Raw genomic sequence first — 144,179 nt, 5'->3', positions numbered from 1 at the left:
TGTGCCTTTTCTGAACATCACCTCTTATAGTGCCTTTGAATGAAGTACTCCTAGTACTGAGTTACACTGGAGTTCCTCCTGTCAGATGTTCCTATGAACTCTATTTGTACGGCAGACAGCTGTAGCCTGCTTCGGGGACTCCTTGCTACTAAGTCCAGGCTCACTAATATGTTGCTGTTGTGCCCCCAAATCTTGAGTGGGAATAAAGTGGTCACTACTTCTATTCCTCCGGTGTCTGCTGCAGGACCATTAGTATCCGTACAACCTCGGGGACCGGACCCCGGCCTTGCGCTTTGAACTTGAAAAGGGTTCTCCTCCAAACCTGGTCCTTGTTCTCTTATTCTCCTCACGTTCCGTGCTAATCCTTCTCAATGGAGAATAAAGCTTCCTTTCTGTGTCTCTTTCCTGTGCCAGCAGACCCAGATCACTGTGGCCTGCTGCAGCACTTCCTTCTTCCATCCCTCTCCCGGGGATCTTCTCTTTCTCACTCTCTGTCCTTCTACATCCTCACTCACTGACTGAATGAAAGACTGACTGACTGACTCAACTCTTCTCGCTCTTTTATGTGAACTAAACTCCACCCACCTCCCAGCACGTTTCGTGTTCCAAGCAGGGAGCCACCAAGGGGTGCTATGCCACACTCCAAGCTGGAAGCTGCCGAAGATGCTTTGCTACACTACTTTGTGGTGTGGGGTGCAGGTGTTGGAGTGTGGTCAGGTGTCTCCACCTTACCTGGATAGTGGGGTACCACCCCAGTACCTCTGTGGCGACTGAACCCTCAGGGGCGCCACATCTGCACATGGGGTAAGTGACATAGCGAATCAGAAGAACGATACTACATTTCAAATTGGAGGGATTTGCTAATATTATTATTATTACTACAGCTACTACATATTGGGATAGGATCTTGGAGATGGGAATACCCCCTTTAAGGCTCAGTTTACATTTATCTTGTGCTCTACTATGAGCACTTACATTGGGGATTCATCTGAATCATGTTTTTTGGGGAGATTTAGACAGAAACCCCAAGGAAAGTGCTCAACGTAGATCACAGGATAAAATCTGATCTCTAAAATATAAATTAGGTTTCCATCGACATTTTCTGAAACATGTAACTTTCTAATTCTTCCATCAACAGGGCAGTGTGAGGGTGGGTTTTTTGTTTGTCAAGTTTTAGTTTTTAATAGCACCATTTTGGGTTACATATGAAGTTTTTATCACTTAATGACATTTTTGTAGGCGGTGCAGAAAAAAAGCGTAATTCCTTTTTTTTTGCTGATCGTACATTATGTAGTCCAAGCGATCAAATGATCCACAGGTTGCAGTCTCCTAGGACTGGAAAAAAAGTTAAAGAAGTTTTAAAAGCTTTTAAAAAAACACCCATAAGCACAAACTCCCCCCATACCCTTATAAAAAAAAGTGAAAAACTATCAAAATATAACCAGTAGGTTAGATCTCGTAAAAAAAAAAAAAAAAAAAAAAGCCTGAAATAAAAAATAAAAAAAAGTGTCAGGGAATGGAAACACAATTTTTACAAAGTTTTCATTTTTTATCACCTCTTAAATTAAAATAGACAAATAAAAATAAATAAATAGTGCCTGTGCACAGTACTCTGAGGACCTCTGCTGGTCACTCCTAGTAAAAGCACCATCTGTTTCCAAGGCCAAGTCCACTCGCCGCTGATTTCACATGCGGATTTTGCTGCAGATTCGCAGCTGATTTCACCTCTCACATTAAATGGGTATGTTCACACGCAGCAGATAAATTGCAGATTTTCCAAGACAGAAAATCCAAATTGTTTAACAGTAGCACCAAAGTGGATGAAAAAAATATATAGATTGCTTGAACACGTACTCATTATGGTCTGTGGCTGTTCACATGTCCATTTTTTGCTCCGAGTCTTGGATAACATCGCTGATGCCAATTCAAGCCTGGGGGCGTGTGAAAGTTGTGGACGGCACACCGATACCATCTGTGTGCCATCCATGCGTTGTCCGTGCTTTGCATAGTCATTGGTTGGAAAAGATTTGGAATTCTTTTTATTTACTTTAGAGTAAGAGAAAATCATTAATAAAACTCTGATGGTAAAAATGGAAACACTGGCAAAAATCGGTTCCAAAACACTGATGAAAATTGGTCCGTTTTTTTTTCTGTGTGAGAAATAACAAATGAGACCTTAAGATGACCATAGAAATTACGTAACTGTCTGCTGACTACACCCATACTGACTATTGTCATGTCCCATGACAGTATTGCATTATCATTGTGTGGTTATATAGTGCTGTTTCGTAGCTATGCAATATGGTTTACCTCCTTTAGAAGTTTGTCCTTCCTCTCTCCCTGTCCTGCTCTGATGTAGCTCTGATGTCAGTAACCCCTCCTTTCTTCCTCAGTCACTGTCTATCAGCCATCTTAGAAGCTCATGTGTTGCAGTCTTGTTTCTGAAAAGTCATTTTAATCTTCTGTATGTGTGCATATCTTCAGGAATTCAGCAGGAAAACGACCTTCTTCTGGAATCTTCATACGGGACTCCTACAGTCGAGTTAAAACTATTGTGAGTACGGTTTAAAAGAGACAGCCTAGAAAAGGTGTCTCGCACCGCCCTCACTTGCTGCTTAGTCACGGACTCAGAATAGGTATGCTTAGCTATTTGGTATCACCCTTCCTCTAAAAGCCCAATCTGCTCAGGCGATGGCGTTTAAGCAAGTCACTGACATGGCGGAAGTAACCAACTTAACTTTTTATTCTCCCTGTGTCATTAGAGAAAAGGGAGTGATTTGAACAAGAATGGTTCAGGGATAACAAGGTGGTTACAGAGCACAGTATTCAATATACAATAATGTGACAGTGGTTATCAATGTACTATAACTTCTACATGGAGACATTGTAATAATGTGCAGGAGGAATATATGTCACCACGGAGCAGGCAGACCAACAGTAAAAGGGGAGGTTTATTTACAGGGAGAATATCTGGTGAACATATATATAACAGAGAAAATGCTGTAACTAGAGTTGAGCGAAACGGGTCGAAAAATTTCAAAAGTCACTGACTTTTGGCAAAGTTGAGTTTCATGAAACGAAACCCGACCCTAGGATGAGGTCGGCCACGAGGTCGGCGACTTACGCGCCAAAGTCGCGTTTCAAAAGTTTGTTTTGCGCTCTTTTTCAGCCAATCAGGATCCACGGACACTGTGGGCAACGTGATGACATAGGCAGGGGTCACCACCATCTTTCAGAAGGGCATGCAAGTGATTGGCTTGCTTTGGTGGGCGTCACAGGGGTTATAAAAGGGCATGCACGCCGACCGCCATCTTACTTCTGCCGATCTTAGCATAGGAAGAGGTTGCTGATTCTGTAGGGAGAGCGTTAGGCAGGGAAGAAGAAAAAAAAACTGCTTCTGCTGCTAGCGATTGTGCCTGTACAACACACCAGTCATTGTGTGTGCAGTGCAAGTGGAGGCTATATTGTGGTGGATCAGCGGTGTTGGTTGTTAGGCTGCCTTCTAAGGCTTCCTGACAGCTGCATTGCTGTTTACCCACTGCTCTGCAAACTGCTTTTTTAAAAGCAATCCCAATTTTTTTTTTTGTCCTGCTGAGGTACTGAGCGTGCATTTTTTCACACCATACAGCGGTGTACGCTCCTCACACAGTACCGTGTAACGGCTGTTATCACAGCCACAGTGAAGCTATCTGTGTGTCACTCTGTGAGAATAAGTCGAGGACATGTTCCGTTCTTACAGACCTGCACCTACTAGTTTTGTCTAGCTTTCAAACAGTTAAATATATTTGCTGTTTGATCACATTCAAAACTATAGAGAGACAGCGTGTGTCAGTCCGTATACTTAAAAAACACGGAGCTTGACAATTTTACATACACCGGACAGCCGTGTACGTGCACGCTCCTCTCAGTACCGTGTAACGGCTGTTATCACGGCCACAGTGAAGCTATCTGTGTGTCACTGTGGAAGGATAAGTGGAGGACTTGTTCCGTTCTTACAGACCTACACTCTAGGGAGATTCCTATTCTGCCCAATTCTACATACACCTTGTAGTTTGTGATACACTAGCCAATTTCTGCCTGTGACATAGCGCTCTGGTATTCAGTGGGCCTCACACAATCCAAAAGTGTCCAGTGTCCACTAGTGTGTGCAGAAATTCAAAATCTCCCTTATCCTGTAGTCACTTTTTTCACACCTGTGCCATCGAGCCTGTGACATAGTGCTCTGATATTCAGTGGGCCTCACACAATCCAAAAGTGTCCAGTGTCCACTAGTGTGTGCAGAAATTCAAAATCTCTGTGATCCTGTAGTCACTTTTTTCACACCTGTGCCATCGAGCCTGTGACATAACGCTCTGATATTCAGTGGGCCTCACACAATCCATAAGTGTCCAGTGTCCACAAGTGTGTGCAGAAATTCAAAATCTCTGTGATCCTGTAGTCACTTTTTTCACACCTGTGCCATTGAGCCTGTGACATAGCGCTGTGATATTCAGTGGACCTCACACAATCCATAAGTGTCCAGTGTCCACAAGTGTGTGCAGAAATTCAAAATCTCCCCTGTCCTATAGACACCTTGTACCTTGTTTTACATTACTATATAGTTTGTTGGATTTTGTCTACATTTCTACAAAAAATGAGGAAGGCTGGTGGAAGAGGCCGTGGAATTGGGCGGGGGTTGGCAGCTGGTAATGATGGTGTTGGTGGTGGATCTGATGGTAGTGGCAAGAGCAAAATAGGACCGAATGCAGGAGGTGTTGAGCCTGCGTCATCGTCTGGCTCCATAAGGCTTCGAAGGCTTAGTTTTCTAGGAGTTGGCAAACCGCTTTTAAAGCCAGAGCATCAGGAAAAAGTTTTGTCTTACATTGCTGACTCAGCCTCCAGCTCTATCGCCTCCTCTTCTGAAGTTGTAAAAAATAAAAGCACTGAGTCGTCATTGGAGGCTCATGTTCATGAACCACACCTTTCCTTGTGTCCTTCACCCCAACCAAGATTGAAGGATGACGCAGGCCATACTACTGATTACTCCATGGAGCTGTTTTCACATACCATGCCTGGATTATCAAGTGAAATGGTGAATTACCCAGGCCAAGATGAATCTGACATGGAGTGCACTGATGCACAGCCGCTGATGGATGATTCTGCTGGTACATTCACTCAGAGCACTACATTGTCCTCGCAGTGTACAGAGCCAGATTCTGACCCTGATGAGACTCAGGTGCCCCTTCCCGCACACTATACCACCATACACGGTGACACAGAGGAAGGTGCACATGACATTGAAGAGGAGGTGATGGATGACCCAGTTGTTGACCCAGATTGGCATCCATTGGGGGAAGAGGGTGCTGCTTCCAATAGCTCAGATGAGGAGCATCCACAGCAGACATCGCAACAGCTGTTATCTGGCAGGCCCGGAGCACTCCAAAGACAGGTTCCAAACATCAAAACAGTTGCTGGACAGCTTGTCCAGAGGGTCAAAAGATCACAGCGTGCTAGGCCGCAAAATGTCTGCCAAAGTAGGAAGAGTGCAGTGTGGCACTTTTTTTAACAAAATCCTCATGATCAGGCCAAGGTTATCTGTAAGAAGTGCGCAAAGACCTTTAGCCGAGGGAAAAATCTGAAAAATTTGAATACCAGTTGCATGCTTAGACATTTAACCACCATGCACTTGCAAGCGTGGACACAACACCAAACCTCAAGTGCCACATGTGCAACTGATCACAAAGAAGGTAGTCAGCAACGCTACATTGTTTCCCCCACTGTAAGCCCACCGGTTAGCACAGCAGCAAATGTTGAGGTGTCGTTGCAAGGCCACAGCAGTCAGGGAATCCCACTGTTATATCAACGAAATACTGAATCTAGGCCATCAGAAAGAACACCAACTCCATCACCATCATCAACCCTCTCTCAGTCCGCCCTGTCCACCTCTACTTCCACCATATGCAGCTCTCAAGTCCAGCTCACCCTCCCAGACACTATGAGTAGGTCAAGAAAGTACTCAGTCTCTCATCCGCGTACACTGGGTTTGAACGCCCACATTGCCAAACTAATCTCGTTTGAGATGATGCCCTATCGGTTGGTGGAAAGCGCAGCTTTCCGCGAACTCATGGCCTATGCAGTACCACGCTATGACCTACCCAGTTGCCACTTCTTCTCTCGCAAAGCCATCCCAGCCCTCCACCATCATGTAAAAGACCGCATTGTCCATGCACTCAAGCAGTCAGTGAGTGGAAAGGTGCACCTCACAACTGATGCATGGTCCAGTCGGCATGGCCAGGGCCGTTACGTGTCCATCACTGCGCACTGGGTTAATGTGGTGGATGCAGGGTCCACAGGGGACAGCGGTGGTGGGACAGTGCTGCCTAGCCCACGGTATAGGAAACAGTTGGCTGTAGGCGTTCGACCCTCCTCCTCCAGAAGCGAAAGCTCGTCCACAGAGCACAGTCGTACGAGCACTCCATCTGCAGCTGCCACTGTTGCACACGAGGTGTCCCCCTATCGAGCAGCTAGTGGAAAGCGTCAGCAGGCTGTGTTGCAGATGATGTGTTTGGGCGACAGACACACCGCCGAGGTGCTGGCCGAGTACTTGAAGCGACAAACTGAGTCATGGCTGGGCAGTGTACATCTAGAGGCAGGCAAGGTAGTTAGTGATAACGGCCGTAATTTTGTGGCAGCCATAGCCCTTGCTTGGCTCACACCTTGAACCTGGTGGTGCAGTGCTTCCTCAAAAATTATCCGGAGTTAACAGCCCTGCTCCAGAAGGTGCGAAGACTGTGCGCGCACATACGCCGGTCGCCTGTACACTCCGTTCGTATGCAGAAGCTGCAGCGATTGCTCCACCTTCCCAACCACCGCCTCATTATCGACATTGCAACAAGGTGGAACTCCACCCTGCACATGGTGTTGCGGCTGTGCGAGCAGAGGCAGGCCATAATGCATTTGTGGGAGGATACACGGCCAGGCACTTTGAGAGCAGACATGGAGTTCACAGGTGTGCAGTGGTCGAAGCTGAAAGACCTCTGTAAAGTCCTTCAGTGTTTTGAGGAATGCACACGGCTGGTAAGCGCAGACGACGCCATCCTAAGCATGAGCATCCCACTTATGCGTCTGCTCATGCAAACTTTGACGCACCTTAAGGAGCAGGCTTCTGCAGCCAATGTTGATGAGGAGGAAGAGGAGGAGGGAATCCTTGATGACATTCAGCCATTGTCTGCTCAGGGACCTCTCCTGGACGAGGTGGAGGAAGAAGAGGAGGATGATGGGGATGATTACTTAGGGGAGGAGGATGCATCTCGTGGGGCAAGTGAAAATGTTGGCATGGCAAGGTCTGGTACAGGGTTTGTGCGTGACTGGAGGGATGTGGATTTGCCAGAAAGTGCTCCTCCAACCAGCAATCGCAGTGCATCATTGACACCGGGAACATTGGCCCACATGTCAGATTATGCCTTGCAGATCCTAAAAAGGGACCCCCGCATTGCCAAAATGATGAACGATGACGACTACTGGTTGACCAGCATCCTGGATCCACGCTATAAAGGCAAATTACAAAACATCATGCCACAGGAGAACCTTGACCTAATATTGGCTAATAAACAAGCAACTCTGGTAAATCGGTTGCTTGAGGCATTCCCAGCACACAGCAGCGGTGATGGTTCTCACACGAGCCGTACGGGCCGGGGGCAGCTTGGCAGAGGTGTTCATGGTGCACACAGCAGAAGTGGCGTTGGAGACAGGGGTTTCATGACAATGTTGTGGACTGATTTTTCAAGTACCGCTCACACAACTGGTAATACTGCATCGATGGAAAGTGACAGGAGACAGCAGTTGTCAACTATGGTTACAAACTACTTTTCCTCCCATATCGATGTTCTCCCACACAGGTCATTCCCCTTTGACTATTGGGCCGCTAAACTGGACACCTGGCCTGAATTGGCACAATATGCCTTACAGGAGCTCTCTTGCCCAGCTGCAAGTGTGCTATCGGAAAGAGTCTTCAGTGCAGCTGGATCAATCCTGACAGAAAAAAGGACCCGTCTGTCAACCCAAAATGTGGATGATCTAACCTTCATTAAAATGAACCATGCATGGGTTTCCAAGGATTTTGTCCCACCTTCCCCTGATGACACATAGGGTGACAGAAAAATGGCTTGCTTTGGTCCACCTCTTCCTGGGACTTGACCTATTTCGCCTTTTGCATCAGCTGAATGTCCAACATCAACATATGGCACTTTCTAAAACTCCCTAACAGTGCTGCCTCCCCCCCCCATGGCCGGGGTCACCACCTAGCGCACGACACCGTGCGAGTGCCGTTGCCCTGGACAGGTGGGTAGGCCGACTCTTGGGCGCGGGCACTGGCACAGGGTCCCTCATAGTGCAATCAAGTGTCTCTGACGGTGGTGGTGCACACCCGCCGTCAGACACACCGCCGTACTATGAGGGGCCCAGTGCCAGTACCGACGCCCACGAGTGGGCCCCCCTTGCTTGGGCAGGGCCCCAGCATTTGCAATCTTTACCTCTCCCTGCTCCTCCGCTGTGTAGTCTGGGCCATCAAATCCATACTGTGCCTGACACCGTCTGAGCCTGCCTCCTGATGTATAGACATATATTTTGAATGTGTACGCTATCCATACATGTTATCCGGGGATACGGTACCCTTTCTCACCTTTGTGCAATCACGTGCAATCCATACTGGGCCTAACACCGTCTGAGCCTGCCTCCTGATGTATAGACATATATTTTGAATGTGTACGCTATCCATACATGTTATCCGGGGATACGGTACCCTTTCTCACCTTTGTGCAATCACGTGCAAGCCATACTGGGCCTAACACCGTCTGAGCCTGCCTCCTGATGTATAGACATATATTTTGAATGTGTACGCTATCCATACATGTTATCCGGGGATACGGTACCCTTTCTCACCTTTGTGCAATCACATGCAAGCCATACTGGGCCTAACACCATCTGAGCCTGCCTCCTGATGTATAGACATATATTTTGAATGTGTACGCTATCCATACATGTTATCCGGGGATACGGTACCCTTTCTCACCTTTGTGCAATCACGTGCAAGCCATACTGGGCCTAACACCGTCTGAGCCTGCCTCCTGATGTATTGACATATATTTTGAATGTGTACGCTATCCATACATGTTATCCGGGGATACGTTACCCTTTCTCACCTTTGTGCAATCACGTGTAATCCATACTGGGCGTGAGAATGGCTGGCGAGCTGTTAAGCAAGCTACAGCACCTGTGGTTTGCACACGTAAGTTTTTCATTTTTTCAGGAATGACGGTTAGGCCTAATTCCGGAACTGCGGTTGACCTGCACTTACTGGGAAATCATCGTTCGCGGGTAATAATTGTAATCAGTGATCCCCATCACTAACGTTGTTCAGCGGGTTACCTGCACCTGTAAGCGACAAACGCTGGCCTTTTCAGTGTAGCGCACATGCAGCCACGGACATGTAAGGGCATGACACACCAGTTATTGGCCAATCTCATGTGCCAGAGCCTCACGTGTCCCTCTAGTAAGCCGGACTCGGACCGCGGGGCATGACGGAGTCTCGTTCGTTAACGGAATTAAGCTTGCAATGTGTGCATCTTTTCTGTAGCTGGCATGGTTGAGGTTTCCCAGGTGGAGTCGAATTTAACCATAGGCTCCACTCCTGGTGGTGCCCTTCTGGACATTCCTTTAAGGTTCAGCTTTGCAACCATACTGCCCACGTAAAACAAACACTTTGCCTTCATGAACGCTGTTTGGAGGGTCATGACTCGTGGGAATAACGCCGCCCAATCAGTTAACCTGCTAGAGAGATCCTACGTTGCTCCCAAGCATGACATCACACTCCCTAGGAGGAAGGTAATGCCACTGTGGCGACCGTACTCCTGGGGGCGACACAAGTGCACTGATGCCCAGCCACTGCTCGATGAATCTGCTGGTAAATTGACCCAGACCACTACATTCCGCTCGCACGCTACACGGCCTGAATCTGACCCTGATGAAACTCAGGTTACCCTTCCCATATACAGTTCCATCTTACACGGTGACAAAGAGGAAGCTGCAGATGAAAGTGCAGGTTCGGCCCACCCGCCATCAGACATACCACCGTACTATCAGGGGCCCTGTGCCAGTGCCGTCGCCAACGAGTGGGCCCCCCCTGCTTGCTCAGGATCACAGCACTTGCAAGGTTGAAATACTGTGCAGTGAGATGGAAGATGGGGACGACGAGGAGTCCAGACTAGTACAGGGATTCCCTAGCGAGGAGACTTATTTGATTGTTTTCAATGTTGGGACAGCAATTTTTGGGGAGCACTATACTCTGGAGAATGATAGATGGGGCCCACCATACACTGGAACATTTCAAAGGTGGACATCAGACATTGGAGCAGCATTTACAGGGCCCATTATACACTAGAGCATTAGAAATGGGGCCCATTATGTTTGGAGCATTATTTGGGCCCATAAGACAGTGGAGCTTCATCCATGGGGACCAACATATACTGTAGCATTATGTGGAGCTCATCATATACTGTTTCAAACATTATATGGGACCAATGATTCTGTATGGAGAAATAGATGGGCCTCGTCATGAGATGTAAAACGTGAAGTATTTTTCATTGTACTATACCGCTATTTCTCTGCCATATCGGAGCATGATGAGTTGTGGTATGTGTTAAAGGGGCGCTCTTTCGCCCAGGGCACATGAAAACCTGGAGCCAGCCCTACCCCCACCACAACTTTAGCCAAATAACCCCCATTTTTCAGTGCGTAACTTGTATTATGAAGTTAATTAAGGTTGACAAGCTTAAGTAAGAAGAATTGATGCTTTTGGCATTCAAATGGGCACTGTAGGTGTGTTTCCTGTCCTCCTCTCACTGCCGACTTTTATTCCCCATTGACTTACATTGGGTTTCGTGTTTCAGGACGACCCCGACTTTTCCCTATAATCGGCCGATCTTGCTCGACCCGACTTTTGGAAAAGTCGGGTTTCACGAAACGAAACTCGACCCTAAAAAACCAAAAGTCGCTCAACTCTAGCTGTAACAGGTGATATCAGAGACTGAAGAAATAACAGAAGTGCAAAACAACAGACAGCTATTCTCGTATGGAGATGAAACTTATCAGTTCCTGGAGATCTTGCTTGTAGAGATCACTCTTCTCCCACGTAGGCACTCAGGCACCAGGGGTGCTTGATGTCGTCTGTCTCTGGGGTCCTAGGTATAGTCCAACTGGCGTATGGGGGGTTAACGTGAGAGCTCAAGGGGTATGCGGATGGCGGTATCCCCCTGTATGCAAGGTTCCTCCCTCTGCTGCGGCAGCGGCGCTCCCTCACCAGGGTCAGGGGCTCTGCCTGGGACAGTCTCTCTAGGCAGGTCGGTGTCACGTTACAGTATGTTCCTCGGTCACAGGGAAGCGTCTCAGGATAAAGCATGGTCTCACTGCAGGGGAGCGTCTTAAGGCGCGCAGTCTGTCGGTGTGACAAAGTCTCTAACAGGAGGGGAGCGACCAGCCCTCCAGGCGGTGCAGTGACAGGCTTCTCGTACTCAGTGCTCACCGCCTGTGTCTGCAGTCCCTCAGTGTTCAGTCGCTGCGCCTGTTTCCTGTCCTCTCCTCTGTCAGCGTCCTCTCTGCTCCTGTCCCTGCGCTGCTCTGCTGAAAGCGCGCCCAATTCTCCCGCTCTCCGTCCTGCCCTCTTCCGGTTCCTGGTGCTCGCGCAGTCCACTAAAGCATCCCCCTGGGAACCTAATGCCCTGCTCGATGGTTCCGGGCACGGAGCTAGGAAGGCAACTCCCCCTCGGCTCCTTCGGTGCTTCACCCCCTTACATTCCCCCTCTCTGTGAGCTCGCCATTCCACAGGTGAGAGTTTCTGGAGTTTTTGCTGACAGTCGTCCAGACCTCGTACAATTTGCTGCCAGATGAATTCGTCCTGATTGTAGCGTTTGGGAGGCACACCTGCTGTTGATCGCTCAGAACATCTCAGATGAGTGGAGGTTGTGGAAACAGCCACCGGAAAAGTGGATGTTGGAGCCTCCTCAGTTACTTCCATCGTTTCAGGCACCAGCCCAGTTTCCGGGTCTCCCTGAAGGAGTAGAGAGTCTCCGTCTTTTTCGTCCTCAGGAACGAACACGGGTTCAGCCATCGGGGGCGTCAGGACAGATGGCACCACTGGAGGATCTTGAGACAAACAGAGAAACAGCATATTCTGATGTAATGTTCGAGTGGGGAGTTCTTCACCTGCTTCAGGCTGAACTTCGTAGACGGGTCCTCGCCTACCGAGCCGTCGCTTCACCCTATACGGGCTCTTCTCCCACCGACACTCCAATTTGCTGTTAGGGCAGTTCTCCCTGACTAAGACTCGACCCCCTGGTCGTAGGGCTGTCCCCTTCTGGGGAGGGACCTGCGGGTGTTCCAACCCTCGGAGCCAGTTCTGCACCAACCATTGAATGGTCCATAGCCGGCGACGATGTTCTGGAACCCAGGAGTACACCCCCGTCCGCAGGTAGTCCTCCTCGGGCTCTAAAGCCAATTCAGTCAGTCCCTTCCCGGGTCGGCCGAAGAACAGTGAATAGGCCGTGAACCCTGTGGTACTGTGTGGACGGTTATTGTATGCCCACACCAATTCAGAGACGGACTCAGTCCAGCATGCTTTCTGATCTTCTTCAAGTGTCCTCAGCATTTGGATCTGGGTGCGGTTGAATCTCTCACAAGCTCCGTTCCCCTGTGGATGGTAAGGGGTGGTCCGAGACTTATCGATTTTGTACAAGTGATGCAACTCTTCCATCACCTTCCCCAGAAAGGAGGCCCCTTGATCCGAATGGATTCTGTAGGGGCTCGCTGTTCCGGCGGCTTAACTAGTTCACAATTTCGGCACTGCTGACATACTTTCTCCACGACGGTCCTCATGTGGGGGTGATAGAACAACCGTTGCAGCCACTGAAATGTTTTTTCTGCCCCGAAGTTTTCCCCCCTTCTCGTGTGCTTCCTTAGCCACCCGTTCAACCAGGGACGAGGGGATGATCGTTTGCCAAACGAAGCCCAGTTCAGATTGTAAGTACACTTTCCTGTACAAGATTATATCCCGTAACTGTAGCCGTTCCCACTGGCGCACCATTTTCAACATCTCAGGGGGCATGGCTGCTCGCTCACTCTGGCCGGGCATCTGTTCGGCTACGAGCCACCGCCTCAGCTGGGCTATCTCTCGATCTTTTTGCTGCATCCAGACCCACTCATCACGGGGTTGTTGCAACAAATTCTCGGATGTACTCCCCTGAGCTGTCTCCCGCATCGCTGCCACCGTCCTGGCAGCCCCTCCAAATTCTGGAACCTCTATAGCCTCCAACTCTTCATCCCGGCTGGGCGCTGGCGGGTGGTAGTTTACTTGCGAAAGGGCATCCGCAAGAGTATTTTCCACTCCTCTTCTGTAGGAGATCCTGTACCGGAATTTTGCCATTTGTGCCACTCACCGTTGTTCTAAGGCCCCAAGCTTGGCTGTTTCGAGGTGGGCCAACGGATTGTTATCCGTACGCACGTGTACCTCCGAGCTGGCCAGATACTCTGAAAACTTTTCAGTCATCGCCCACACAAGTGCCAACAGGTCCAGCTTGAACGAGCTGTAATTTTCCGGATTTCTTTCGGAATCATGTAAGGAGCGATTGGCGTATGTGATGACACGCTCCTTCCTGTCCTGCATCTGTGAGAGTACTGCCCTGAGTCCTAGTAGACTTCCATCAGTGTGCAAGACTAACAGCTGGGTGAAACCAGCATAGGCCAACACCGGGACCTCAGTCAGGGCCTTCTTCAGGGCTTGGAATGCCTTCTCCTGTTGTTCTCCCCAATGTACATTCCTGTTCTTCGCACATGAGGGTACTCCTTTCAGCAATTCGTGGAGGGGGATTGCGATGCGGGCGAAATCCTTTACAAAGCGCCGGAAGTATTCTGTGAGTCCTAGGAACGGTTGTACATCTGTCAGGAACACCGCACTTTACTTGCTCACTGAGCCAGTGCACGTGACTTGAGTAAAGTGAACTGTGCTCAAAGATACCTGTGGAGCGGGCAGCAGCCGAGTAAGTGTGTACTTCAGAACTGCAGGACCTGAAGCATGTCACTGCTGGGGCGTGGCCTAAACTCCAGAGAGCTAGGAGCTTCACGAGAACTCCTAGCAGGGTAACTGCGAGACAAAGTTACCAAGGGGCATAGACAGGGAGGATAGTCAGGACGTAGCCAATGAGTCATACACAGAGATAGCTGCAAGGTACAAGAGGGACGAGCAGAGAGTAGTCAGATCACAGGCAATGCGTCATACACAGGGAGGGTAGCGAAGTACAGAATCAACAGGCAAACTCACAACAGGGAATAGAACCAGGTCAGAACCATATAAACAAGCTATAACAACGAACAAGCACAGGCACACGGAGGTCACCACACTCGACCAAAGGCAAAAGTATAACTGACAGGGATTGGAGCTTCCCAGGGGTTTAAGAAGCTCTCCCAGAACCAAAGAGAGGCCACAATCATTAACCCCAGGTGTGCAGGTCAAAACCTGCACTGAGCTCCAGACATTAACCCCTGACGTGCAGCTCAAAAACCTGTACTGGGATCATGACAGCACCCCCCTGTCAACGGGGGGCCTCTGGACCCCCAGGCTTCCCCGGGTACTTGGCATGGAAAGCCCGAACCAGGCGATCTGCATGTACAGAGCGAGCAGGGACCCATGAGCGCTCCTCTGGTCCATATCCCTTCCAGTGGACCAGGTACTGCAAAGAGCGGTGCACCCGCCGAGAGTCCACAATATGTCCTACCTCTTACTCCAATTAACCCTCCACCAGCACTGGAGGAACGACAGGCTCGGAGTCCACTTTGACAGACCCTACGGATTTCAACAGAGATTTATGGAACACATTGGATATTTTTAAGGAGGCGGGGAGACGCAACCTATATGCCACTGGGTTGACTATCTCCATAATCTCGTACGGACCAATGAACTTTGGTCCCAATTTAGCTGATGGTACCTTCAAGTTGATGTTACGTGTGGAAAGCCAAACCTTCTCTCCCACCTGAAACTTGTCTCCCGAGGCTCTCTTTTTGTCAGCAAAATATTTGTACCTTCCCTGGGCCCGAGAGATGTTATGCTGGACTTCAGCCCAGAGGTTTTTTAACCGTTGAACGGACCCCTCTACCCCTGGACAACCGGAATCCACCCGTGAAAACTCCCCAAAATGCGGATTGAACCCATAGTTAATCAGGAATGGGGACATATTGGTGGACTGACTCACCCGGTTGTTAAAAGCGAATTCCACCAACGGTAATGCATCACACCAATCCTCCTGTCTGGCAGAGGTCAGACACCTGAGAATTTGTTCCAGGGATTGATTGGTGCATTCTGTCTGACCATTATTCTCCGGGTGATATGCCGACGAGAAGGAGAGTGAGATGCCCAAATTCATACAGAACGCACTCCAAAATTTGGCCACAAACTGCACACCTCTGTCAGACACAACATTCAGGGGTACCCCATGCAATCGGACCACATGCTGCACAAACAACCTTGACAATGTTTCTGATGAGGGTAATGCTGCCAAGGGAATGAAATGGGCCTATTTAGAAAATCTATCCACCACCACCCAGATCACGGTATTGCCCCTGGAAGGTGGAAGGCCGGTAATAAAATCCATGGAAAGATGAGTCCATGGCCTATCGGGAACCGATAAAGGTACGAGTTCCCCAGCCAGACGGTTATGCAAGCTTTTGGAACGGGCACACACACCACAAGCAGAAACAAATTTCTTGACATCGGACCTTAGTGAAGGCCACCAAAAACCCCTGGCTGCTGCCTCTCTAGTGGCCGTGATACCTGGATGAGCACACAGCGTAGACTCATGAAACTCCTGCAAAAGTTTAGGCCGCAATAAATCTGGAACAAACAATTTATCCCCTGGCCTGGTAGCCGGAGCTAGGGCCTGAGCCCTTAGAATTTCTTGTTCCAACTCAGATGAGACCCCTGCCACTACCACCCCTGGGGGAAGAATGGAGGATGGCTGCTTGGGGGGAGACACCGGGTCAAAACTTCTGGACAGGGCAACCGCTTTAACATTTTTGGACCCCGGTCGAAAAGTAATGGAGAATTGAAATCGTGAAAAAAAAAGTGACCAACGGGCTTGTCTTGGAGTAAGCCTCTTAGCAGATTCAAGGTATGCCAAATTTTTCTGATCCGTGACAACTGTGATAGGGTGATCCGCCCCTTCCAAAAAGTGTCTCCATTCTTCAAACGCCAGCTTGACCGCAAGAAGTTCTCTATTGCCTACGTCATAGTTTCTCTCGACTGAAGAGAACTTCTTGGAGAAGAAGGCACAGGGTTTGAGATTGGTAAGGGTGGCTGGACCCTGGGACAGCACAGCCCCCACCCCCACTTCAGAAGCATCCACCTCCACAATAAATGGTTTGGACGGGTCTGGTTGTACCAACACCGGAGCGGACATGAAACATTTCTTAATAGCTGAGAAGGACTCCTTAGCAAGTACTGACCAATTTTTTACATCAGCGCCCTTCTGGGTAAGATCCGTGAGTGGTTCAACCACTTGTGGGAATCCTTTAATGACTCTCCGATAATAGTTCGCAAGTCCTAAGAAGCGCTGGAGCCCCTTGAGATCTCGAGGCTGAACCCAGTCAGCAATCGCCAGCACCTTCTTAGGATCCATACGAAACCCCTCACAGGACACAATCAACCCCAAAAAAGACAGTTCCTGTACAAAAAACGAACATTTTTCCAATTTAGTGAACAATTGGTTCTCCCTGAGTCTCTGGAGAACTGTCTGTAGATGTTGCAAGTGAGATTGGCTGTCCGGGGAATACACCAAAATGTCATCCAAATAAATAATAACAAAAGGGCCTATCAGGTCAGAAAACACAACATTGATGAAATTCTGCAAAATAGCGGGTGCATTAGTTAACCCAAACGGCATTACCAGGTTTTCAAAGCGTCCTTCTGATGTGAGGAACGCAGTTTTCCACTCGTCCCCTTCCCGAACCCTTATCAGATTGTACGCCCCCTGGAGATCTAACTTGGAGAACCATTGGGCCCCAGCTAACTGGTTACATAAGTCTAGGATGAGGGGAAGCGGGTAAGTGTTCCTAACCGTTATCTTGTTCAGTTCCCGAAAGTCGAGGCACGGCCGCAAACCACCATCTTTCTTCTTCACAAAGAAGAATCCTGCTGCCACAGGTGACACAGACGGCCTGATATGCCCTTTGCGGAGACTGTCAGCCATGTACTCCTTCATGGCTTGGCGCTCAGGCCCGGACAAATTGAACAATCGAGCCTTAGGTAACTTGGCTCCGGGTACTAAATCAATGGCACAATCATAGGGTCTATGTGGTGGCAGCGCCTCAGCCTCACTTTCGGAAAAAATGTCTTCGAAATCCTTCAGGTACTCCGGAATACCTTCCAGACAGACAGACGACACAGATACGGATTTAACAGCGTTAACAAGATGTCCCAGGTTACCACATTTATCTTTACATCCCCATTGAGTGATCTCCCCTGTCACCCAATCAATGGTAGGATTATGGCGTTGAAGCCAAGGCATCCCCTGTACCAGTACTGCAGGCAAGTTATCTAGCACAAGACAACTTAGTTTTTCCACATGAGTGAAATCCACTTTTAGAGAAAAAAGTTCAGACCTGCAACAGATACCGTCCTGGGTAAGAGGGGACGAGTCAATTGCCACAAGTTTAACAGGATCCTAAAGCCTGACTGTCCCTATCTTATTAAGAGTCATAATTTTGGTATCAATCAGGTTCATGGCAGAACCACAGTCAACAAAAGCAGTAGTTTGAACCGGACCATTACCAAGTTCCAGTTCCACCTGCAGCATCATTTTTGCACGTGAGGAAAATTGTACCTGAAGGTCTGGGTAGCCTCCTCGACTACTACCCAGACCTAGTCGTTTCCCACCATCTTGGAGGATGATGGACAGGAGGGGCAGTCCTTCCTCCAGTGTCCAGATTCCCCACAATAGAAGCACAACTGCTTCTCCCGGCGGCGTCTTCTTTCCTTTTCCTCACAGGTGACAGCACTCACCTCCATAGCCACAGGAAGAGTCTGGGTCTCATCTCCACTGAAGAATAAAGGTGTTTCCAGTTGCATAACGCCTCTAACCCGCAGTCTGCGATCCATGCGAACCGCTTGGGTCATGGCATCCTCCAGGGAGTCAGGTGGAGGATGGAGTGCCAGGGCATCCTTCAGATGTTCACACAGGCCTCTACGGAACAGCCCCCGAAGGGCGGCATCACTCCAAGAAATCTCGGCTGCCCAACGTCTGAATTCAGTACAGAACCACTCGGCCGAGTGCTCCCCCTGACAGACACATCACCTTGTCCTCAGCCAAACGCACTCTATCAGGCTCATCATAAATAAGCCCTAAGACTTCAAAAAACGCATCCACAGACATTCTCGCAGGGGCACAAGAGGAAAGCGAAAATGCCCAGGCTTGTGAGGACCCCCTAAGCAGGGACATAACCACCCCCACCCTCTGTTTCTCATCCCCAGAGGAGCGGTGTCTCAAAGAGAAAAATAGCTTACAGCCCTCCTTAAATGCTCTGAATTCATCTTTGTTACCAGAAAACTTATCTGGCAATTTAACTGGGGATTCGGGTGGGACTAAAATGACATCTCTATTCCCCACCTGCTGAAAGCCTGCGGAAAGCACCCCCTGAACCGAGTCCGCAACCTGCCACTGGGACTAGGCCAGAGCTTGGTGTTCCAAACTTAGCTTCTGCAGCGACTGAGTCAAGCATTTCACCTGCTCAGATAAGGCATGCATTGGGTCCATGCTGCAGAAGTGAGGAGAGAAAAAAAAAAGTTCACTGTCAGTTATAATGTCAGGAACACCGCACTGCACTTGCTCACTGAGCCAGTGCGCGTGTCCTGAGTAAAGCGAACTGTGCTCAAAGATACCTGTGGAGCGGGCAGCAGCCGAGTAGGTGCGTACTTCAGAACCGCAGGACTTGAAGCATGTGACTGCTGGGGCGTGGCCTAAACTCCAGAGAGCTAGAAGCTGCACGAGAACTCCTAGCAGGGTAACTGCGAGACAAAGTTACCAAGGGGCATAGACAGGGAGGATAGTCAGGACGTAGCCAATGAGTCATACACAGAGATAGCTGCAAGGTACAAGAGGGGCGAGCAGAGAGTAGACAGATCACAGGCAATGCGTCATACACAGGAAGGGTAGCGAAGTACAGAATCAACAGGCAAACTCTCAACGGGGAACAGAACTGGATCAGAACCATATAAACAAGCTATAACAACGAACAAGCACAGGCACACGGAGGTCACCACACTCGGCCAAAGGCAAAAGTATAACTGACAGGGATTGGAGCTTCCCAGGGGTTTAAGAAGGTCTCCCAGAACCATAGAGAGGCCACAATCATTAACCCCAGGTGTGCAGGTCAAAACCTGCACTGAGCTCCAGACATTAACCCCTGATGTGCAGCTCAAAAACCTGCACTGGGATCATGACAACATCCTTCACGGTTTTTGGGGTCGGCCACTCTTGCACCGCAGCGATCTTCTCCTGCGAGGGCTTCACTCCCTCGGCGGAGACCACATGCCCCAGATAGTCAATTTGTGTTCGGAAGAGGTGGCATTTCTGGGGTTTCACCTTCAAACCAAATTTTTGTAGCCGACTCAGAACTTGCTCCAGCCTCCGGAGATGTTCTTCAACGGTGGGAGCAAAGATGATTATATCATCCAGGTAAATCAGGGTGACTTCGAAGTTTAGGTCCCCCAGACACCGTTCCATAAGACGCTGAAATGTTCCCAGGGCGTTGGCCAGCCCAAAGGGCATGTGGTCGAACTCAAATAGTCCCATCGGGAGAATGAAGGCCGTCTTGGCTCGGTCTTGTTCAGACATGGGTACTTGCCAGTACCCGCTGGCCAGGTCTAGTGTGAAAAAATATCGGGCCTTTCCCAGTGCTCACAGGGACTCCTGTATCTGTGGCAGTGGATATGAATCTCGCACTGTGCAAGCGTTGAGTCGGCGGTAATCCACACACAAATGTAGAGTTCCATCTTTTTTCCGTACCAAGACGATGGGGCAGCCCACGGGCTCTGGCTCTCACGGATTACTCCCTTCTTCAGCATCTGTGCCAGCATTCCCTTAACCTCCTGATACATTTGTGGGAGTATCTGGCGATATCTCTCCCGTATCAGTGCCGCGTCCCCAGTGGGTATCTCATTGGTAATGGCCGTCGTGCGTCCAAAATCATCGTCATCCTTTGCGAACACCTCCTGGTACTTCTCCAGCAAGGCCTCCACCTGGGGAATTTGGTGAGAGGGCATTTCTGAGACATCTGCTCTAGTATCCGGCGGCCTTCTTGTAACACCCAGGGATCTGGGGCAACCTCCGCTTTCACTGTCACCAACCATGGGTCTTCCGCTTTGGCAGTCAACTGCACTGTTTCGGAGGGCACCAGCTCGTCTGGTACACCTAGAATGTGGGCCAATTCTGCGCTGGGAGCCAGGGTCACATCAGTCTCCCCCAAGTTCACACAGCGCATGAGGATGGTGCCGTTTCGCACAGTGGCGAGGGTCCGTGTGACTAGTACCCCTGATGGCAATTGGTTGGCTGGGCTAGGCTCCACCTGCACCTCCGCTGCTTCTAGTGGGACTCCTGCTCGCACTGGCAGGGGAAGCACGGTTTGTCCAGGGGGTAGCACTCGATTCACAGAAGCAGGGATGAAGACTTTGCCTGGTTCCTTTCCACCGCTGCAGATTTCCCGGACCCGTGCTGCCCGGATCAGTTGTTGAAAGACCTTCTTCTGTGGGGTCTGATCACTCCATTGTCGTAAGAATTGATCTGGGGTCTCGTTGAGTAGTAAGCTTCCGAGGTCTTTAAGCACGTTCATGCCCAGGGTCACAGTATGGTCCCGAGCGGCTTCTCCATCTACCAATACTACTCCTTTTCTTCCCACATCTTTTCCACAGACTTCTATGTTCAGCCACACCACCCCTGCGACCGGGATGGGTAGGTGATTGGCCGCTGTAAGTCTAATGACTGGGCCCCACTCAGGTCGCAGCGCCTATGTGAAGTGTCTGCGAAAAAATTTTTCGGGCATGGTTGTCACTTGTGACCCGGTATCTACCAGGAATCACACAGCTCTCCTGTTGATTTCGGCCCAGACCAAGGGGTACATGGAAACAAGGTTAGTGGGACTGTTTTCACTCCTTCTCTGTTCTTCTCGCTCTGGGCGGTGTCCCTCGCGCTCGGAGCCCCCTAGTTTAACGGGAGCCGCGGGGATGGTCGGCTCCGCTGGGGACACCACCGGGCAATATGACCGGACTCTCCACAACTATAGCATGTGAGAGGGCGTCTTCTCGGGGTAGCTGTAGCTTCTCTTCGGGGAACAGCTCCTCTTCCCCGCATTCGTGATTCGGGTCCCTATGCCTGGGCCCTCCTGGAAGTCGCCATTTCCTCTCGGAACTGACTGATCTCCATCCTCAAGTCTTCCATCCATCGGGGGACTTTATCTTCAGTACTAGCTGCCTCCCCGCTCCGCACCTTTCCCACCGAGCCTGTAACGTCCTGCTCTTGCTCACGCATGCGCGCCTCACTACCTACTTCAGAAAAGGTCATGCCTGGCTTCACCCGCAGGCGCTCTCGCATAGCCTGCTTCACCATTCCGTCACGTAACCCTGTCACCATCTGGTCTCTGAGCACCACGTCTACTGCCCCTACACCTACCCCATCCTTTCTTTTGATAGCAGTGTGAAGCTCTTGTAGGGTGTTCATAAACTGGTTCACAGTCTCCCCCTCTCTTTGCACCCGATGGAACAGTCGCATCCGTAGTCCCCTACGTCAGTGGGGTCCCCATGTGTCTCCTCTAAGATACGTAACACTTTCTGCAGAGTATTTCTTTCTAGGGGGGTCTATGCATGACAGAGTCCCGTGCCTCCTCCTCTAGGGTCATCAAGGCTATTTCTGCCTCTAGGGCTGGTGCCAAGGGGTGCATCCGCAGTAAACCCTGAATTCTCTCTGTCCAGTTCCATAACATCACATTATTCCCCGTAAACCTCGGCAGGTTATTCAACATGGCCCCCAAGGAGATGCTAGTCTTGCGGCCTTCCCTGACTGCTTTGTCCGCTCTGTCCGTGTCTTCGTGTGACATCCTGCCGACTACGCCAAATGTAATAACGTGCAGGAGGAATATATGTCACCACGGAGCAGGCAGACCAACAGTAAAAGGGGAGGTTTATTTACAGGGAGAATATCTGGTGAACATATAATATAACAGAGAAAATGCTGTAACAAGTGATATCAGAGACTGAAGAAATAACAGAAGTGCAAAACAACAGACAGTTATTCTCTTATGGGGATGAAACTTATCAGTTCCTGGAGATCTTGCTTGTAGAGATCACTCTTCTCCCACGTAGGCACCCAGGCACCAGGGGTGCTTGATGTCGTCTGTCTCTGGGGTCCTAGGTATAGTCCAACTGGCGTATGGGGGTTAACGTGAGAGCTCAAGGGGTATGCGGTTGGCGGTATCCCCCTGTATGCAAGGTTCTTCAGGGTCGCCCTCCCAGGGCTGTGGGGTACTTGGTACCGGGCCGGTGTCAGGGGAACGTGTCATAGCTGCAATGACCCGGTCCGTGGCCCTGGAAGCCCAAATCAATGGTGGTTTGTAGTTAATAGAATGGAATAGTTCGTGACGCCACCTGTGGTGTTTGGCAAGCAAGATGTTAAGCCAACGCTGCGTGCAGATCCTCTGGGGCTGATGGTGTGTTGCAGCATAGATGGTGTAGCTCCCCACAGGTGAAGCTGTAACCCCAGGGCAGTGTAATTGCAATAGATGAGAATAGGCGCAGGCGGTGTGAGGAAGGTTGGTACCCAGATGTAGCGGTGCTGACAGTGTTAGCGCACAAATGAATGGAAGACACCAGGGCTTGCAGTTCCAAAGCTTTACTCACAGTTCCCGGGCAAGTCAGGATTCTCCTCTCCACCACTCCACCAACATGTACCTTTCCTGAACTACTCCTCTATTGCGCCTTAAGGTGTGAAGAGCTCCAGTACCATGGTACTCTGGAGTTCCTCCTGTCAGATGTTCCTAACAACTCTATTCATATGGCAGACAGCTGTAGCCTCTGTTGGGGACTCCCTTCTCCGGAGTCCTGGCTCTCTATTCAGTTGCTGTTGTGCCCCAAGTCTTAGATGGGAGTAGTGCATTTACAACCAACTACTCCACCGGTGTCTGCTGCAGAACCATAATTGTCCATACAACCTCGGGGACCGGGCCCCGGCCTTTGCCTGAGAACCTATAGGCAGGGTTCCTCTTCCAACCCTCGTCTCCTCTCTGTTCTCCTACTCCTTCGTTCCGTACTGATCCTTCTCTCTCTTATGGAAGCTTAGGTTGCAGTTCTACGTCTTTCTCCTTCTGTTCCTTTCCCGTGCCAGCTGGCTCAGATCACTGAGGCAGCTGCAGCACTCCTTCCTCCATCCCTTCTTCCAGGGATCCTCACTCCTATCTGAGTGACTTCTTACCCGCCTGACCTTCTGCCAGACTGAACCTCAGACTGATCTGTATTTCTAAACCTTCCCCATCCTTTTATATGGGTCTCAACTCCACCCACCTCCCAGCACATCCAGTGTTCCATGCAGGGAACCACCAGAGGTGCTCTGCTACTCTCTAAGCACTGAGCCGCAATGTGGTTGTGCAGAACTACCCTGTTGTGTGGGGTGCGAGTGTTGGAGTGTGGAAAGGAGCTCCCAACTTACCTAGGTGGTGGGGCACTACACCTTAGGAGAAGGTGCAGTACCTCTGTGGCGACTGAGCCTCAGGGGCGCCACACTTCCCTCTGCTGCGGCAGTGGCGTTCCCTCACCAGGGTCAGGGGCTCTGCCTTGGGACAGTCTCTCTTGGCAGGTCGGTGTCACGTTCCAGTATGTTCCCCGGTCACAGGGAAGCGTCTCAGGATAAAGCAGGGTCTCACTGCAGGGGAACGTCTTAAGGCATGCAGTCTGTCGGTGTGACAAAGTCTCTAACAAGAGGGGAGTGACCAGCCCTCTTGCAGTGACAGGTTTCTCGTACTCAGTGCTCACCGCCTGTGTCTGCAGTCCCTCAGTGTTCAGTCGCTGCGCCTGTCTCCTGTCCTCTCCTCTGTCAGCGTCCTCTCTGCTCCCGTCCCTGCGCTGCTCTGCTGAAAGCGCGCCCAATTCCCCGCTCTCCATCCTGCCCTCTTCCTGTTCCTGGTGCTCGCGCAGTCCACTAAAGCATCCCCCTGGGAACCTAATGCCCTGCTCGATGGTGCCGGGCACGGAGCTAGGAAGGCAACTCCCCCATGGCGCTTCACCCAACTTCACTACACTATATATATTCTGTTTCTGATGAGAGCAATGTTCACAATGATAAGGGTGTCACTACAACGATCCCTTTGATATAGTAGGCCCTAGCGGGGGTCTCCGGTTCTTCCCACTAGGCTGCAAGTCCTTTTGACAAAGTCAATCAATGCTAGTCCTGCGACTGGCAACTGTTGGATCTGGAAGGACGTATGGCTGGCATTTGAGTCTTGCCCGGTGTAGTTTGGTCTCAGGATCTTCACTGGCGCAGAGCTAAGCGTCAGGTCTTGACCGGTGTAGTCTGGTCTATGGATCTTGACTGGTACAGGGCTAGGCCTCTGCTCTTGACCGGCATGGTCTGGTCTATGGATCTTGACTGGTGCAGTGCTAGGCCTCAGCTCTTGACAGTCGTGGTCTGGTCTATGGATCTTGACTGGTGCAGGGCTAGGCCTCAGGTCTTGACCAGTGTAATCTGGTCTATGGATCTTGAATGGAGCAGGGCTAGGCCTCAGCTTTTGAACCGCGTAGTCTGGTCTATGGATCTTGACTGGTGCAGGGCTAGGCCTCAGCTCTTGACAGGCGTGGTCTGATCTATGGATCTTGACAAGGTGCGAAGAGATTAGGCGCTGAGAGAGCAGGGGGGCGCTGAGGAAAAGAGGCTGGGAAATACAAAAGAGACCAGGCCAGTGAGCTGCTGTGTGCTCGTGAATGAGATTCAGACCGCTCCAGACAAGATCCATAGACCAGACTATACCGGTCAAGAGCTGAGACAAGATCCATAGACCAGACTATACCGGTCAAGAGCTGAGGCCCTTGACCGGTATAGTCTGGTCTATGGATCTTGTCTGGAGCTGTCTGAATCTCATTCACGAGCACACAGCAGCTCACTGGCCTGGTCTCTTGTGTATGTCCCAGCCTCTTGTCCTCAGCGCCCCCCTGCTCTCTCAGCACCTAATCTCTTCGCACCTTGTCACATCAGACTTTTATATCTGGGAACTGAGTCATGAATGTCACCTGTCTTGGTGCCTCATGTAGACTCGCCTTCCGAGGAACATTCTCCTCTCTCATTGGTTCCGCAGGGTACTAGTTGGGCAGTATGTGGAATTTTCCAGACACAGATGTCGCACAGTTATGAAGAGTTCCCTCCTTCACTGCACACCCTCTTACAGGGGCGTGACGGCCGATCTCATGCTAATTGACAACTGGCTCCCCGCAGTTAGGAAGCAGGGAGCTGGCTGTTAATCAGCATGACATCGGCAGTCATGCCCTGTCAACCGAGCGGAAGAGAAGCCGCTGCTCTATCAATCAACGTGACGTCAACAGAAGCCTCTGAATTACTGGCGACAGCGGTCTGTGATCACTGTCCCAGCAGAGATCTATTCACAGCACAACAAGCAGATGTAGTACCAACTACCTGCCTATTCTTAGCCACATAGCAAAAAAATAAATAGTCCTGGATAACCCTTTTAAATGAAGGAGATAGAAGTGCACCTACATCTAAAATGAAAAAAAAAATCTGTAAATTTAAGTCCATGATCCGTCAATTCCTGGATATGGACGTACAAATAACAACACTTTAAGCTTCATATATATTCTGGTCCTTTGGTAAAATTTACACCTATGAGCAGCTATAGGCAGTGCATAGTACACTGAGGACCTCTACTGGTCGCACCTAGTAAAGCATCATCTATTTCCAGCGCTATTACACCTATAATAATCAATAATAAAGTTTTGCTGCTTTAGTTTTTAAAGTGGCAATTTCTATTGACTCTAGATTGTTATGAAGGGAGATCTGGTGAATTACTAAAAAATTGGACGGTCTATTCTTGCAATGAAAATTACCTTAATCACAAAAAGAATTCCATTCAAAGTGAAAGGTCCAATTGCTGTGAAGACTTTAGGCTGGCCAAGAAAGTCCAGTAAGTGTCAGGACTGTTTCCTAAAGAGGATTCAGCCATGAGATTCAACACCGCAGCAGAACTCACTCAAGGGTACCCCATGCAACCGAACCACATGCTGCACAAACAACCTAGATAAGGTCTCTGCATAGGGCAAAGTCACCAAGAGTACGAAGTGTGCTTGTTTAGAAAACCTGTCCACCACCACCCATATGACAGTATTCCCCTTGGAAGGGAGAAGATTGGTGATAAAATCCATGGACAAATGTGTCCATGGTCTATCAGGAATTGGCAAAGATACCAATTCCCTGGCCGGCCAGTTGTAGGTACGTGAGCCGAATGGGGGGTAGTCCGCTTACCGCCGCAAACAGACTGAGACGGAGACTGAAGTGCGTCCAACAGGTCCTCTTTATTGGCCGTCCTCTCGAAGACCCGCAGCAACATACAGCAGCGGCTAGACACTCTCTGCACACAGGCCCGGGTACCTTCGCTTCCTCCTTCTGTATGATGGCCCTCGCGGCTCTTTCACTGCAGCTGCCCTAGGCCTACCACTACAGCGCTTCGCCTGCCCGAGTCCGTCCGTCTTGTGGTACCCCCAAGCTCTCTCCGTCTGCGGCTTCTCCTGTCAGGGCCACCCCCCTGACTGTCCCAGCTGTCAGTCCCCTCTGGAGCTTCTTCACTGTGCTTCGCCTCCTTAGGTCTTCTTTACTCCTCAGCTCCTCTCCCTGGACTGACCGCTTCTAGAAATCTCCAGCCTCCTTTTATCCCCCTGTCACGTGGACCCATCCTGTGTGACACGACCCGCAGGCCAGTAACTAAAACAACAAGACACGGCACGTGTAACTGTCCTGTGTGACACGACCCGCAGGCCGGTAACTAAAACAACAAGGCACGGGGGAAGGGGAAACAGTTACAACGGTGGGCCCTGTGATGAGGAACAGGGACGTGGAGACCTCCTGCACTCCCCTGAGTCAGTGTCCCTCACACTCCTAACGTTCCCTATACAGGCTCCTCACCTGTCGCCGATCACGAACCTGTCACTCTAGCGCACCCTACACCTATCCCTTGCTAGGGAGCTGGGTGGTGCAGGCACTGGCCCCACCGCTGTTCTAATACACACCAGGGAAAAATACAAACAGGGAAACACCACTTAGCTTTGCTCTGTTGCTATTGCTCCCAGCAACAGAGTCCACCACCAGAATGCAGCTTTCCTCCAGAATAGCTGCTACTTCTCCAAGCTTTGTCAGAGCTGCAAGGAACACCTCTCTGTAATTCCTTCCTTCACCAGACTTTACACCAGAGCTCCCCTGAGCTGCTCTCTGTAGTTCCTTCCTTCACCAGTCTTGGTTGGAAATGAGCAATATCACCCACACCTGCTCATAGACCATGTGACCCTATATAGGAAAAGGGAATGGTCAAATGATCAGGGGCCAAAAGCTGCTATAATCCCAGTGACCACCGGGGGCAAAAGGCAAAGCAAAGAAAACATCAAGTGCAATGACCCTAACGGCCACCAGGGGCAAAACTAGAACTCAAACCACCAGCTTAAGGAAAAAAAAGGTTACTAGTGCTGTTATCCGTCATAATCCAGCATGGATCATGACACCCCCTCCTTGGGAATTCCCCCTAGAGTTCTTGTAACCCCGCCCCCCATGACTGTGTGGTTTCGCCTAAGCTGATATTCAGTCCTTTGCTCACAACTCTCTACTCCCATCTTGTGGCCAAACTGCAGTACTACACCCACCTCTCCTATCTCCAGCTGTCTCCCTTCTTTCAATACGACAGTCCACCTAAAGCACACTATACCTTTACCTTCCCACTGCAATCAGGTCCGTACGTCAGTCCACTTCCCCTACACAGTTATGGGAGCTCTGAGCACGGGCACAATCTTCACAGGCAGACACAAACCTCACATCCGACGCAAGCAAGGACCACCAAAAATCCCTCGCGATGGCCCCACGAATAGTTGAGATTCCCGGATGTCAACTCAGAGCCGAGTCGTGGAACTCCCGGAGAACCCTGAGATGAAACTGAATGGTAACAAACAATTTATCCACCGATTTAGACGGAGGAGCCTGTGACTGAGCTTCTCGAGTCTCCCGTTCCAACCCTGACAACAAATCACGCACCACTACCCCAGGTTGAAGAATGGAGGATGGAGGTTTGGGGAAGGGATACCGGATCCAGACTCCGACAAGGCAAGGTGCCGTGCACACCGGACCGAAGCCCAGCTGGACGTGCGAGGTCAGAGGAAAGGATGGAGGTGGAGCCGGCAGCTGAGACGACAAAAACTAAATCTCTGAGCACGCCAAAATACTCGGAGGACACCCGAGCAACGAGTATACTCGCCCATCATTAATTATTACACATCACTAAATTTATGGACATCTATGGATGATTTTTTTTTTGCCTGTGTGGATTGGATGGGTTGTTACCGACATCTGGGGAAAATTTCATGTCAATAGCGCCTTTAGAAATATATTTACTTAGGAAAATGGTGACGTATTCAATACTTATTTCATCCGCTGCAGAAGCATAAGGGAGTTTATGAATGATGGTCTGGTAATATTGCATGTAGCTGGACAGTGGACCCCAATATCAATGTTACTGGTGGGCCCCTTGTAATGTATGGGGTTGTATTGTACAGAAATTATGGAAGACCTGGTGTAAGGCTGCACTGGCCATAGCGGCAGACCATGAAGAGAAACGTCCTATCCTTGGTCAGTTGCAGAGGGTCAATGTTCCTTCCATCTGTCACCCACCTCGCATGCCGCGGTGTCTCAGATTTGATCTAAGGGGCTTAAATGTTCAGAGACCAAGTTTATTAGTCTCCAATCACCATCTGACGTCCAAAAGCTGTCAGCAATGGCTCATCTGCATGAGCAGAGAATATTCATGGTATTTTGTGAGTTTAACAATCCAGGTGATCGATACAGGTCATGTCACTACCAGGTTTCACCACTAGGGGGCACTATAGAATAAGGATTGCATATAAAGTCCTCATATGACTCCACAAGACACACGGATGAAAAATGGACCATCACGTGCAAAGAAGCGAAACAAACCTGATCGTGTGAATGAGGCCTTAGACTGCGTTCACACATTATGGTTACTTTCCTTTTTTTTTTTTTTTGTTTGGTTTAATGATTTTTACCAAAATGCAAAGTTCTGCAGCAGAATGAAAAAAAATAAACCTTAGTAATTGCTGCAAAAGACGCATCTCAGTATTGACTGCAAGAATCGCACCTCTGTAATCTGAGGAAGCGGAGTCACACTTTCTCCACTGTCTTCAGGTTCCAGCCCAAATTCACCCAATTTTCTTCTTCTTTCGGTCCGTGCGGCCGTTTTTACCACCCACGGGCCCATTTCACAGGTCTGATTTCTTCGCCCCTGTTCTATCCATGCTTTTTTTTGGCCAGTGCGGTGTCTGTGTGTGAGCAATGCACGGCACACGGACTGCATACCGAGCAGCATTATCCAATGTGCCTATGTGGAAAAAAAATTACCACCTTTTCGAACACGACTGGGTCACTTTTACAACCCGGCCTAAGTCTAAATTCCCTGTTTAAAGGGATTTTCCCAGTGTTTAACCCCTTAACCCCCCGGAGGTATCGTTTTTCCGTTTCTGTTTTTCGCTCCCCTTCTTCCCAGAGCCATAACTTTTTTTATTTTTCCATCAATAGGGCTTGTTTTTTGCGGGACGAGTTGTACTTTTGAACGACAGTATTGGTTTCACCATGTCTTGTACTAGAAAACAGGAAAAAAAAATTCCAAGTGCGGTGAAATTGCAAAAAAAGTGCAATCCCACACTAGTTTTTCGTTTTGCTTTCTTACTAGGTTCACTAAATGCTAAAACTGACCTGCCATCATGATTCTCCAGGTCATTACGAGTTCATAGACACCAAACATGTCTAGGTTTTTTTTTATAGAAGTGGAAAAAATTTAATCCAAACTTTGTGTAAAAAAAAAAAGCGCCATTTTCTGAGACCCGTAGCGTCTCCATTTTTCGTGATCTCGTGTTGGGTGAGGGATTATTTTTTGTGCGCCGAGCTGACATTTTTAATGACACCATTTTGGTGCAGATCCGATCTTTTGATCGCCCGTTATTGCAGTTTAATGCGATGTCACGGTGATCAAAAAAAAGTAATTCTGGCGTTTTGACTTTTTTCCCGCTACGCCGTTTACCGATCAGGTTAATCATTTTTTGTTATTGATAGATCGGGCGATTCTGAATGCGGAGATACCAAATATGTTTATGTTTGATTTTTTTTATTGTTTTATTTTGAATGGGGCGAAAGGGGGGTGATTTGAACTTTTATATTTTTTTTACTTCTTTGAGATTTTTAAAAACATTTTTTTTTTACTTTTGGCATGCTTCAATAGTCTCTATAGGAGGTTAGAAGCTGCCATAGCCTGATCAGCTCTGCTACATAGAGGTGATGCTCAGTTTTGTATATAGCTGAATTACTCACTATAAGAGCCGACCACTGGGGGGCATTCACAGCAAGCCGGCAGTGACAACCATAGAGGTCTCCAGGAGACCACCCGAGCCCACATCAAAGGGGGTGAGTACAACATCGGCGTACTATTACTCCCGATGTTGGAAAGGGGTTAAAGTTATCCATCGTCATTAGTGATGAGCGAATACATTCGGCACTATTCGTTACTCACACAAATAGTACGCTATTCGGGCTATTTGTTACATGGCGAGTAATTAGGTATTTGCCTCGGTATATTCGAGTGACCCGACCAGCATATTTGGCGCTTTATTTGCAGCCAATGAACATGTTGCGCTGTTTTGCCAATCACATAATGCCGGCGCCATCTTTGATTTGGCATTACTGTGATTGGCTGGCCTTCCAGCATCATAAGGGATATTTAAAGGGAATCTGTCACCCTTTTTATGCCCTATCAGCTGCCGGCACCGACATCAGGGGCATATCTACAGCATTCAGCAATGCTGTAGATAAGCCCCCAATGTAACCTGAAAGATAAGAAAAACACGTTAGATTATACATTTACTCATCAGAGGGGGCGGTCCGGTCCGATGGGTGTTGCGGTCCGGTCCGACGCCTCCCATCTTCATACGATGCCGTCCTCTTCTTTTCTTCCTGTAGTAGCTCCTGCGCAGGCGCACTGCTCTGCCCTGTTGAGAGCAGAGTCCTGCAGTGCGCAGGCGTCGGTCGAGGGCTGGCGCCTGTGCACTGCTGTATTCTACTCTGCCCTCAACAGGGCAGAGCAGTGCGCCTGCGCCACTACAGGAAGGGAAGAAGAGGACGGCATCGTATGAAGATCGGAGGCGTCGGACCGGACCGCGGCACCCATCGGACCGGACCGCTCCCACCGGTGAGTATAATATAACTCATTTTTCTTATCTTTCAGGTTACATCGGGGGCTTATCTACAGCATTACAGAATGCATTACAGAATGCTGTAGATAAGCCCCCGATGTTGGTGCCGGCAGCTGATAGGGCATAAAAAGGGTGACAGATTCCCTTTAAAGGTTGCTGGCGCCATCTTGCACACATTGCAGGCGGGAACAGCATAGTGTGAGAGCAGAGAGACTGATAAGAGCTTATAGTGAGCGTTATTCATTCCAAAAAGCTCTTTTAAGAGCTGAAGATTGTGAAGGTTAGTGGTTCGTTAGGTGAGGATAGTGTAGGGAGAGGTTTAATACCAGGTACAGTGAAAGGCAGGCAGCTGAGTGTTATCAGTTCACATAATGCAAGTACATGCTGCAGATCTCTGCTATTTTCCATTGTGTTGTAGTTTAGGATTAGGAACAGACTGTGGGATTAGGGAGAGGTAGGCAGGCTTCCATACACTACCATTATATACAAATCAGCTCTTTTTAGGGGCAAATAATATTAGTACCAGCATATACTAAACCAATTTTTTGGAGCTACATAATGGGAGGTGGCGGGGAACCTCACGTGCCTCCTCTCCCCTGGACACTGTTCGGGCAATTACCTGCGGCACCTCATCATTATTAATGTGTAATATAATGTTTATGTACTATGATGTCATGTATATGCTATTTACTGTGTATATGTTTAGGATTAGGGATAGAAGTTAACATAGAGTAAAATAGCGGAGTTAGAATAGAGGGGGGACATTAGAGATGGAGGATAGGATAGATAATAGTATTTGTTTAGGCACAGGCAGCAAGGGGTTATTCAGAAGAGAGGAGTTAGAGCAGAGCAGCACAGAGCAGAGAGTTATAGGAAAGGAACTTCCTGGACAGCCCCCAACAGCAATTAGAGCGGGGTCTACATGGGTTCGTGGCACTTAAAGTTAAAGGATGTTAAACGAGGGTTAGCACTGTTATGCTGTTTTCCAGTTTTTATTTTTATAGATGCCTTATGTTCTCATGAGGAGCCTCATGAGCAAAACGGTAAAGGGTTGACAGTCCCTGTTGTCAAGTAACGGAGACGGGCGATCGCCTTGATTGGCTGGCCTGGTCATCTGTCAGATGTCACTCTGATTGGTGGAAAAAGTGCGGGAAGGTGAGCTATTTATTCCCTGCCCCCAGGTTTTCTCCTCAGTGTCTCTGAAGAGACGAATTATTTGTCTCCATGGACAAACTCATGGCTGAAGTCCAGAGACATGTTTCAGCTGAGGGTGGCATGGATTGGCTTCATTCCTGTTTAGAAGCCATGGGTTCCCCTGTCCTTCCCATTCCTACTACTGTCTCTGTGCCTGTGGAGCCCACCGTGGGGGAAGCTGTGACCGAGGACCCCTTGCCGCTAGAAGGGCCATCCAGGAGCAGGTAGAAGAGGAAGCTGCGCTCAAGGGTTGTCTATTCACCGGATCCATCCCCTGTCAGGAGACCTGTGGCTTCGGTGCAGCGCGGAGGAAGATGTCCTGTTGCGGTGAACCAGGACGAGAGGAGGCCTGTACTCTCACGGGTTTCTTGTCGGTCACAGGACCTACCATCTGTGGTTTCTTGTCGGGTTCCGGTCCGAACACAGCGTCTGGCCTCAGCAGCAGCAAGCGTTCCAGAAGTGAGGCCTGCGGAGCGGGCCAGCGGAGACCGGCCTGTGTCACCGATGGCTGCTCCGCTCGCTACTTCCTCACGTCACAGGGAGCCAGCTGATGAACCCCGATGTCAGGATCGACATCGCAGGCTGACTGCGCCAACAGTTGCTGCAGTGGCCCAGGCTTGGGCTGCTCATGATGCCTCCTCCAGCGATGAAGACAGGGAATCCCTGAGACATCGTTTCCAGGACCGTATGAGAGCACCAGATTGTGGCTTGTCCCCTCCTGCAGGAGTCGGTGAGCTGTTTTCCTATGAGCGTCGGGGATCTGCTGTATTGGATGAAGGGAGGGTAGTTGAGTTTGTACAGAAAGTAGTTAGCCAGGCTTTGGCTACATCGGGTATATACCCGATGCCTCAGCTGCATTCTCCTAATACACCAGGGTCACATGGCATAGCCTAATCTTTGCTGAAAGAAGCAATGATTTGTAAGATGTCACCATTAGGTTTTCACTTGTCAGCGTCTGTTAAAGAGAAGATTTGGCAGCAGGACTATATGGATATATTTACCATACTCCCAAATTATAAACCTGCTTCTGATAAGAAAGATGATAAGATGGATTCAGATTTGGACAAGAGAAAGTCTTTTAAGTCTTTCCACAATTGAATACAGGCGTTCTCTATTTATGCTTCCGTGTTGGGTGAGAAAAAAGCGAACTTTTGTTCGGGTTTGATTAAACACCAGGATATTATATTGGAAGCGTATCGCAATTTTGGCGTTAATGCTTGGTTGGCCTATGATGAAGCGTTCAGGCAAAAACTTGGCGTTCACTCTACTGTGAGTTGGGGTGTTAAGGACGTGGGGCTGTGGATCAGCTTGATGCTGTCCCAGCGTCACGTGGCTCAGAGGCCTGCATCACAGCAGCCCTTCAGAAAAGGTGTGTGCTTCCCGTTTAAAGACACTGGGTGTAAATGGCCAAACACTTGTTGTTTTCGCCACGAATGTTCCTCCTGTGGTGGAATGCTCCAAGCGTCTAAATGTTTTCAGAAACAGAATGCCAATGCACAACTCCCCAGTTCCTGGGAGGTTGTTTCAAAAGGGACAGATGCCGGTGAGGCTGGACGCTATGCGTCCTTGGCTCGACAGCTACCCAGATCGGGAGAAGGCGCGCCTGCTCATTAATGGATTTTGAAATGTTTTTTTCATGCTGAGTTTCCAAGGACCGGGTTGTTGTTCATTTGACAACTTGGTGTCGGTCCGCAGTCACAATTCTGTTGTTATGGACTACATTCAGAAAGAGTTGTCTCTGGGTCGCATTGAGGGCCCTTTTTGTTGTCCCCCGTTTTCGGATTTTAGAGTTTCCCCATTTGGTGTGATACTGAAGAAAAAGGCTGGAGCCTTCCGTATTATTCATCATTTATCGTACCCGCCTGGGTGTTCGTTGAATGATGAAGTATCCTTGTTTCACGCGTCGGTTTCGTACACTTCTTTTGACGTCGCCGTCGACCTGTTACGTGCACATGGTCAAAATTCTTTGATGGCTAAGGCAGACGTGAAATCTGCCTTTTGGATTTTTCCAGTTTCAACTCACTGGGTTTTCAGTTCCAAGGTATGTTTTTCTTCGATAAGTGCCTACCGATGGGCTTTTCCTTATCCTGTTACTATTTTGAGGTGTTTGCCATGTTTTTACAGTGGGTAACTGAGCAGTCTATAGCATCCGGTAGTATGTTACATTACTTGGATGATTTTTTTGTTTTTAGGTGTTGCAGACTCGTTTGATTGCCATTGCTTAGTGTCGGGTTTTCGGGATATTGCCGATATTTTTGATGTTCCCTTGGCTGCTGAGAAATCGGTGGGCTCTTGTCGTGTCATTGAATTTTTGGGTATAGTCATTGATTCCGAGCACATGGAGTTTCGTCTTTCTGCTGAGAAAGTGGAGAAACTTATTGTTGGCAACCAGTGAGTGCTTACAGCCACAAAGGTCACCCTCAAAGCATTGCAATCACTTTTAGGCAGCCTCAATTTTGCTTTGTGTATTATGCCGATCGGTCGGGTGTTTTGTAGGCGGTTATACGATAGTATGAAAGGTATTTCATCCCCATTCGCGATACGCGCAGATTTGTCGATTTGGCTCCATTTTTTGAGTCCGTTTAATGGCGTCTGCTGCTTACAAGACCCATTTGTTTTTTCGACCGATGTGGGTTTGTTCTTGGATTTTGTGTTGGACGCGAGTTTTCACATTCGGTTTCATCAGTATTGGGTCGCTGAGCGGTTCCGGCTCATTCATCCAGTATACCAGTAAAACATTGCTTGGTTTTAAACCTAATTTTTGTAGTCATAGTGGCGATGACTTTATGGGGGTCTGACTTGTCTACTAAACGGATCACGTTGCTGTCAAGTAGCCCTGGTTTTGTCTGAGCCATCAATATGATGTCATCTAAGAGTTCGGGTGTGGCGGAGTTACTTAGACATTTAGTTCTGTTATGTTTAACCTATAACATTTGGCTGAAGGCCTCCTTGCAGGATGAGCTACCTGTTTTGGCAAAAGATTTTTTCTCTCCTCAGGATTCGAAGGAGTCCGGCAGAACCTCTCCGGGCAATGAACGGGAAGGGATCCCTTGCCTTTATCGCCGGGATGGTGTGCATTTAGACCACATTGGTTTAAATATTTTCAATATGAGTTTGCAGTCTGCAGTCGAGAAATGGCAGAGGGGTTTGGGGGGGGGGGGTGGCCACCCTGTGACCGGTGTGTCCGTGTGGGGAAAGTTTTAATTCTAAAATGGTCCTGAGTTCATTGGCTCTTATATGGACTTTGAGAACTTTGGTTATTTTAATATTAATTAATTTTATATTTATTCGTTTATTTTAAAAAAATGTAACCCTATTAAAGCCTCTCGGCCATTTTATGCCGGCTAAGGTGTCTAGTGCTTTTCTTTTTATCGTCTGCTTAGTTATAATAGATAGGGCCTGCGATCCCATGTTTAGGTTCAGACTTTGGGGCACTATTCCATACTTATATTTGTGGTATGATATTAGATACCAGATATATGATGTAATATAATACATACTCACACTCACAGTCACACACTCAGACTCATACACTCACACAGCCTCTTGCGCGGTACCACCAGCAGAACACCGTCGCACTGCGCATGCGTAAATTCCGTGCAGGCGCAGTGAATCATTCGGCTGATCCCGGCGGCAGTTGCGCGATGTGTCTACAGGCAGAGGAAGCCGGTCACATTAAATGGATGGAGCAAAAGACAATTCTGACATTACAGCAGGGGAGCACAGAGGATTCATTTTGTGAGGTAAAATATTTCACTGACTGTTTTTAAACAATATTTTACCTCACAAAATGTATCCTCTGCGATCTCCTGCTGTAATGTCAGTATTGTCTTTTGCTTCCTCCCCTGCCCAGGAGCTGTGGTATGTTCTGTACACGGTCAGACACAGGGGTGAGAGAGACAGAGCACAGAGGGGAGAGACAGCTCAACCGGGGCAGCACATGAGGGGAGAACACAGCACAGGAAGGAGAGAGACAGCAGACAAGGGGGAGAGCACATGGGGTAGACAGGTCAAAGAAGAGAGCACAGACGGAGAAGTCAGCACATGGGGAAAGAGAGAGAGGATGGGTGGGTGAGCACCTGGGGGAGAGATTCTCAACGCTGCAAAGCCTGCCCCCATCGTGACCCTACCGCCGCATCGGGCCTCCATCTAGTCATACATCTCCGCCATCCCATAGTCCCGTGCCCATATACCCATCATACATCTCCGCCATCCCATAGTCCCGTGCCCATATACCCATTATGACATCACTGTCACCCCATTGCAACCTATTATGACATCATCGTCACCATGGCAACCATTGTATGATAATGAGGGGCGGGGCTTGATGCACACACTCATCCGTGTATCTATAGTGTGTGAGTAGCTATTGATGACCTATATAAGTATAATTTGCATGGCCACACCTGAAGTGATTTTGAGAGGCCATTTACATGTGTTATTTTCATACAGCAGATCTCCCTGGCACGAGTGCAGGGTGCGGACGATCCCCGGGGCTGAGCGGCAGCAGCGCCTCTCCCCGGGGCCGGTGACAATGGAGATGGCTGCGCGCTGAGCTCACGGTGACCGCAGCACGTGGGCGGGGTCAGCCAGTTTCATTGTGACGTCACGGCGGGTAGGCGGAGCCGCGGCCCTTGCTCCCCGCCTGCTGTCACTGGCGGCTCATTCCTCCGCTGCCCTTACAGCCGGTGAGAGCGGCGGCTCCGGCTCAGCCATGGCCGCCAGTGTCTGTGCCATCCTGCCCCGCGGCCAGCCTGCCATGCCGGAGCGCGGCCATTCCTCTACCCAGACGGGCTACTGCTGAGACCTGCCCGGGGCATGAGCTAACTCCACTGCCCGGGACATGGGGGGCGCCGGGGAGCGCTGCAGCCCCCGGACATCTGCGGGCATCTGCCTCCTGGCTGTGAGTACCGCGGGGCCGCCCCCATTGTGTGTCTGCAGGACCGGCCCCTCACACGGAGCAGCCGTGTACCGCTCACCTACAGATGGGGATGATGCTGCTGCCGCTGCTGCTGCAGAACCTCTTTGTGGGAGGCTCAGACTACAGAGCGCCGTGGTAATAGAATTTACAGGAATGGCTTGTGGCTATTCCAAGAGGTTCTGCAGCAACTTATACAGCTTGTAAGACGTTCTGCGCAATGATATTCCAAGAGGTTCTGCAGCAGTAGGTGACAATGTCAAGAGGTTCTGCAGCAGTAAGTGACAATGTCAAGAGGTTCTGCAGCAGTATGTGACAATGTCAAGAGGTTCTGCAGCAGTAGGTGACAATGTCAGGAGGTTCTGCAGCAGTAGGTGACAATACCAAGCGGTTCTGTAGCAGTATGTGACAATGTCAAGAGGTTCTGCAGCAGTAGGTGACAATGTCAAGAGGTTCTGCAGCAGTAGGTCACCATATCAAGAGGTTCTCAGCAGTATGTGACAATGTCAAGAGGTTCTGCAGCAGTATGTGACAATGGCAAGAGGTTCTGCAGCAGCGTAGGCACATTATTAGAGGTTCTGCAGCAGCGTAGGCGCATTATTAGAGGTTCTGCAGCAGCGTAGGCGCATTATTAGAGGTCCTGCAGCAGCGTAGGCGCATTATTAGAGGTTCTGCAGCAGCGTAGGCGCATTATTAGAGGTTCTGCAGCAGCGTAGGCGCATTATTAGAGGTTCTGCAGCAGCGTAGGCGCATTATTAGAGGTTCTGCAGCAGCGTAGGCGCATTATTAGAGGTTCTGCAGCAGCGTAGGCGCATTATTAGAGGTTCTGCAGCAGCGTAGGCGCATTATTAGAGGTTCTGCAGCAGCGTAGGCGCATTATTAGAGGTTCTGCAGCAGCGTAGGCGCATTATTAGAGGTTCTGCAGCAGCGTAGGCGCATTATTAGAGGTTCTGCAGCAGCGTAGGCGCATTATTAGAGGTTCTGCAGCAGCGTAGGCGCATTATTAGAGGTTCTGCAGCAGCGTAGGCGCATTATTAGAGGTTCTGCAGCAGCGTAGGCACATTATTACAGGTTCTGCAGCAGCGTAGGCGCATTATTAGAGGTCCTGCAGCAGCGTAGGCGCATTATTACAGGTTCTGCAGCAGCGTAGGCGCATTATTACAGGTTCTGCAGCAGAGTAGGCGCGTTATTAGAGGTCCTGCAGCAGCGTAGGCGCGTTATTAGAGGTTCTGCAGCAGCGTAGGCGCGTTATTAGAGGTCCTGCAGCAGCGTAGGCGCGTTATTAGAGGTCCTGCAGCAGCGTAGGCGCGTTATTACAGGTTCTGCAGCAGCGTAGGCGCATTATTACAGGTTCTGCAGCAGCGTAGGCGCATTATTAGAGGTTCTGCAGCAGCGTAGGCGCATTATTAGAGGTTCTGCAGCAGCGTAGGCGCATTATTAGAGGTTCTGCAGCAGCGTAGGCGCATTATTAGAGGTCCTGCAGCAGCGTAGGCGCATTATTAGAGGTCCTGCAGCAGCGTAGGCGCATTATTACAGGTTCTGCAGCAGCGTAGGCGCATTATTAGAGGTTCTGCAGCAGCGTAGGCGCATTATTAGAGGTCCTGCAGCAGCGTAGGCGCATTATTACAGGTTCTGCAGCAGCGTAGGCGCATTATTACAGGTCCTGCAGCAGCGTAGGCGCATTATTAGAGGTTCTGCAGCAGCGTAGGCGCATTATTAGAGGTTCTGCAGCAGCGTAGGCGCATTATTAGAGGTCCTGCAGCAGCGTAGGCGCGTTATTAGAGGTCCTGCAGCAGCGTAGGCGCGTTATTAGAGGTCCTGCAGCAGCGTAGGCGCGTTATTAGAGGTCCTGCAGCAGCGTAGGCGCATTATTAGAGGTCCTGCAGCAGCGTAGGCGCATTATTAGAGGTCCTGCAGCAGCGTAGGCGCATTATTACAGGTTCTGCAGCAGCGTAGGCGCATTATTAGAGGTCCTGCAGCAGCGTAGGCGCATTATTAGAGGTTCTGCAGCAGCGTAGGCGCATTATTAGAGGTCCTGCAGCAGCGTAGGTGCATTATTACAGGTTCTGCAGCAGCGTAGGCGCATTATTACAGGTTCTGCAGCAGCGTAGGCGCATTATTAGAGGTTCTGCAGCAGTGTGTGTAGATTCTGACATTGTGGCTTTGAGGTGGGAGGCTCCGGGCGCCTCACAAGCCCATCACCTTGCAGGTTTCCTTTAAGTGAACCTGTGTGTGACTGATGGGCCCTCAGACTGGTGTCACACAGGGGCCACTGGCATCTGTACATCCCAGAAAACAACCCCTCTGCTGAGGAGGATGCTCGGACTGCAAGTAATCAGGGAGCCGGTCTTGACCAATCAGAGGCCAGCTTTTATTTTTGGGTTAATTTTGGCTGGTTGCTACGGGCAACGTCTACTCTGGGAGATATGAACTGAATAGATGATAACCTGTTTTTGTTGCCCATAGCAACCAATCACCGCGCAGCTTTTATTTTTCAAAAACTAAGAAATTCAAACTGCACTGTGATTGGCTGCTGTAGGCGGGAATGTACATTTTTCCAGTTGCTGTTGGAGACGGTAATGTTTTTGTTATCAGACAGAACCAAAAGCGAAAGTCACATGATCCCGGTGACATCGAGAGGAGCGGTCAGCACTGTGTATGGGGGGCCGACTCCAGACGGGGGGTGTCGGGGGCAGATGGATCCAACATGTTGGATTTCTGTCTGCCCGTCCATCTCTTCTCCGGGAGACAAGCTGACCCCCAGAGGAGGAGAGCACCGCTCTGTCCTAGGGAAGACTGGAGCCCAGCGATCCTGTGTGTGGGGGTCAACTCCACCAGCAGAATAGTGAGTGCAGCTCTGGGGTATAATCCAGGATGTAACTCAGGATCAGTAATGTATATACACAGTGACTGCACCAGCAGAATAGTGAGTGCAGCTCTGGGGTATAATACAGGATGTAACTCAGGATCAGTAAAGTAATGTATGTACACAGTGACTGCACCAGCAGATTAGTGAGTGCAGCTCTGGAGTATAATACAGGCTGTAACTCAGGATCAGTGCAGGATCAGTAATGTATGTACACAGTGACTGCACCAGCAGAATAGTGAGTGCAGCTCTGGAGTATAATACAGGATGTAACTCAGGATCAGTAATGTAATGTGTGTACACAGTGACTGCACCAGCAGAATAGTGAGCGCAGCTCTGGGGGGGAATTCCATTCCGCGGGAAAATCGAATTTTAAATTCCCGTGATTTTTGCGGGAAAACTAGCATTTTGTAAGCGTAATTAGCTTGCAAAATGCTAGCGTTTTCCAAGTGATCTGTAGCATCGCTTGGAGAACTGATTGACAGGTTGGTCACACTCGTCAAACATAGTGTTTGACGAGTGTGACCAACTTTTTACTACTGAGGCCACCTATGCAGCATCAGTAATAAAAGATAAAATGTAAAAAATAATAAAAAAAAATAAAAAATATTGTTATTCTTACCTTCCGACGTGCCGCGCAGCCTTCCCGCCTCTCTCCACGCTCCCGGTCCCAGTACTCCTTTGTGAAAATGCCCGTGATGACGTACGTTCTCGCGGGATCGCGACGTCTCGCGAATGACCGCGAGACTTCGCCATCCTGCGAGAACAGACGTCATCGCGGGCATTTTCGCAAAGGAGTACTGGGACCGGGAGCGTGGAGAGAGGCGGGAAGGCTGCGCGGGACGTCGGAAGGTGAGAATAACAATATTTTTTATTTTAAATTCTATTTTTTACAGGGATATGGTACCCAAAGCCCGGAGGACAGTCTCCTCTCCTCCGGACCGTGGGTACCATCCGCTATTGTTCTGCTTACTTTCCGCATGGTGGGCACAGCCACATGCAGAAAGTAAGCGGAACAATGCATTCCTATGGGTGCCGGATCGCCGCGATTCCGCTAAATTAATGAGCATGCTGCGTTTTTTTACCGCGAAGCGATTCCGCCGCGGTAAAAACCGCAGCATTAGCACAGCATTGCGGAATCCCATAGGAATGCATGGGATGCTTATTTTTCGCGTTTTCGTGGCAAAATCGCGCGGTTAAAACCGCCACGGAAGTGTGAACTCAGCCTAATGTATGTACACAGTGACTGCACCAGCAGAATAGTGAGTGCAGCTCTGGAGTATAATACAGGATGTAACTCTGGATCAGTAATGTAATGTATGTACTCATTGACTGCACCAGCAGAATAGTGAATGCAGCTCTGGGGTATAATGCAGGATGTAACTCAGGATCAGTAATGTAATGTATGTACTCATTGACTGCACCAGCAGAATAGTGAGTGCAGCTCTGGGGTATAATACAGGATGTAACTCAGGATCAGTAATGTAATGTATGTACACAGTGACTGCACCAGCAGAATAGTGAGTGCAGCTCTGGGGTATAATGCGGGATGTAACTCAGGATCAGTAATGTAATGTATGTACTCATTGACTGCACCAGCAGAATAGTGAGTGCAGCTCTGGGGTATAATACAGGATGTAACTCAGGATCAGTAATGTAATGTATGTACACAGTGACTGCACCAGCAGAATAGTGAGTGCAGCTCTGGGGTATAATGCGGGATGTAACTCAGGATCAGTAATGTAATGTATGTACACAGTGACTGCACCAGCAGAATAGTGAGTGCAGCTCTGGGGTATAATGAGGGATGTAACTCAGGATCAGTAATGTAATGTATGTACACAGTGACTGCACCAGCAGAATAGTGAGTGCAGCTCTGGGGTATAATGCGGGATGTAACTCAGGATCAGTAATGTAATGTATGTACTCATTGACTGCACCAGCAGAATAGTGAGTGCAGCTCTGGGGTATAATGCAGGATGTAACTCAGGATCAGTAATATAATGTATGTACACAGTGACTGCACCAGCAGAATAGTGAGTGCAGCTCTGGGGTATAATGCAGGATGTAACTCAGGATCAGTAATGTATGTACTCATTGACTGCACCAGCAGAATAGTGAGTGCAGCTCTGGGGTATAATGCAGGATGTAACTCAGGATCAGTAATGTAATGTATGTACACAGTGACTGCACCAGCAGAATAGTGAGTGCAGCTCTGGGGTATAATGCAGGATGTAACTCAGGATCAGTAATGTAATGTATGTACACAGTGACTGCACCAGCAGAATAGTGAGTGCAGCTCTGGGGTATAATGCGGGATGTAACTCAGGATCAGTAATGTAATGTATGTACTCATTGACTGCACCAGCAGAATAGTGAGTGCAGCTCTGGGGTATAATGCAGGATGTAACTCAGGATCAGTAATATAATGTATGTACACAGTGACTGCACCAGCAGAATAGTGAGTGCAGCTCTGGGGTATAATGCAGGATGTAACTCAGGATCAGTAATGTATGTACTCATTGACTGCACCAGCAGAATAGTGAGTGCAGCTCTGGGGTATAATGCAGGATGTAACTCAGGATCAGTAATGTAATGTATGTACACAGTGACTGCACCAGCAGAATAGTGAGTGCAGCTCTGGGGTATAATGCAGGATGTAACTCAGGATCAGTAATGTAATGTATGTACACAGTGACTGCACCAGCAGAATAGTGAGTGCAGCTCTGGAGTATAATACAGGATGTAACTCAGGATCAGTAATGTAATGTATGTACACAGTGACTGCACCAGCAGAATAGTGAGTGCAGCTCTGGGGTATAATGCAGGATGTAACTCAGGATCAGTAATATAATGTATGTACACAGTGACTGCACCAGCAGAATAGTGAGTGCAGCTCTGGGGTATAATGCAGGATGTAACTCAGGATCAGTAATGTATGTACTCATTGACTGCACCAGCAGAATAGTGAGTGCAGCTCTGGGGTATAATGCAGGATGTAACTCAGGATCAGTAATGTAATGTATGTACACAGTGACTGCACCAGCAGAATAGTGAGTGCAGCTCTGGGGTATAATGCAGGATGTAACTCAGGATCAGTAATGTAATGTATGTACACAGTGACTGCACCAGCAGAATAGTGAGTGCAGCTCTGGAGTATAATACAGGATGTAACTCAGGATCAGTAATGTAATGTATGTACTCATTGACTGCACCTTTTCTGTAGATTTACTCTGCATTAACCTTTTTAGTTTAGTCTTGATCAGACGTGGTTGTGCATCTTATAACTTTCCCGTGGCTCAGTGTTGCACAGAGCGGCGGCCATGTTGCTCTCCTTCGGTCATTAGATAGTGATATCATGTAGGGGCCGTTGCACAGAACACGTGCAGCTCCCGGTCACCTTCCCTTGTGCACGTTTCGTGCCTACAAACTGCATAGAGCACAGAATATTGTTTATGGCTTATTGTAATCCTATAACTCAGCACTAATCCCTATAGTCTGTGGGTGTGTATAATCCTCAGATCTGTCATGTAGGATGTCTCTGTCCAGGAACTGAAGACGGCACCAACTCTGCAGTCACCTAAGAAAAATCTGATGATAATACCATGATGTAAACCTCAACACAACTGGCGCCGAGGCTTCGTTCCCTGGTGTGAACAGCGCCCAACTACAAAACTGGCGCCGAGGCTTCGTTCCCTGGTGTGAACAGCGCCCAACTGCAAAACTGGCGCCGAGGCTTCGTTCCCTGGTGTGAACAGCGCCCAACTGCAAAACTGGCGCCGAGGCTTCGTTCCCTGGTGTGAACAGCGCCCAATTCCGCTTGTTCTATGCCGTGTATCTAAGCTGAGCCCCAGGATGGTACTCAGACGTGGACACACTGGACCTTCCCCTGGTAATTTAGCTTTTCTAAGCCGGACGCTGGTTGTTGGTGGCCAGGACACTTCTGTTGAGCGTTTAGGTTCACCAGGCGCTTTGTCAGGAGGGCGCTCCCTCCAGATGACGACTTGTCCTTCCTGCCGGTTACTGTGCAACATGCCATTTTTATAAAGTCGCCGTTGTAATTTTTTTATCGTCTCTTGTGTTCTCCACGTGAAAAGAAAAGCTCAATTTCGGTGCCAGATGTTGGTTTTTTCAGTGACGGTTCTGGAGGAGAATGGTTTCCGGTGCATCGTACGGTGTGAGATTAGGACAACTTCTGTGATTTATGGATCTGTCACATCATCTTAAAGCGATCTTATACATGTCCATACTCCTACTATCCAAAAACTGTTTTGAACACTGGGCAAAATATATATTTTTGACTTTGCAGCATAGACTGTGACAGATTAAGCAGAGTCATCTCATTATTATTTTTAGGGTGGGAAAGTTAAATTGACCCTGCAACTGGAACTATATAAATTTCCTTATTTAATCACCAGACGTGATGCTCTCTGTGGTTGCCTCTTTCTTCTTTGTGGCCTTATTTGCCTTTACTACAAAGTGATGCCACTGCAAAGACATGGGTGCTTCTGGGAAAAGCCTGAACCACTCTTCTCTCATTGTCATGGGATAGACAAGTGATGCCTGTGTTATGTTCATCCCTCGGCAGGAAAAATTCAGAGGAGGCTTGATTCAGACTTTCTACAGTTCAGTGGCCATTTTGAAGTAAGTGCGAATGAGGCCACCAAACGGATAAAGAAAGGCAACGACAACAGAGCAGAGGGCACCAAGTCTGGAGACTGAACATGGGAAACGCATTGTCACGTTTAGGTTTGAGTTGGAAGGGTCCCTATAACTTTCCCACTCTTAAATAATATTGAGATGACTCTGCTCAGTCTGTCACAGTCTATACTGCAAAGTCTGGAGAACAGAGAGAAGCAGCGGTCAGTATGCTGCCAAGACTTCTTGATGGAACGTGAATGCTGCCGTAGTTGTCAATCTTGCTCCTGGACACAGAATATAGGAGTATAATCTAATTATACTCGATCCCGTTACATCTTTACTTAATTTTTGTTTTCTTTCCTAGTGGCTTTTACTGAAGCCGCACAACAGACAACCTTGTCTTGACATTTCTTACCTTGAGTGTTTCTCCAGCAATCGATGAGCCGCAATTCATAAAACTGTTCATCTGATTGACATTGATTCCAAACTTGACTCAATTGCTCATTCTGAGGATAGTGTCACAAGGATCAGTGGAAACGAAGGTCTGACGGGCTGAGGACTGTATCGCAATGGCGGATGGGTATGGAGTCCAGCCAGGAGTTAGGGGCAAGGACTGGGGTATGTTACAAGGGTCGGTCACTGCCTCCAGAATGTATCAGTAATGGAATCCTTTTCCTTTCCTCCTGGTTTGAGCGAATTCACTTGTCCATAAGATTCCATGCACTTCTTAAAGAGAACTTGTCACGTGCCTTAAATATATATATAATTTTTACAAGGTGTAAATGCCGGCATTCTCCTGAATCTGGCGAAGTTTTTCATTTCTTCCTGTGCCTCTCCCTTCCTGAGATACACCGTTTTCATGTCTGATGTTTTATTTGCCAAGTGGGCGTGGGCCTCAGCTCTTCACTCTGGGTGTTTTCAAGATGACCCCGCCCCTGAGGTTATCGATGCTGCAATTACATTCAGAAAAGAGGGGGCCGTATCTCAGACGGAAAAACGGAGTGAAAAAAAAAATCACATATTGATAGCAAGTGACCGGTCCACTTTTAACCCCCTTCACGACATGCACCGTACTAGTACGGCGCATGTCATGTCTCCCCCTTTGATGTGGGCTCCGGCGCTGAGCCCTCATCAAAGTCGGGACATGTCAGCTGTTTTGAACAGCTGACATGTGCCTGCAATAGGTGTGAGCGGAATTGCGATCCACCCGCGCCTATTAACTAGTTAAATCCCGCTGTCAAACTCTGACAGCGGGCTTTAGCTGGAGCTTCAGGCCGTGCGGCCGGAAGTACGCACACCGACGACCCCCGTCACGTGATCGGGGATCATCAGTGCACTGCCATGACAACCAGAGGTCTCCACGAGACTTCTATGGTTGTTGATGGAAGATTGCTATGAGCGCCATCCTGTGGTCGGCGCTCATAGCAATGCTGTAATTCTGCTGCATAGAGGTGATCTGAGCGTCGCCTGTATGTAGCAGAGGCGATCGCGCTATGGCAGCTTCTAGCTTCCTATGGAGGCTATTGAAGCATGCCAAAAGTAAAAAAAAAAAAAAGAAAAAAGTGTTTAAAAATATGAAAAAGTAAAAAAAACAAAAGCTTAAATCGCCCCCCCCTTTCGTCTCATTCAAAATAAAACAATAAAAAATTCAAACACATCTTTGATATCGCTGCGTTCAGAATCGTCCGATCTATCAATAAAAAGAAGCATTAACACGATCGCAAAACGGCATAGCGGGGAAAAAAATCAAAAACCCAGAATTTCGTTTTTTTGCTCTCTGTGACATTGCATTAAAATGTAGTAATGAGCGATCAAAAGAACGTGTCTGCATAAAAGTGGTGTCATTAAAAACGTCAGCTCGGCACACAAAAAATAAGCCCCCACCCGACCCCAGATCACGAAAAATGGAGACGCTACGGGTCTTGGAAAATGGGATTGCACTTTTTTTTGCAGTTTCACCGCACTTGGAATTTTTTTCCCGTTTTCGAGTACACGACATGGTAAAACCAGTGATGTCGTTCAAAAGTACAACTCGTCCCGCAAAAAATAAACCCTCACTTGGCCATATTGATGGAAAAATATGAAAGTTATGGCTCTGGGAAGAAGGGGAGCGAAAAACTGAAACGCAGAACCGAAAAAGGGCTCCGTCTTGAAGGGGTTAAGGAGCACTAGACTGACCCCCCCCCCTACCCCCCCCCCCCCCCTCAAAAGCTACAACCAAAGTCTATGACATGGCTGTGTGCTGATACTTGTGTGGGATTGGGGGCTGCAAGCAGAGAAACTTATGCAATATATTAAGGGCGGCTTCTGCTTTTTGCAAGAATTAACCCCTTTATGGCCATTGGGCAGGTAATAACGATTATGTTGCCCACTTTTAGGACTGCATGATCTCGGTGACTTTTTCTCTTAAAGGGTTAGTACCATAAACGGCATATACCACCTGTCCATAGGATAGGTGATAACCCCTCTGCGTTACCAAGTTACCACTGTTTTGAAGCTGGCCAGGATTGGTGTTACCTCCTAATCCTGGCTAGCATCGGTGCAGTGTTTACACTCTAGACAGCGGCAGCGTTGACTCGCTAGACAGCAGCGGTGGTCAGTCTCCTAGGCAACGAGATTGAAAATAAAAGTGTTAATAAATCTAGAACGGTTGAAAATTTTAATAAGCAGTAAATTGCAAAAGTGCTTGTTTTTACGAGCACAATCTGACGATATCCATCTATGATGATGGGGAATAACCACTTTATGAATAAATTATATGAAGGGTCCAGGAGAACAATCTCCAGCTTTTCCTACTCTCTTTTGCTGGAGATTTTGCCCCGTGACCTTCCTAATGTCTTGCAGTCTCAGCAGCTGGTGTTGGATCAGTGGGTGGATGTTGCTGCCAGGACAGGTCCGGGTTCGCTTTGGCTTTTCCCTGCAGTAGTCGGATGCCTGGTGCCAGTCTGTGCCCTCTCTGCCGGGTGAGATGGATGAGTCATGTTACTTTGTGCTGGGATTTGATGCTTGTTTTCTTCGTGGTGATATCCGGCTTCTGCAGCGATCCGTGTCACGCATTCCTGTTTGGTGACAAGTCTGTTACGACGTGAATTATACCCGTCCCCCGCAGACATGTGAACTGTCTCATCATTCAGCACAGTACCGCAGATCGCCCGTATAGTCCAGTGCTCAAAAGAGCAAAAATCAGAGGGTTCTGTGCACCGCCGTGGCCGCGGGTTCCACATGTAGGCGCCTTTTATTCCCATCTCCAAAAATTAGGGTGATTATTTTAGAACTCTGCGTTTTGCTATTCCTCTGTTACTCCTCCGGGCAATAGACACACATTCCGTGAATACGTGTAAGGGCAGTTTCACACGTCAGTGTCTGCGGTACGTGTAGTGACAGTTTTCTCACCTACTGGAGACACTGACACACGTAGACCCAGTCTAATGAATGGGTCTATGCAGATGTCAGTGTGTTTTCACGGACCACGTGTCCGTGTGCAAAATATGCAGACATGTCCGTTTTTGTGCAACAGCACGGATCACACGGACCCATACAAGTCAGTGGGTCCGTGTGTGATCCGTGTGCGTCAAAAGCTTTGGGAGTGATACGTATTCACACGGATGTCACACGGATGACCTATGTATACACACGGACACGGATAGCTCCGGGACTGTTTTCTCCGGTACCGGAATTATCTGGATGTGTGAAACCGGCCTAAGTGTGTAGAAACACATGTTATCAGAAAGCAGCGAAGTGACACCCAGTTGTGAATTCATTCATACTATTCCAGGAGGAATAACAGAGGAACAGATGTCCATACTACACTACGCAACGCTGTGTTTCTACAGCTTGTCTAATTGGGGATTATGGGCCATTCCACTTTGAACAAGTTTTTTTTGACCTGTCGCCAGGTCAGGAGCGACCAATCTTTGCTCTTGATTTGTGCCTGCTGCTCTCCTGAGGTTTTTTCCTCTTTAAAAAAATCTGCCATATGGTGCCTGATACCTGGACCTTTTTGTTGAGTGTTAATTTTTTTTCTGGTCTTTACAAGAGGGCAGTGATCACAGGATCCACCATTCACAATACTTTATGTCACAGCTCACCTCCTCCTGTACAATGACTGATAACACCTCTATGTACAGTAGATAACACAGGATCCACCATTCACAATAGATGTCACAGCTCACTTCCTCCTCCTGTACAATGACTGCTAACACCTCTATATACAGTAGATAACACAGGATCCACCATTCACAATAGATGATGTCACAGCTCACCTCCTCCTCCTCTACAATGACTGATAACACCTCTATATACAGTAGATAACCCAGGATCCACTATTCACAAGAGGTGATACCACAGCTCACCTCCTCCTCCTCTTCAATGACTGATTACACCTCTATATACAGTAGATAACACAGGATCCACCATTCACAATAGATGATGTCACAGCTCACCTCCTCCTTTATTTTAATACAGTTTGTGGTATGAAAATAAAAAAAAAATGTTTTAAACATAAAAACTTGATTTAAAGTCATTTTCTGCTGACTCATTAAGAGCTTTTTGGTATAACATGTAGTATTGATATTTTGGGGAGGTATGTGTAGTCCTTCCGGGACAGTCAGTTATAGAGCATTAGATATTCTGGGCGTTGTTGTCCATCACGTGTTGGTCAGTTGAGTCCAGATTGCAGAAGACACCATCAGACCAGTCATGCCGTGTCCATGATGAGTGCCCGCTCTCTGCCATCGCCTCAGGGTAATGATGAGTTTCGTGTTATTTATGGAAAGGCAATCATTGATACAAACTAGCTGGGTGGAAGGCTATGGACGGTGTCCGTCATCTGTGCTGGAGATGCTCATGGGGGGCGGGAAGCTACCGAGACGTGAAATAATTGGGCATGTTTTCATCCTGGCAACCATTACCTCCATGGATTTCAGAGTACCATATAGGGACTTGGTGGAAACTATGGACTCAATGTATTGAACTTGTCCCGGGCAACACCATGTAGCTAAGAAGTGGAGAAGACACTTAGGATTCTGATTTTCGGGACTTTTCATTGTATTTTCCATGGGAACCTGGTGCCAAACCAAAAGTTCTCCAATGCCAACAGTAGAGTTTCATCATCTCTTCCCCTGGTCTGTGTAGGATAAGTGCTCCTCCAAACCACAAGTAGTACTCATACCTTTTCACCTAGTCCTTGGTGAGTGGTGGATTCCCATTATCGGCTATCTGAGTAAAGTCCTCTCTTCTTCCCATGACCGTTTCTTGGAGATCCGTTACACCGTCTAGGTTCTTAGAGGGGGGTTGTTTTCATTTTCTTCTCATCTGGAGGTTTGTAGAATAAAGCTGATTATCGCGTCCAGTATCCTCATAGCAGGATCACCACCGATGACCTAATTACATAAATTGTTCGTTTCGTGGCCTTACTATAAAGATGATCTTCTCGCTTTCTCCAATGGATTGCTGACCTCTACAGAAATTATTAATAGACTTGAGCAAAAATTTTCGCTGGACCCTTGTCTAATGGCCAGTGTTGTGTGTCCATGACTGCTGAACCAGAGACCTACAAACCTCCTCCTACTTGCTGGCATCCCCGGTACATCTTCTGATTACAAGATCCGGTGCAACATCATCACAAGCATGACATCGTGCCAGGCCTACTAATCAGAAGAGCTGTCGTGGTGCCAGGAGGTTCGTAGGGCTCTGATCAGTCTGTCCATGGACTATCGACGTGACCTCTGGTTCAGTGTTCTCGAAATCTTCTTCCTCAACTTTAGGCTTTCATAATGATAATTTTCCAAAAATGGAAAAATTAATTCTACAGTTGTCGTCATCTTCAAAATAAGTTCTTCACGCCTTGGCTGATAATTCAGAAATGGTTGTGGCCAAAAAAAGAGTTAGTGCCCCGTCACACATAGCGATCTTGCTAGCGAGATTTGTGTGTGTGACGGGGATCAGCGACCGCCCCCCCCCCCTGCCGGTTATCGCTGATCGTGCTTGAGCGGCCTGGGCCGTTTTTCCATCGCTGGTCTCCCGCTGCCCTGCATGCATCGCTGCGTGTGGCAGCGAGAGACCAGCGATCAGTGACACTGGTTTCTAATGTAAACGTCGGGTATCCAGGAGCCGCGCGGCTCTTAGTTACCCACTGTTTACCTTGGAAACCGGTGTACACGCCGGTTTCCAAGGTAAACGGTGAGTATCCAGGAGCCGCGGCTCCTGGATACCCGACGTTTACATTAGAAACCAGCATCCAGCGACGCTGGTCCTGATCGCTGGGGCTGTCTAACGATGTCCCAGTGATCCCATCCATGTCAGATCATTGGTGGGATCGCTGGGACATCGTTATGTGTGACGGGGGCTTTAGATCTAATTTTTTCAAACCACACCCTTAACTTGTTGGCTCTGTTTGCTTTGGCGTCATGACTGCTCAAAAGGATCCTAGTGGACCTCATTTTCATTTATGGGTCCATCAGGCTCTATTATTGTTAGTGCTGTAGATAATTCCTTTACCAGTAAAATTAGAATAATCTGGTTCCTCTCGTTTCCCCATTGGCACTACTGATACTGTGTCAGTGCCCCCTTGCTGGTCTCATACACAGGTTTTGTTTGATTCGACCACCCACTGTCTTTGATCGGCGGTTGGTGTAGACATTAGGTCTACCCTGGCATCTTTTGGTGTCACTCCGATACCGCTCCGGCAGTCCGTCATTTTAGCAGGATTACGTCGGGTCTCTAGATGGGAGAGATAGTCGGGAACCCTGGAGAATAAGGCAAACAGTTTATTACCGACATCTTCTACCTTCTCTTTCGCCGGCTACATAACGTTCAGTGAGCACTAGATAGCCAAAAGAAGCGCAAGTCACGTTTACTGGGGCGTCGATCAGATGAACAGCCATTGTCTGCCAGGAATCGTACAACTGCTCGGTCCTTGCGGACCCAAATCAGCCCCGCCAGTAACTTGTGGCAGAGAAAAGGGTGGATTTTTCCTGTAACTGAGGCTCCTATAAATGCCTCAGTTACAGTGGAAAAATGATCTACAAGAAAATAATAAATATCTACAAACAAATAACGATACTATAAAAAAGCCATTATTTAGAGTACACCACACTTTATTGCATATACAGTACACAATAAAACATATATACATTCACATTAGGGATCCACACGACTGTAATAACCCAAAGAATTACTGGAGTGATTAATTGTGAAGTACAAATAGTATAAAAATTAAAAGAGCAAAAATAACATTTTTTTTTTTATTCTCGTCACAAAATAAATATATAATTTATATATTCGTTATTTATTGGAGCCCCAAAAGGGCTAAAACATAAAAGTTAATGGCGCTAGATAGCCCCTTTTAATATTAGAAAGTCAATGACGGATCACCAAAGCACAAGTGTAGAGAAGGCGAGAAGTGAAGAGCAAATGATTCCTGAAAAATACAAGACAATTGGATTTTACTCCCACGTCTACAAATATCCGGTACACCATGATGCGCGCTTTACCGACCGTGGCGGTGACTACTAATGATGGCCACCACCCCGTGTCCTCTCGTCTGGTCCATTCTTCTCCAGGAAACTCAGCAATGCTTCTGGGAAAAAAGCGTAAAAGTGCGCTCACAAGAGAACGCTCACTGACTCTGCCCCCTGCCTCCGATACCTGCAGCTTTATCTGCCTTCTGTATTATTGATGGTCCTGACTGGGTGGAAAATGGCTGAAATCCCGTTACAGCTCCTGGTTAGTGTTTAACCCGTGTGGAGCTGGGATCGGCTGTTGCCAGCTATCTTCAGGAGGTGATGGGCCATGTTTACAGCAATAAAATCCTCGTTACACCCATAAACTCTGATAGGATGCTTTGAAAAAATTCAGCGGGTCGATGTATCATTATCTGACCCCAAAGGAACTGGTGACGATTTATTCCTACAGTTCCAGGAAGAATAACCGAGGAACAACACTTATTTTTTTTTTTTAAAGTGCCATTGATTCCAAGGGATCACATCTAATATATAAAGCTCTGTGTGTGTGTGTGTGTGTGTGTGTGTGTGTGTGTGTGTGTGTATGTGTATGTCCGGGATTGGCATCCGCACCGTCGCAGCTACAGCCACAAGATTTGGCACAGTCACACGTCTGGATCCCGAGAGCATCCTAGGCTATGTTGTGAGGCGAAATTTTAACCCTGCGCCTTCCAATTCACCAAACAATTTTGCCCCTATCTACATAATGCGGAAAAGTGTGTATGAAGTCCCGCCCCTCATTATGATGTCATAATGGTTGACTATGGGATGGAGGATGTGTGATGGGTATATGGGCACTGGACTATGGGATGGAGGATATGTATGACGGGTATATGGGCACGGGACTATGAGATGGAGGATGTGTGATGGGTATATGGGCACGGGCCTATGGGATGGAGGATGTGTGATGGGTATATGAGCACTCGACTATGGGATGGAGGATGTATGATGGGTATATGGGCACGGGACTATGGGATGGAGGATGTGTGATGGGTATATGGGCACGGGACTATGGGATGGAGGATGTATGATGGGTATATGGGCACGGGACTATGGGATGGAGGATATGTGTGATGGGTATATGGGCACGGGACTATGGGATGGAGGATATGTGTGATGGGTATATGGGCACGGGACTATGGGATGGAGGATGTATGATGGGTATATGGGCACGGGACTATGGGATGGAGGATATGTATGATGGGTATATGGGCATGGGACTATGGGATGGAGGATGTGTGATGGGTATATGGGCACTCGACTATGGGATGGTGGATATGTATGATGGGTATATGGGCACTGGACTATGGGATGGAGGATGTATGATGGGTATATGGGCACTCGACTATGGGATGGTGGATATGTATGATGGGTATATGGGCATGGGACTATGGGATGGAGGATGTGTGATGGGTATATGGGCACTCGACTATGGGATGGTGGATATGTATGATGGGTATATGGGCACGGGACTATGGGATGGAGGATAATTATAATTTGCTATAACTAACCACAGTTAGTTACTATGCCCGGGCAGCTCTTCAGCTAGTACAAAATACATATCTAAATTGCAGAGAACAAATTAACGACGACAGACGGTACAGTTGGGGGAGACCAGCGCAGTGTGGAAAAGGGGGGCACTGACTGGCATCTTCTTGGTTGACGAGGGGCAGTTTATGCTTTTTGGAACCAGAGATTACTTTTTGGATGCAGCTCTGGGTGTGAACAGGTTTTTATTTCCCCCTTTTTTTTATTTATTTTTTTTTCAAATCTCGTTCTTTTTGTCATGACAGATATTGTATCAAATGTATGAAAATGTTTGCATTCAGCGCAAACTCAAAAATAATAATTGGCTCTTGTGTTTTATTACATCTTTCAGAATAAAAAAAAAAATATTGCACGATCCTTTCATTAAACTTTAAACTTCTTTCTTTTTCTTTCTCGCTCTCTGTTCTGTCCTTTCTTTCTCTCGCGCGCGCTCTGTTCTCTCTCTCTCGCGCGCGCTCTGTTCCCGCTCTGCTCTCGCTCTGTTCTCTGGTCTCGCTCTCTGTTCTGTTCTTTCTCGCTCTGTCTTTCTCGCCAGTAAGCATTGTCATAGGGAGAGGAGACTTTTTCTAGACTTTTGTAGTGACAGATAAGCAAAACTATTTTCACTGATGTTTGTGGTAAGTTTGTAAACGGAAGTGTGAGTCCGGGTCATGACTGACTAGAACAATGTGGGAAGGGAAGCAAAAGGCCAGAAAAAGCCATACACCTGACAAATGCTATTGAGAACTCTGCTATTAGAAGTGGAAAGGAAGAACAAAGACAAAAGAATCTAATAAAAATATTGGAGAAAGAGAAACCAATCACAAACTAAAATGTTTCTATACTAATGCACAAAGCATGGGCAACAAAGAAGGAGAATTGGAACTACTAACACAGGAAAAGAAATATGATGTCATTGGAATCACTGAAACTTGGTGGGACAATACACATGATTGGAATACAAGACTAGAAGGATACAACTTATTTGCAAGAAACAGACTTGATAAACGAGGAGGAGGTGTCGCATTGTATGTTAGAAACGCGTATATCTGCACAGAGATTGAAGCTTCAGAGACTGGGAGTTCTGTGGAAACTGTTTGGGTAAGAATACAAGGACAGAACAATGGAAAGGACACCATTGTAGGCATTTACTACAGGCCGCCTGTGCAAGCTGAAGATATGGATGAACTCTTTATGCATCAAATGGCCAAGTTCTCCAAAAAATGACATAGTTGTCATGGGAGATTTCAACTATCCAGACATTTGTTGGGAATCTCTCTCAGGCAAAACTAACAGGTCAAGGAAATTCTTATCCTCTCTTGCTGACAACTTTATCTTCCAAAAGGTAGGGGAGAAAACAAGGGGAACTGCTACCTTGGATCTAATCCTTATAAACAGGGAGGAAATGGTTGAGGAGGTAAAAGTGGCTGGGACCCTAGGAGGTAGCGACCATGCTATTTTAGAATTTTGGATAACTAGAGGCGGAAGACCTGTGAAGACTCAGACGTCAAGGTTAGATTTCAGAAAGGCAGATTTTAAGGGATTCAGAAAGAGAATTGGAGGGATCCAATGGCTGGATATCCTTAAAGACAAAAATGTCCAGGAAGGATGGGGAATCTTGAAAAATGAAATTCTCAAAGCACAATTATTAATAATTCCAAAAAGAGGGAAGAATAGGAAGCCAGGATGGATGAACACAGAACTTAAGCACATGCTAAAAAGGAAGAAAAAAATGTTTATAAAATGGAAAGAGGGAGGCATATCTAAAGAAGAATATAATGCTGTCTGCAGACCCTGCAGGGCACAAATCAGATTAGCTAAAGCTGACAATGAATTGAGGCTTGCAAGAGATGTCAAAAGCAATAATAAAGGATTTTGGGGATATGTCAAAAGTAAAAGAAAAGTCAAAGATGCTATAGGATTTTTACAGGATGAAAATGATGAAATGGTAAGACAGGATGTTGAGAAGGCTGAACTTTTAAATTCCTATTTTGCATCTCTTTTCTCTCAGAAAGGACATGTAACATCAACTGTTCTTCACTGTCCTATTAAGGGACTAGAAGAATCCAGGATATCTATAAACAGAAAGATAGTGAGGAAACACTTAGCTAGCCTAAATTAATTCAAGTCTCCAGGTCCAGATGAATTACACCCCAGAGTACTGAAGGAGATAGCAGAAGAAATTTTTGAACCCCTCTCCATAATCTTTGAAAATTCTTGGAGAACAGGAGAAGTGCCAGAAGACTGGAGAAGGGCAAATGTTACTCTTATCTTCAAAAAGGGGGAGAAGGTGGACCCAGGCAACTATAGGCCGGTGAGTCTGACTTCTATACCAGGAAAGATCTTTGAACAAATTATTAAACAACATGTATGTCAGTACCTGGATAAGAATGAAGTGATTAAACAGAGTCAGCATGGGTTTGTAACTAATAAGTCATGTCAGACTAACTTAATTTCCTTCTATGACGGAATCACTGATTGGGTGGATCAAGGAAATGCTGTAGATATAGTATATCTTGACTTCAGCAAAGCATTTGACAAAGTATCTCACACAATCCTTATTGAAAAAATGACTAAGTATGGAATGGACAAGGCAACTGTTAGGTGGATTCATAACTGGCTTAGTTATTGGACCCAAAGAGTGGTCGTAAATGGCTGCACATCCAGTTGGAAGAATGTCTCAAGTGGTGTACCACAGGACTCTGTCCTGGGCCCTGTATTGTTCAACATCTTTATCAACGATTTAGATGAAGGAATTGAGGGAAAACTGATTAAATTTTCTGATGACACAAAGCTAGGAGGGATAGCTAATACTAGAGAAGAGAGAGAGGATTCAAAAAGATATAAATAAACTGGAGAAGTGGGCAGCAACTAACAGAATGGTTTTTAACAGGGAAAAATGCAAAGTACTACATCTGGGCAATAAAAATGAAAAAACATATACAGAATGGGAGGAATAGGCCTAAGCAACAGCACATGTGAAAAAGACTTGGGTATACTAATAGATCACAGACTGAATATGAGTCAACAGTGTGATGCAGCAGCAAAAAAGGCAAATGCAATTCTAGGATGTATTAACAGAAGCATACAGTCTAGATCACGTGAAGTCATTATTTCCCTCTACTCCTCTTTGGTCAGACCTCATCTAGAATACTGTGTCCAGTTTTGGGCGCCACATTTTAAAAAAGACATCAACAAACTGGAGCAAGTTCAGACAAGATCGACCAGAATGGTGACCGGTCTGCAAACCCTGTCTTATGAGGAAAGGTTGCAGGATTTGGGAATGTTTAGTTTGCAAAAGAGAAGACAGAGGAGACTTAATAGCTGTCTACAAATATCTAAAGAGCTGTCACATTGTAGAAGGATCAACTTTATTCTCATTTGCACAAGGAAAGACTAGAAGCAATGGGATGAAACTGAATAGAGTGATCAATGAGTGGAACAAGCTGCCACGAGAAGTGGTGAGTTCTCCTTCAATGGAAGTCTTCAAACACAGGCTGGACAGACATCTGACTGGGATGATTTAGCGAATCCTGCTTTGAGCAGGGGGTTGGACCAGATGACCCAGGAGGTCCTTTCCAACTCTGATTCTATGACTGCAGTGCTGGAGCGAGGTGGTGAAGTGCGAGTCTGGACTGTGAGAAGATGCTGAGCTGTTTCCTCCCTGCAGTTTTTACTGGACTGTCGGCTTTCAGATACTTCTGACGTACAATGACTCTACGATACGTGAATATTAGTGATGAGCGAATGTGTTATACGAGCATGCTCGGGTGCTGAGTGTCTTCAGCATACTCGAATATTATGTTCGAGACCCCGCGGCTGCATGTCCCACGGCTGTTAGACAGAACAACAAACAGACAGTCCATGCATGTGTTGTAGTTGGACTCAAACATATTTTTCTTTTTTTTTTTTTTTTTACCTTGCAGCACATGAGCATGCTCAGATAACGCCTTATCCGAGCCCGTGCGCTCATCCCTACTGACTATACAAGGCCCCCCTCCCTTGTCATGTTCCATTCTGCCCCAAAAGACATAAAACATTTGCACCCCATACATAGTGTTTTCGGAAAACCCGCGCACATGTTTTGAAAAATTTCTGAACATTTGTTAGACTTATGGGGCAAAAAAATACAAAATTACAACAGAACAGCCGAGACTTGGCCCCGTCAGTGATAACGGGGCTGGTGCTGGCGAGGACACCAGTGGGAGATGAGTGTGAGCCCCGGATCGCTGCTGCTGTAGTGATTGTGTGCCAGGTTTCTCGCATACTTGCGGTCTCATGGCCGTTCCCCGCGCTGCACGCTGTCACAACTTGGCAATCGAGGGCCTCATAACGACTGTAGGAGTCTCTTTAACCTTGGAAACCCCCTTTAAATGAATAGATTTCCTCATTCTGCCCCTTCAGGCACCGGTCATTTTTTTTCTTACATTTTTCAGTACTGGGTCGGTCGACGTTGGTTTACAGACCCTCAGACACGAGCCCACGCCAACGACCTGATGGTGGAGCGTTTATCTGTGCCATGATTCGGTCTCGCTCCGGAGTGCGTGTTCTCGGCAGCACATCTCCCGCTTACGTGATGAGATGTGCTGCCTACAATATTAGGATGTGACGAGCCTCGTCTTTACGAGCCGGTTGCATGTACAGCGCCGTACGCTTTATGGTCCTTTTATGACTCCGCTCCTCCTGTTTATCTGTCCTCCCTCCATGGCAACTCATAGAGCAGGTTTTCTGTTTTCTCCACATCCTCGGCTTCGTCTCCTCGCAGTTCCCCAATCTTCTAGTTCTCTTAATCCTCCACCCGCCCCCTGCCGATTTTCCTACAAGGGTACTTGTACTGGGGCCAGGGTGTGGTGCCCGGATTGTTTTCTGATATTTCCCTCTTATGGCTTTTAGGCTGTTACTATATGTTCTCAGCTGTGACCTCTCCCCAAACAAAACTATGCAGCTTGTCTTTACCAGGAGACCTTGACTGACTGGTTGCATTAGGCGTGTCCTGATGGGGAAGTGTGCGTGTCCGAGGCGGAGGGCCTGAAACTGCGGGAGGAAACCGTCAGCAAGTGTGCGGTGATATAAGCACGTATCTAATAGTGATGAGCGAGAGTGGTCGGAGAAGGCGTTATCTCCGCTTGCTCCAGTGCTAAGAGTGTCTCTGGCGTGCTCGAAAAGTATATTTGAGTCACTGTGTACATACATTACATTACTGATCCTGCCTATATTATACTCCAGAGCTGCACTCACTATTCTGCTGGTGCAGTCACTGTGTACATACATTACATTACTGATCCTGAGTTACATCCTATATTATACTCCAGAGCTGCACTCACTATTCTGCTGGTGCAGTCACTGTGTACATACATTACATTACTGATCCTGAGTTACATCCTGTATTATACTCCAGAGCTGCACTCGCTATTCTGCTGGTGCAGTCACTGTGTACATACATTACATTACTGATCCTGAGTTACATCCTGCATTATACCCCAGAGCTGCACTCACTATTCTGCTGTGCAGTCACTGTGTACATACATTACTGATCCTGAGTTACATCCTGTATTATACCCCAGAGCTGCACTCACTATTCTGCTGTGCAGTCACTGTGTACATACATAACATTACTGATCCTGAGTTACATCCTGTATTATACCCCAGAGCTGCACTCACTATTCTGCCGGTGCAGTCACTGTGTACATACATTACATTACTGATCCTGAGTTACATCCTGTATTATACCCCAGAGCTGCACTCACTATTCTGCTGTGCAGTCACTGTGTACATACATTACTGATCCTGAGTTACATCCTGTATTATACTCCAGAGCTGCAATATATATATATATATATATATATATATATATATATATATATATATATATATATATATATATATATATATATATATATATATATATATATATTTTTTTTTAAATATACATATGAAACTAGCTGAAGAGCCCGGCGCTGCCCGGGCATAGTAACTAACTGTGGTTAGTTATAGAAAATTATAATTATCCTCCATCCCATAGCCCCGTGCCCATATACCCATCATACATATCCACGATCCCATAGGCCCGTGCCCATATGCCCATCATACATATCCTCCATCTAATATTCCCGTGCCCATATACCCATCATACATATTCTCCATCCCATAGTCCCATGCCCATATACACATCATACATATCCTCCATCCCATAGTCCCGTGCCCATATACCCATCATACATATTCTCCATCCCATAGTCCCATGCCCATATACCCATCATACATATTCGTCATCCCAGAGTCGAGTGCCCATATACCCATCACACATCCTTCATCTCAGTCCCATGCCCATATACCCATCATATATATCCTCCATCCCATAGTCCCGTGCCCATATACCCATCATACATATCCACCATCTTATTGTCCCGTGCCCATATACCCATCATACATATCCTCCATCCTATAGTCCAGTGCAAATATACCCATCACACATCCTCCATCCCATAGTCCCATTCCCATATACATATCCGCCATCCCATAGTCCCGTGCCCATATACCTGTCAAACATATCCTCCATCCCATAGTCCAGTGCCCATATACCCATCACACATCCTCCATCCCATAGTCCCGTGCCCATACACATATCCGCCATCCCATAGTCCCGTGCCCATATACCCATCACACATCCTCCATCCCATAGTCCCGTGCCCATATACCCGTCATACATATCCTCCATCCCATAGTCCAGTGCCCATATACCCATCACACATCCTCCATCCCATAGTCCCGTGCCCATACACATATCCGCCATCCCATAGTCCCGTGCCCATATACCCGTCAAACATATCCTCTATCCCATAGTCCAGTGCCCATATACCCATCACACATCCTCCCCATCCCATAGTCCAGTGCCCATATACCCATCATACATATCCTCCATCCCAGAGTCCAGTGCCCATATACCCATCACACATCCTCCCCATCCCATAGTCCCGTGCCCATATACCCATCATACATATCCTCCATCCCATAGTCCGGTGCCAATATACTCATCACACATCCTACATTCCATAGTCAACCATTATGACATCATAATGAGCAGCGGCAGGGCTTGCAACCTTTGATGACATCAGCATCGCCATGGCAACCATTGTGACATCATAATGTGGGGCGGGGCTTGATAAGCACACACTACTTCCCCAGAATGCAAATAGGGGCATTGTGACATCACAATGAGGGGCGGGGCTTGACGCGCACACACTTTTTCCCCCAGTATGTAGATAGGGGCAAAATTGTTTGGTTGTTTGGTGAATTGGAACGCGTGGGGTTAAAATTTCGCCTCACAACATAGCTTAGGACGCTCTCGGGGTCCAGACGTGTGACTGTGCCAAATTTTGTGGCTGTAGCTGCGACGGTGCGGATGCCTATCCCGGACACACACACACACACACACACACACACACACACACACACACACACACACACACACACACACACACACACACACACACACACACACACACACACTTTGAGCTTTATACATTAGATAACCAAACTATACGAATATATACAGGACTAAACTAATCACCCCACACTCAAGCCCACCATTCCCAACCCCCGCTTGACCTGATAGCTGGTCCTGCGTCTCATGCCTCAGTCCATGTCCAACGTCCATAGGCAAGATCAGGCAGTGCCAGTATTTCCCCAAACATTCCAGTGTCCCATAGTCCCACAAGATAAACCCACCTCCCCCCTTTTCCCACCACCCAACCTAACACCTACACCCAAATCTATATCCCTATATACAATATATACAGAAACAAACACTACAACACCCACATCATAAAGCCCAAGTTCGGCGCCTGCAGCCCTACATCACTGTATACCGATCACAAAACAAAAATCGACCGTGTCAGCGGCAGCCCACCACCAGGAAAGGAGATGACCAGACTAGGGCACACTAAAAGAAAAGCCCTTCCAGAGGAGAGCGGCCCTGCGTGTGCCCAGTCTCTCATACTCCAGAGAGCGCACCTTCACCAGGTCACCGAGTATGGTCCTAAACACATCGTCCAGTGGGAGGATTTTCCGTTGCGTCGATACTAAGTACTGTGCGTTCCATGTGTGATACCTAACCTTTGCGCTAACTAGAAATGAGGTGCAGCGGTCCCGGCCACCAAGGTCTCTGAATGCTCCATAGGCCCATTCCGCATAGGAGAGACCGGCCAGCCAAGACCAGCCAATGAAGGCGCCCACTCTGTTGTACACCTCTGTGTTGTAGGGAAAATGAAGCAGGAAATGGTCCATGCTTTCCAACATGGTACCACAATGCTCCCGAGGACAGTTCCTGTCCTCAGAGCTCCTACACTTCAGATTGTCTCTTACACACAGTTTCCCATGGCAGCAGCGCCAAGCCAAGTCCCAAAACTTTGAGGGGATCCTGATAGAATTCAAAAGATGCAAAACCCACCCCAAGATCCCGACTTGGGCAATCCCTGAGCACCAGAGGCCTCTGGAAATGAGTTATCAGAACCCTATTGTCAAGGAGTTTCCTTGGCAGAGTCCTAATCTCCCACATTCCCAGACCCCACCGGCGAATTACCTTCAGAACCAAGGTAGCGTAAGCCGGAAGATGACCATGCAGTGTGCGAAGATCCTTCACTTGCCCTCCTGTCTCCCATTCCAGGAAGAAAGGCTGAAACCATCCCCTACAGGAGAATACCCACGGAGGAGCCCTCTCTTTCCAGAGGCTTGCAATATTGATCTGAATTAAGGTATCCACAAGGAATACCACAGGGTTGACCATACCCAACCCTCCTAGTCTCCTCGTACGGTAAGTAACCTCCCTCTTGACCAGGTTCAGTCTATTCCCCCATAACAGTTGGAAGAACAAACTGTAGACCCGAGTCCAGAGAGACTCTGGCAATGTGCACACACTGCTCAGATAAATCAGTAAAGGGAGTAGGTAAGTTTTGATCAGGTTTACCCTTTCCCTGAGGGTCAAAGACCAACCCTTCCATTGGTTCACCTTCTGAGTGGCGATCTCCAGCCTGCTGTCCCAATTTTGTTTGGGGTAATCCTCCTGGCCAAATTTGATGCCAAGGACTTTTGCAGAGACTTTGGGTCCTGGAAGGGTGTCCAGGAGATCAAAACCAGGATTTCCTCCTCCCAGCCAGAGACTCACACTTATCCTGGTTGATCTTGGACCCGGATGCCTCCGAGTAGCGATCTACCTCTGACATCAGCCACCCTGCCTCCTCGTGAGAGGAAACAAAAACAGTGACATCATCGGCATACGCCACCACCCCCAGAGTGGCTTCCGGTGCTGCCCGGTCCATCCCGATCCCGGCCAACGGTCCACGCTCCACCCTCCTAAGTGGGTCAATCGCGAACACATACAGCAGCGGGCTCCAGGGACAACCCTGGCGAACACCAGATCCAACCTCAAAAGAGCTGCCAATCCAACCGTTCACAAGCGGGAAACTCTCTGCCCCACCATACAAGGTTTTAAGCCAATCAACAAACCCCCCCCCGGCAGGCCATATCTCAGAAGGACAAACCAGAGGTACTCGTGATTAACCCGATCAAACGCTTTTGCCTGGTCCAGTGACAGCATGTACCCCTTCCAATGACGAGCCCTACCCTGCTCCACTGTCTCCCAGACACCGAGCACAGCACTAAATGTGCTGCGACCTGGAACAGAGCAATGCTGGGCCTCCGAAAGGAGTCGGGGTGCAAATTTCACCAGCCGATTAAACGGCACCTTTGCCAGAACCTTCCTGTCTGCATTGAGAAGCGCTATGGGACGCCAATTCTCAATGCACGATGGGTCCTTACCCTTTGACAAGATGATCAGGGCAGACCTCCTCATTGACTTTGGCAGAGTGCCCGAGGAAAGACACTCATTGCATACCTCAGTCAAGAGGGGAACTAAAGCGTCCTTAAAGGTCTTATAAAACTCAGATGTTAAGCCATCCGGACCGGGCAATTTTTTTTTTTTTTTTTTTTTTGTTCAGGAAAGGCTTCAGCCAGGAAAGCCGACATCCTATCCCAATCAAGGTCCCTCTTCCCCAAGAGGTGCGAGTAGAAGGATCTGACAACCTCCAAGATCCCTGATCTGGATCGCCTCAGGGACCCTGTAGTGTCGACCAGTCCTGTAACAACTTTACTATTCACTGACATCTTGCAGTTTCTGTAAGGGTCGGGCGAGCGGTACTTCCCATAATCCCTCTCAAAAACCAAATATACGTGTCTATCGTGCTGACACCTCATGAGCAAAGATTTCACTCTGGAGATCTCGCGGCTACCTCCACTTGAGACAAGATGCTCGAGTTTCCTCCTCAGACCCTGATACAGGCGGTATCTGTTCAGACTCCTGAGGCTCGAGAGCTGTCAGAAGAATCTTGCCACCCTTTTCTTGAACATCTCCCACCACTCTTACTACTACAAAGATCCAGTAAGGGTACCTGGCTCTGAAGAAAATCCTCAAAGGACTCTCTTATGTCCGCTTCGTCCAAGAGAGACGAATTGAGCCTCCAAAAGCCTCTTCCCATCCTGAAGGTCTCAGTAACATTCAGAGAAAACAAAATTAAACAGTGGTTGGAGAACTCCACCTCAACAACAGACACTGCTGAAGAGACAGCTTCCTCCTTTAAATAAAACCTATCTATTCTGGACTTACAGTTACCTTTATGATAGGTGAACCCCTTGTGGCCTGGGGTGTGCCGAATGTGGACATCCACCAGGCGAGCCTCACTAGCTATACAATTAAGGGCGACGCTATCATAAGTCAGCTTATCTCTGGAACCTCCTATCTCGGGGCCTCGTGACAGTATTGAAGTCCCCTCCAAAGACAACCTGCCGACTTGTAAAAAGGTAGGGCTTGATCCTCATAAAGAGACACTTCCGGTCCCATTTAGATTGGGGACCATAGATGTTAATAAGCCGGAGCGCTTGTCCCTTCATGAGGACATCTAAGCTCAGGCACCTCCCCATTTCTAACTCAATAACCCATTGGCATTCTACCGGTGTGGTAAAAAGGACCGCCACTCCGCTATACGGCTCGGCAGCAAGAGACCAATAGGAGGGCCCAAGTCTCCACTCCCTCTTGGCTTTAAACACGTCTGCCATGTTTGGCAGTCTGGTCTCTTGCAAAAAGAAAATGTCAGCTTCAACACGGCTAAGAAAATCAAAGGCCGCAAATCTAGCTGTATTTGACTTTATGCTGACGACATTAATGGACGCCAGTGTCAACGGAGTGGGTACCGCCATCATTGGTGATTTGAGTTAGGTGGCTTTCTTCTTCCCACTCCCCTTATCCTCTGCCTCAGAGCAGGAATCCTTCCCCCTCTTTAATGACACAGAGGTGTCCATTCCCACTTGTTTTTTCTTTTTGTCGTCCTCGACTCCGGACTCTGGGCCAGTCCCTCCCTCCAAGGACCTAACATTCCCAGAAGAAGGAGACTCGGCACCCCCTGTGTAAGCTCCGCCGAAGCCGGAACCTCACCCTCAGCTTCCTTCTCAGAGGAAGAGATGTTCTCAAGGGCTTGGAACCGGTTAGAAAGACCAACCAGAGGGGAGTCAGTTTTTCCTTCCTTAGGTACCTTGGTCAGAGCAGGAGAAGATGTTTTATCTCTCTTCTTTCTCTTTTTGGTGCCGAGCTTACGCTTGTTCTCTAGCCACTGCCTATTATCCTCATCCATACTTTCATAATGGGAGGATTCGGAGGCAGTGGCAGTTTCCTCCCTGTGGATCCTCCTGACCTCCTCATCATCCCTCGGGGCCTCAGCAGCAAGACTGGCATCCAGGACAGGGGTCACCTCAGTAGCACGGGGCTCACCCAGCTCCCTCTCCTGTCTGCGCTTGTCTAGACGCCTCAGCTGGGCAGGCGTCTTTTTATTGCTTTTCCTCCTTGGCCCCTCAGCTCCCTCACCCCTGCTAGTCCCTTCCCCAGCAGAATAAGCCTCACGGCTTTTTCCTACCGCGTTCACGACTGCATTAGTGAAGGAGCGAGGACAATGGCTGAATGGGTGACCTAAGTCACCACACAGGTGGCACCTAATCTCCACACAAGATGCAGCAAGATGGCCGATATCCCCACACAATGCACATTTCTGCACAATGCAGTTTGCACTGAAGTGTGTGGGGTCGCCGCACCTGTGACAGAGCTTCGGTTGCCCCTGGTAGAAGACCTGGATACGATCTCTACCCAGGAAGGCAGATGATGGTATGTGGGCAAGCGTACCACCTGAACGCTTAAGTTTTACCATAAACGTCCAGGCCCCTGACCAGACACCATACTCATCACGGTTTTTCTTTGGCATCTCCACTACTTCTCCATATCTGCCAAGCCACGTCATGATGTCATAACAAGAAAGCGACCCGTTACAGGTCATCACGGTCACTTTCTTGACTTGAGTTTGGCGAGACACCGCCTGGATGGCAAAGTCTCGCCAGCCGGGCTCATTTTTTGCCAACTCATAATTCGACCTGAAGAGCTCAAGCCCCTCTGGCTGAACAAAGCTGACATCAAACTCAGGTGTGGAATAGGGATGTTAACAGCCTTGAAGCCCATCTTCAGCAGGAGCTCCACAACCTTAGACCTTGGAAGACACGCATCACTGCCCCTCCACCGAAGACGGACCTCATTCCTACGCCCAATACCTGGCCCGGCTGTCAGAAGGGACCACACTGTGTTTCCCCCATTTTGCTCTCGGAAGGCCCCGAGGCCATGCCTCTCTATCCAGAAGGATAGATCATCTTCTCGACCCTCTACCATTAGTGATCTCTCCCCCTTCTTTAGAGCCTCCAGGAGACGCCGCTGCAACATTCTGTCCCCAGAGCCCGGAGACGAGGAGGACGCCCTATTTCCCCTGGAGGTGACAGCGGCATAACTAATAACTGGTACTGCCACCACCGGGGGGGCAACCGGACCAGTGACCACATCAACACCAACAGTATCACTATTACCCACCTCCATAACACCCTCACTCTCCTCTAAACCAGCAACCACACCACTAGACAAAGAAATTTCCTCATCCACACCTCCCACCACATTCACTCCTGCTGGACCAGTGACAACAGGGGGTGGCATTTTGACCTCCGCATCATCAGGCACAAGGGGCTCAGTCTCCTCCACAGAACTGGAGTCGACTTCACCCCTGGACTTACGGGTGCCCTCTGCATTATCAGTTGGTATTTTTCTTTGCTTCACTAGGCGCCGCGGATCTTTTGCCGCTGTGAGGCGCCGCTGATCCTTTACATCAGGATCTTGCTGACCAGCAGCGCCAACGCAGAACAGGATCTTGGGAGGATCAGAACTCCCAGCCCCAAGAGCTCCATCACACTGCGGCCGCTTCTCAACTAAGTGATCAGCGGCAACAGCATTCAGGGGCGCCGAGGCTACCGGAGCTGCCCCCGACACTGGGCCGCTCCCCCCTCCCACTGAGGAGCGCACCACAGCTTCATGGCCTAACCGTATACCTGCCGCTGGGCCGCCCTCCCTGTCCAGCCTCTCGGCTGATGCACCTGCTGCTACGTCCCCGCTATTACAAGCAGAGACGGAGCTCTGTGCCTCACTACCGTGCTCTGTACTCTCCCCACGCCTTTGCACCGGATCCACAGCAGAACCTGGGCAGGGCTGGGCAACGGGGCTTATGCAGCGAGCTGACCCTGCAGCTGACTCAGGGGGTACAGGGAGGGGGGCATATACATAACTCACCACTTCCTGGAGCTTTGGCTTGTTTTTCTTTACCTTTTTCTTCTGGTCCCCAGGTGCCTCCTCTGGTAAATCACCAAGATGGAAGTTCTGAAGGCACACTGGGGATTCCAGGAGCTTGATCTCTGCCATTAGAGCCCCTCCCTGCCCGCTTTTGTCACTGTCCTCTCCAGAGCCAGCAGAACTGCGACCAGATGCCAATGTTGCCTGTCCAGCAGGGAGCTCGCTGCACGAGGCCTGCTGGTGACTTTGCAGGCTGCCAGGTGGGGCTTTCTGCTGGTCGTCGTCGTCGTCGTCATCATCATCATCATCCACATGGCTCTCAGGCTGCAGTCCCATCTGCCTTTGCTCTCTGTTATCAGCCATTTCTCTAAATCTGTCCTCATTCATCAGTTTTTCTTTAAATGGTCCACTTTTTTCTCTTAGGAATGCTTTCCTCACCTCCAGCTCATTAATATCCAGCTGCAGAGCTGCACTCACTATTCTGCTGGTGCAGTCACTGTGTACATACATTACATTACTGATCCTGAGTTACATCCTGTATTATACCCCAGAGCTGCACTCACTATTCTGCTGGTGCAGTCACTGTGTACATACATTACATTACTGATCCTTTACTGATCCTGAGTTACATCCTGTATTATACCTCAGAGCTGCACTCACTATTCTGCTGGTGCAGTCACTTTGTACATACATTACATTACTGATCCTGAGTTACATCCTGTATTATACCCCAGAGCTGCACTCACTATTCTGCTGGTGCAGTCACTGTGTACATACATTACTGATCCTGAGTTACATCCTGTATTATACCCCAGAGCTGCACTCACTATTTTGCTGGTGCAGTCACTGTGTACATACATAACATTACTGATCCTGAGTTACATTCTGTATCTCTTTTATTAGAAAATATCAAAAACAATACAACACAACATTCCAGAAAAGAAAACACATAAACCAAAATACACACATTAATCATACACTTAGGACATACAGAAGCTTGTGCAAAACCGCAACTTGTTATAGTCCCCAAGCTTTCCAGGGGAAGAAGGAACTTTCCAACATAAAACTTTTCCCATAAAATAATGAAAAACAGTTTTTAATCTTTCACCCCCCATTCACTCTCTTTCACTCCCCATTCACACTTCCACCCATACCTATATACAGGAAAACAAAAATAATATTCTTGGCCCATGCTGCCTTAAATAAACCTAGCCAATTCTTTTTTGGCAAAAGCTGGTGTAGGTAATTAACACCTCAATATAAATATATATATATATATATATATATATATATATATATAAATTTTTTTTTTTTTTTAATTATTTTTTCCCACCACCCACACCACAGGTCCATAAATGTCTATGGCCTTATCACGTCTAGGCCTGATGAGCACGAAAGTTTATGCCCACAAGCAAAACCCTCACCCATTTGCCCCCCGATGTGCTCAAAAATGGTCCATTTTCCATAATTTCCATGGTATATCCATTCACCACTTTCCCCTTGGTTTAGGGTCCTTTTACTTTTTTTTCCGCTCTCACCCCCCCCATTCACCCCCCTCCCAACCTCACTACGCCCCCCATGCACCTCTGACTATGGAAAAGAATAACACATACTACAATACATATACTACAATACATATTACAATGCAATGTCATTACATCATTTGCTTTACCGAATAATACCACACCACAAACCTTTACTTACAGGCCCAAGTTCAGTGCCTGCAAGCCCAATATCCATTATTTCTCTATCTCAAAACAAAAATCTAGGTGTGCCATGCAATAGCCCACCACCAGGAAAAAGGAGTTCTAGAGGCCCCATCCCTCACTAACACATTCACCTTGTCCCTCAACAACTAAGACTGTCCCTACTTCTGTCCCTAAAGAAACTGTCCCTATCTGTCCTTACCTGCCCCTACTCTACCTACCTTATCATAACTAACTCTCTATCTGTCCCTCAGTGCCTGTCCCTATCTGCCCCTACTTCTGTCCCTCACCACCCACACCACCTTATGCTGTCCCTACCCACATTCACACAAAATCTAGCTCTCCCTAGAGTGCGTTTTTAAAAGGAAAGGCCCCTCCAAAGCCAAGAGGCCCTCCTCACACCCAACCTTTCGAACTCCAAAGAACGCACCTTCACCAGGTCACCCAAGATGTTACTAACCACCTCTTCCCTTGGGAGGGCTTTCTGCCGCGTCGAAACTAAGCACCGTGCATTCCAAATGTAGAACCTAACCACTACACTGACTAGGAATAAAGTGCCCCGGTCTCGGCCACCCAGAGTTCTGAATGCTCCATAGGCCCACTCGGCATAGGAGAGGGACGCCAGCCGTGGCCAACGTATGGAAGCCCCCACCCTGTTGTAAACCTCTGCATTAAAAGGACACGGAAGCAGGAAGTGCTCCATGCTTTCCAGCACGTCGCCACACTCCTCACGGGGACAACCCCGATCATCGGATTTCCTGCACTTCAAGTTATCCTTTACATACAGCCTCCCGTGGAAGCAGCGCCAGGTCAAGTCCCAAAACTTCGTGGGGATCGGCTCAGAATTTAAAAGCCCGAGCCCCACCTCCAGATCCCGGCCTGGGCAATCCTTAAGGGCCAGGGGCTTCTGGAAATGGGTCAACAGAACCCTCCTGTCAAGGCATTGCCGCGACATGGTCCTGATTTCCCACATTCCCAGACCCCACCGGCGGATCACCTTCAGAACCGGGGTAGCATAAGCCGGGAGATGCCCATGAGGTGTGCGGAGGTCCTTCACTTGCCCTCCTGTCTCCCATTCCTGGAAGAAGGGCCGAAGCCAACCCTTGCAGGAGACTACCCACGGAGGAGCCCTCTCTAGCCAGAGGTTGGAAATGTTGGCTTTAAGAAAGGTGTTCACTAAGAACACTACCGGGTTGACCATACCCAACCCACCTAGTCTCCTCATGCAGTATGTGACCTCTCTCTTGATTAGGTTGAGCCTATTCCCCCATAACAGCTGGAAGAACAGGCTGTAGACCCGTGTCCAGAGAGGTTCTGGCAAGATGCACACGCTGCCTAGGTAAATTAACAAGGGAAGCAGAAAGCCTTTAGCCAGGGCAACCCTTTCCCTTAGGGTCAAAGACCAACCCTTCCATTGGTCCACCTTTTGGGCGGCGATCTTAAGTCTGCCCTCACAATTTTGCTGGGGGTAGTCCCCGGGGCCAAATTCGATGCCTAGAATTTTGGCGGTGGCCTGGGGCCCTGGAAGGGTGTCCGGGAGATCAAAACTAGGATCTCCCCCTCCCAGCCAGAGACTTTCACACTTATCCCGGTTGATCATGGACCCGGATGCCTCCGAGTAGCGCACTACCTCTGACATGACCCAATCAGCCTCCCCTCTCGAGGACACGAAAAGGGAAACATCATCGGCGTACGCCACCACCCTCAGAGAGGACCCAGAGCCCGCCTGGTCCATCCCGACTCCCGCCAACGGTTCACGATCTACCCTCCTTAGGAAGGGATCGATCGCGAACACGTATAAAAGCGGGCTCAGCGGACAGCCCTGACGGACCCCAGAACCCACCTCAAAAGGGCGACCTGACCAACTGTTCACCAGCGGAAAAGTCTCAGCCCCTTGGTACAAGATCTCTAACCATTTTACAAACCTCCCAGGCAGACCATACCTCAAAAGGACGGACCAGAGGTACTCATGGTTGACCCGGTCAAAGGCTTTCGCTTGGTCTAATGACAGCAAGTACCCCTTCCAGTGGCTTGCCCTACCCTGCTCCACTGCCTCCCGGACACCGAGCACAGCACTAAAAGTACTGCGGCCTGGAACAGAGCAATGCTGGGCCCCTGAAAGGAGCTGGGGTGCAAACTTCACCAGCCGATTAAACAGCACTTTGGCCAGAACCTTCCGGTCCGTATCGAGAAGCGCAATGGGACGCCAATTCTCGATACGGGACGGATCTTTACCCTTTGACAGAATAATTAGGGCTGACTTCCTCATTGAGTCGGGAAGAGTGCCCGAGGATAGACACTCATTAAAGACCCCTGTCAAGAGGGGGACCAAGGAGTCCCTAAAAGTCTTATAAAACTCGGATGTTAAGCCATCCGGACCTGGCGATTTCTTGGGCCGAAGCCCATCAATGGCCAGTCTCACTTCCTCATCCCTAATTTCTTCTGCCAAAACACCAAGAGAGGGATCACCCCCCTGGCTCAGGAACGGTTTCAGCCAGGAAAGCCGACATCCTATCCCGATCCAGATCCTTCTTTTCCAAGAGGCGCGAGTGGAAGGATCTGACCACCTCCAGGATCCCTGATTTAGATCTGTTCAGGGACCCCGTACTGTCGATCAGTCCTGTCACCATCTTACAATTCACTGACATCTTACAGTTTCTGTAAGGGTCGGGCGAGCGGTACTTCCCGAAGTCCCTCTCAAAAACTAAAGATGTGTGTCTATCATACTGGCACCTCTCGAGCAAAGACTTCACTCTGGAGATTTCCTCACGGTCACCTCCAGTCGAGACAAGCTGCTCGAGTTTCCTCCCCAGAGCCTGATACAAGCGGTGCCTGTTCAGACTTCTGAGGTTCGAGAGCTGACGGAAGAACCCCGCCACCCGCTTTTTGAAGATCTCCCACCACTCTGACTTACTACTACAGAGATCCAACAGTGGCACCTGGCTCTGAAGAAAATCCTCGAAGGATTGTCTCACCTCCGCTTCTTCCAGCAGGGACGAATTGAGCTTCCACAGCCCTCTTCCCATCCGAGGAGTCTCTGCAACATTCAGAGAAAAGAAAATTAAACAGTGGTCGGAGAACTCCACCTCAACGGCGGACACAGCAGAAAAGATGGCGTCCTCCTTCAAAAAAAACCTGTCTATTCTAGACCTACTGGTACCCCTATGGTAGGTGAAACCCCCGTGACCTGGGGTGTGCCGGATGTGGACATCCACCAGGCGAGCTTCACTAGCTATGCTATTAAGCGCAACGCTGTCATAAGCCAGGCGGTCTCCGGGACCTCCCCGGTCACGGGACCTCGTAACGGTGTTGAAGTCCCCACCGAAGACCACCTGTCGGCTCGTAAAAAGAAAGGGCTTGATCCTCAGGAAGAGACATTTACGGTCCCACTTGGACTGCGGGCCGTAGATATTAATGAGCCGGAGCTCTTGTCCCCTCATGAAGACATCTAGGATCAGGCACCTCCCCATTTCCAACTCAGTAACCCGTCGGCATTCAACATCTGCAGTCTTAAAAAGGACTGCAACCCCGCTATACGGCTCGGCCGCAAGAGACCAGTATGAGGGCCCGCACCTCCACTCCCTCCGTGCTTTAAAGATGGCCCCCATGTCCGTTAGTCTGGTCTCTTGCAAAAATAAAATTTCTGCCTCAATCCGGGAGAAAAAATCAAAGGCCGTGAAGCGAGCCGCATCTGACTTAATGCTGGCGACATTAATGGACGCCAGCATCAACGGGGCGAGTTCAGCCATCATGGGTGATCGAGTTGGATGGCCAGTTTCTTCCCTGCCCCGCTATCACCTCCTCCTGGGGAGGGGTCAGACACCTTCCTTTTTAGGGAAGCCCCCGACGTGTCCATCCCTCCCCCCCCCCGGTGTCCTCGCCCCCGGGTTCCAGGCCCGTCCCCCCCCTCAGGAGGAACAGTGCCCCCTGAGGGACGGACTCCACCATCCCCCGAAGGACCCTCCGGTGTTACCCCCGGCCCAGCACCCTCGTCTTGCGGATCATCATCTGAACCTCCGAGGGCGCTGAACCGGTTGGAGAGTCTGATCAGAGGGGGGTCAGCGGGCCCTTCCGTATGCACTCTTGTGGTCGGGGGCGGGGGGGACTTTGAAGACTTGTCAACCCTCTTCCCTCCCGATTTACGGTTGGCATGCTTGTTTTTGCCACCTGATGCTGTAGGCTGCCCCCTGACATCCTCGTCGACACTTTCATAACGAGAGGAGTCGTCTGAATCAGCCACTTTCTCCTCTCTCTCCATCCTCCTGATCTCCTCACTCACCGCACTCTCCCCCAGGGCCTCAGAGGCTTTTGCCACGGGCCTAGAGGGAGGGGCAGGCATCACCCCGGTTTCCCGAGGCTCCACCTGCCCCTTGCCTCCATGGCGTTTTTCTTGCCTCCGCTCATATGCGGGGCCCTTTGCCTTAGCATTGCCCTTCCTCACCGGCCCCTCAGCCCCTCCCCCTCCGCCACCACCTGCCACGGCAGAAGCACCGCCAGAGGTTGCCCCCTCACGGTCTCCTCCCACCGGGCCTGCAGCGGTATTGGAGAAAGAGCGCGGGCAGCGGCTGAGCGGGTGACCTAGGTCACCACACAGGTGGCACCGAATGTCTTTGCACAAGGCGGCCAGGTGGCCTACCCCACCACACAACGCACACTTCTGCACCTTGCAGCTGGTGCTGAAGTGGGTGGGGTTGCCGCACTTGTGGCAGACCTTCAGTTGCCCCTGGTAGAAGACCAGGATCCTGTCCCTCCCCAAGAACGCCGAGGAAGGGATGTGGGTGACCGTGCTGCCGGAAATCTTCAGCTTTACCATGAAGGTCCAGCCCCCCGACCAGATGCCAAATTCGTCCCTGTTCTTTTTTGGGACCTCGGTGACTTCCCCGTAACGAGAAAGCCACGTCATTATGTCCACGCCTGCGAGCGACTCGTTACAAGTCACCACGGTCAGTCGCTTGACGGCATTTTGGCGAGACACCGCTTGCACAACGAAGTCTCGCCATCCGGGCTCTTCTCGCACCAGCTCGTAGTTCGACCAGAAGAGCTCAAGCCCCTCTGGCCGCACGAAACTGACATCAAAGAAGCGGGACGCCGAAGGATGTATCAGGGCAAAGATGTCATTCGCCCCGAAGCCCATCTTTAGGAGGAGCTCCACCACCTTGCTCCTGGGTGGATTATTTGCCCCCCCACCTAAGACGGACCACATTCCTTCTTGGCGGCCGCTGCCCGGCTGTGGGGAGAGACCAACAGTCCCTCCCTCCCTTTGATTTTGGAAGGCAGCAAGGCCATGTCTCTCTATCCAGAAAGACAGGTCCACTGTCCTCCCCTCTACTGTTACCGACCTTTCTCCCCTTTTAAGGGCCTCCAGGAAACGGTGGTGCAAAGCGCCGTCCCTGGAGCCCGGAGGCGAGGAGACCCCCCCCAGGACCACCCTGACCAGCCCTCCCACCACCACTTGTGCTTGCACCCTCATTCGTCCTCCCACTCACTCTCCCATTCACTCTATTATTATTTGCATTCACCCCAGCACTTTCAGCCACATTCACTCCCTCATCCATGTCACTCACATCCCCATTCACGTCCGCAAACAACTCCTCAAAAATATCAGTCACCCCGCTCTCACATTCACTCACGCACTCCTCATACTCCTCAGCACCAATTTTATTTATATTTACATTTTTATTTACATCAGCATTAACCGTTCCTTTGCCGCAATTTTCCCTCCCACCTGCTGGGGGCCCTAGCTGGCCAGGTGCTCCATGATTGCCCTTACTGGCCAAGAGTGCTGCTGCCCCTTTAGGTGCCTCAGCGCTGATGACATACTGCACATTTCCCTGGCTGTGCCTGGGAGCAGCTCTTGGTTTCTCCAGCACCATTTTTTTTTCTTTTTCAGAGTTTCTTTTGATTTCCTTGCTCTGGGCAGGGACGGCCTCTGGCACCGCTCCCTGCCCTGCATCCTTCTTCACTCCCTCTGCCGGCTTGCCAGGGGGCGCCAGAGTCCCCGCACCCTCAGATGAAGGTAGGTGGGCTGGGGACCCTGACAACCCCCTGCCAGCTTTTGGGGGCAGCTTGCTTGCACTGCTTGGGAGGGTGGGTTGGACAGAGGACAGCGGGCCTGCCGTGGCCACGCCCCCCACCAGTCACGGCCACCACGGGCAGAGCAGTGACCCCTTGTGAGGCCACGCCCCCCCAGGTGACGCGGACGTAGCGAGCGGGACAGCGGCCGAGGAGGACACGCCCCCCCCGCATGCCACAGCCTTTGCAGGCCGGGCAACACTCGGGGAGGCCCCGCCCCCTCGCAGACCACCGCCGCCACTCTGTGCCCACCACTTGCCACGGGCAGGGCCGGCCACTCCCCCTCGTCGCCCAGTGGCGGCGGAGCCCCCCGCACGGACCCCCTTTTGGGTCGATGTGCCGGAGACCCCGCTCTTACCACGGGCGCCGCTATGGGAGCGACCAGCTCCCTGCACCGCTTCAGTTGTTTGATTTTTTGCTCGCCCTTCCTAGACTTCTGGACCCCCACTAGCGATCCAGACTTAGCGGATCCGTACGTGGGGGGCCCAGAAGCCCCAGCACTCGCCGCCGGAGGTGCGGCCCTGGCTGTACCAACTTTACCTGGTGCCAGGCCAGCCCCCCCTGTCACAGAGGGCTGAGCCTGGACACCACCACCAACACCACAACCAGCACCGACCTCCATGTCGCTGCCCTGGTCTGAACTGTCACCAGATGCGACAGTCAGGTCACAACAGTCATCTCTCTCCCCGCTCCCTCGCTGCGGACCCACCACAGGGCCCGAGCCGGGGTGGGTAGCGGGTTCCACACAGCGGGACAGAGGGGCCCCGGGAAGAGGAGCAAAAACCAGTTGTTCCTCCACGCCTTCAGAGGCCTTACGCCTGCGCCTCCTGTTTCTCCTCTTCCCGGTTGCCTCATCCTCCGGGCAGACTTCATCCCCAAACAACAGCGTGCCAAACCGTGCTGGGGATTCCATCTGCCGCACTTGCCTGAGGATGAGGCAGCCCCCCTCGGTATTACTCCCGCTCCCTCCATCCTCCCCCTCGCTCCCGCTTTCCTCCGCGTTACTGGAGTCCAGCGGGAGGGCCAATTGCTCAGGGGCTATCCCGCTGCATGTTACCCGACTCCTGCTGGTGTTCGTCAGGTCTTCAGGTGGAGGTGGCCCGGGTGTGGTGTGGGCGCCATCTTGCTCTTCCTTCTTCTCACTTTCCTCCACCTGGGTGGGGCCTCCTGACCCCCCAGGAAACCCACCGGCCATGGCCCTGAACCGGTCCTCGTTCCGCAGCTTCTCCTGGAAGGGGCCGCTGCCGGCCATGATGACACTTCGCCGGCCCTCCAGGGCCCGAATCTCCTCTTCCAGCCGCTGGACTGTTGCGGCGACCTCCGCTTTCTTTGAGGTACGGAGCCTGCTTTTAGATATTATACTGGCTCCCTCCAACTCCCCCCGAAGTCTCCTCAGCTGCTTCCTGGCCTCCTCATATTCGGAGAGGTGGGCATGGATGCGGGAGGCGTAGGTGGTAGCCGGCTCTCCCGCAGCCTTGGAGCCCCAGATGTTAAGGGGGGCCCCGCCTCACCTCTGCCGGCTGCTGCACCTCCGGGGGAAGGGCCCGCCACAGCCTTCACTTCAGGGGTCCCGGACCCTGGAGCCTTGCGGCCCCCTGGGGTCCGCTTTTTCCCCATCCCTGGGACTGGATGGGGCCCCCCACCCCCAGCTGGCTTGCCGGGGGGTGGGAGCCAGGGGCCCAGCCCCGGCGCTCAGTCCCAGGTAGAGTCCTCTTTCCTGGGAAAGGGGGCAGATGGAAAGTCCTTGCAGGAAAAAAAAACCTCCCTTCCCAGGAGCTTAGCAAAACCCCAGCCTGCAGACGCTCAGCACAGACGCTCCTCCTCTTCCTGGGCGTGCCCAGAGCTGCACTCAGTATGCTGCTGGTGCAGTCACTGTGTACATACATTACGTTACATCCTGTATTATACCCCAGAGCTACACTCACTATTCTGCCGGTGCACTCACTATTCTGCCGGTGCAGTCACTGTGTACATACATTACATTACTGATCCTGAGTTACATCCTGTATTATACCCCAGAGCTGCACTCGCTATTCTGCTGGTGGAGTCACTGTGTACATACATTACATTACTAATCCTGAGTTACATCCTGTATTATAGCCCAGAGCTGCGCTCACTATTCTGCTGGTGCAGTCACTGTGTACATACATTACATTACTGATCCTGAGTTACATCCTGTATTATACCTACTGCACTAAACATGGGAGGTTGAGCACAGACTATAATGGTTGTGCTATGGATACAAGTTACTGCAGGATAGGTGATCACTTACTAACCGGTTGTGTCCACTGGGAGTCGCACCGATTGACAGATCGGGGACGTTTTTTTTTCCAATGTGGTACTTTTAATTTTGTTACAAAAGTGGAGCAGCAGGTGAAATCTCTGACCATCGCTCCATTCACTATCTGTAGGACTGGCGGTAACAGCTGAGCGCTCTGCTGGCCCACAGGGAATGACTGGAGTGGGGCATTATACCAGGGGTTAAAGTGGTCCCAGCGGTCAGACCTCCATCAGTCAAAATGATCTTGTGTTTTCTAGGCAGTCTCTTTATAATGAGCCGCGATGTGCTGCCACTAGTGACAGAATTTGCTTTGTTTGCCCCCATGCTGCTGAAACTCTCACCCCCATGTGTGATATGTGATGCCACGTTCGTCTGCTGCACGACCGATACAGCTCAATGGGTGCGAGCAGCAATACTGTCCACATCAATATGTCCCTGGGCCCGGTTCCTTTGGAAGAGGCGTGAAGAAAAAAATTGCAAGAGTACTCTGCAGAAAATGTTACAGATTCATCACATCTCCTTTTTCTTGTTCTGAGGGGTCTCTCTGCTCTTCCCCTCTTTTATCTCAGTGTTAGAGATAGCAGAAGGGGGATGTACACAGATCTGAAGAGCAGAGAGAAGGGAGAAAGTATCCACTGTCTCAGGGAGGGTAGAGAAAAAATGGCTGTAGATGAGAAAAGCACATGAACAGGACACTATACACAGAGCTTACATCCAGCCTATATTACTGGGAGAGTCACTCCTAGAAGAGAAGCTTTGATCAGGCTGTAAAGTGAGGATCATGGAGTCCGAAAATATATGAATAAATGAAGAATACTGACTGAAGCTTGGTGCTATTTTGTTAATTAAATGTCTCCACTAACGTTTGGAAAAAAAAAAAAAATAATTTTTCCATGACAAAGATGTTTGTACCTTCGCAAGCTTTTTTTAAAATTTAATACACAAATGCTGATGAGTCTTAAGGAGTAAGTTGCAGTTTTCGTGACTTCTTGGTCCAGGAAGATCCTCAGTATTTCCGGGAGCTCCAGACCTTAGTACAGAGAATTCCCTGATTATCCTCACATCATGGTTAGTCATCCTCCAGGAATGCTTCCAGTTACTCATTCACAAGGTTCCTGTCACTAAACCCTGAGGTCATCCCGGCTCCTGCCAGTAACAATAGTAAATTATGACAGATAAAGCCGATGACGCCTGCATTTCTGGAAAATCTATCGGGTCATTCACGTGTCGTAATCATCAACTAAACGTCTCATGTCTAATGATTTATTCGCCTGTTCTACCACTGACAATTACACGCTCATTTACTTAACACAAACTAAAAATAAAAGCTTCCTGCACGGTTATGACAGATGGCCAGGCCGTGCCGCCGGGAGTGCTGCAGACAGGTTGTACCACGGGGAGGGCTAGACGACCAGGCTGTACCGCGAGGGGGGCTAGACGACCAGGCTGTACCGCGAGGGGGGCTAGACGACCAGGCTGTACCGCGGGGAGGGCTAGACGACCAGGCTGTACCGCGGGGAGGGCTAGACGACCAGGCTGTACCGCGGGGAGGGCTAGACGACCAGGCTGTACCGCGGGGAGGGCTAGACGACCAGGCTGTACCGCGGGGAGGGCTAGACGACCAGGCTGTACCGCGGGGAGGGCTAGACGACCAGGCTGTACCGCGGGGAGGGCTAGACGACCAGGCTGTACCGCGGGGAGGGCTAGACGACCAGGCTGTACCGCGGGGAGGGCTAGACGACCAGGCTGTACCGCGGGGAGGGCTAGACGACCAGGCTGTACCGCGGGGAGGGCTAGACGACCAGGCTGTACCGCGGGGAGGGCTAGTCAACCAGGCCATGCCATCGGGAGTGCTACGGCCAGGTTGTACCGCGGGGAGGGCTAGACGACCAGGCTGCACCGCGGGGAGGGCTAGACGACCAGGCTGTACCGCGAGGAGGGCTAGACGACCAGGCTGTACCGCGGGGAGGGCTAGACGACCAGGCTGTACCGCGGGGAGGGCTAGATGACCAGGCTGTACCGCGGGGAGGGCTAGTCAACCAGGCCATGCCATCGGGAGTGCTACGGCCAGGTTGTACCGCGGGGAGGGCTAGACGACCAGGCTGTACCGCGGGGAGGGCTAGACGACCAGGTTGTACCGCGGGGTGGGGCTAGACGGGCCAAGACCGTATATACTTTTGAAGCTAATATCTAATTTGCTGCTGGTTTGGCCAAAAAGCTACAGATATAATCACAATTTTTTTGGTGATAGATATTATAGTAATTCCATCATATTTGAGCCCCTACATTGGGAAGGTGTGCCCTCACCTGAAGGACACTAGGCGCGGTTTCTTTTTGTAAGGCTTCTCATGGACACATTAATTGTAAAGTCAGAAACTTCCCGTCCATTATTGAGCTGCTCACTCTTCCTACCTAAGGAAAATCCTGGTAATCTTTTTTTTTTTTTTTTTTTCTTGTCATTTCAGATTCTGCTTTTCCATCTTGAACCCACGGGAGCTGAGCCGGGGCAGTTTTCTGATAAAAAGTCAATAACGCTACCACCTGGGAAATATCTGTATACCAATCCAGTGACGAAGATAAACGTAACATGTGACAAATGTCCAGCGGGCACATACGTGTCCAAACACTGCACCCAGTTTGCCCTTCGAGAGTGTAGCCCTTGTCTGAACGGCACCTTCACAAGACACGAGAATGGGAATGACAGGTGCCATAACTGTAGTCCACCATGTGAACCGCCCATGGTCATGAAAATGCCTTGTTCTGCCTTGTCTGACCGCGAGTGCTCATGCCCATCAGCAATGTACCTCCTGAACGGCACCTGTGTCGATCACACTGTGTGCCCCATAGGATGGGGAGTGAGAAAAAAGGGAAGCGAGACTGAAAATGTGAAATGTAAGATGTGTGCCCACGGTACTTATTCTGATGTGCCTTCTACTACATTGAGATGTAAGACCCATACCAACTGCTCAGCTCTGGGCCTGATAGTCCTGAAGCCTGGTACAAATGAACGGGACAATGTATGTGGACCCATCGCCTCCCCCTCTTCCAAAGACTCCTATTCTCCACCCGCTGATTATGGTAAGTTGTGTCACGATTCACATTATTTTCTCAAAATTCTACAACTATAACTGTCTACACATTGTTCTTGTGTCTGTTCAATCTCTGCGCTCTCTCATCTCCTTTTTCTACGATTTATCCTTTTCCTAGACCTTCTGCGCCTCCTTTGCCCCAGACGTTTTGCGCCTCCTTTGCCCCAGACGTTTTGCGCCTCCTTTGCCCCAGACGTTTTGCGCCTCCTTTGCCCCAGACGTTTTGCGCCTCCTTTGCCCCAGACGTTTTGCGCCTCCTTTGCCCCAGACGTTTTGCGCCTCCTTTGCCCCCAGAAATTTTGCGCCTCCTTGCCCCCAGACGTTTTGCGCCTCCTTTCCCCACTCCTATACTTTTTATGCCTCCTTCCTTAGACCTATTCCATGCGACCTAGACCATTCTCTGTGACTCCATTTTCCTGGGCCTTGTCCCCCAAACTGATTCCTCTATAGCTCTTTTTTCTAAGATCTATCCCTCTGTGCCCATTCCATTGAAACCATGTTTTTTTTCCTTAGTACCCTTTCTCCATTTTTCTTCTACAATTTCCTCTTTCCCCTTTTGCTATAATCGCCTCGCTAACTCACAATAAGGCCGGGGTCACACTTGCGAGTGCAATGCGAGAGACTCGCGCATCAACACCCGGCACTGCCCCCGGCGGTTCAGACCAGAGCATGCAGCCGCACACTCCGGTCCCCAGTGTCGGGTGTTGATGCACAAGTTTCTCGCATTGCACTCGCAAGTGTGACCCCCGGTATGGGGTCGTTCACATGAGTGTATTTTTGTTCTGTGTGCTGTTCATGTGCAGAAAATAATGGATCCCATGCTGAACATCCGCATAGCATGTGTATATTTTTTTTTTTTTTTTTACTTATACATTGCAGTTCTTTAACCTAAGAAACAGAAAATGGTCTTATAAAGTGTAAAAAAAAAAAATAACTATATAAAAATAAAAAAACGGACTGCGCATGGATGGTAAATGAGAAAAAAAAATAATCCGTAGATGAAACTGTTGTAGTGTGTTTTTTTTTTTTCTTTTTTATGCCCTTGTGTGAACTGTTCCATGATGAATGACTGGCCTGTTCTCCTGTCTCGTGTTCCGCAGGGGATGGACTTGCTCTCTTGCTCCTCCTCTAACAACTCTGTATAGGCCGTGTAGACAGACTGCACAGATCACTGTGAGTCGGTGCCGTGTTGAAAAGTAGTTACCTCTGTTAGCAGCTATCTGCCTGTTAAATTGTAAAAAAAAAAAAAAAGTTAAATAGTCCTGGATTAAACCCCATTAATTCCTATGGAAAAAGTGAGGGTGTACTTATTTTTTTCACTTACTGCTTGTGCATTTGGCCTAGTCTCTGGTCCATTTAATAAAGACAATGTGTTGTTTTTCATTTGAAGTTACATTTACATTGCTTTAAGATCTTCTAAAGACCAGATGTTTTTATGAGGTTTTTTTATTGTGTTTTATTTTATTTATTTTTTTAAATTGCACCCTGATATGTAAAACCATAGACTTCAAAGAAGGTGTACTTAGTTTTTCTCATGAACATTTTGAAAGTTGAGTTGAACTTTGTGGTCATTAACCCCTTTACCCCCAAGGGTAATTTGTACGTTAGCGACCGGGCCAATTTTTACAATTCTGACCACTGTCCCTTTATGAGGCAATAACTCTGGAACGCTTCCATGGATCCCGGTGATTCTGACATTGCTATTGTACTTCATAATAGTGGTAACATTTCTTTGATGTGAGTTGTGTTTTTGTGAAAAAAACTGAAGTTTTGCGAAAATTTTGAAAATTTTCCAACTTTGAATTTTCATGCCCTTGGCCCCTTAACGACCGCCGATACGGTAGATAAGGGTACATAAACCACAGCACCGTTAATGGCGCTGTGGAAAAAGTGTATTGCGCCCCTCAGAGTCTCTGGGGTCTGTGTATAACAGCAACCGCAAAAAAAAAAAGTCTGATGTGCCATTTACCATAATTTCTCTCTAACCAGCAACAATAGGAAGATTTTTCCTATTGGTTCATTTTGGTCACTGTGGTAGACCCTATCACAGTGATCAAAATAAAAAAAACTAATAAATAAGCCCCCCGTCATCACCCCCATAGGAAGGGAAAAATAGTGAAATAAAATATACTTATGATCATTTTTCGGTTGGGATTAGGGTTAGGGGTGTGTTGGGGTTAGGGTTGGAGTTATAATTGGGGGTTTCCACTGTTTGGGCACATCAGGGGCTCTCCAAATGCAACATGGCGTCTGATCTCATTTCCAGGCAATTCTGCATTGAAAAAGTCAAACGGCGCTCCTTCCCTTCTGAGCTCTGCCATGCGCCCAAACAGTGGTTTACCCCCACATATGGGGTATCTGCGTATTCAGGAGAAATTGCCCAACAAATTTTGTGGTTCATTTTCTCTTTTTACACTTGTGAAAATAAAAAAAAATGGTTCTGAAGTAAAATGTTTGTAAAAGAAAAAAAGTTAAATGTTAATTTTTTCCTTCCACGTTGCTTCAGTTCCTGTGAAGCACGTAAAGGGTTAGTAAACTTCTTGAATGTGGTTTTGAGCTCCTTGAGGGGTGCAGTTTTTAGAATGGTGTCACCTTTAGGTATTTTCTATCCTATAGACCCCTCAAAGTGACTTCAAATGTAAATATAAAATGGTGGTGTAAAAATGAGAAATCGCTGGTCAACTTTTAACCCTTATAACTTCCTAACAAAAAAAAAAAATTTGTTTCCAAAAGTGTGGTGATGTAAAGTAGACATGCGAGAAATGTTACTGATTAACTATTTTGTGTCACAACTCTCTGGTTTAAGGGCATAAAAATTCAAAGTTTGTAAATTGCAAAATTTTAAAAATTTTCACCATATTTCCATTTTTTTTCGTAAATAAACGCAAGTCATATCGAAAATTTTTTACCACTAACATGAAGTAAAATAAGTCACAAAAAAGCATTCTCAGAATCACCAGGATCCGTTAAAGCGTTCCAGAGCTATAACCTCATAAAGGGACAGTGGTCAGAATTGTAAAAATTGGCCCGGTCATTAAGCTGCAAATTGGCTCCGTCACTAAAGGGTTAAATCACAGAGATACAGAAAATAGTTAATAAATAACATTTCCCGCATGTTTACTTTACATCAGCACAATTTTGGAACCAAATTTAATTTTTTGTTAGGAAGTTATAAGGGTTAACAGCTGACCAGCGATTTCTCCTTTTTGCAACACCATTTTTTTTAGGGACCACATCACATTTGAAGCCACTTTGAGGGGTCTATATGATAGAAAATACCCAAAAGTGACACCATTCTAAAAACTGCACCCCTTCAAGGTGCTCAAAACCACATTCAAGAAGTTCATTAACCCTTCAGGTGCTTCACAGGAACATTTAACTCTTTTTTTTTTTTTTTTTTTTTTTTTTTTTTTTTTTGTGAAAAAAAAAAAAAAAAAAAAAATTTACTTCAAATCTAATTTTTTTTTAATTTTCCCAAGGGTAACAGGAGAAAGTGGACCCCAAAAGTTGTTCTCCAATTTGTCCTGAGTAGGCTGATACCCCATATGTGGGGGGAACCACAGTTTGGGCTCATGGCAGAGCTCGGAAGGGAAGGAGCGCCGTTTGACTTTTTCAAACCAAAATTGGCTGGAATTGAGATCAGACGCCATGTCACGTTTGGAGAGCCCCTGATGTACCAAAACAGTGGAAACCCCCAATACTAACTCCAACCCTAACCCTAACCTCAGCCCTAACCCTAACACACTCCTAACCCCAATCCTAACCCTAGCCCCAACCCTAACTTTAGCCCAACTCTAACCCTAATGGGAAAATGGAAATAAATACATTTTTTATTTTATTATTTTTCCCTATGGGGGTGATAAAGGGGGGTTTGATTTACTATTTTTTTTTTTTATCACTGTGATAGGGTCTATCACAGTGATCAGAAATGAACCAACAGGAAAAGATTTCCTATTGTTGCTGGGTGCCGGCTGGCAGATCTCAGCTGGCGCACTGCGCATGCGCCTGCCATTTTCTCCCGGAAGAAGAAGACGGCGGCCCAGGTGACTTCAGCGGGGCCTGCAGGGACAACAGAGGGACCGGGGGGGTGATTGGGGGACCATATTTCTCTCTCTTCTGATGTGTGATCACATCAGTGGAGAGAGAAATTAAATGTTAAACCAACCTGAATCATGTTCTCTGGGGACTTAGCTACCCCCGGCAAGTTGGCAACTGAGACCCTGGAGAAATTCTGACTTTGGGGGTGCTATAACCTTAGACCTCAGCGCCGTTAAAAAGCGGCGCTGTGGTTTAAGTACCCTTAACTGCCACTGTTAAAAGGCGTATCAGCGGTTGTTAAGGGGTTAAGTGTAACGCTCATCATTCTCCCTTGTTCGCGTCGATCGCCGACAGAGCAGGGGAGAATGACGAGAGCCGTGTTCAACACCTGGCGCCGGGAAACGGCGCTTACTGTAGCGCTTCTTCCCTGGCGCCCGTCAGTGTGGTACTGATGCGGCACACACACCTGCCACACTTGTGCCGCAGGTATTACACACACGGACATCTCCGGTACCGGAAATATCAGGAACATGTGAAAGAGGCGTTATAGAGGGATTTTCTGTTTTTCAGCGTGCGACGGCAGCCAGACGCTTTTTATTGCAAAAAATAGTTTTTGCATCACAACATTTTGAGAGCCATAATTTTTCCATATTTTGGCCCACACAGTCATGTGAGGTCTTATTTTTTGCGCGACGAGTTGATGTTTTAATGGTACCATTTTCGGGCATGTGATATTTTTTGATCGCTTTTTATTCCGATTTTTTGGAACATAGAATGAACAAAAACCAGCATTTCATGAATTTCTTTTGGGGGGTGCGTTTACACCGTTCCCCGTGCAGTAAAATTGATAAGTCGGTTTTATTCTTCGGGTCAGTATGATTACAGCGATACCTGATTTATATAATTTTTTTATGTTTTGACGCTTTTATACAATAAAAACTATTTTATATAAAAATATTTTTGCATCGCTTTATTCTGCGAGCTATAACTTTCTTATTTTTCCGGTGATGACGCTGTATGGTGGCACGTTTTTTGCGGGACAAGATGACGTTTTCAGCGGTACCATGCTTATTTATATTGGTCTTTTTGATTGCGTGTTATTCCACTTTTTGTTCAGCGGTTTGATGATAAAGCATTTTTTTTTGCCTTTTTGTTTTTTGTTATGGTGTTCACTAAAGGGGTTAACTAGTGGGACAGTTTTATGGGTTGGGTCGTTACGGACGCGGCGATACCAAATATCTGTACTTTTATTGTTTTATATATTTTTTTCATTCAAATATTTATTTATTGATTTGATTTTTTATTTTTTTGTAATATTTTTACAATTTTTTTTTCTTTTCATTCTATGTTTTACACTTTGTCCCTCTATGGGACACTCATTTTGTGCATGCTGTATCAGTTGACAGCGCTGCATGTATTTTACACTGACCTGAGAGACTTCCTGGTCATCACTGCACACGACAGGACGCAGTCAGTGCGCAGTCATGACGACATCGGGTCAGTGCGCAGTCATGACGACATCGGGTCTCCATGGCAGAGAATCAGGACCCCGGGTCACGCTGCGGGGTCTCCGATCCAAAGGCAGAGGGGCTGTCAGCCCCTGTGCCTCCTCCGGAATGCTGCGATCATGTTTGATTGCAGCATTTCTGAAGTTAAAGCGCCGGGAGTGGTCTGTGACCGCTCCTGGCACTTAGTGCTGGGTATCAGCTGACACCCGGACGCACGCCACCGGTGTGCACGGCCGATCACTATGATGTACTATCCCGTCCATGTGACCTGGGGTTTACTACCCATGGATGGGATAGTACGTCAGATGGCAGAGAGGGGTTAATGAGCTTGAGTAGCTCAGAAAAAGCATTGGTAATAACTTCTTGAGGCAGATTCCCAGGGAGATCTATGCCCTGCCCATAGATCCTAACAGCTCATTTACATATTAAGAAAATGTGGATTTCTCTGGAATAAGACCTCAAATCACAGATATTAAGGTATCATTTGTTCAGCTTCCTATGACCTAGATGAAGATGATGGTGACCTAAAATCAAAGGCTGTGTTACACCAATGTACTCTTGTCATGTGTGTCTGTGACATCAGTGTTCGTTTTCCCTGGACTTTCCCTTTAAACTTCTTCTCGGTTAAGCCAAGGTTAAACCAATAAACCAATTAATGTATGCATTCAAGGTCAAGTATAATTGCTAAATCCGCAAGTCATTAATTCAGCTGAGGTAATTAGGAAGTTCTGGCAGAGTTTTGTGCCGGGTGGATGGCTAATGTTTACCATGGAAAGTTATGGAGAAAGGTTTCCAAATTCTTCATTTATCGGCCATGTTCTTACACAAAGGTCTACTTCATCTGCACTCTCTACTTTTCATTTTTTTTGGTTTCCTTACTTTTCCGTGCAGCAGGTGTTTAGTTTAGTGACTGCTCGTCTGAGGGTTGAGCTGGTTGAAGGCACGAGTTCATGCTAGCTCTGTGAGGTCATAAAGGAGCCTGACAAAAGGAGATGTTTGTATGCCAGTCCTTTTCTTTGCTTATAGTAAGAGCACCTTGCCCGGACACATGGCCTTCTATAAGGAGCTGTCACTTGGAGGTTGGTCTTTCTCCAGATTTCGGGAATAGGTCTCGTTGAACGTCTGTGCAGCCTTTCAGATGTTAGTCAGGCGTTTAGTTCTCCTCCTCCAATGTTCTCTTTTTCTCCTCATCTTACAGAGCCGACAGATGTTTACAACGATACTGAAACGAATGAAACAAAATACTTGAACATGACGGAAGAAGATCGAGGCACGGGTCACCCGCAGGAGACTCCAGACAGAAGGCAACCACAGCTGACAGACGAGCAGCCTGGTAAATCGAGAAGCGGAGGTGAAGGACTCAAGAGCACCGTTTATAAAACCACTAAGAGTAGACCTTCCCGGCAGGTCCCTCACCACTTTGACATCAACGAGCACTTACCTTGGATGATTGTACTTTTTCTTCTGCTGGTACTCGTCATCATTGTGGTTTGTAGCGTCAGGAAAAGTTCCCGCACGCTCAAAAAAGGACCAAAGCAGGATCCGAGCTCCATTGTGGAGAAAGCCGGTTTCAAGAAGTCCACGGCGTTGACCCAGAACAGGGAGAAGTGGATCTACTACTGCAACGGGCATGGTGAGTGTAACGGAGATGGTGTCTTGTTCTGAGTGGTCTTGATTTGTGATCAAGTATTTTTCCTCCCAAGTATTAATGTCTTAGTTTTTTTTTTTTTTTGCCCTATGAGGAACCCTTTGTGGGAATGTAGGAGTAATCTGAGCGATGATCAAACAAGTCCCATCTGGAAAGTTTTATCCCTCAGCCACACCCTTTATGTTGTACCCTTCACCCTTCCATTTCTCCTCAACATCCCTTCTGCGCCTTCTCCAGGTTTTTGAGAGAATATTTAAATCCCCAGAAAATTTGCCAACACTTCCAGAAGTTTATAAGATCTCCACTTTTTCTTCGGGACCCTACTGAACTTTCTAGGAGAGAGTTTGTTAGTATGTGATTTAGGTTTACCCACTTCCCCATAACTTTCTGATTGCTGGGGGCGGGGAGAGGGGGACACTACTGTGACCTCCATCGATTTTGAGAACAGAGCATTGTACTTGGCCAACATGACATTTCTCCGGGTTGGTGGGGTCTCGTATGGCATGAGGTCCTTAAGCCACCCCAATTTTTCCTTTGACACTAAATTAGAGGAGGATTCCAGGATTTGTCAGTCATTATGCCAGGCCGTTACTCCATGATTGCTAAGGAGAACACGATGGTGTAGATTTATTTAAGGAATATTGTTGAGCGAACGTGCTCGGGTTAAGTCGTCTTTGGCGCGCTCGAAAGATATGTTTGAGTCCCCGCGGCAGCCGCGAGACATGGAGCCGCGAGGACTCTTACATATGTTTCGAGCACACCGAAGACACTCTGTTGGCACACGAGAGTTAATTGAGCCAAGATTAGTGAAAGTTTACACCTCTTTGACTTTTTTGGACCCGTTTGTACAATACATATCTTTTTTTAATATGTGAGCAGTCACTTCTGTATAGACTTCACACACTTGATCAGCTTGCGGGGAATAGCACTGTTTTTGTAAATCTCCCGTTAATTGCCTTGTGTAATGTAATGTTCACTAATGAGGCGTGATCGCAGCAGGCGCCAAATGTTTTATAATTAATGTAATTACTTAGATGGGCTGTAAATGTGTAACGGACGACATCACCGGATAAGTCATTGCTGATCTTCAGGTCATCATCGGTGAATATCCAACCACTTGATTTGTCCCAGGGGCATCTTGATCATATTGCTCGGGTTTGCTACTGACTAAGGTCCGTGTAGAAAGCATACATCAGCCTAGTCGGTTTCCGGGTCCAGATAGTGTAGTTTTTCCCTTTTGTTTACAAACCTGTTGTCTAGGAAACCGACCACCACTGCTGTTTAGTTTGTAAGCAGTGGGCACAAGTTGGCCCGGGATTTGGCAGTAACGGCACTCTCCACCAATCCTAGCCAACTTCAAAACAGCGCTTACAAGGTCAATAGAGGAGAGCTTGTATGCACTGCACGTGTTCTACTCTCTAGCAGCGGTGGCCACTCACCCAAGGCAAACAAGAGGTAAACAAAAGAAAAGTGTTTAATATCTCAAGAACGGATGGAAATTATAGCAAGCAGTAAATTGTAAAATTGCTTGTATTTACAAGCACTATCCATCGGTACCCAAAAGGGGAATAGCCCTTTAAAGGGTTTGGATGACAGCTTTGGATTTATGGGACCCTATGAAGGAACACAGGTTTTACCCCTTTTTTGTGTGATGTTTTTGGCATCGTATATGATCAGGTGGCTGTTGTAGGCAATATAGATGGATTTCCCTTTCCCATAGTTTTAGATGTGTTTTTTTTTTTTTTCGTTTTATTACTTATAGGTATAGGTCCTTGATTCCTTATTGCATTTGCACCCTCTTTTTTATGGTTTTTGGTGTTCTTTTGCCCATTTTTTTTATTTTCGCCTTACTCTTAAAATGTTTTGCCTTTTTTAAATATGTTCACCTATGTATTTTTTTTTTTTTTGTTAGTCATTGGGATAAGTTTTGAGGTTTCTTGATGTCTTCGACTTTTGCACTAATTGCGATTTTTTTTTTTTTTTTTTTTTTTTTTTTTTTTTTTTTTTTTTAAAAATGTCCAGACTATTTTTCCCAAATGTTCTCCAGTCCCATTGAGTAATTTTATGCATTTCCGTAATTTTGCTACATTTTAGGGGAACGAGTAACTTTTTGCATTAAAAAGGTGCAAAATGGTTTAAGACAAAAGTAAAGAACAATTTAGATTTTGTGCAAATTCGGGACTTTATCTAATTTGAGAAAAAAAAAAAAAATAATTATCGTATCCCCAAAAAAGTTAAGTGGCTTAAAAAAAAAAAAAAAATACCCCTCTGGCGACTCAGCACATGTGACTCCTAGAGCGTTATTATTTTAGAAAACTGTTTAGAATAAGTGGGCAATTAAAAAACAAAAAAAAAAACAAAAAAAAAAACATTATATATAATCCTGTCTGTGGTTGCCATGGAAGGGGGAAACAGCAGGCGGTCTTCCATCCACCGGCACTGAATCTCCATGTCTGAAAAGGAGGAGCTGTGTATTAAAAAAATTAAAAAAAAATCAGAAAATTGGAATCTCCTGCAGCAACGACGTATCCTCCGTCTGGGATGTAAGGAGTTAACTCTTTGCATTGCAGCAAAAAAATTCCAGTCACTATTTGAAATCATCCTGATATTGCTGGTTCCTGAATAGAATGACGGTTCTGCAGTGAAGACTGACACTTGCACAGATCTAGTAATGGTAGAGATCCCAAGATTTTCTGTGATGACCCCAGGGGGGTGGGGGGGGTAAAGACCTGAAGCTTGCTGCCAACTTACCCCCATCAGCCTCACCTAAAGTCATTGCATAATGTAACATTTTTTGCAACTTTTTAATGTCACCTTGTCGTTAAGTTTTTCACAAGACCTCCGCTTGTTGTCAGAGCTGAACTTTTACTTCTAGAAGCCCTGGTCCTGACTTCTTACAGCTCCGCTGTTTGATCCTCCGTTAAGCTGCCAGGATCACTGTTTCCTCTACCGCTGGGTTCACACTGAGTTGTTTAGTGGAGGACTTTGAAGCAGATCTCTGGCACAATCTGCTATATAATCTCTCTCTTTTTTTTTTTTTTTTTTTATCCTATTTGTTCTAATAGAAGATCCCCTTTTGCTTTTCTTACAAGGTGTGTTTTTTTTTTTGTTTGTTTGTTTTTTGGGAAGGGGGTCTTGTAAATGAATGTTTCTGCAAATAAAGGTCTTCTGCAGGTGTCCGCACCAAAATACGCAAAATTTTGTTATGCCTTTTTCCCCTTATAAGTGGAGATTTGAAGCAGCAATTTTAATGTGTTTTTTTTTTTTTTTACAAAAAATGCAATAGCATTTTGTACTTGTGTTTTTTAAGGCTCACACCCCCCTTTCCCAGAAGCTTATACAGAAAAACGCATTAAACGTAGACAGGTCAACGGCATCTTCAAAGAGTAACTGTTGGTTTAATTTTTTTTTTTTTATTGCATAAATCAATAGTTCATATGACAATAAGAAACTTGGTAATATATGTTATCAGAGGAATCTGCTTCTTTCTCCTCATGGACTGATCATTCCTAATTCAGGGCTAAAATCTACTCCATGAATACAGAGTAGTTACTGAGATAAGAGATGACAGTTGGTGCCTCTAAAATTCTATGGAGGAGGGGGGGAGCTAGAGGAATACAGGCATTCTATGTAGGGGAGGAGCTAGAGGAATACAGGCGTTCTATGTAGGGGAGGAGCTAGAGAAACACATGCGTTCTATGTAGGGGAGGAGCTAGAGGAACACAGACATTCTATGGAGGGGAGGAGCTAGAGGAACAGATATTCTATGTAGGGGAGGAGCTAGACGAACACAGACTTTCTATGGGGGGAGGTGCTAGATGAACACATTCTATGGAGGGGAGGAGCTAGAGGAACATAGTCTATACAGGAGAGGAGCTAGAGGCAGACAGATGTATGTAAGAGGGAGGAGCTAGAGGAACACAGACATTCTATGGAGGGGAGGAGCTAGAGGAACACAGACATTCTATAGAGGGGAGACACATTCTATGCAGGGGAGATGCATTCTATGGAGGGGAAGAGCTAGAGGAGCACAGACATTCTGCTACAAGTTCTCCTGAACCAGTTACATAGAACTTTATGAGCACTAACTGTCACTTCCTATATCCATAATGTAAAAATCTGTCTTCACTGAATACAGATTTTACCCAGAAATTTGAGAATTTTGATAATGAGCAATCAGTCAAGGAGGCAAATGAAGCAGACGTCTTAGAGGGAACATTAGCCGAGCCCGGTAGGACTGATGTATTTTAATTTTACCAAAACTTCATAAGAAACTATATAATCCGCAGCTGTGTGAGACATTAGATCTGAGCAGGTTTTCATCTTGGGATGGGATCAGGAATGCTTGCACTCATTGACAGCAAACAGAGACCTCAATAAGAACGATATTTAGAAATGTAGCAAATTTCTGTGTAGTGCCGGCAGAACATTGATTGTTTCTAGATAGAGGATTCTAGGTAATGTACTGCTGTAACTTACAGCCGGAGTGACCATTGCGCCCCGCGGCCCCCCGCACTGCTGCCTGCTGGATGGGGTCAGTAACGTCCCCTCACTAGTAGAGAAGTTCGCTGTTTGTCATCTCTGCCAGGATTTATGACGTGCAGCAGCTATAACATAGCGTCCCCTGGGGGTGGCGAGGTTTATGAGCGCCCGTGCTGTGTGTTTTTTGGAGGTTAGCTGGGTACGTGCCCGGCGTGGATGGAACAAGTCTGAACCAGCTGCACAGAGCTTCGGATGTGGGTGTGCAGTAGGGTGACCACAAAAAATCGATGTCGGAATTTTGTCCGTCTGGACCCCACAAAACGATTCCTCTTTCCAGATGCAGTGCTGTGTAGATGTCTGGACTGCATGATTCAGGGCGCCAAATCCCAGGGAATTCCCAGAGAAAGTCACCTGTAATAGGACGCCATCACAGAGCGGGGGGCCGAGTGCCAAGGAGCAGGGGGCAGAAAACTGACTCCATAACTGCAGAGTCCTCTGGTATTAAACTCGGCACACACACTGCGCCCCCGCCAGGAGCTTTACGGCCGAGCAGCTGCCCGCAGCCTTACATCACCAAGCACAATGCCGAGCGTCGGATGGAGTGGTGTAAAGCCGCCACCACTATATCTCCGTTATCATGGCATTTTGGACCCTCTGCTCTTAGGATCCTCACCAATGTTGAATATTCCATTCGGCGCTAACCACTCCCGGATGCGAATTCTTGATGAGACTGTTACCTATGAGGACGGGAGAACGTTTCGCTCACGTCTTTCGCTCTGACATTTATAGTTTGTTTTCACTTCCTTCTTGTCGTCCAATAAATCTAACAATTTGGCTCAAACCTTGAATGAGTTTCAGTCCAGATCCTTCCAGGAGCCGCAGAATCTGATAGATGAGGCTCCCGGTCGCCGGGATCCTGGAGGTTTTATTTCATTTCCCAGAAGTGACTGCTCCGACCTTGTATTAAAACCCAGAGAACATTGTCTGTCTCCAGAGAAGGTCAATGAAAATCTATGGAAAGCCAAGAGGGGTCTATTCACCAGGATATTTCAACATTATTTTTGGTTTTATTTTTTAGTTATTGGGACAGACTTGTTTCATTATTGTTTTTCTTTGTGTTTTATGAATTTGTGCTTCATTTTTTTTATAATATGGGGATATCTCTCTGATATTTATTGGCGTGCACCTATTCTTTCACACACTGCCTGTAGAAATGCCTGCTCTTTCTACCCTCATCCCCCACAACAAAATAAAACTACTTTTGGTGTACATATCAGTCTATTATGTCCAGGAGCTGTCCCGATTTTTCATGTTCTGCAACTTGCCATCTACTCTTTTAAAGCTGGGGGTTGTTTTTCATCAGTATTCTGCCAGCACTATAGGTGCTGGAATGTTAATTCCCCTACTTCCTGGTGCACATTGCTCGTTCTGTTGTCCACCTATTTGTTATGTCTGTGTGCAGTTTTGACAGGAGCAGACCTAAAGACCTGCCCCCCACTTCCTGTAGAGAAACAAAGACCCATCGCCACTTCTTGTAGGGGGACAAATACCCACCCCCTCTTCCTGTAGGGGGATAAAGACCCACCCAACCAATTGTAGAGGGAAAGTCCCCCCCACGGGCTGTAGATGGACGTGGCGCCGCCCCCACAGGCCGTAGATGGACGTGGCGCCACCCCCACAGGCTGTAGAGGGACGCAGCCCCGCCCCCACGGGCTGTAGAGGGACGCGGCCCCGCCCCCACGGGCCGTAGAGGGACGCGGCCCCGCCTACGACTTTAGAAGAAATTGTGAAGTATGAAACTAATTGCAGACAGTACTAAAAGAAGCTAGCGTTGGCGTTGTATGTTTGATTGCTGCCAGCCAAATGACTGTTCAGCTGATGGCCATCTCTCCCGACTCTCCCATACCCCGGGAGAGCGCTCCGGTGTTCTCTGTGAGAGAGCTGCTACTACAATCATTGGGCATCGGCTTATCTTCAGGAGAACTAAAGGTTTGCCATAGAAATTCCAAATGGCGGGTCATTCTCCACCTTGAGGGAGGGTCAGGAGGCCATCATCTACATTACATGGTCGATGGACTCTGGCAGGTTCAGTTTACTTTCTTCTAATGTGTCTGGTGGCCTTAGGGCGCAGTCAGATGACCATACAACATGGACGACCATCACATCACAATGCTTGGACTGGCCGGCAGCACTCCCGACCAGAGCGTGACAGCATGTATTTTTATGCAGCTGTCATGCTCAGGTCAGGAGGGTCGCCCGCCAGTCTGTGCACTGCGATGTGACCGTCGTCCATGTCGTATTGTCATCTGACTGTGCCCTTAGATCGGTGATTTGTAGATAAATATCTTGCATATGGCCAGTTTCACGGTTCCCATGCACATTACATGTGATCTGGACGACTTCACCATAGCCGATCCTGTGTTCCTGCAGATCATGAGCCTCTACCCAACACATGTGGCCTATACCTCTCTCCCCATGAGAACATGTGGATGTTTACTGGGGGTGTGAGGGATACAGGAGTAATAGTTGCACGTGAACCCCGCAATCACTGCTGACCCTGCCGCCGGTGTGAGCAACACAAGGTGAAAAGTATCAGGAACTGTTGACCGAGTATGATTGCTGATTGGATAGTGTAAGAATAATAGAGTAAAGAAACACATGTTACTTCCCCCTCCAGTGCTTTGGTGTTCTCCGCCTGGACCAGAAGTGGTCATTGACTAGCTGCTGTGGTTAAGTTACTGATGGTTATCACTTCCAGTACCTCCAGAGACCACTTTAGCAATAGAGCATTGGAGTGCTCAGTAATGCTTATTTACTACTACTTATTTACTGTTCATGAGTCAGAATGGTATTCTGGAGTCCACCATGTATTACATAGAGGGACAATCACCAGTCCCACCATATATTACATAGAGGGACAATCGCCAGTCCCACCATGTATTACATAGGGGACAGTCGCCAGTCTCACCATGTATTACATAGAGGTATAGTCGTCAGTCCCACCATTACATATAGGAACAATCACCAGTCTCACCATGTATTACATAGACGGACAGTCGCCAGTCCCACCATGTATTACATAGACGGACAGTCGCCAGTCCCACCATGTATTACATAGAGGGACAGTCGCCAGTCCCACCATGTATTAGATAGAGGGACAGTCGCCAGTCCCACCATGTATTACATAGATGGACAGTCGCCAGTCCCACCATTCATTACATAGAGGGACAGTCGCCAGTCCCACCATGTATTACATAGAGGGACAGTCGCCAGTCTCACCATGTATTGCTTAGAGGGACAATCACATCTTCGCTGTGAGTACCAGGGGCCAGACTCTCTGCACTCAGCTGATCTACGGTGGCTCCTTTCTGAAAGTGTTGATCTCTGATGAGACGTCCCCTCTACGCAGCTGTATTACTTTTTTCTACATTGATTTTTATTTTACTAAGGATCATATGTTTCCTAAACTCCTTCATACAAGACTAGATGGACGGTTTGGGTGGAGTTTCACGACGCTCAGCATCTTTGATTCTTCTTAGTTCACTCTGTCCTTTTACAAATAATTCATAACGGTCATAAAACCCGTCCCGGTGGCATTGCACCACTCCGCTCTAATCGAAGCCTTCCAATTATTCTTTGTTCATGACAGCAGGAAGACTCCGGACTGACGGCCTTGCGTTTTCTGCACTCATTGTCCTGCTTTTTTAGAACATTAGGTGCCTAAACTTTACCTTCTAGAAGTTTATTTGGTACTTTAATATTCTCTGGAAACCTTTGCCGTCTCTAAGCTAATATCTGCGCTCTCTCCTCCATGCTGCAATGTATCGCCCAGTCTGCAAGAGCAAAGGGGTACCCAGGGCTGCCTCCCTTTATAGGCTGAGCAATACTGTGATAAACATTATGCCACCACCGCAAAAAATCACCGTAGATGCCCCAATGCCGACCCGCTTGAGTATGGAATTAACCCTTTAGAGGAATACTGAGCCAATGAAATGAAAGCAATAGATTTATGACCTCCTCTGTTATTTGGAGCACAAGGGTATCTGAGTGTTACCGCCCCGGGTGATCAGCATTTCGTTCTTTCTGCAGGTATCGACATTCTGAAGTTGGTGGCAGCTCAGGTTGGCAGCCAGTGGCAGGATATCTATCAGTTCCTTTGCAATGCCAACGAGCACGAGATGGCGGCATTTTCCAATGGCTACACAGCGGATCACGAGCGAGCCTACGCAGCCTTACAGCACTGGACTATACGAGGGCCTGAAGCCAGCCTGGCCAAGCTCATCAGCGCTTTACGTCAGCACCGACGGAATGACGTGGTGGATAAGATCCGTGGTCTGATGGAGGACACTGTGCAGGTACCGTGACATCTACCGACATCACCTCCCTTACTATAGTCCATGTCCTCACCATACGCTCAGATTAGGAGACCTACAGTATCTGGCAGTCATGGTCTCCATCGATGAGACCTTCTCTAAGGACTTGACCAAATAGTCCATCAAGACTCCAAAGATCTTTTAGGAATTAGACACTGCAGTGGTCTACAAGATTGGCAGGTATAGGTTGGGTGGGGCAGTTATCTCCCGAAAAAACGATTTTTGGGCTTTCTGACCAGCCCCTAATGTAGGCGAGAAGGACCCTCTTGGCTTCTCGAGAGTCAATTGTTGCCTATGGATAATACATTTGTCGTATGCCCCAGGAGCGCCCCTGCACCAGTTTTGGTGAATATGTGATATGGTCATAGATGTCGCTGTGACCATATAGGTTTATAGGTTTTGCTCAGATTATACTTGTAGCTACAAACAGGAATTTTTCTACATTATTTATTTTTTTTAAAAATCTTACCTGTTGATGCAAATTTAACGATTCCATTATACCAAGTGTTGACTTATTTTTCCCTGACCATGGAAGAGTTACCATAAGCGATAAATCTCCATAACTTGGGGCCGTGGTGTCGGCTGTAACACATCATTGTTCCATGGTCGGCTTTTTCTGTATGGCTGATGACTGTATGCACGTATAACTCACCGGCTGTGTGCTGCATAATGTTCTGCGCCCCTGATGATTGATAGTTTGGACCAGCGGTATCCTTATTCTGCTGTGCTGCAAGCAGAGGCGGCATCGGAGGCCATTTGCCAGATCTAGCGAAGCCGCCAGCTTCAGAGCAGCACTTCCAAACTATATAGAAAAGAGCTTGCAAGCGCTGCGCTCCCTACATAGGACACTGGCCTCCACGGGAGGACGGCGGAGGTGACGCACAACCAAGGAAACGAGCAGTAAACTGAGTTTACATTTCGTCTAATTCTCGATGTGGGCACGCCTTTCAGCTCCATTTTATCCCCTTCTGCCTTTTCAGTTTTTATTACTTCTAAGATTTCGCCCAACTTTATCTGCTTGATCGGTGTCTGTGCCTTTACATTGTGCGAATTTAGGAAGTAAGTGATCCAGAATATAATGCGGATCTGGGATAATATTGTACAGGAGAAAGGAGAAATAATCTGTGACTTCTGTCTGGCCACAGTTTTGAATAAAGGTTAAATGTGATATTCTAATGATCTTTGACCAAAGTGAACCCTGGAATTATCAGGTCAAACATTTCAAGGGAAACTTCGATGATCAGTTATACTGGACCTCTGATGAGAAGACCTCATTAATTCTGTTTGGGAAAAACAATTAAGAAATAAAGAGAAAGACGATGAATGGCAATAAGCTAAATGGAGACCATTTCCTAGATCGTAGAACTGTCATTGAGTGGCCTGAAGATCCAAACAGAAGACAGGATAGTCTGGAGAACTGATATGGCCACCAGGTATTGAAGAGTAGCATGCTATAGTAGTAGAGTTACTTAGAAACAATTTATATCTTCTTAAAGGGGACCGCTTCTTTGCCATACATATGTATTTTTCTTACCTGGTGTGAATGCTGCTGTTCTCCTGAATCTGGCGATATTTTTCTTTTATTCTTGTGCCTCTCTGTTCCTGAGATATGACTCTCTCTTCCGGGTATATATTAATCTACGGTAGTTATTTAAGCCAGGAGGCGTGTCTGGCAAGGAGACTCCCTCGGGGCAGTGTCAAGGCCACGCCCACCTGACTACCAAGGCTAGGTTTACAGTCCAAAAAGAGAGGGCCACATCTCAGAATGGTGAGGCGCAGGAAAAAAAGAAAAATAACGCCGGATTCAGGAGAACAGTGGCATTTACACCTGGTAAAAAAAAAAAATTACATATTTATGACAAATGACAGGTCCTCTTTAAAATGGTTGTCTCCTAATCGTAGACTCTGTTTGAAATGAAGCCGACCCTTCTAACTTTGGGTAGGAGTACTGAATCTTGTTACGCCCAGCTATAGATTTTCTAAGCAGTGGACACTGTGATTCTTAGGCGAGGGTGGGACCATCCGAGTGGGAGGTTTTGATACTTTCCTAGAGGGGGGTCCAAATCAGTTGACCTTTTGCGACAGTAACCCTAGACCAGAAGGCACATGTATGGCTCAACCCCATAATACAAAAATAGCAAACCTATCAAGACCCTGAATCCGCAGAGAGCACCTCTGAAATACCATTTTATGAAGCAGAATTTAGAGTGCAGCTCTGGAAGTGACACAATGTAATGTGAGGTTACTACCTTCCGGTTCCAGGCTGGTGACGGGGCGGCCACCACAGTGTTGACCTTTATTGGAAATTAGTTCCTTAGACCAACATAAAGTAGCCCCCCAAGTTTCGACTTCACAATAGGGGGGCTTCATCTTTTTTGGACATCGCTATGTTTGCAATGTAATGGTGGTAGGTGTCATATCTACTCACTTCTGACTTGACACATCTGACCTTTTTCCCATCACCTGGTGGCCAGAGACTCCACAGTCTTTAATTTTCGAGACTTGTACGCAGCTGCCAGGAGCCGGATCGTTTTTCTTTTAACGAAGGGCACGCTTTGGCTCCGGGCATCTCCTTCATGCCGCATTTCACTGATCAGCCGTGACAAGGCCGCTCGCTCATTTCTTCGGAGGGCTGTCGAGGGCGCGGGAAGTCTTGATGCTGAGTAAACAAACCCCAGATCTGCTGCGTCAGACGTCCCCCCCCGACACTTTTCGGGGAAGCTGATGGAAGACCCTAAATGTCCTTTCTGCGTAATGAATATTCTAAATTTTTAATGTGTCTCCAGGGTTCGTATTTGCCAACTAAAGCGAGAAGCGGAGCTGCTGCTGATCATTGTGACCAGATTGGTTTTCCTAGACCTTCATAGGTCCTGAAGGGGTCTTCAAGGATGTGTCAGAAATGGCACTTGACGTTGTCCATGGGACACAGCAGACTGCGCAGTGAAGTGACTAAGTTGTAATACCTCGCAAAACCTGTGGACAGGTGTGGCGCTGTTTCTAGTAGAAATCGGCCATGATTTTCTAATTTTCGAAAACCCCTTTTAATACCACAGAAGTAGTCACTGTGCTCAGTGAGAAGAGCCCTAACACGGGTCATTGTCAGGGGTGTAGGAGAACAAGGAAGGGGCGGAAGCCCTAAGGGTCACTCCTAAAATACATGGAAAAATGAAGGCTGTAGAGAATTGTAATAAGATGGGATATAGCGGAACCATGATCCCCCTCTTATGTGCATGTGTCCTGTTCTGATGTGGCGCTTGAGGTGTTGAAGGGTTTGTCCATCTTTTGTGATTTTTTTTTTTTTTTTTTCCAATACGTATAATATGGTCTAAAATTACGTTTTGCAATTTGGTTTCATTACAAGTTTTGCACTGTTTGCTTTTCTATAACCCCTATGTTACATTACTTATTGCTGGCTGCAGAATGAGCTAACCGAGAATCTGTCAGTCAGCTCGTTGTAGTGGTCTGTTTTTTCCTCTGAGATGATTTATGACCATAGACCACATCAAAGTTGAATGTGCTGGAAAACAAATGAGCCTGTAAAAGCCTAATGGTAATACATTTTTAAAGAAAGTCACCAATTACATTATCCACGTGGATTCTTCATAGTGTTTGCTGTAGGTTTGAGTCCTGTGTACAATTGGCACCACTTGCCTTGACACTATGTACTCTGGGGCTGGACGATGTGGGTGCTGTCTACCATGACCGTATTTGCTCTGGTTGCTGGCAGATTCGGGACCTGGGTACAGTGGTCATTACCTGTTGTGACAGTATTTGCTCTCGTTGCTGGCAGATTCGGGACCTGGGTACAGTGGACGTTACTTGTTGTGACAGTATTTGCTCTGGTTGCTGGCAGATTCGGGACCTGGGTACAGTGGTCATTACCTGCTGTGACCGTATTTGCTCTGGTTGCTGGCAGATTTGGGACCCGGGTACAGTGGTCATTACCTGTTGTGACAGTATTTGCTCTGGTTGCTGGCAGATTCGGGACCTGGGTACAGTGTGTGTTACCTGCTGTGACCGTATTTGCTCTGGTTGCTGGCAGATTCGGGACCTGGGTACAGTGGACGTTACCTGTTGTGACAGTAATTGCTCTGGTTGCTGGCAGATTCGGGACCTGGGTACAGTGGGTGTTACCTGCTGTGACAGTATTTGCTCTGGTTGCTGGCAGATTCAGGACCTGGGTACAGTGGACGTTACCTCTTGTGACAGTATTTGCTCTGGTTGCTGGCAGATTCGGGACCTGGGTACAGTGGTCATTACCTGCCGTGACAGTATTTACGCTGATGCTGGCAGATTTGGGACCTGGGTACAGTGGTTATTATCTCTTGTGACAGTATTTGCTTTGGTTGCTGGCAGATTCAGGACCTGGGTACAGTGGTTATTATCTCTTGTGACAGTATTTGCTCTGGTTGCTGGCAGATTCGGGACCTGGGTACAGTGGGTGTTACCTGCTGTGACAGTATTTGCTCTGGTTGCTGGCAGATTCAGGACCTGGGTACAGTGGACGTTACCTCTTGTGACAGTATTTGCTCTGGTTGCTGGCAGATTCGGGACCTGGGTACAGTGGGTGTTACCTGTTGTGACATTATTTGCTCTGGTTGCTGGCAGATTCGGGACCTGGGTACAGTGGACGTTACCTGTTGTGACTATTTGCTCTGGTTGCTGGCAGATTCGGGACCTGGGTACAGTGGGTGTTACCTGCTGTGACAGTATTTGCTCTGGTTGCTGGCAGATTCAGGACCTGGGTACAGTGGACGTTACCTCTTGTGACAGTATTTGCTCTGGTTGCTGGCAGATTTGGGACCTGGGTACAGTGGGTGTTACCTGTTGTGACATTATTTGCTCTGGTTGCTGGCAGATTCGGGACCTGGGTACAGTGGACGTTACCTGTTGTGACTATTTGCTCTGGTTGCTGGCAGATTCGGGACCTGGGTACAGTGGGTGTTACCTGCTGTGACAGTATTTGCTCTGGTTGCTGGCAGATTCAGGACCTGGGTACAGTGGACGTTACCTCTTGTGACAGTATTTGCTCTGGTTGCTGGCAGATTCGGGACCTGGGTACAGTGGGTGTTACCTGTTGTGACCGTATTTGCTCTGGTTGCTGGCAGATTCGGGACCTGGGTACAGTGGACGTTACCTGTTGTGACTATTTGCTCTGGTTGCTGGCAGATTCGGGACCTGGGTACAGTGGGTGTTACCTGCTGTGACAGTATTTGCTCTGGTTGTGGTTGCTGGCAGATTCGGGACCTGGGTACAGTAGTCATTACCTGCCGTGACAGTATTTACGCTGATGCTGGCAGGTTCAGGACCTGGGTACAGTGGTTATTACCTCTTGTGACAGTATTTGCTCTGGTTGCTGGCAGATTCGGGACCTGGGTACAGTGGTCATTACCTGCCGTGACAGTATTTACGCTGATGCTGGCAGATTTGGGACCTGGGTACAGTGGTTATTATCTCTTGTGACAGTATTTGCTTTGGTTGCTGGCAGATTCAGGACTTGGGTACAGTGGTTATTACCTCTTGTGACAGTATTTGCTCTGGTTGCTGGCAGATTCGGGACCTGGGTACAGTGTGTGTTACCTGCTGTGACCGTATTTGCCCTGGTTGCTGGCAGATTCGGGACCTGGGTACAGTGGACGTTACCTGTTGTGACAGTATTTGCTCTGGTTGCTGGCAGATTCGGGACCTGGGTACAGTGGTCATTACCTGTTGTGACAGTATTTGCTCTGGTTGCTGGCAGATTCGGGACCTGGGTACAGTGGACGTTACTTGTTGTGACAGTATTTGCTCTGGTTGCTGGCAGATTCAGGACCTGGGTACAGTGGTCATTACCTGCTGTGACCGTATTTGCTCTGGTTGCTGGCAGATTTGGGACCCGGGTACAGTGGTCATTACCTGTTGTGACAGTATTTGCTCTGGTTGCTGGCAGATTCGGGACCTGGGTACAGTGTGTGTTACCTGCTGTGACCGTATTTGCTCTGGTTGCTGGCAGATTCGGGACCTGGGTACAGTGGACGTTACCTGTTGTGACAGTATTTGCTCTGGTTGCTGGCAGATTCGGGACCTGGGTACAGTGGGTGTTACCTGCTGTGACAGTATTTGCTCTGGTTGCTGGCAGATTCAGGACCTGGGTACAGTGGACGTTACCTCTTGTGACAGTATTTGCTCTGGTTGCTGGCAGATTCGGGACCTGGGTACAGTGGTCATTACCTGCCGTGACAGTATTTACGCTGATGCTGGCAGATTCGGGACCTGGGTACAGTGGTTATTATCTCTTGTGACAGTATTTGCTTTGGTTGCTGGCAGATTCAGGACCTGGGTACAGTGGTTATTATCTCTTGTGACAGTATTTGCTCTGGTTGCTGGCAGATTCGGGACCTGGGTACAGTGGGTGTTACTTGCTGTGACAGTATTTGCTCTGGTTGCTGGCAGATTCAGGACCTGGGTACAGTGGACGTTACCTCTTGTGACAGTATTTGCTCTGGTTGCTGGCAGATTCAGGACCTGGGTACAGTGGACGTTACCTCTTGTGACAGTATTTGCTCTGGTTGCTGGCAGATTCGGGACCTGGGTACAGTGGGTGTTACCTGTTGTGACATTATTTGCTCTGGTTGCTGGCAGATTCGGGACCTGGGTACAGTGTGTGTTACCTGCTGTGACCGTATTTGCTCTGGTTGCTTGCAGATTCGGGACCTGGGTACAGTGGACGTTACCTGTTGTGACTATTTGCTCTGGTTGCTGGCAGATTCGGGACCTGGGTACAGTGGGTGTTACCTGCTGTGACAGTATTTGCTCTGGTTGTGGTTGCTGGCAGATTCGGGACCTGGGTACAGTAGTCATTACCTGCCGTGACAGTATTTACGCTGATGCTGGCAGGTTCAGGACCTGGGTACAGTGGTTATTACCTCTTGTGACAGTATTTGCTCTGGTTGCTGGCAGATTCGGGACCTGGGTACAGTGGTCATTACCTGCCGTGACAGTATTTACGCTGATGCTGGCAGATTTGGGACCTGGGTACAGTGGTTATTATCTCTTGTGACAGTATTTGCTTTGGTTGCTGGCAGATTCAGGACTTGGGTACAGTGGTTATTACCTCTTGTGACAGTATTTGCTCTGGTTGCTGGCAGATTCGGGACCTGGGTACAGTGTGTTACCTGCTGTGACCGTATTTGCCCTGGTTGCTGGCAGATTCGGGACCTGGGTACAGTGGACGTTACCTGTTGTGACAGTATTTGCTCTGGTTGCTGGCAGATTCGGGACCTGGGTACAGTGGTCATTACCTGTTGTGACAGTATTTGGTCTGGTTGCTGGCAGATTCGGGACCTGGGTACAGTGGTCATTACCTGCTGTGACAGTATTTGCTCTGATTGCTGGCAGATTCAGAACCTGGGTACAGTGGGTGTTACCTGCTGTGACAGTATTTGCTCTGATTGCTGGCAGATTCGGGACCTGGGTACAGCAGATGCTCTCTACCATGACAGTGTTTGCACTGGCATGGTTGGATCCTTGGTGCAGCAGGCACTTTTTGTCCTGGCAGCACTAGACAGTAGCAGGGATGAACTAAGCATAGCTCCTTCCATGAATAATTAATGTATGTTGAGCTCCAGTTTCCCAGTACATTGTAATCAAACCTCACGGCTTATTCTCAGCACTGTTGTGATCCCGTCTCCGACTCTAGTAGCCATTAATGCCCAGATCCTGCACCCAACCACCACTAATGAGGACATCGCCCATCTTCTGTCCTCCAAGAACTGCTTATTTATAGACGTTCTCCTGGTTTACATCCCCCGTGACTTCGATACGACGCTCTGCGGCAATAGGCGCAGATATGTGTAGGCTACGTTCACTTTGCGCTACGTCAACACTACGGGAAACTACCGGCACATTTGGTGAACACAACCTCAGTCACTAAAACCTGAAGAAGGCCAAAACAGAGTCAAGGTGGTCTGCACCGGCGTTAACGTGGAGTCCGGGTAGGTCTTGAACTCCTGGTTCTGCTTACTCCACTTTAAGGAAGGGAATTGATCATCTCTGGTGGCATCTTTTATGTGACATGGATGAAATTTGCTCTTGAAGATGATTCTTGCAACCTCTCCCGTCAGCCGAGCTCTCGGCCCGGGGCGGGCGGTGTGATGTTTACCAAGCCAAAGACGTAGATCTTAGATCTATAAATATCCAAATCCTTCCCGCATCGTAGTAAACACACTTCACAAGGTGATGGGCAGCGGGATCCTAAAAAAGAAGTGAGATGTCTGGAGATAGTCTGGTGGCAGGCGTCCCTGTAATACCATGACATCTTAAAGGGAATCTGTCTGTGTGGTTTTGCACATGGAAATAGTGTTATGGATGTATAGATGCTTGTCCCTCCAAAAAATGAGAACTTTATTTTTAGAGATTTGATGTGCCAATCATGAAAAATCTCATAAAGAAACAATATGCAAATCGGGCTGGAAGTGCACTGGGAGAGTGGCAATGCACAGCCCCCCACTGCACTTGTACCCTGATTTGCATATGGCTTCTATGCTCAATTTCTTACGACACACAAAAAAGGAAGCATTGGGAAGACCAGTGCTTATACAACCATCCCGCTACTCCTGTATGAAGATATCCTGCTGACAGGTTCCTTTTTAAAGGGGTTGTCCCTCAATAAACAATTATGGCGTATCCAAGGGATATCTCGGAAGTAATACCCTACCTGCGCAACCAGACCACACGGAGTGCCGTGCATCCTACATGAGATATCCAGATGATATGACATACAGTAAATATCTGATGGATGCGGGTCCCAAAGCTCCAGATCGGAGGTTCTAGATCACATCCATCCACCAGTGAGGGGAGAGGAAGCGGCGTATACTCCGTAGTTGTACCCTACCTGTGCAACCAGACCACGTGGAGTGCCGTGCATCCTACATATGATATCCGGATGATCTGACATAAATATCTGATGGATGCGGGTCCCAAAGCTCCAGATCGGAGGTTCTAGATCACATCCATCCACCAGTGAGGGGAGAGGAAGCGGCGTATACTCCGTAGTTGTACCCTACCTGTGCAACCAGACCACGTGGAGTGCCGTGCATCCTACATATGATATCCGGATGATCTGACATAAATATCTGATGGATGCGGTTCCCATATCTCCAGATCGGAGGTTCTAGGTCACGTCCGTCCACTAGTGAGTGGAGAGGTAGTGGCGTATGCTTTGACTGACTAAATCCTGATACAGCTGTTGTTTGGGCTGTATTCTGAACTCCCGTAGTTGTAGATGGAGTGAGCCGGTGCTTATGCCTCCATCTCTCCACTCATTGGTGATCAGACAGAAATAGGGATCTCCGATCTAGAGATCGATACGGGTCCCACCTCTGTAATTTCCCATGGATATGTCATAGATGACTATTGAGTAACACCCCTAAACCCTTTAAGATCACCAGATTGGGTGGCTCTTAGTCACCATCTTTATTTTGTTTGTTCTGGCTCTTGATCAAGGGGTCTTCCCCTGTGTGGCATGCATCCTCCCTAATAGGGCATGCATATTGGTGATATACACGAGTGCATGCTTAAGCAGAGGGGTAATTGTGTGTATTAGATGTGCGCAGCCTGAATATTTAGAGTTGTTTATGTTCCCAGGTTCATTAAATGTGTTTTCTTTTATTTTTTTATCTGGGGCCCGCTGTTCTCAGTATGATGCAAAAGCTGTACAGATCACTTCCCTCCCCTCTCACAGCATGGAGTTTGACATACACAGAAAGGGGAATTCTGCAGCTGCATCTCCCTCCTCCTCCTCCTCCTTTGTAAACATATTAGAAAGTTTTATAAATCTACACGACTTGAACTCTCCCAGACCATTATATTTTGGAAATTGAGTAGTAGATGTGTATGGGGCTTTAGCTAATCTTCTCCCAGATGACCTCTGTGACGTGGTACGGGGTGTACTGTATAAACAGGGTGCTGGATTCTTTTCTTTTCCCTCTGCTCATCTGGTTGGGGCCGGATGAGGTGTGGATGTTATGTGTTCTCAGCTCTCTGGTTACATAATTGTCATAAACCGAGATTTTGGCAATAACATTACGAGCTTGTAGTGCACGTGGCACAGGAAAGTGTCACTGTGAAATATCGGATGTCGCGCGTGGTCGTACCGGCGCGTGCGGAAATCATGGGAAAGCATACGGTGACGACACTTCCATGTATAAGTAAGATGATACAAGGAGATTTATCCGGGAACCTGACACGACTGGCGTAAATCTATATATTTGATCCTCTAAAAATAGACATGGAAGAAGACGTATCTCTAGTCCTGGCTTGTAGGAAACCGGCTGCTTCTTCTTGTGATAATTGTACCATGCGTGTGGACAAAAAAAAAATAAATAAAAAGTAAACCTAAAAATTCACAATATAGGTGGATGTTGTGGTGCATGTGGATCCTGTACTCTGTGGCTCAGCCAGGTTTCGCTGTTGAACCCCGCGGCCTCCGGCGTTATCTTCGTGTTGTGTGTTTTTCTGCTTTCGGAGCTGGCTCTGGTTAAACATTGACTGCTCTGCTGGGCTTGTGACCCCGAATCGCCTCGTTTGCCAGGCGCACATTGTTATCCATTGTACGGCGGAGGTCGTGAGCTGCACTCTTCATAATAAGGGGACAAAGAAAACCCCCTTATATTGTCTCATTTCTTGGCTCCACGCGCCATGATCGCAGCTTGTGTTAAAGCAAAAAGAAATGTTCCCCGTCATGTTCTTTTCTTCACCATGAAGATTAAACCAGTGTCGTCCTGTACCGACAAAATCCACGCGTTGTGAGGGAATAATAGATACCGAGGAGGGGGCATCCGAGCTCTGCGCACTTCACCATGGCCATAGCTCATGTCATTAGAAAACTCATGAAAGCACGGACATGGCAGATACAATCAGTTATCAGTTTCACGTATATTAACAGCTGTTACAGCTTTTGGATTTTATATGGACAAAAGTTTGTGTCCCCCTCCACATTACACCTTCTACATCCACAGACAATAACATGGCGTTTGTCCCTCTGCAGATTTAACAGCTCCCGCTCTTCTGGGAAGGATTTCTACAAGATTTTGGAGGTGTCTGTGGGATTTTTTTTCCCCTTGATCCAGAAGAGGATTTGAGAGGTCAGAACGTGATGTTGGGGGAGGTCGGGCTCACAATCTCCATAATATAGGAGTTGGATGGGGTTGAGGTCCGGGCTCTGGGTCAGTCATGTTCATTCCACCTAACTCCCTCTAACCATGTTTGTATGGACCTTGTGCGCTCGGCACAGTCCTGTGGAACAGAAAAGGACCTTCCACAAACGGTTCCCACAAAGCTGGAAGCTACAACTGTCCACAATGTCGTATGCTGGAACATAAAGATGTAGAGCGACCACAATGCAGTCAGTAGGTAACGTTCTCCTGGAATCACCAAACCCAGACTCTTCCATCAGATGCCAGAAAGGGAACTGTGCTCCGTCACTGCACAGAACACGTCTCCTTCAGAGTCCAGTGGTGGAGGCTTTACACCACTCCATCTGACAATTGGCATTGGGCTTGGTGTTGTGAGGCTGCTCGTAGATGGAAAGTCATACGCTGAAGCTTTTGGCGTACCAGTTTTGCTTTGACTAGTCCAAGGTAGGTCTCTGGGACCTTCTCCCTACTCCATTTACTAGATTGACAGGTCTCTCACTACTGTGTGTATGTGTGTACAGGGAAAGACTTGTCTGTCAAAGGGATCAGGGTGGGGACAAGCCGCTGGGGACTTGCCTTGAACTAATTAGTTGAGACACAATCCCCAGTTGGGTTTTCAAAGTATGTTTGCATACTTCACGAACGTACACCTCTCATTTTAACGCCATCCGGTCCACATTTGGTCACTACTTTCTGTCAACACAGGAACATGTCATCACCGCAGCAGGAAATAGGAGGGGAGCCAAGAAATCATTGAAGAGCGTTGCTTTTTAGCTCGCAGAGCATTGTCTACATGGATACCGTATCTACTTGTCAGATTAAAGCAGGACTAGCCATGAACAGCCACGTTGGAGCTGGAATAATCTAAAATAATTTTCCTCTGGGTTCATTGGGAAAGGACTTTACTCATGAATATTTCTGTCCGTAACCAAACATCCTGGAGGCCTGGAGGGATTTGTTTTGGACTTATCTCAAACCTAATGAGCCCATGATGTATGAGCCCAAAACAGGCGGACCATTTTCTCGAATGGAAAAGATCTGTCAGTCATTTACGTGACTGTTTAGTTACACCTCGTCCAGTTCAACGCAACCAGTCACAAGTCCGATTCCTCTCCTGACCTGACGGGAAGCCGTGGTGTGAACCACTTGAGATCTGGTTGACAGATGCAGTTTAGTGACTTTTCCATCCTCTCTGTAACTTTCCAGACCTCGGAGAGTTCAATTGAGTTCTGTGACCAGACGGATGCAGCGGCTGAAAGACTCATTGATTTTGTAAGGGGAATTACTGCTTTAGGTCTGGTACCTTCAGAGCATAAACGAACATTCGGTGAAAAGCCGAAAGTAGAGGAGAATTAGTAACCAAAGTGTTTCTGCTCAAACCTGACCGTAGGAGGCCATGACACGTTTGAGATGTCTAGGTCTCATAGTGTCAATATATCAATCATTGGTCTAAGCTGTAACCTCTTCTGATGAATAAGCCTGACTGGAGGGCATATGTAGGCTTGGGTTAGAGCAAACAAGCCTTTGAGACTTTGGGTTGGGATAGATGATTGCTTCCCATGATTGTTTTATTATATCGTATTTTTTTTCTTGCCAAAATACAACCTTTTGCGGGACATACAAGAGGGAGATCTCCTGGTAAAGTTGACAAACCACCCAAACGTCCAGTAAAGCAGCGATTCCAGGAGGTTTCTTCACTGGACATTCAAGGGGCAGGAAATTTAGTTGTGGAAGGAGGTCGAAATGGTGGTGTGACCTGGAAAAAGGGCCTTGGTTTGAAGGTAAATTTTTTTGCCTGAGCGCTAAATATACCACATTGGTACTAACAGGAGAGCATGGACCAACTTTGAGGGATAAAACCATTTTGGACCTTACTTTTTTACAAGAGTGCTAACAAACAAGAGGCGCTCCCTGTATAACACCGTGGTCAACAGTTAAAGAAAGGAGTTGGATGAATACTCCTTGCCTTTCTCCAGATGCATGGGGTCTTTGCACTAATGGAAGGTGGCCCGTGTCCTTCTGTCAATCTTATGAGTATGCTCTAAGATCATTACAGGAGAGGGGAGTGCGGTGGCTCCTGTGCACTGCTGCTGACAAAGGTTAATACAGGTTGTAAGTATTAAAAAAAAAAACCTTCCAATTTATCACAACGCATTTCAGAGAAGAACCTTTTCCTTATTGGGGTTATACCTGAGGAATCTGGTCTCAGATGGGGCATCAAAAACCTGCTGCCCGATTCCCTATAAGGCTTATCCACCTCCTCTCCTTCGGACTTGGCTACCAAGCTCGTTGCAGTATAATACACCGGATCATTCTGATAAAATAATCCTTTTCATAATTTTATTCTCTGGCAGAAAGTAGAGTTCTTGAGAAACGGTTGAGAGTTGAAGACCTTTGCATTAGAGATGATTGAGCCCCTCTCTGAGGAGCATTAATGCATCTCACGGCTCAGACATTGATTGTGTGACTTATGGAGGGAACGGATCGAGGAACCTTCTGTACAGACATGTCCCTTTTGGTGGTTTGTTTCTACTCGCGGCGCCCGGTACAGTTTAGGACCCGGTGTTTTATCATGTGCGGTGGCTCCCAGGTGCAGGATTAAGTGGATTAGTCTCGCAAAATGTTTCTGTGTTTCTGCCTGTAATGAAATTACTGGAAGAGCAGATTTTATAAATGTCTTAATGCACTCGTCTGCCAGAAATCCCTGCAATGCAGAGGAGTATTTATCTGCTCCCAGATCAGTATCTGCAGGGACTCATCGGGAAGACGCTGTTGGGGGTTGCAGATGTAAAGGTAGTTGTCTGGGGTAAAACACAGATTATTATCGCTGACGGGTTAAAGGGTTGTCCCATAAGCAACATCTAAAGCCAATCCACAAGTGGTGATAAATTTATGATCAGGAGAACAGGCATCCCAAAGTCTACTGCAGAGCAGTAGTGAGCATGTGCGACCATTGCTGCAGGAGTGAGCATGTGCGACCATTGCTGCAGGAGTGGTGGTCGCACATGCTTAGTACTGCTACATTTACACCTTCCAGAGACTGGCAGGAATTTCCGCATGTAGACCCCTCAGTGATCATATATTTATCATGTGTCCTGTGGATTAATGTTGATATTAGAGCAACCCCTTTAAGCTTTTTTTTTTTTTTTTAAAAAAATGTAGCCTGGGCCCCAAATTGTTTGCAGACAACTGATTGAACCATATCAGCGACCAGAGAGCAATGTAATAAATCCTTACTAGTAACCAAGGCCTCTATTGTGTGACCAAAGACAGCACTATGCACAGGGACAATGCGAGGTCCAAGCTATTAAGGCCCAGATGCACCTAGCAAAAAAAAAAGGAAATTATCTATATATTTAAAGGAACTGTGTAATAAGAATACAACTTATTGCTTAAATTAAGTTTTTGTGTTTAAATGTATTTTACATTTGTTGATCATTGATGTCACAGCTCACCTACTCCTCCTTTACAATGACTGGTACAACCTCTATGTAGAGTAGATGACAGAGTATCCACCATGCACAATAAGTGATGTCACAGCTCACCTCCTCATGTACAATGACTGATAACACCTCTATATATAGTAGATAACACAGGATCCACCATTCACAATAGGTGGTGTCACAGCTCACCTCCTCATGTACAATGACTGATAACACCTCTATATACGGTTTATAACACAGGATCCACCATTCACAATAGGAAATGTCATAGCTCACCTCCCCCCTCCTGTATAATGATTGATAGCATCACTCTTCAGTTGATAACCCAGGATCCACCATTCACAATAGGTGATGTCACGGCTCACCTCCTCCTCCTTTACAATGACTGATAACACACACCTCTATTTACAGTAGATAAACACTTTAAAGGGTGGATCTTGTGTTATCTACTGCATATAGAGGTGTAATTGGTGACTCTAAAGGAGGAAGAGGAGGAGATGAGCTGTGACAACACAGGATCCATTATTCGTTATAGGTGATGTCACAGCTCACCTTCTCCTCCTTTAGAATGACTGATTATACCTCTATATACAGTAGATAACACAGAATCCACCATTCACAATAGGTGATATCTACTGCATATAGAGGTATGATCAGTCACTCTAGAGGAGGAGGTGAGCTGTGACATCACTTTATTGTGAATGGTGGATCCTGTGTTATCAAAAGTACATAGAGGTGCTCCCTTTTATTGTATTCCTGCATGTGATGATGATGTGATAGCTGAAAAGTGCAGAACAGGGAGTGTGAATCTAGTATAAAGTCTACAGACAATTATAAAAAAAAAAATTGCAAGATTTCTATTTTTTTCAAATTTTGGTAATAGAATGAAAAATTTGAACAAAAAAAAACCCCTTATCAAAATGTAAAAAAATACATTAATCGTGAATCCTGGTTTAAACAATAGATAATTTCTGATTACACATTTCCTTTTATTAGTAACGTAAGTTATTCTAGGATATGTTTGATGTCCTGGAATATTCCATGAATATTCTAGGTATATAGAAGATATACTGTATTTTGCGGTTTATAAGACGCACCCAAAATTTTGAGGCGAAAAATAGGAAAAAACCTTCTTGGGAGTGCGTCTTACAATCCATGCGTCTTATTCCTTACCGGGGTGATGGCTGCAGTGAAGCGGGGTCCCAGGGGCGCTGCTGGCAGAGGCAGGAGTGGGGTGATGCTGCGGACCCCAGGCTAGGTGAAAGGAGTGTTCAGATGTGCGACGCTGTGGGTGTTCGGAGGTGCTGGGACTCCGCCGTCACTTTGTGAAAGCCTGGAGCCCCAGCACTTCCATGATTTACTATGCGGTTGACTTTGGGAAAATGGCTGCCTGGGGCGGCGCATGCGCTGATGGAGATCTTGGCAATGAGATCTCATCTTCCTAGATTTTGGTGCTGAGATATCCATCTGTGCATGCGCCACTCCCGGCAGCCATTTTCCCTGAGTCAACTGCATAGTAAATCATGGAGGTGCTGGGGTTCCCGGCGTTTAACAAAATGTCAGCGGAGCGCCAGCACTGCTTAACACCCACAGCGTCGCACATCCAAACATCCCCTCATCCCAGCCTGCGGCCTGCAGCAATGCTTCACTCTTTCCATCTCCAGCAGCGACCCTGCTCCACCGCGGCCGGTAAGGTATATTCGCATTATAAGGCTCACCCCTATTTACCCCCCAAATTTATAATCCGAAAAAATACGGCAAGTGTATTGTGTGTTCGCATACAGCCTTGTGTCTCTCTGCATACGGCATAGCAAACGCTGACCCGCCCTGCAGAGGATAACGCCTCCACCGGTTATGCATCCGTTTCCTGCGTAGAAAGGTTGTTAAATTGTTAAAGAGGAATTTATTGCCAGTTGTCTCCTACTGTAGGATCGATGTCCCAGATGCCGTCTTACGGCACAGTCATTTTACGTCATCGAAAACTTCCTTCAAATTTTCAAAGCTAATTTTAAGAGGGATATTAGTTCTTCTGACCTCATCTTCCACCGTCTTGCCATGCAGATTAGTCCAAGGCGCCGCCAGTATGACCAATCACTACCTTATCGTGGCGCGTGTATCGACGTTTTAGCCGTGATCATATTTGCTGATGCTTTGGACTATTTACCACTTTTGATTCCTCGGGAGGCCCAAGGTGGAAACCACCCGTTAGTCGGCACACCACCTTGTTGGATGCTCCTCTTCTGGCCAGTCATCCTTCTCTTTTGGGCAGAACTCTCTTTTCCATAGAGCTGGTGATTACCTAAAAAAAACACGACTTCATCCAGCAAAAAGAAAATCCTTCTCAGATAAAATCCTTATTTTTTTCACTTTATTGCACTTTATTGCCTTCTTGGTGCCTCAAATAAGATATGGTGATAGCGGTGGATATCCTGCGTAGAGCTGCCGGCACGCCCCGTCACGGGTACACATCGCTAATGAACTGCAGATGTCTGGCATTGAAGGGTCCGGTCTGGTAGACTCCTGTAATGAGTCCGGCTGGAGCTGAATCTCTGCGTAATTGAGTCAATAATGACATTTACTCTGACAGAAGAGCTAGAGAAGTTCCAGCTTGTTGTTTTTTTTTTTTCTTTTTCCCTTTTCCCAGCAGGTCGAGCTGATGTTTCTGTTTCTCTAGTTTTGGGGTATATTCGACATTATGATCACTGTTCATTCGATTTTTATTTACTGTATTTTCATTTTATGGATTCATTCTTTTAATTTCTTGTAATAACATTTTTTTGTTCTCCTAAGTCTTCCCCACCCCAACCTGTGATCACTTGCTCTATACTTCAATACTCAAAGGGGTATTCTCAAGTTATTACATTGCTTTAGTTAATTAGACAGTATGAAAATAAGCATGTTTGCAATTGACTCACTTTTTCTATCTTCTATAATTCTCCTATGTGAGCTTTTATCTTTCATAGTGTACAGCTGTTTTCCATTACACTCAGCTACTAGTGTCTACCCAGGCAGTAGTTACATTCCAGGGGATAAGTTAACTCCTAACATACCAGTCAACTCTCTTCAGCCCATTGATTTCTATACAGCAGATACAGCTGCTCACTTCCTTCCCCCTTTCTCAGCTGTTGACAAGCTGCTGTTATAAATCTCGTAAAGTCAAGAGCAGTTTTCCTAATCAAAGCTCTCACTGGGCTGTTTGCTTATTCAAGTGCTCTGATATTTATGCGAGTAATGATAGTGATCCAGAACAAAGCACTAGCAGCCGAACTTGTGCTGAGCCTTTATAGTGCTACTCAACAGAACTGTCACTCAAGGAGAAGAGCCTGCCCTACCAGAAACAAGGAAGGAGACTGCTAAGCTCTGAGCTGCTCAGGAGACAACTTGAGAATACTCATTTTAAAAAATGAATTATCTGATGAAAATAATGATCTCCTATGAAGCCCACCTAAAGCCGCCATCTAGCTTGAATCCGGCGAGTTACAGCAGCACTGTCACAAAGTGACTGGCCCAGTGTGACATGACCCAACAAACGGTCGGTAACTAAATGAAAAACAAACAAGGGAACACCGGGAGCACAATTGCAACGGTGGGCCCTGCGATGGGGAACGGGGAAATCGACACCTCTTGCACTCTCCTGAGGCTGTGCCCTGGTCTATCCTGACGTCCCTATATGGCTTCTTTCAAACCGTCGCCGAGCAGGATATCTTAGCCCTCACTGGCCCTGCACCTATCCCTCAGTAGGGAATTGGTAAGTGCGGACACTGGTCCCACCGCTGCACTAATATAACACCAAGGGAAGGTATACAAACGAGGTAAGACAAACACAGCAGAGTTAGGCACCAGATCACAGCTTTCAGCTGAAGCACCACTGCACTCAGCCAGCTCCTGACTCCAGCTTGGTTGGTCTCCAAAGAAGAAGTGTATCCTGAACAGTTAGCTGAAGCAACAGGTGACCTTTTAAAGGAAGGTGGGAGTGGTCACCAGCTGCATCAGAAAACTGACCTAGCAATGCAATTACACCAGCGGCCACCGGGGGAAAAATCTGGTATTAACCCCCGATGGCCTGAAAGGAAAAAAAGTTTATATATGAGAATCCTAGATCTGACACAGATCGAAAAATGGATTGTGACAGGCACTTAGAGATCGGAGTTATAAAACAGCTGACATCTTAGGTGAATGGAGTCGGTTCAGCTCTTGAGCCCGCACCCACATCCGTCAAAAAAGAATGGTGAAAAAAACAATCACTGTTTATCACCCATTAAGTTCCCTCTCTCACTTCCGTGGTTCTCGACGATCTATATTTACAGTTTTGCTCAAAAGTTTACATACCCTATTTCTTAATACCTTGTATTGCCCCTCTAACCTCATCTAACACCTGTCTTGAGAGAACGTCTATCCTTGCCTTGGTGTACTCTGCCGCAGAATATTGTGCTCCAGTATGGTTGAATAGTTGTCATGTGAATGCAGTCGAGACCCAGCTGAACAATTCTATGCGCATAACATCTGGTGCCATCAGACCTACGCCCGTCCACTGGTTACCTGACTTGAGCCTTACGGCACCTGCAAACCTGAGAAGACAAAAGCTCCTACTTAAAGAATACACTAAAGTAGTGAATAATGAAAATCTCCCAATACATCAAAATATCCAAGATGTTCATATACAGCGACTGAAATCAAGACACGCACCCATCCGAACCGCAATTACCCTGTATGAGCATGATCTCAATTTAGAAGATAAATGGCGAGAACTTTGGGTCAGTGCAGTAGAAGGTGAGCTTCAAATGTTTCCTCACTTACAAAATCCACCACCAGGCTTCAGTCTACAAAGGAAAAGCTGGGATACTCTGAATCGTATCAGAACAAACTTTGGTGTGTGTGCAGATCTTATGCATAAGTAGGGAAAATCTGACTTTCCTGCCTGTGACTGTGGAGCTGATCGTCAAACAGTTCAGCACATTGTTGAGGAGTGTCTCCTCAAATCTTATGCTGGTGACAAGAATGACTTCGACACTGGAAATGACAACGTTATTGCATATATAGAAAACCTTGATATTCAACTCTGATTTCTGCTTCTTTGTTCCTTTCAATCACTGTTTATTTGTTTGTTATTTATTATATGATGTTGAAATATATACGTTCATACGATTAAATAAAAAACATCAATGACAGCTTGAAGTCTTTTGTGGTAGTTGTGGATGAGGTTCTTTATTTTCCCAGATGGTAAAGCTGCCCATTCTTCTTGGCAAAAACACTCCAGTTCCTGTAAATTCCTGGGCTGTCTAGCATGAAGTTTGCGCTTGAGATCTCCCCAGAGTGGCTCAATGATATTGAGATCAGGAGACTGAGATGGCCACTCCAGAAGCTTCACTTTGTTCTGCTGTAGCCAATGACAGGTCAACTTAGCCTTGTGTTTTGGATCGTTGTCATGTTGGAACGTTCAAGTGCGTCCCATACGCAGCTTCAGGGCTCATGACTACAAATTTGCCTCCAGTATTTGCTGATAACGTGCTGCATTCATCTTTCCTTCAACTTTGACCCAGTTTCCTGTACCTTTGTAGCTCCCACATCTTCAAAACATAAGCAATCCACCTCCGTGCTTTGCAGTAGGAATGGTGTTAATAATAATTATATTTCTATAGCGCTGACCTATTCTGCAGCACTTTACATTTTAGAGGGGACTTGTACTGACAATAGACATTACAGCATAACAATAGACAAATTGATCAAAACAGATACCAAGAGGAATGAGGGCCCTGCTCGCAAGCTTACAATCTATGAAGAAAAGGGGAGACATGGAAGGTAGATGGTAACAATTGCTTTCGTTGTTTGGACCAGCCAAAGTGTAAGAATCGGGTGTTCATGTAATGCTGCATGAACCGGTTATCAGCTTAAGTATGTAACAATACAGCCACAGAGGGCTATTAAATGCATAAAGCATGTGAGAACAAGATGCGAGGAGCCTGGTTATGGTAAAAGATTTTGAATGGGCAACACAGGGATAGTTACGTTAATGTGTTGAGGCGATGGGCCAGTCTGAACAAATGCGTTTTTAGGGTACGCTTAAAACTGTGGGGATTGGGGATTAATCGTATTAACTTGGGTAGTGCATTCCAAAGAATTGGCGCAGCACGTGAAAAGTCTTGGAGACAAGAGTGGGAGGTTCTGATTATTGAGGATGTTAACCTCAAGTCATTGGCAGAATGGAGGGCACGGGTAGGGTGGTAGACTGAGACGAGGGAGGAGAAGTAGGGTGGTCCTGAGCCATGAAGTGTTTTGTGGGTGAGGGTAATAAGTTTGTACTGGATTCTGAAGTGGATGGGTAACCAGTGTATTGACTGGCACAAGGTAGAGGCATCTGTGTAACGATTGGTGAGGAATATGTTCCTGGCTGCATCATTCAAGACAGATTAGAGAGGGGAGAGTTTGGTAAGAGGGAGACCGATTAGTAGAGAGTTACAAAAGTCCAGACGAGAATGAATAAGAGAAACGGTAAGAGTTTTTGCCGAGTTGAAAGTTAGGGTCAAATTCTAGAAATGTTTTTGAGGTGCAGATAACAAGAGCGAGCCAGTGACCTGATGTGGGGGGTGAATGAAAGCTCGGAATCAAGTATGACCCCAAGACAGTGGGCATGTTGCTGGGGAGTAATGGTGGAACGACATACGGAAATGGCATTGTTGGGCATAGGTACATTTGAGGGAGGAAACACAAGGAGTTTAGTTTTTGACAGGTTCAGTTTCAGATAGAGGGAGGACGTGATGTTAGAGACAGTGGTAAGACAATCACCGGTGTTCTCTAAAAAAGCAGGCGTGATATCAGCATAGAGATGGTACTGGAACCCAAATCTACTGATTGCTTGACCAATAGCGGCAGTATACAAAGAGAAGTGGACCTAGAACCGATCCTTGAGGAACCCCAACAGTAAGGGGAAGATGAGAGGAGGAGGAGCCAGCAAAAGATTTAGTGAAGGAGCGGTCAGAGAGAGAGGAGGAGAACCAGGAGAGAACGGTGTCCTTGAGGCCGATGGAGCAGAGCATAGTGAGGAGGAACTGATGATCCACAGTGTTGAATGCTGCGGAAAGATCCAAGAGAATTAGCATGGAGTAATGACCATTAGATTTAGCTGATCGTAGATCATTAGAGACTTTAGTGAGGGCAGTTTCAGTAGAGTGTAAAGAGCGGAAACCGGATTGGAGAGGGTCGAGAAGAGAGTTATCTGAGAGATGGCACATAAGTTGGGTGTGGACCAGGTGTTCAAGGAGTTTAGAGATGATGGGAAGATTAGAGACAGGTCTATAGTTAGCGGCACAGTTTTGGTCGAGGGATGGTTTTTTAAGTAGTGGATGTATGACGGTATGCTTAAATGAGGAGGGAAAGATACCGGAAGAGAGAGAGAGAGAAGTTGAATATTTTTGTTAAGTGAGCGGTGACAGCAGGGGAAAGGGACTGGAGGAGATGTGACGGAATGGGGTCACTGGTGCAAGTGGTTGGGCGAGAAGATTCAAGGAGCCTGATTACTTCTTATTCTGTGACTGGTTCAAAAGCGGAGACTGAGCTAGATGCAGTGGGGGAGGGAGGACAGTGCATGGTATGAGGTGATTGGGAGATCATTTCCTGTTGGATCTGGTCAATTTTTTCTTTGAAATGATTGGCCAGATCGTCAGCGTGGAGATCCGTGGTTGGGGCCTGCATTCTTGGGTTGAGTAGGGATTGAAAAGTGTCAGATGTTTAGGGTTATTGGACAGTGAGGTGATGAGGGTGTTGAAATAGGTTTGTTTGGAGAGGTGAAGGGCAGTGTTGTATGTTCTAAGCATAAACTTGTAATGGATGAAATCTTTGGGTAGATTGGATTTTCTTCACAGGAGTTCAGTGCACCTGGAGCACCGCTGCAGGAAACGTGTCTGCAGCGTGTGCCACGATTATCGCCATCTGTGCCATATTATTCTATATATAGGAGGTGCAGTTTCATCCAGGGCACTTTGCAGTGTTTCATTGTAATGCTTCAGTGCAGAATCGGGACATGAGAGGGAGGAGATAGGGGCCAATGAAGACTGCAAGTTCTTCAAAAGTTTCTGGGTGTTAATGACCTGTATGTTTTTATAAGTGTGGAAAGTAGGGGTAATCTGGGCAGGATGGCAGTTCTTGATAGAGAATGAAAGAAGGTTGTGGTCAGAGAGGGGAGTTTGTAAAATCATCCACTGAGCAAAGCTGGGAGAAGACTAAGTCCAAGACCAAGGAAAAAGTGTGGTAGAAAAAAGTGCACAAGCAACCGTGCTAACTGCAGCCTTGAAAGGATTGTTAAGAAAAGGCAATTCAAAAATTTTGGGGAGATTCACAGAGTCATTGTTTCAAGAGCCACCACACAGATGTATGCAGGACATGGGCTACAAGTGTCACATTCCTTGTGTCAAGCCACTCATGACCTATAGACAACTCCAGACACGTCTTAGGAAGGTCCCAAAGTCTGGAGGAAGAGTGGCGAGGCCACAATCCAAGCTGCTTGAGGTCTAGTGTGAAGTTTCCACAATCAGTGATGGTTTGGGGGGAGCCATGTCATCTGCTGGTGTAGGTCCACTGTGTTTTATCAAGACCAAAGTCAGCGCAGCTGTTTGCCAGGAAAGTTTAGAGCACTTCATGCTTCCCTCTGCCGACTTGGCACCTGTCCACATTGCCAAAAGTACCAATACCAGGTTTACAAACAACAGTATCACTGTGCTTGATTTGCCATCAAACTCGCCTGACCTTACTCCATAGATTCTCTATGGGGTATTGTCAAGAGGAAGCTGAGAGACACCAAACGCAACAATGCAGACGAGCTGAAGGCTGCTATCAAAGCAACCTGGGCTTCCATAACACCTCAGCAGCGCCACAGGCTAATCGCCTCCATGCCACGCCGCATTGATGCAGTAATTGATGCAAATGGAGCCCGACCAAGTATTGAGTGCATTTACTGAACATACATTTTAGTAGGCCAACAATTCTGATTTTAAAATCATTTTTTCAAGCTGGTGTTATAAAGTATTCTAATTTCCTGAGATAATGACTTTTGGGTTTTCATTGGCTGTAAGCCATAATCCTCAACATTAACAGAAATAAACACGTGAAATAGATCACTCTGTGTGTAATGACTCTACATAATATATGAGTTTCACTTTTTGTATTGAAGAACTGAAATAAATTAACTTTATGATTTTCTTATTTTGTGAGAAGCACCTGTAGTTGCCGATCGCACAAACGTCTCTCCCTGTGTGTAGGGTCGTAACCTCATCGGCACTGCTCCCCTCAGATGCCAACATGATGGATAATCCCTTTAAGCTGAAATAAGTTTGAAGCCCCTTTAATAATATTATGCCTCTTCCCTTCCCCAGAGCTGCACATGGAATATGTGACAGAAGACGCCATGTCCACTTCCCGCATGGCAGGTTGGGTGGAACGATGTGCCCCTCTCAGTGGGGTATGGTTTCACCAGTTACTCAGGAGGGTATTACATTTTTCCTCCCTGTTGTTCTGTCATCATCAGGATAGAATTGGCATTCACATTGCATCGTATTAGACGTCGCTGCCAAGGCACGTGCTGAGGTCCTATTACTGCGAGTGTCTGCCCGCCAGTCTCCCTGTAATTGTTGAGCGACATCTATAGCTGCCTCTCCCTTCCCTGGTTACTTATTACCCTCCGTGTCCTCTGACAGCCATCAAACTCGTAACCTTTAGCGAGTGGTGCCTATCGAATATTCTGTCCCGATCTTCTTGGACAAGGTTGTATGGATTATAGGGAAGGCCCCACCTATGGGGCACATGTAGTTTGGTGCCACTTTTTTGCAGTTACTTTCTTTCTCCATAAATGGTAACCATATTTTTTCAATAATGACAGGAAAAGGGGTTTCAGTCCGTATGTGCTTCCTCTCATGGTACCCAATCTCATGACCCAATTGCGACAATTTAAAGAAACCTGCTATGTACATGATTAGATAGATGAAGCCATCTCAGTAAGTGGATCCCCCATGTGTGTCCTCCCGACAGCAAGAAAATAGATTGTAAGCTCCACCGAGACAGAGAGTGAGGTTAATGTCCCGTCTAGTGCCTTCTCCTTCACGGAGTACATGGTGATGTCAGCAGGTGACTGGTTCTCCTCTGTCTGCCTTGTTTCCACTTTAGTGGCCAATGAGGGTCATGATGTGGCCTAATGATGTGATGATGACATGCAAATGGCTTTTATTCAAAATCTTCAAGAGTTTTGTGTGCAGACCTTAACGTTTCCATGGTTTAAGACTACAAACAGCCCCACTGGATAGTCTGCCCCATGACGGACTGCTCTGCATAATGGTCACCACATGATAAGCTGCCACAAGCAACGCTTTTCACGTCATTAACTTCTCTGAGCAACAATTGGCAATGACTGGCTTCGCTCGGCATTAATGGGTTAATCTGAGTAACATTTGTCACCTTGATCAACTTGTCCTGAGCAATGATTGTGATGTGTTGGGCTGCCCTGGGCAATGGTTGTGACGTGATGGTCTGTCCTCAGAAATGGATGTGACGTGATGGTCTGTCCTGAGAAATGGATGTGACGTGATGGGCTGCCCTGGGCAATGGTTGTGACGTAATGGTCTGCCCTGAGAAATGGATGTGACGTGGTGGGCTGCCCTGGGCAATGGTTGTGACGTGATGGGCTGCCATGGGCAATGGTTGTGACGTGATGGTCTTCCCTGAGAAATGTATGTGACGTGATGGGCTGCCCTGGGTAATGGTTGTGACGTGATGGTATGCCCTGAGAAATGGATGTGACGTGATGGGCTGCCCTGGGCAATGGTTGTGACGGGCTGCCCTGGGCAATGGATGTGACGTGATGGGCTGCCCTGGGCAATGGATGTGACGTGATGGGCTGCCCTGGGAAATGGATGTGACGTGATGGGCTTCCCTGGGCAATGGATGTGACGTGATGGGCTGCCCTGGGCAATGGATGTGACGTGATGGGCTGCCCTGGACAATGGATGTGATGTGACGGGCTGCCCTGGGCAATGGATTTGACGTGATGGGCTGCCCTGGGTAATGGTTGTGATGTGATGGGCTGCCCTGGGTAATGGTTATGACGTGATGGGATGCCATGGGTAATGGTTATGACGTGATGGGTTGCCCTGGGCAATGGATGTGATGTGATGGGCTGCCCTGGGCAATCGATGTGACGTGAAGGGCTGCCCTGGGCAATGGATGTGACGTGACGGGCTGCCCTGGGCAATGGATGTGACGTGACGGGCTGCCCTGGGCAATGGATGTGACGTGATGGGCTGCCCTGGGCAATGGATGTGACGTGATGGGCTGCCCTGGGCAATGGATGTGACGTGACGGGCTGCCCTGGGCAATGGATGTGACGTGACGGGCTGCCCTGGGCAATGGATGTGACGTGACGGGCTGCCCTGGGCAATGGATGTGACGTGATGGGCTGCCATGGGCAATGGATGTGACGTGACGGGCTGCCCTGGGCAATGGATGTGACGTGACGGGCTGCCCTGGGCAATGGTTGTGAGGTGATGGGCTGCCCTGGGCAATGGATGTGACGTGATGGGCTGCCCTGGGCAATGGATGTGACGTGATGGGCTGCCCTGGGTAATGGTTGTGATGTGATGGGCTGCCCTGGGTAATGGTTATGACGTGATGGGATGCCATGGGTAATGGTTATGACGTGATGGGTTGCCCTGGGCAATGGATGTGACGTGATGGGCTGCCCTGGGCAATGGATGTGACGTGATGGGCTGCCCTGGACAATGGATGTGACGTGATGGGCTGCCCTGGACAATGGATGTGATGTGACGGGCTGCCCTGGGCAATGGATGTGACGTGATGGGCTGCCCTGGGTAATGGTTGTGATGTGATGGGCTGCCCTGGGTAATGGTTATGACGTGATGGGATGCCATGGGTAATGGTTATGACGTGATGGGTTGCCCTGGGCAATGGATGTGACGTGATGGGCTGCCCTGGGCAATGGATGTGACGTGATGGGCTGCCCTGGGCAATGGATGTGACGTGACGGGCTGCCCTGGGCAATGGATGTGACGTGATGGGCTGCCCTGGGCAATGGATGTGACGTGATGGGCTGCCCTGGGCAATGGATGTGACGTGATGGGCTACCCTGGGCAATGGATGTGATGTGATGGGCTGCCCTGAGAAATGGATGTGACGTGATGGGCTGCCCTGGGCAATGGATGTGACGTGACGGGCTGCCCTGGGCAATGGATGTGACGTGACGGGCTGCCATGGGCAATGGATGTGACGTGACGGGCTGCCCTGGGCAATGGATGTGACGTGACGGGCTGCCCTGGGCAATGGATGTGACGTGACGGGCTGCCCTGGGTAATGGTTATGACATGATGGGATGCCCTGGGTAATGGCTATGACATGATGGGCTGCCCTGGCACCCTGATTGCTCAGTGGTGGTCTCGTAAGAGGCTTTCTTTGGCTATAGCCATCAACCATGAGCCGTAGCATTGTTTATATCTATGCACACACAGAACATTCCTCCATAATGGATGACAGTTTTTGCTTTTTTTACATTCTTCATTTGTCATGTAGAATACTATGTGATTTCTGCTGTGCGGAGAGTGGGGGGTTGTCGCTGCGTACAGTAGTAATTTTCTCTGAGACACACCCGTCTAGTGTCACCGCATCCTGCATATCAATGCTCTCCGCCACAAGCAGCTGTCAGTGACGAATGGCAGCACTTACATTATCTGCCGGGGAGCAGCTCTCTGTAATGGGCTGACAGATCTCTGTTATAGTCGTGGTGTGCTGGGAGTGGTAACTCTGCAACGAGGATCCCTCCTTGGGTGTGGACCATTTACAAAAAGGCTTGAAAATGTAGAACAGACAATGGCCTGGTGCGATGAAGGTGAAGAGCAAGAGCAATAATGCTGCATAGACAGACATAAAGGGGATCTGCATATAGATGACGGCACATTGTGATCGCGAACCCGTGTCTGTGCTTATAGCCCGAAGGTTGGGGTTGTTGACATAGAAAACAATGTACTGTAGGCGGCCTTGTCCTGTAAGCCACAAAAACATCTGAGGTTATGAACAGTAAACGCCGTCTTCACATCTGAGCTCAGCTTCATGTTCCATTTACCTCAGAAGAAACTGTATCTGCACGGTGATGTGTAGTAGGAGTGTGGTAAGGACATTACCACAGATACCAGTCTCCTATGTACAAGAATATAACTACTATAATACTGCCCCCATGTACAAGAATATAACTACTATAATACTGCCCCCTATGTACAAGAATATAACTACTATAATACTGCTCCTATGTACAAGAATACAACTACTATAATACTGCCCCCATGTACAAGAATATAACTACTATAATACTGCCCCCTATGTACAAGAATACAACTACTATAATACTGCTCCTATGTACAAGAATACAACTACTATAATACTGCCCCCATGTACAAGAATATAACTACTATAATACTGCCCCCTATGTACAAGAATACAACTACTATAATACTGCTCCTATGTACAAGAATACAACTACTATAATACTGCCCCCAAGTACAAGAATATAACTACTATAATACTGCCCCCTATGTACAAGAATATAACTACTATAATACTGCCCCTATGTACAAGGATATAACTACTATGATACTGTCCCTATGTACAAGAATATAACTACTATAATACTGCTCCTATGTACAAGAATATAACTACTATAATACTGCTCCTATGTACAAGAATATAACTCCTATAATACTGCTCCTATGTACGAGAATATAACTACTATAATACTACCCTTATATACAAGAATATAACTACTATAATACTGCCCTTATATACAAGAATATAACTACTATAATACTGCCCCCTATGTACAAGAATATAACTACTATAATACTGCCCTTATATACAAGAATATAACTACTATAATACTGCTCCTATGTACAAGAATATAACTACTATAATACTACTCCTATGTACAAGAATACAACTACTATAATACTGCCCTTATATACAAGAATATAACTACTATAATACTGCTCTTATGTACAAGAATATAACTACTATAATACTGCCCTTATATACAAGAATATAACTACTATAATACTGCTCCTATGTACAAGAATACAACTACTATAATACTACTCCTATGTACAAGAATACAACTACTATAATACTGCCCTTATATACAAGAATATAACTACTATAATACTGCTCCTATGTACAAGAATATAACTACTATAATACTGCCCTTATATACAAGAATATAACTACTATAATACTGCCCCTATATACAAGAATATAACTACTATGATAGTGCTCCTATGTACAAGAATATAACTACTATAATACTGCCCCTATATACAAGAATATAGCTACTATAATACTGCTCCTATGTACAAGAATATAACTACTATAATACTGCTCCTATGTACAAGAATATAACTACTATAATACTGCTCCTATGTACAAGAATATAGCTACTATAATACTGCTCCTATGTACAAGAATATAACTACTATAATACTGCTCCTATGTACAAGAATACAACTACTATAATACTGCCCTTATATACAAGAATATAACTACTATAATACTGCTCCTATGTACAAGAATATAACTACTATAATACTGCCCCTATATACAAGAATATAACTACTATAATACTGCTCCTATGTACAAGAATATAACTACTATAATACTGCTCCTATGTACAAGAATATAACTACTATAATACTGCTCCTATGTACAAGAATATAACTACTATAATACTGCTCCTATGTACAAGAATATAACTGCTATAATAATGCTCCTATGTACAAGAATATAACTACTATAATACTGCTCCTATGTACAAGAATATAGCTACTATAATACTGCTCCTATGTACAAGAATATAGCTACTATAATACTGCTCCTATGTACAAGAATATAACTACTATAATACTGCTCCTATGTACAAGAATATAGCTACTATAATACTGCTCCTATGTACAAGAATATAGCTACTATAATACTGCTCCTATGTACAAGAATATAGCTACTATAATACTGCTCCTATGTACAAGAATATATCTGCTATAATACTGCTCCTATGTACAAGAATATAACTACTATAATACTGCTCCTATGTACAAGAATATAGCTACTATAATACTGCTCCTATGTACAAGAATATAACTACTATAATACTGCATCTATGTACAAGAATATATCTGCTGTAATACTGCTCCTATGTACAAGAATATAACTACTATAATACTGCTCCTATGTACAAGAATATAGCTACTATAATACTGCTCCTATGTACAAGATTATAACTACTATAATACTGCCCCCTATGTACAAGAATATAACTACTATAATACTGCTCCTATGTACAAGAATATAACTACTATAATACTGCCCCTATGTACAAGAATATATCTGCTATAATACTGCCCCTATGTACAAGAATATAACTGCTATAATACTGCTCCTATGTACAAGAATATAACTACTATAATACTGCTCCTATGTACAAGATTATAACTACTATAATACTGCTCCTATGTACAAGAATATAACTACTATAATACTGCTCCTATGTACAAGAATATAACTACTATAATACTGCTCCTATGTACAAGAATATAACTACTATAATACTGCCCCCTATGTACAAGAATATAACTACTATAATACTGCATCTATGTACAAGAATATATCTACTATAATACTGCCATTATATACAAGAATACAACTACTATAATATATTACTGACCTCTTCATTTATCAATGTAATTATACCTCTTCCATTGTTCTACCTCTCAGGCGATTTACTTCTATATTTCCTTCTTTTTTCACTATTCTTATTTAGATTTGTTTTACTGAATTTACTAATTGAAACTGAATCTGACAATCTGCCAATATATCCATGCACTTATAACTGAGAATACCGTATGCTTATAACGTCTCTGTCAAGCCCCGTGTAACCTTACTGTGAGGCTGCAGAAGAGCCTTAGTCTTGGCTTTGTTTCTTTGGCCATAAGTACATGAGAGCATTGCTTACCACCATTAATTTATATGTCTTCTGTTTGCCTCGATAGATAGAAGATGAAAAGCCGACCCTTCAGGTTAATCCTAACCAGCCAATGCCAACTCAGGATTCCTCCGTCAAGTCGCCCGATTCTGCCACCTTGACTATAGAACCATCTCCGCTGGATAAAAATAAATGCTTCTTTGCCGATGAGTCAGAACCTCTTCTGCGATGCGACTCTACATCCAGTGGTTCCTCTGCTCTTAGTAGAAGAGGCTCCTTTATAACCAAAGGTAATTTAACGGGGTACACTTTGGTGCCAGTCACGCCTGTGTGTCAGAGCCTAGATCTTCCTTGATGGTTACCTGAGAGAACTGGAGAACTAGAACATCCTGGAACATCTTCCTCAAAAAAGCATATTCTTACTACTGATATTCAAGAGATAGACAATAAATGCTTTAACATTGATGCACCCACCAATCATGAGTCTTCACATTTTGGGCCAAAAACGGGTCTAAGAACACCATTGGTTCTTCAACATCTCCAAAGAGGAGAATCCGTTTCTTTCCTACCCTTTAGTGGAGCGAAATAGTGTTTTGGAATTTTAATGTTTCTTACCCTTTTGAAAAGTTACAGGATCAACAGACCATCTTTTTCTTATGGTGGTCCAAGCAATGTGACTGCCAGGACAACAGCCAGGCAATCACGGAGATATCTCCCCATGTTAGCAAGTTGTCACAAACTAGCAATCTGCTGTCTTCAATCGTCAGGACAATTACGCAATTGACTGACGAGTGATGGGAGGGGGCCATGGCTGCTGTCACTACTCTGCCGGTTATTGGGGAATTCACAGTGAATGTATAGTATATACACATCTGATTCCAACACATGGGATATGTCTAAATTCTGGTACCATCACTACCAAGCATCAAAATAATACTGCCACCACCAATCATTTATACATGCAGATTGAACCCCCGTTACAGGTAGCATATGGCTTCAGGAATGCGGTTCATAGATCAAAAAGAACAAAGCGATTTAAAATTTATTTTTTTAATCTGAAAAGTAGACAGTGTTTATAAAAATATACAAAATATATGCCCACATACCTCCCCTGCATGACTGGGACTGGTCAATGAAAGCGTCAATGTCCCAAAAAATTGTGGGATCCTCAATTTTCAGGGATAACATCTCACCTGAAAAGGTCCCAGGCAAGAGATATTAATGCCATATTTCCTATCATGACTTATCCTTCCATAGATGGGAAACATGGCAAATATATCGTTATCCATCTGTCTGATATTAATTTGGCCACCGCCCAGTGATTTAGGTAAATGCGTTATATTCGCCACTTCGTCACAACGCCAAAAATGTCTCCCATAACTGTAGGACCTATGCCGTTCATAAAAATCCCCATATTCATAACTGGAATCCTGCTCCACGAAGTCTGTTATAATACCTTTGAAAACCAAGCCAGTTTTATATTTTTGTGTAGAATCCACATTTATACGATTTTGTTCTTATTTCAGAAAAAAAGGACACGGTACTCCGCCAAGTTCGCTTAGACCCCTGTGACCTTCAACCGATCTTCGATGACATGCTACCCATCCTCAGTCCCGAAGAGATCCACGTCATCGATGAAATACCACAGGCCGAAGACAAACTGGACCGTCTCTTTGAGATAGCAGGTGTTAAGAGCCAAGAGGCCAGCCAAAAACTCCTTGACTCGGTCTACAGCCACCTCCCTGACCTGCTGTAGCCTTGGTGAAGTCCACAATAAATGAGCTTGCCTTGAATGACCGAACGAGCGGGTACCTTGTTTTTCCAGGCCAGTCGTAATGAAACGTCATCCCCACTTATCGCATTCACCCAACCGTGGCATTGATCGGGATGCTGCGCGTGCTGCAAACGTGTGTTGGATTTGCAGCTTTTGTACATATCATGTCCATTTCCTGTTCAACGGGATTCTCGTCACCACTTTCGCATAACCGTTATAGTCCGTTCCATGTGACGTGAAGCCGTGGAGGTGCTGTTTGGATTCTCGATGGCATTCCACCACAATATGGCCGGTATCCATTAAGTTGCATAATGTAGACCACTCTTGGCACCTCTCTTCTAGTTTTCCGTAGATCACTGACCTTTTGGGCTGATGAATATAATTAAGGGGCTGGATGTTGATATCCTCCCCTCCCGAGCTGCTGACGAGACTTAACGATGCATGGTACTTACCTATATCACAGCCGGTACGAGAGTATAGGTTTCTATGACTCCTCATGGGAGGGACTTCAGTCCAGTGACGAACGGTTCAGGTTCAAAAATGCTGCAGTCGTCTTAGTCGCCGCATCTCCACCTACCCTTGAGGGACCCTCACCTCATTATTTCACCCCATTTTAGTAGTATCAGAAGGTATTTTGTGTTCGTAAAAAAGTTTATTTCTCAATGATGTTTGCAAAGATGAAAGTCACATTTTGGGTTATCGATCTGCTTTATTTTTTTTAATATAAAGTGAAGAAAATTCTATATTTTTGTCATTTAGTCATCTGGTCTAGTTTTTCTCAGGGTGAGAGTATCAGCCATTAATTTTTTTTTTTTTAACATTTTTTTTCATGGCAAGATACCCCCCCCCCATTGTTTATGGGCTAAACCATGGCCTTATGTACGACGACCTCGTTCCCTGGTCATAAACGGGCTCCTCATAGGATCCCAACATGGCCGTCATTAGCCGACACGTGGAGATATCAGGCAGAAACATGTTCTTGCCGTCTCTTATATAGGTGGGCTTTGGGTTTTTGGGCACCTCCCATAATGTGATTAGTTCTATTGTATGTAGAGTCAGCAGACGAAAATCTGGCATCTTTGGATAATTTATTTCTATGACAGTTTTTTTTTTTTCATTAGTTGATTTTTACTCGGCAGCGTATAAAAAATAATTAACTTTCTGGAAGCCATCGCTAAGCTGCTGTTGACAGATCTTACTATGGTTTTATTCCAATACTAATCATGGTTCGCATCCCTCTACCTCTCTATTCAGCCATCTTTTATTTCTACTTTTAAGAGAGCAGAAGGGCACAGGATTGATCGACGAACCGTCCATGCAAAGAGGGGGGACATGACACCCTCGTTCACATGATCGTGGGGGGTCCCAGTGATGGCACGTCTTGGCATCACACACTTATCACTGTGAGTGGGTGATAAGGTGATGCAGCAGGACACTGAACGTACCAAAAAAAGCCACATTAAAAGAACAGATCTGTCTACAGCAGCTTGTTGACGGTTTCCAGCAATCCTTAAAAAAAATAAACAAAAACATAATATATATTATAAAAATTTGAGACAGATGCCGAGTGTTGCATCTTCTGACATCGCCAGTGTTAATAAATGGAAGAAACACCGTAGACGCCCAGGATATAATAAATTTTCTATTATAATTATTAGCTGGCATTGGCCAATTCTATGAACACCATATGATTTGTATTTCGTTCTTCAACGCTGATATTTAATATAGTCTTCAGCAAATACAGTAGCCACTGATATACTAGAGGCCCATTTACTTGGGCAGATGTTGGCCCATAACAGACGCCGAGCCCATGGTGGATCAGCGCTTGCTTAAAGGCCCCTTTATCTAACTTAATGGGGACGATCGATCTCATGAATGATTAGTTTGCCTATTGCTGGCAGCAAGAGTCGGGCAGAAAGGTTTGCAGTCCGTGGCCTCCAGGCCAGAGCCCTGAGAACCTCCTCCTACTTGCCTGTATCCCCACGGCACTTCTACTGATGACATGCCATGCCTAATAATGAGAAGATGGCGGAAGGTATGAAGAGGTCACGGGGCTCTGGTTTGGCCGCTGTTGACTACCAATATGGCCTCTGGCTCAGGGTCTTGCAAGCTGCTTTCTTCTTGCTGATTAGTACGCCCACAGGTGTCACTCCACAACAAGGGTCTGCTTCTCAAAAGGTGGCCTGGGGATGCTGGTAGGAAGGAGGAGGTCGCAGGGCTCTGGTTATGTAGCTGTGGACCAGGGTCTTGCGAACCTCCTCCTCCTTTCGAGCATCCCCTGCACCTCTTCTGATTAGTAGGCCTGCAGGTGTCACGCCACAACAAGGGTCTGCTACTCAAAAGGTGGCCTGGAGATGCTGGCAGGAAGGTGGAGGACGCAGGGCTTTGGTTTGGTGGTTGATGACCAGGGTCTTGCAAACTTCCTCCTCTTCCAGGATCCCCAGCACCTCCTCTGATTAGTAGGCCTGCAGGTGTCACGCCACAACAAGGGTCTGCTACTCAAAAGGTGGCCTTGGGATGTCGGCAGTAAGGAGGAGGTCGCAGAGCTCTTGTTTGATGGTTGAGGACCAGGGTCTTATGAACCTCCTCCTCCTTGCCAGCATCCCCAGCACCTCCTCTGATTAGTAGGCCTGCAGGTGTCACGCCACGACAAGGGTCTGCTAATTAAAGGGTGGCCTGGGGATGCCGGTAGGAAGGAGGTAGTTTTCAGGGCTCTGGTTTAGCAAGGTGGCCACTATACCAAGGTCCTGTAAATCGTTTTGCTCATCTCTTACGTCAGCACCTTCTTTAGTTACAGAGAAGCAACTGCAAACTTTTTTTAGCTGCATAAATAATGCAATCAGCTAACGAGTGATCCTACTGATCAGCCGATCGCTGCCATCTCAATCCCAGTGATCCGGTATGAGCGTTCTTACAAAACCTTAGTTTGGCTGATTATCGGCCGATGTGAAAGTCATTTCTGGTACAGTTGATAAAGATGGACCGCTCTTTTTAGCTGAATCTGTGTCTTGAGTTTTCAGCAGACTATTTCGGACAAGTTCTTCCTCGAGTCCTCAACCTTTCCTCGTTCCTGTTCACGTTTGAATCGCCCTTTAAATTCTGAAATATTTTCTGGTGCTTTTTTTTGTTTTTTTACGTGTGCTCAGAACCTGTCTGATAAACCTGAGATTTGCCTTTAATGGAACTAATTTATTAGTAGATGTCACCGGACGACGCTTCTGTACGTTCACTTCATGAAGATGAGATCTTTCCATGTACGTTAACCTTACTAGTAAGCAGTCAGATATGTTGAGCATTAAACAAGTGCGGTTTTTTTTTTCTTGTTTTCTAAGAAAAATATAAAAAATTCCTATTTATATTTCAAGAGCTGTTTGTTTTGTTTTATTAATGGTGACGGACTCCGACCGCCGCCGTCGCGCGCTTGTGTTATGTCTGGCTTGTATCTATATTTTTAGTACATTTTTTACATGTTATCTACAGTATAGCGATTGTTTACAATGAGCTTTTTATTTCTTCTTCCCACTTTAACCCTTTTTTTGATGCCAGGGGGTTTAAAAAAATTCATATTTTGGACAAACAAAACAAAAAAAAACATAAAATATTATTCACCGAGGTTCTGCAAAAATTGCAGCCAGCAATTTACACTCTCGCTCTCTGTGTGCAGTAACATTGATCCAGGTGCGATCCAATGTTTTGTCAGATCACATTTGGACCAAAAATATGGTGCCTGAGCCCTTACAGCGACCTAACAGATTAGATCAGTTGGTTGTAGTAGATCCTGCTGACAAGTTCTGATGCTGTTGAACTGGGCAACTTTTTTTCCCCCTCTATTTTTCTGTGGCGAGCATAAAAAATATACATAAAAAACGCACTTGTGTTTGTAACAGACTCTCGGTGTTTGTCCACTAAAAAAAAAAAAACACAAAAAAAATGCTGTCAAATCTGCACCAAAAAAGGGGCAAACCACAGCAAAATTGTTGCAAATTGCTGTTGTGTATTTTGATGCAGACACCTACAAAAAGTAAAAATAAAAAGTGCTACTTTTTAGCACGGAGGAACGTGATCTTAAAGTCTGACCTAAGCACAGCCAAAGGCCGGAGTCACACTAGAGAGGAATACGGACGAGTGCTAAGTGAAAAAAATCCCATAGCACTCGGACCGCTGTTAATCTATGGGGCAGCTCCCAGCACCATTTTGGTGGCCGTATAATACGTGCGGAGGAAATCGCAGCATGCAGCGTATATCAGCCGAGTCTCGCCAATGTAAGTCTATGGGAGCGAGGAAACATCGCGCACCACACGGACCATCAGTGTGACTTGTGAGAAATACGCATCAGTGTCATTTGAAAAGTTGGCAATTCATGTGCTCTGTACAGTAACATCACACTGACAGCTTACAATAGAATAGAATAGACATGTACACGTAGTATAGGGGTGTGTGTATGTATGTACAGTAGGGTGACCGCAAAAAATCGATGTTGGAATTTTGTCCGTCTGGACCCCACAAAACGATTCCCCTTTCCAGATATTGAGAGAGCCAAAATTTGAGCTCGATCAAACGACGTTAACCCGTGCCGCTCGTCGCTCAAAGTTTGAAAAAATCCAAATTGAGGTATTTTAAGATTTAGGTATTTTGCATAGTCTGTTAGACTATAAAGAATGTGACAACAACATTGCAGAAATAGCCCTGACCAAATTTTCGAACCATTTGTGGTATTTGAATGCAGAGTTGGTGGGATTATCGTTTTTTGATCCCACCATTACAGACAATGAAAAGTTGTTAATGGCTAATAAATTGCTCAGTAGCACAGATGAACCATCAGAGCGCGCTAGGGTTGTAAATCCAAAAGTTAGGAAAGAAAAATTAAAAGAGGTAGGAAGTAACCGACTTTAACGACCTTCTGACAAAAGATGAAGAACAAAAGCAATATGTCCTGCAAGTTGTAAGCAAATGCCGAGCATTATATTCTGACGTTTCAAAAACTACTTTAACAAAAGCTCTAGAATAGATTAGATAACTATGTAAAATTATCAACTCATGTAGGTTAGCGTGCTCTGATGGTTCATCTGTGCTACTGAGCAATTTATTAGCCATTAACAACTTTTCATTGTCTGTAATGGTGGGATCAAAAAACGATAATCCCACCAACTCTGCGTTCAAATACCACAAATGGTTCGAAAATTTGGTCAGGGCTATTTCTGCAATGTTGTTGTCACATTCTTTATAGTCTAACAGACTATGCAAAATACCTAAATCTTAAAATACCTCAATTTGGATTTTTTCAAACTTTGAGCGACGAGCGGCACGGGTTAACGTCGTTTGATCGAGCTCAAATTTTGGCTCTCTCAATATCTGGAAAGGGGAATCGTTTTGTGGGGTCCAGACGAACAAGATTCTGACATTTTTTCCCCCCCATATGAGATCCGGTCACCTGTACAGTATATACAGTGTGTGTGTCTATCTATATATATATATATATATATATATATATATATATATATATATATATATATAAAGCTCAATGTGGGTATGTATGTATGTATGTGTGTGTGTCTGGGATTGGCATCCGCACCGTCGCAGCTACAGCTACAAAATTTGGCACAGTCACACGTCTGGACCCCGAGAGCGTCATAGGCTATGTGGTGAGGTGAAATTTTAACCCCGTGCGTTCCAATTCACCAAACAATTTTGCCCCTATCTACATAATGGGGAAAAAGTGTGTGTATCAAGCCCCGCCCCTCATTATGCTGTCATAATGGTTGCCATGGCGACGCTGATGTCATCATAGGTTGCAAGCCCCGCCCCTCATGTCATAATGGTTGCCATGGTGACGCTAATGTCATAATAGGTTGCAATGGCGAAGATGCTGTCAGAATGGTTGCCATGGTGACGATGTCATAATGGGTATATGGGCACGGGACTATGGGATGGAGGATGTGTATGACGCACCGTCGCAGCTACAGCCACAAAATTTGGCACAGTCACACGTCTGGACCCCGAGAGTGTCCTAGGCTATGTGGTGAGGCGAAATTTTAACCCCGCGCGTTCCAATTCACCAAACAATTTTGCCCCTATCTACATAATGGGGAAAAGTGTGTATCAAGCCCCGCCCCTCACTATGATGTCATAATGGTTGACTATGGGATGGAGGATGTGTATGATGCGTATATGGGCACGGGACTATGGGATGGAGGATGCATGATGGGTATATGGGCACGGGACTATGGGATGGTGGATATGTATGATGGGTATATGGGCACGGGACTATGGGATGGAGGATATGTATGATGGGTATATGGGCACGGGACTATGGGATGGAGGATATGTATGATGGGTATATGGGCACGGGACTATGGGATGGAGGATAATTATAATTTGCTATAACTAACCACAGTTAGTTACTATGCCCGGGCAGCGCCACGTCTGGACCCCGAGAGCATCATAGGCTATGTTGTGAGGCGAACCCCGCACGTTCCAATTCACCAAACAATTTTGCCCCTATCTACATAATGGGGAAAAAGTGAAAGGAAAAGTGTTGGAGGCAAATTGACAGCTGCCAGATGTGAACAAGGGGGACTTAAAGAATGAGAGTGATGGCGCCAAAGAGTATATACCGTACAGTTGCTAAGGTGGGGCCCTGACATGGGATACTCACCACACACGGGGATGTGAACACACACACAAAATGCGCCACACACTACCACGTGCTTCACCACATACACCACCCTCAGCACACATTTCACCACACATACACCAACCTCGCCACATAAAAGTCGAAACACAAAAGTCGCCAATCAAAACTCGCCACGCTGTCCCAGAGCTGTGTAAAAGATGAAAGCTGAGCTGTGATTGGTCGCTATCAGCAACAGTTTTCTTTGTAGACAGTTGTGGTAACTGAGGCCTATTATTCTTATCATTTCTATGGTGTTATCTTCTATTAGATACACGGCTCAGCAGTCAGTATCACACAGGAGTGGATACTTGGGTAATCGTTTAGTTAATTTGTGTTGCAAATCTGTGGTGTTGAATATATGATGTGAAATGGTTTTATGTGCAATATAATCATTATAATTTGCTATAACTAACCACAGTTGGTTACTATGCCCAGGCAGCACCGGGCTCTTCAGCTAGTAAAAAATAAAAAAACAATATACTATACCTGTCTGGCGAACAGTCCCACGCAGTATTCCATATCTAGGGGTTAAATAGTAAACCACTGAGGAATGAAAGCAAAGCTGCCTGCTTCAAAAAAAAAAAAAAAAATACTAACTGAAGAGCCCGGTGCTGCCCGGGCATAGTAACTAACTACGGTTAGTTATAGCAAATTATAATTATCCTCCATCCCATAGTCCCGTGCCCACATACCCATCATACATATCCACGATCCCATAGGCCCGTGCCCATATACCCATCATACATATCCACGATCCCATAGGCCCGTGCCCATATACCCATCATACATATCCACGATCCCATAGGCCCGTGCCCATATACCCATCATACATATCCTCCATCCCATAGTCCAGTGCCCATATACCCATCACACATCCTCCATCTCATAGTCCCGTGCCCATATACCCATCTTACATATCCACCATCCCATAGTCCCGTGCCCATATACCCATCATACATTCGCCATCCCATAGTCCCGTGCCCATATACCCACCATACATATCCACCCTCCCATAGGCCCGTGCCCATATATCCATCATACATATCCTCCATCCCATAGTCCCGTGCCCATATACCCATCATACATATCCTCCATCCCATAGTCCCGTGCCCATATACCCATCATACATATCCACCATCCCATAGTCCTGTGCCCATATATCCATCATACATATCCTCCATCCCATAGTCCCGTGCCCATATACCCATCACACATCCTCCATCCCATAGTCCCGTACCCATATACCCATCATACATATCCTCCATCCCATAGTCCCGTGCCCATATACCCATCACACATATTCTCCGTCCTATAGTCGAGTGCCCATATACCCATCACACATCCTTCATCTCATAGTCCCATGCCCTTATACCCATCATACATCCTCCATCCCATAGGCCCGTGTCCATATACCCATCATACATATTCGCCATCCCATAGTCCCGTGCACATATACCCATTATGACATCATCACCACCATGGCAACCATTATGACATAACCGTCACCATTGCAACCTATTAATACATCATTGTCACCATGGCAACCATTGTGACCGCATCTTCGCCATTGCAACCTATTATGACATTAGCGTCGCCATGGCAACCATTATGACATCATAATGAGGGGCGGGGCTTGCAACCTATGATGACATCAGCGTCGCCATGGCAACCATTATGACATAATGAGGGGCGTGGCTTGACACACACACTTTTTCCCCATTATGTAGATAGGGGCAAAATTGTTTGGTAAATTGGAACAAGCGGGGTTAAAATTTCGCCTCACGACAGCCTATGACGCTCTCGGGGTCCAGACGTGTGACTGTGCCAAATTTTATGGCTGTAGCTGCGACAGTGCGGATGCCAATCCTTGACACACCCACATAAAGCTGAGTGTATAGCCTCGCCCACTAAGCATAGCCACATTCACTATAATATCCCACATCATCCCGTCACCCAGAGCTACCGGACTACTACCCCTAATATCCCACATCATCACGTCAAAGCCACCGGACTACTACCACTAAAATCCCACATCATCTCGTCAGCCAGAGCCACCGGACAACTACCACTAATATCCCACATCATCCCGTCAGCCAGAGCCACCGGACAACTGCCACTAATATCTCACTTCATCCCGTCACAGCCGCCGGACTACTACCCCTAATATCCCACATCATCCCGTCAGCAAGAGTCACTGGACTACTACCCCTAATATCCCACATCATCCCGTCAGCCTGGGGTCAGAACCAGAATGCTGAGTGGAACGGTCGTAACTTCCATACAGGGGATCCCTTTAAGCGAGGCCTGGTGTCAGAACCAGAGTGCTGAGTGGATTTGCCCTGACTTCCATACCAATGATCCTTTTAATAGAAGCCTGGGGTGAGATTCAGAGTGCTAAGGGATTTACCCTAACTTCCATACCGGAGATCCCTTTAAGAGGGGCCTGGGGTCAGAATCAGAGCGCAGAGTGGATTTGCCCTGACTTCCATACCAATGATCCTTTTAATAGAAGCCTGGGGTGAGAATCAGAGTGCTAAGGGATTTACCCTAACTTCCATACCGGAGATCCCTTTAAGAGGGGCCTGGGGTCAGAATCAGAGCGCAGAGTGGATTTGCCCTCACTTCGATACTGGGGATCCCTTTTAAGAGGGGCCTTGGGTCAGAATCAGCGCTGAGGGATTTGCCCTAACTTCCATACAGGAGATCCCTTTAAGAGAGCCTTGGATCAGAACCAAAGCATTGGATGGATTTGCCCTGACTTCCATACCGGAGATCCCTTTAAGAAAGGCCTGGGGTCAGTACCAAAGTGCAGAGTGGATTTGCCCTAAATTCCATAGCAATGATCCCTTTAAGAGACCCTGGGGTCAGAACCATAGAGCTGAGTGGAATGGTCCTAACTTCCATACTGAGGATCCCTTTAAGAGAGGCCTGGGGTCAAAACCAAAGCGCTGGATGGATTTGCTCTGACTTCCATACCCATGATCCCTTTAAGATGTGCCTATAGGATAGAGAATGTGATGGGTATATGGGCACAGGAGGGGGGATTCATTTCTGTCATGTGTAGAGTTGAGCGAAACGGGTCGGCCAAATTCAGAAGTCGCCGACTTTGGCTAAAGTCGGGTTTCGCCTATCGAAATCCTACCATAGCGTGAGGTCGGCCATGAGGTCGCCGACTTGAGCGCCAAAGTCGCGTTTCCCACAATGCTTCCTGCGCCTTTTCTCAGCCAATCATCAAGGACACTGTGGGCAACGTGATTACATAGGCAGCGGCCCCCACCATCTTAGAGAAGGGCATCCAAGTGATTGGCTGGCTTTGTGTGGCGTCACAGTGGCTATAAAAGGCCGTGACCGCCGACCACATCTTACTTCTGCCGATCTTAGCATAGGGAGAGGTTGCTGCTGCTCCTTCTCAATAGGGAGAGTGTTTAGGCAGGAAAAAAAAAAAAGTGCTTCTGCTGATAGCGATTTTCACTGTACAACACAACAGTACAGTGTGCAGTGACAGGGAAGGCTATATTTGTGTGCAGCAGCGCTGTTGGTGATTAGGCTGCCTTGTAAGGCTCCCTGATAGCTGCATTGCTGTTTGCACACTGCTGTGCAGACTGCTTTTTTCAAAGCAAAAATACTTTTATTCCTTTTTTTCTGCACAGTCGTTACTGAGCGTAAATTTTTGCACACACCGTATAGAGGTGTACGCTCCTCACACACTACCGTGTAAAGGCTGGTATCACAGACAAATACATGCTATATGTGTGTGACGTAAAATACACGGAGATTAACATTTTTCCATACATACACCGTATAGAGCTGTCCGATTTTCAAACAGTATTGGATATCTGGTGTTCTTATTAAGGTCACATCTACACAAAGTCAGCGTGTGTCTGTGAGACTCCCTAAATACATATACGGACATTTCCATTTCTCCATACGCTGTATTGAGCTGTCCGATTCTCAAACAGTATTGTATATCTGCTATTCTTATTACGGTCACATCTATACAGAGTCAGCGTGTGTGTGTGACACTCCGTAAATACATATACGGAGATTGACAGTTTCACCAACAACGTATACATCTGTACACTTCTGATACAGTACCGTATATCTGCTTGTTGGATTACGGTGAAATACATACTGGGTGAACGTCTGTGACTCACAAAATATATACAGAGATTTCACTTTTTACATACACCTTACACAGCTGTATGCTCCTCATACAGTACCATTTCTCTGCTGGTATTTTTGGTACATTTTCCCAAACATGAGGAAGTATGGTGGAAGCGGACGTGGGCGGGGGGGGGCGCAGCTGGTACTGATGGTGGTGGTGCATCGGCTGGTTCTGGCAAAAGCACAATAGCAGCTAAGGCAGGAGGTGTTGAGCCTGAGTCATCGTCTGGCACAAGAAGGCATTTAAGGTTCCCTTTTCTGGGAGTAGGTAAACCGCTTTTAAAGCCGGAGCATCTGGGACAGGTTTTGGCTTACATTGCCGAAACAGCCTCCAGCTCTTTTGCCTCCTCTTCTGAAGTTACAAAAACTGCAAGCACAGAGTCGTCAGTGCAGGCTTCTGGTCAGGAGCAACACCTTTCCTTGTGTCCTTCACCCACACCAAAAGTGAAGGATGCCGCAGCACACACTTCAGATTACTCCATGGAGCTCTTTTCACATACCATTCCTGGGTTATCAAGTCAAATCCTGAATTCCCCAGTCCAAGCTGAATCTGACATGGAGTGCACTGATGCACAGCCACTGCTAGATGATTCTGCAGGTACATTCACCCACAGCACTACATTGCCCTCGCAGTCTACTGAGCCCGAATCAGACCCTGATGAAACTCAGGTGCCCCTTCCCGCATACTATACCACCTTACACGATGACACAGAGGAAGGTGCAGATGACATTGAAGCCAAAGTCATGGATGACCCTGTTGTTGACCCGGATTGGCATTCATTGGGGGAAGAGGGTGCCGGTGACAATAGGTCAGAACAGGAGAAGGATCTGCAGCAGGCATCATCATCGCAGCAGCGGTTATCCGGCAAGCCCGTAGCTGTCAAAAAACTTGGTAAGAAAACTAAAAAGTTGCAGGACAGCTTGGCCAGACGGTCAAATTAACACAGCGTGCAAGCCCTGAAAATTTGTACCATAGTAGGAAGAGTGCAGTGTGGCACTGTTTTGAACAAAATCCTACTGATGACGCAAAGGTTATCTGTAAGAAGTGCCAAAGGACCTTTAGCAGAGGGAAAAATCTACGAAATTTGAATACCAGTTGCATCTTTAGACATTTAACTAACATGCACTTGCAAGCGTGGACGGACTACAAAACCTCAGGTAGCACATGTGCACCTGCTCCGACTGAAGTTAGCTGGCAATGCTCCATCGCTTCCCCCACTGTAAGGCCACCGCTAAGCACAGCACCATCAAGAAATGTTGAGGTGACGTCGCTAGGCCAAAGCAGTCAGGGAATCACAATATTTTCACGAGGAAACACTGAATCTAGGCCATCAACAACCCTCACCATCACCAACCCCTTCTCAGTCCGTCCGGTCCAACGCTAGTTCCCCCATATGCAGCTCTCAAGTCCAGCTCACCCTACCAGACACTCTCAGTAGGACAAGAAAGTACTCATCCTCTCATCCGCGTACACTGGCTTTGAACGCCTACATTGCCAAACTGATCTAATTAGAGATGATGCCCTTCCATTTGGTTGAAAGCGAAGCTTTCCGAGAGCTCATGGCCTACGCTGTCCCACGCTATGACCTACCCAGTTGGCACTTCTTTTCTCGAAAAACCATCCCTGCCCTCCACTGGCATATAAAAGACCGCATTGTCCATGCACTAAAACAATCAGTGAGTGGAACGGTGCACCTCACAACAGATGCATGGGCCAGTAGGCATGGCCAGGGCCATTATGTGTCCATCACTGCGCACTGGGTTAATGTGGTGGATGCAGGCTCCACAGGGGACAGCGGCTGTGGAACAGTGCTGCCTAGCCCACGGTATAGGAAACAGTTGGCTGTAGGCGTTCGACCCTCCTCCTCCTCCAGAAGCGAAAGCTCGTCGACAGAGCGCAGTCGCACGAGCACTCCATCCACATCTGTCAGTGTTGCACACGAGGTGTCCCACTATCGATCAGCTAGTGGTAAGCGGCAGCAGGCTGTTTTAAAAATGATGTCTTTGGGCGACAGCAGACACACCACGGAGGTACTCGCTGACTACTTGCATCGACAAACTGAGTCATGGCTGGGCAGTCTACATTTTGAGCCAGGCAAGGTAGTCAGTGATAATGGGCGGAATTTTGTGGCAGCCATAGCCCTTGCCAAACTCACACACATACCTTTCCTGGCTCACACCTTGAACCTGGTGGTGCAGTGCTTCCTAAATAATTATCTGGAGTTAACAGCCCTGCTCCATAAGGTGTGAAGACTGTGCTCGCACATCCGTCGCTCGCCCGTCCACTCCAGTCGTATGCAGAAGCTGCAGCGATCACTCCACCTCCCCAAGCACCGCCTAATCATAGACATTGCTACAAGATGGAACTCCACATGGTTGAGAGGCTGTGCGAACAGAGGCAGGCTGAAATGCATTTGTGGGAGGATACATGGGCAGGCAGTTTGAGGGCAAACATGGAGTTGTCGGGTGTGCAGTGGTCAAAGCTGAAAGACCTCTGTAAAGTCCTTCAGTGATTTGAGGATTGCACATGGCTGGTAAGCGCAGATGACGCCATCATAAGCATGAGCATACCACTTATGCGTCTGCTCATGCAAACTTTGATGCACATTTAGGATCTGGCGTCTGCAGCTGAGGAGCAACAGGAGGAGGAGGAGGGAAGCCTTGATGACACTCAGCCATTGTCTGGTCAGGGAACTGTTGTGGACGAGGTGGAGGAAGATGAGGAGGGGGATGATTATTTTGGGGAGGAGGATGCTTCTCAGGGGGCAAGAGAAAATGTGGGCGTGCCAAGGTCAGGTACAGGGTTTGTGCGTGACTGGAGGGATGTGGATTTGCCAGAAAGTGCTCCTCCACCCACCACTGGCAGTGCAGCATTGACACCTGGAACATTGGCCCACATGTGTGATTATGCCTTGCAGATCCTAAAAAGGGCCCCCCACATTGCCAAAATGATGAGGGGTGACGACTACTGGTTGGCCAGCATCCTCGATCCAAGCTATAAAGGCAAATTACACAACATCATGCCACAGGAGAACCTAGAGCTAATATTGGCTAACAAACAGGCAACGCTGGTAAACCGTTTGTTTGAGGCATTCCCAGCACACAGCAGCGGAGCTGGTTCTCCCACAAGCCGTAGTGGGCAAAATGGAAGAGGTGTTCGTGGTGCACACAGCTGAACTGGCATTGGAGACAGGGGTTTCCTGACCATGTTGTGGTCTGATTTCTCAAGTACAGCGCACATGACAGCCAATACAGAATCGATTGCAAGTGACAGGAGACAGCAGTTGTCAACTATGGTTACAAACTACTCCCATATCGAGGTTCTCCCTCACAGGTCATTCCTCTTTGATTATTGGGCCTCAAAACTGGACACATGGCCTGAATTGGCCCAATATGCCTTACAGGAGCTCGCTTGCCTTGCTGCTAGTGAGTTATCTGAAAGAGTCTTCAGTGCTGTTGGATCAATCCTGACAGAAAAAAGGACCCGTCTGTCGACCCAAAATGTTGATCTAACCTTCATTAAAATGAACCATGCATGGGTTTCAAAGGATTTTGTCCCACCTTCCCCTGATAACACATAGGTTGCCAGAAAAAAGGCTCGCTTTTGTCCTCCTCTTCCTCGGACTTCTCCAATTCCTACATTTGAAGCAGCTGAAAGTCCAGCCTACATATCAACATATGCCATTTTTTAAACCTCCCTAACTAGGCTGCCCCCCCCCAGGACCAGGGTCAACACCTGTAGCACCCGGGCAAGTGCTGTTGCCCTGAACAGGTGTGTGGCCCAACCTTGGGCGACGGCACTGGCACAGAGCCTCTCAT

At 47.3% G+C, this 144,179-nt stretch overlaps 1 protein-coding gene across 1 annotated transcript; it reads left to right on the top strand.

Moving 5' to 3' along the window:
- The first annotated feature begins 37,410 nt into the window (after positions 1-37,410).
- On the top strand, positions 37,411-132,887 carry TNFRSF21 (TNF receptor superfamily member 21). Its single transcript, XM_073586583.1, has 6 exons — positions 37,411-37,673; positions 80,448-81,060; positions 87,816-88,250; positions 96,837-97,102; positions 127,817-128,039; positions 129,276-132,887. The coding sequence occupies exons 1-6, from the start codon at positions 37,614-37,616 to the stop codon at positions 129,503-129,505; spliced, it is 1,827 nt and encodes a 608-aa protein (XP_073442684.1). The 5' UTR covers positions 37,411-37,613; the 3' UTR covers positions 129,506-132,887.
- Positions 132,888-144,179: the final 11,292 nt, after the last annotated feature.

The sequence above is a fragment of the Dendrobates tinctorius genome, unplaced genomic scaffold (genome assembly GCF_039654945.1).
Source record: "Dendrobates tinctorius isolate UK_male_01 unplaced genomic scaffold, ASM3965494v1 ptg000093l, whole genome shotgun sequence".
Taxonomy (NCBI): Eukaryota; Metazoa; Chordata; class Amphibia; order Anura; family Dendrobatidae; genus Dendrobates; species Dendrobates tinctorius.
This window is presented reverse-complemented; position numbering and strand designations above follow the sequence as displayed.

Excerpts from the sequence above, each read along its gene's own strand:
- TNFRSF21 (XM_073586583.1), top strand. The coding sequence starts at position 37,614 with ATGGGGGGCGCCGGGGAGCGCTGCAGCCCCCGGACATCTGCGGGCATC. Across the intron at positions 88,251-96,836 it reads CTACTACTGCAACGGGCATG|GTATCGACATTCTGAAGTTG; the intron begins GTGAGTGTAACG and ends TTCTTTCTGCAG. Across the intron at positions 97,103-127,816 it reads TGATGGAGGACACTGTGCAG|ATAGAAGATGAAAAGCCGAC; the intron begins GTACCGTGACAT and ends TTGCCTCGATAG.